We start from the raw sequence: 121,896 nt of genomic DNA on the forward strand, positions 1-121,896 counted from the left end.
TCCTATGGCCCACACCACTATGACCGCTCAGACAAGCCTTCCAAGTCATTCCTGTGAGTGTCGACAGCTTTTCAGACTGCGCAGAGTATATACTGAAACCACAAAAATCTGAAACTGTTTCACTGGACTAATGTCTCAGGCTCTCGGTTCTCTCTTTATTTTGATTTGTGTTTATACAGTCTCAAACCAGGCAAGATGATTTGCATCATTTAAAAGACACATGGTCAAATGCATTTTAGTGTAATTTTATTTTCAATTTCACTTTAAATTTCAGTTTAGCTTCTTCTGTGGTTTTGTTAATCATTGTTCAGCCTTTTTTTATGGTCTCATTTTATATATATTTTAGTTTTAGCATTATAGCAACAGTAATAATAATTAAGTTGTCGTCATTTACTCATCATTATGTCGTTCCAAACCAAAAAGAGATTTTCTTTCTTCTGTGCAGCACAAAAGGAAATATTAAGAATGATCTCTTTTGGTTCTCACGTGTCTCCAATATTAAATTAGCAAAACCTGATTGAACTTTTAAATGTTCTTTAAAAAGCAAGAGGACGAAACTGAATATTCGAGTTTAATATTTTTGTTGCTGTTCACATTTTTGGTTGTCAAGTTAAAAGTGTGATAACTATGCTATATTTTTATACTTTAAGCATTTGTTTATATATATTTCCTATATTTTACATAATTTTTTTTACACACAAGCTTTGGAACCAGTAGTTTTGGTAGTTAAAATAAGTTTTGTTTTTTACTGTTGAAACAAAGACTGCATATACTTTTAATATTCACTCTGATGTTGTTCCAGGTGCTTATTCTCATCTCATGTTCTCTATATTGCCACTAGTAGTTAAGTGCTTTTTCTGACCATTGTGAACCATTGCCCATATTCCATACACATCCCCATAAAGTGTGCTAATGACATCTACACATGCCATCCTTAAGCACCAGAGAAAGCACCCCTGACCGCCTTGGACATTCATTGATCACAGTGTGCGTGTGTGTTTGCGTGCGACCCTATACTTCTTAACGGAAGTGCGTGTGTGTGAGGAGGAGATTGACAGAAGTTTAGGGATAATGGGTAGGAGCTGCCACATCAGGCCCCTGAGGACACACAGGTTACTCTTCATTACTCTGGCAAACGCATTAGCAGCAGCAGTAAAGTGTGTAGCCTTTGTTGTTGAGGTTTCCTCTGTGCCACTCGTATATTCACAGGGGCTCTTTCTCAGGAACCAAACACCTTGCAAAATGTAAAGAGCTCCTCTGGCTCTAACACAGACCATACTGGCACTTGGAAGCCAAAGCCCAGACTGCCTTTCTGTTCAAGTCATATAATCATCCGAAGGGATCTGCTCTCATTCCGTCTTCCTCCAGCACTCCTGCTTCATGTAACTTGTGCATTCTGGACCACTTTTTTTCTGCAGTCAGTATGATTCGAAAACAATTTTGTTTTATTGTCAGAGTACTTGACAGAAAACTTAATTTATTATAGTGCCCCTATTATGCCACTTCCAATATTGTCTTTCATGCAGTGTGTAATGTAGCTGTATGTGAATGTAAACGATCTGCAAAGTTGTAAATCCGAAAGCGCATGATAAATAAAGGTATTGTCTCCCAAACTAAAGAATCGACTCTATACTGCTTAAACGAGTAACTCTAATCCCACTTCCGTGGCAGCTACACATCACGGGGAAAGACATTTGCATAATTGTTGTACGTTGGCCGGCCACGAGCAACATAACCCCGCCCGCAAACACGTCATTTTACTGACGACTGCTTCTCTAATCAGCACGGGATTCACAAGCCCTTGCTCTTGAAAGGTGGTTCAGTACCCAGTTTATTTGGACCAGCGGCTCCACTGAATCACAACCTGTAAGTATGATAAATAATAGATGCTTATATTTCCATCGAGCGTTCAAAATATAGAACTATGGCAATGGGCCTATCGTTTCCGACGCGCTGTACGCGATAGATCAATCACAACAGACTGGGCCATCAAAACCAACTTAACTCGTACTCTTAAAGAAACAGTTCACCCAAAAATAAAATTTACTCGCCCTTAAAAGTAAAACAAAATAGTAATTCACTAAAATTCAATACAATGACGGTAAACTTTAACATATTCGTATTAGTTTTATCTAGAGAAGTATTTGTCATATTTTAAATAATAAATGTACAATATTCAATTATTAAAAAAAATTCTAATGATTTTAGTAAATATTATGTAAGTGTAATTTAATTGCCAAAATTATGCATGTTATTTACTTAATTTAAATAGTGTGATGTTACATAGGTCTATATCGGCTTTATATTGGATCAGTCGGTTCTTTATGTGGTACTTGTTCAATCACTGCCATTATTGAGTTCGTGTGTACAGTCAGACTGACATTCTCTGGCTGATTATGAGCACACATGCGTTGGTTTTAGTCTGAATATAAAGAAATTTTTATTTTAAAGCATAGACTTCGAGCTGAACCCAAGCCCAGCTAACCAACAGCAGACTGTTATCTTCAGCCAAACAGGCCAGAAACCTTCAGAACATGATATCTGGCTGACCAGTGAAAATATTTGGATTATTTCAAATAAACATGCAAAGTGTTGACAAGTTTCATAAAAGATATGTTCTGACTAAAACGGAGAACCCGCTGGTCCACGCGAGTTGACTGGCTGCAATGATGAATATTTGCCTTAGTTCTAACAAGATGTAGGGCTTTATTGTGACTTGAAATGGCTGGTTATGGTTCACAGTCTAGTCAGCTGGAGGATGTCACGCTTCCTTCCATAGGCAGCTTGAGAAATATGGAAGTAATTGTAGTAGTACAGCTAGCTGAGCCGAGGTGGTTTTCGGATCATGAAAGATTTGAAAGTACAAGTTCAAGAGATCATCTCAACATCCTTTTCTTCACTTGCCTATTGGCTGCTTTTGCAGTCTTAAATCAATCTGACATCTTTCTGTAGTCAAAGTGAGCATGTTTGTTTTCTTGGATGGTTCTCTCAACTCTGGGAAAGCTGATGAACACTTCATGGTTGATGACAAAGCAACTTTTTTGCTGAAAGACAAGGTTGAGCAGAGGAGACTTGCAAGTGTGTGATCTGCTTCCCAATGGTTTGGACAGAGCGATTTGCACTGTCTAGCATGTCTGAGCCTGACTGCATAATGGGCTGGTGGTGTTGGTGTAAAGATGTTTGTGGCTGCCACCAGAGGGAGCGCCATGGAGCTTTATGGCTTTTGCCATTCAGACTGGGTTGAATTAGGCAATGCCTAAAGGAAGTTGATTGGCCAATGGATCTCCAATCACACTTACTATTGGCACCAACAAAACCTGTGAAACACATTTATATAAATGAATGAATTTTCAGGTTTTACTTGTATAACACAATGTACAACAGCAACACAAAAATGAGGGCACATGTTTATCGTGACATTTTGTCAAGGGCAGATTCCTTCCTGGCAATATGACGCCCTCCATATGGAAGCCATCAACTGTCTCATGTCTGATGATGTCATAGCAAGAGGCCAGGTCTGTAATGGGACACATACTGAGAGAGACACAAACAGAAACAAGGGCCATGGTTTTATTTAAAGGGTCAGGAAGTGATTGTACGTACACAAATGTGTTGCATGTTCACCCGTTATGTTTCTCTCTGCCAGGTGAGTTACGTTGAGGGCACTGCTTTGGTCATGGGTTTTGAGGATCCCATGGTACGTACGGACGACACCCCGGTCAAGCGCTGTCTACAGACCAAATGGTCCTACATCGAGCTCCTGTGGACCACAGAAAGGTCGCCCTCCCTCAATTAACCTTTATCTCTCACCTTTCACCCACCAACCTCTGGCTACACAGCCCGCTGACTTCAGGAACGCTCCTAGAACTCCTCACTCTCTCTGCACTACATTTAGAAGGCCAACTCAAGCCCTGAAGTTCAAACGAGAGACGATGCTCTTCGCCCAGCACTCACAAAAAGCCTTGTTTGCTTTTTACACATCTCAACTGGCTTGATTATTGGGCTAATTTTGTTTAAAGCCCAGTTGTTGAACAAAAAAGGGTGTTTTTTTTTCTTTCTAAATTGTTACTTTCTGTTACCATCTCTTGTGAATATCAAATGTATTTGTTTTGCAGGTGTTCATATTATTTTTGTTAAATTTCTACATGATTTTGTTTACTGGTCTGAAATGATAAATCTTTGAATTAGCACACCAACTATGATCTTATGAGTAATTTATGGAATTGTTAATATGTTGTGTTTTTTTTGTTTTGTTTTTTGTTTGATTGTTAGTAGTTGTAAATATTTAAGGGATCATTTGACCAAAGGCTCTCGTTGGACATAAAGTATTTGTCTTTGTCAGTGGTTAGCTGAGGAGCCGCTATATTCTGCAGCACTCGGCCCTGAGAGGAAGTCTGTTTAGACAGGTTTACAAAAGAATGCACTACAACCCCATGCTGGGCACCAAACGACAGTGGGAGAATAGGGCAATTTTAGTATTTAAACTTTGAAGTTGGAATGACAGGAGGGATTCTCTGCATGAGAGAGAAGAATAACACTGACAAACGCTCACCCTTTATTTATTCTGATCATAATGGTTCACTAAAATAAACACTTTTGTTCTTCACGTCTGGACTGTAGTGTGTTTGTCTTGTGTAAGATGAAATGGTCTTGACTGAAATATAATTGAAAGTTCTAGCATTTTTATTTTTTGAAATCACTGTAAAACTAACCTTGTCAATCAGAATGTCTTTCATGTTTTCTTATGCTGTCAGTAGGGGAAGCTGTAGCAGTTCCTGACACAGAGCGACAGCATTAGGAAGGAATTTTAGGCTACACCTACAGATGGGATGGCAATGATGTTATGGTACAACAAAAAATACCCATATTTAGTGTAGCTATTTTTATTATAATAAAATATTAATTTTATTTATTTATTTTGGATAAATATTATTTATATAATAACCCTTCTGTTCTTAAATTGTTATCCATACTTCAATAATCGTATTTACTTGACTAAGAATGTATATGAAAATAGGTGCGTGTGTGTAAAGTATAACATAAATACTATTACATGCAGTATTTCAAATTACACAGATTTCATTAAAAGATTAGTGGTATAGTAACATGGGCCACTCGTATTTTATTTTCTTTATATATTCATACATTTAATAATTTTATTAAAGTATGGGTAACTTCCCCCTCCACCACATTTTCCAACCCTCTTGCTCTTAAATGACTATATACAGTGCCCTCCAAAAGTATTGGAACAGTAAAGACAAAATTGCTCTGTTGGCTGTGGAGTCAAGACATTTACAAATATGATTAAAAGATGAATATGAGACAAAACTACAGAATGTCACATTTTATTATTGGGTGATTCAACACAGATGTTTTACCAGCTAAGAAGATCAGCTTTTAGAGTTTCATCCCCCTATCTGATGTGATCATAAGTATTGGAACAGTTGCCTCACAGGTCTTTCTAAGTGATCAGCTGTGTCCTGTTGCATTAATTCTTCAGATATTAAAAGCAGGGAATGTGTCGTATCAGTTATATCCATTACTTCTGCATTCTGATTCTTGCATTCGATGATGACACGCACAAACCAGGATGAAGACGAGGGAGCTGACTTTGAGAGAAAAGCAAGCAATTTGGATGCTAAAAGAAAAGAGGAAGTCAATTAGAGCTCTAGCAAAAATAAAGGGCATGGAGAAATCAAGAGTTTGGAAACCACTAGCAACCAACAACTACCTGATCGGCTGAGAAAACAACAGTAGTTGATGACAGACAAATCATAAAAACTGTGAAAATGAACCCTAAAAGACGTGTCTGTAAAATCACCAACAACTTCCAGAAAGCTGGGGTGATGCTCTGATAACTCCTGTCCTCAGGAGACTTTGACACAGAATTACAGATGCTACACAGCAAGATGCAAACCTCTGACCAGCACCAAAAATAGAAAGGCAAGATCAGAGTTTGCAAAAAAGCACAAAGGTGAGCCAGAAGAGTTTTGGAACTGTGTTTATGGACCGATGAGACAAAGATGAACCTTTAACTAAGTGATGGGAAAGCAAAAATGTGGAGAAAAAAAGGGAACTGCAATGATCCCAAGCATACAGCCTCATCTGTAAAGCATGGTGGAGGTGGTGTCATGGCACCACCTATGGCATGGCAACATACCCTCTCAACTTTACTGATGACTTAATGTATGATGACAGTAGCAGAATGAATTTGGAAGGGTACAAAACCATCTTGCCTACCAATATTCAAGAAAATGCCACCAGATTCATTGGGAAGTGTTTCATATTGCATCAGGACAATGACCCAAAACACCCTGCCAGTTCAGTCAAGGAATTTATAAGGGCAAAGAAATGGAAAGTCTTATATTGCCCAAGTCAATCTCAAGAACATGAATTTCACCAGCTGGAGAGGAGAGTAAAGGCAGAAACTATATATATAAAATTATATTAAATAATTAATTTCCATTTTATTGCATGAAATAAGTATTTTATCACCTACCAACCAGCAAGAATTCTGGCTCTCACAGACCTGTTAGTTTGTCTTTAAGAAGCCCTCCTATCATCCACTCATTACCTGTGTTAATTGCACCTGTTTGAACTCGTTACCTGTATAAAAGACACCTGTTCACACACTCAATCTATCAGACTCCAACCTCTCCACTATGGGCAAGACCAAAGAGCTGTCTAAGGACACTAGGGACAAAATTGTAGACCTGCACAATGCTGGGATGGGCTACAGGACAACAGGCAAACAGCTTTGTGAGAAGGCAACAACTGTTGGCGCAATTATTAGAAAATGGAAGAAATGACTGTCAATCTCCCTCGGACTGGGGCTCCATGCAAGATCTCGCCTCGTGGAGTATCAATGATCCTGAGAAAGGTGAGCAATCAGCCTAGAACTACATGGGAGGACCTGGTCAATGACCTGAAGAGAGCTGGGACCACAGTCTCAACATTTACCATTAGTAACACACTACACCGTCATGGATTAAAATCCTGCAGCACGCACAAGGTCCCCCAGCTCAAGCCAGCACATGTCCAGGTCCGTCTGAAGTTGGCCCAAAGACCATCTGGATGATCCAGATGAGGCATGGGAGAAGGTCATGTGGTCAGATGAGACCAAAATATAACTTTTATGTATAAACTCCACTCGCCGTGTTTGGAGGAAGAAAGATGAGTACAATCCCAAGAACACCATCCCAACCATGAAGCATGGGGGTGGAAACATCATGCTTTGGGGGTGCTTTTCTTCAAAGGGGACAGGACGACTGCACCGTATTGAGGAGAGGATGGATGGGGCCATGTATCGCGAGATTTTGGGCACCAACCTCCTTCCCTCAGTAAGAGCACTGAAGATGGGTTGTGGCTGGGTCTTCCAGCATGACAATGACCCCAAACACACAGCAAGGGCAACTAAGGAGTGGCTCCGTAAGAAGCATTTAAAGGTCCTGGAGTGGCCTATCCAGTCTCCAGACCTGAACCCAATAGAAAATCTATGGAGGGAGCTGAAACTCCGTGTTGTCCAGCGACAGCCCCAAAACCTCAAAGATCTTGAGAAGACCTGTATGGAGGAGTGGGCCAAAATCCCTGCTGCATTGTGTGCAAACCTGGTCAAGAACTACAGGAAACATCTGACCTCTGTAATTGTAAACAAAGGTTTCTGTACCAAATATTAAGTTCAGTTTTCTATTGTATCAAATACTTATTTCATGCAATAAAATGTAAATTAATTATTCAAAAATCAGGTGTACCTACGATGAAAATTACAGATCTCTCCATTCTTTGTATGTGGGAAAACTTGAAAAATCGGCAGTGTATCAAATACTTATTTGCCCCACTGTATGTTCAACTGTCCCAATACTTATGCTCACATCAATGAGTGGGATGAACTCTAAAAGTGCTGTTCTTCACTGTGTATATATATTATATATATATTTTTTTTATTACAGAACATACAATTTACACTTCTATTCTGGAATCACAAAAATAGTTATGGTTAATTTGAAAACTAGCACATTTGTCATATTACAACAGAAAATGCCGGAATAAATATCGTTTATATAAGGGTCCTTTGAATATTTTGTTGAACAGTGTGGGGCCCTCAAGTCAAAAAGGTTGAGAACCACTCTTTTATATGGTTCCTTAGTGATTTTTGCGTTTCTTGGCTACAACGGTTGTCAGATGTTTGGTTTACTTTAAGTCTTTTGAGCCACCCCATCCTAAGCTGTTGAAAGGGAGATATTAATACTCCAGGCCACTGGCAAATTGAAATGTTTTATTTTCAGGCTTTTGTTTTTTCTTTGACTTAGCAGTTTCATTTTGAGTCAAATGGTCATTATCAATATTTGTTTTGACTTGTTACTGAAGTCTGAATCAAAGTTGTGTTTAAGACCTTGCCATCCAATGAATTTGATGTCTCAGGATGTGATCGTTGTGGCTGTACGATCCTCACGGTCACAGATCAAGCTCTGGTTTCCTCTGTAAAGGTCAGACCAACAGATAATTAAAAACGTTCCCACTAAGGGTGCATGTGACATATGGAACACATCTTTCATGGGCCAAGTGACTTGCCCAAATTCCACATTATTACAGAAAGAAATAAAAGTGACATTTAGTGGAACCAAATTTTTCATTAAGCTTCTAGCGAAATGACTTGGCACCACATCAAACGAGCAATATTCAATGGCAGAGAAAATTAATTCAAAGCAAGATGCAGAATACAGGATACAGGACTTTTATATGCAGAGCATGCCTATTGAGGTCTTTTATGTCTGCGTAGAATTTAATAGAAACTTACTTTTAACAGTATTATTTGGGACTGGGTCAGCTGCGAGTTATCAGATGTTTGTTGGATCATTATCATAAACAATCTTAGCTAAAATGATGTAAATGTTGATGACGCTGTGGTCATCTCGCTCTAAACATTGCGAAGTGCACACTGTAAAAGATTCTGTTATGGCTCACCGTGATCATATATCACTCCAGCAATCCGGGACAAGTGTATACATTAAAATGACTTCTTATAAACAATCTGCTGTGTGACAGGTGCTTCTATTCTCAGATGATGTTCATATTAATGTCTGTCTGGTGTATGAAAACATGGAGGCTTTTATGTCACAGCCAGAGTTTATCAGTTCTTGGCAGAACAAAAGTTCAAGAAATCTTTAGAAATGAACAGAAAATGTGGAGGAGGGAGTATTTTGGGATGGTTTATTACAATCATCACTGAAATAAAAATAGAAAGTGACATCCGTAGAATAGAAACTATTTGGACCCTTAACCATTTTTTAAGTTCTCTTTGATCCTTTTTTTTTATTGAATCTCAGGCAATTATCCTCTTGCTGATGGTTATTCAGTTTGAATAATAAACTAAAGGTTAGCTGTGAAAATTATGTGAATGTTAGCAAAGAAGCCAGAGTAAAACAAATGCATAAATCCTGAAAACAGTATGTGAAATATGTGATTTAAGCTCAATTATCAGGAAGAGGAGGCTATATCAAACTACTCAGATGATTGTAGAAGATTGTCCCTCAAAACTCTCTAATATGATCCTCGGGGGTTATAAAGAGAAGAGAATAGTTGTTTTGAAAAGTAATGTAAAGTGCTCCATAAACACTGGCCTGTATGAGAGGATAGAACAAAAAAAGCTGTTACTCAAGAACCAAATGAAGCACATCTGGAGTTTGCCAATAATGCATAATAGTAAACCAGAAAGAAAGGAGTTTGTAGTCATATGAGCTTTTAATCATATGATAAAGCTTTTAATCAAATTTCAAAGCAAGATGTGTGGTGCAAAATGCACTAACTTTCAGGAAAAGGTTCATTTTCACAGCAAGAGTTATCCCACAGGCTGAATTAAAGAAATAGTCTGGTTTTAATCAAAGCTGAGTTCAATGGAATTTCATAATACTGATTACTGCAAGCCATTATTTTGACTTGTTCCCCATTTTATTCATAATATTAAGTATAAAAATTGCCAAAAACAGAGGTTATGGTGAGGCACATAAAATGGAAGTGAATGGGGAAATTTCTGAGGGTTGAAAAAAAGACATTTCAATGTTATAAGTTTTATAAAAATAATTTACTTTCTTCTATTAAAGCTTGTGTATTATTTGGCCAATTAAATTGTTCTTGTCATTTCTGCTAGTAAGTTGTCATAGTGACAAAATTGTAAAAAAAAAAATTAGTTGTCATATAACTTCAAAACATAAAAAAAATAAGTTTCAGTATTTGTAATAAAAAAATACCACAGAGAACAAAATTACAATGTAAGATTTGGAATCTGTCTATAGTTTCTGTGAGCCCACATTTAGTATTTGCAATTTCTGTCATTAAAATCCAGCTTATATTTAATGAATATCCATTCTGTATAAGCAAGTACAAAGTTAATGATGCTTTGACACTGCAACAGAATTTGCTTTGAATTTAACAGGACACTGGATGATGTGCCCATTTTTTGCAAATATTTTGCATGATTTAGCTTGTGAGACCTGTTTTAAAATCCCAGTGTGATAAAAGTCTGCCTGGCTCTTTGCCTCCCAGAGCCTTAGAGGGGAATTCAGAGAATGTTCTCCAGCTCTCATTCCTCCTGGAATGAAAGTACAATACATGGACCATGCCTAATCTATTAGTTTTTGTGTCTGTTAGATATGATTTCTTCTCATTGTTTACAAAAAGTCTTCAGAGGCAGCTGAGCCAAATCTGTCATTTCTGAGAAGAGAAGCGGGTATCCATTCACTACTGTGAATTTGTGTTTTATTAGACCAGACAGAGCGACGACAACAATCACTGGAGATCCAATACTGAACCAATTATCATCTATGGAATCGAATCATCATGCTTTTAGTGCTAGGTTGCAAAGACAACACTATATCTAAGATTGTCGCCAACGGTCTTCACCTGGACACAAAAATGGTCAGCAGAGCAACAATTCAGACCTGGCTGATGCATGTGCGCTTCTGTGACGGCTTTTATATATTTCACCTGCTTCTCTTTGAGAGTGGGCCAAAAACGTACTTTAGCAACAGCAGTAAGCTATGTAAGGAAATGTTTTGCTAGCTCTACTGTGGAGTACTTCATGGTGAACAGAGCAGCAGTGGAATTCGTTTTAACTTGATCTATACTTTTGAGGTGTTTTTATTTTCAGCAGATCATGCGTCTTTTATTCACCCTTACTTGTTTTACTTGAATCATCAGCATTTAATTGAACAAGTTAGATGTTTAGCAATGATGTTTGATTACTAAGTATGTTTTGTCTGCCACGACACATGCGTGTGCATTCCTCTGCTTGTAAACAAGGCGCAGTGCATGCGTGTTCTACGTCAGCAGCACCACACGCATGTGTTGTTTACGTGCGGGAGCCTACTCTCGATAATGGCGGCAGATGGTGCACGGGGAAGAAGCATTGTTGAATAAAGTCATTGTTTTTTGTTTTCTTTGTGCACAAAAAGTATTCTTGTAGCTTCATAAAATTACAGTTGAACTACTGATGTTACATGGACTATTTTAGGGGGAAGTCGTGGCCTAATGGTTAGAGAGTCGGACTTGTAATCCGAAGGTTGCGGGTTCGAGTCTCCGGCCGGCAGGAATTGTAGGTGGGGGGAGTGAATGTCCAGCGCTCTCTCCACCCTCAATACCACGACTGAGGTGCCCTTGAGCAAGGCACCAAACCCCCAACTGCTCCCCGGGCGCCACAGCATAAATGGCTGTCCACTGCTCCGGGTGTGTGTTCACGGTGTGTGTGTGTTCACTGCTGTGTGTGTGCACGTTGGATGGGTTAAATGCAGAGCACGAATTCCGAGTATGGGTCACCATACTTGGCTGAATGTCACTTCACTTATTATTTTCACTTATTTACCTATGTCCTTACTACGTTTCTGGGTCTGGGAACATATCAGTTGCATTGCTGTCTATGCAGGGTCAGAAAGCTCTCGGATTTCATCAAAAAATATATTAATTTGTGTTGCGAAGATGAATGAAGGTCTTACGGGTTTGGAACGACATGAGGGCAAGTAATTAACGACAGAATTTTCATTTTTGGGTGAACTATCCCTTTTTATGTATTAATGTGCTATTATTAATACTAGTTTGTGAAATGTATGTAAACTGTTTTTCGACATGCAGCCTCCGATGAGACTCAAGGGATTGATTCAAGGCCTGACTTTTGAAAGTCTCCAGTTCATGTATACATTATGTTTTTGTGTTAATGTTTTCAGAACATTACTAAAGTCCAGATAACTTGGAAGAACATTCTATAATGTGAGAGAACCTTGCCAGAATGTTCTGAAAACGTTCCTGTTAGATAGGCGGTCCCTATTCGCTATGGCTGTTTCAAATGGAGCACTTGATTCTCTTTTTATTTTTATTATTATTTATTCTTTATTTTATGTGCAAAACCTGGTGTGCATAACATAAGGTCCCCATTTCATTATATAATATCCACATGACATCCACATCTTAGCATTTTAAAACGAGCAGTTTTCTAAAAAATGATAGATTGTTTACAGTTGGAACTCGGAACCCAGACTGTTTGGTGATCACAGGATAGGCTGTGAAGGGAATGACTTCATTTAGACAAGATTAAAACTGACAGCCCAGATGGAGCGCGCACACAGCCTGCGTCTTGCGCTCAAATGTGAACACAGCGCCTAAATTTAGGTTTGCTCCAATGAAACAGGTCAAGCAGGAAGTGCGATTGTAGGTTCTCCTCAAAACATCCGCACCGTTTATTTTCCAAACGTTATACTTATCGCGCGCGCTTCATACCAAAGTTTAACTTTGGACGTCTGACGAGGATAATTACCGTTCATTATTTGCAGCCGGTGTTAAAATTGCGTAATTAAAAGCATCGGCTTTAAGGTCGACAGATTGAAACAACTTGATCTGAGCAATATGGCAGTCTTAATATTAATTAATGTAACTTTGATATAGGCCTATTATCTAATTATAAAATCAAAGTTTTTATTTATTCATTCATTTAGACTGAATATAACAATATTTCGATAAGCAATATCAAATCATATAAATGTATATATTTTATATAATTTGGTAATTTAATTTTGTTTAATATTTATTAAAATGTTATTTTTTCGATAATATTTCAAGTTAATAATAGCTATCACTACTAATAATACCGTAGTTGCAATGTAATAAAGGTCTTTTCATTTCTTAATTGTCTAATTTAGTGAGCATATTGTGTTTGTGTTTCCATAAAAGGAGTTGGCCGGATGCTGTGTGTGATGTGCGAGAGTCCTGTCTCGTGCGCAGCTCATTATAATGTTTAGTACGCAGAGAGCTCGCGCAGAGAAAGGCGCGCAGCTTGCAAAAAAGCTGCAGCAGACGCATGGAGCGCGCGCTCAATTTCTGACAGCTGAACACGGGCATACTTTACAGTCTGCACATCTTTAATCAGAACATTTGGATTACATTTGGAGACACCGGGCTGACGCCATGCACCCTTGTTTTTTCCGCGTGTGTTTTCGTGGGGTTTTGCTCATATTTTCAATTTTATGCGAAGCTGCTGCTTTCAACCTGGATTTGGAAAAGCCAACGGTTTACAATGGACCAGAGGAAAGTTATTTTGGATACTCGCTTGACTTTTACCACCCAACACAAGATAGAAACGTGTAAGTAAGATTAAAAAAATAACTTTTTTGGTGTTAATTTAGTTGTTTTTTATCAAATTGACAAGCTCCCAAAGGCATCATCCAGTAGGCTATATTTCGTAATAACCGCTTTCTTTAGAAACAAACTCAGTTTGGATATGCCTACAATTTTCGAGACTTTTGACGCAGCTTCTTATTCAAAAAGCTTTTCAGCACCACCAATATATGGACCAGTGAACTCAGACGCCTGAAGTTGATATGTAATTGGAAAGAGGGAATAGAGGCTAACTCACATTTAAATTACTTTGCTGGGGTTCATTTTGTCACTTAAAAATGTATTACTTTGATCCAGTAGGATGCAGTTGTGTAGATTTATGCCTTTCTCTCTCCAGCATGTCGGTGCTGGTTGGGGCTCCTAAAGCGAACACCTCTCAGCCAGGGATTGTGGAGGGAGGAGCGGTGTACTACTGCCCCTGGCCGGCATCAGACCCAGACTCCTGCCGCCAGATCCCCTTTGATAAAGCAAGTAGGTATCCTCATGATTTAGAACCTGTCAGCTAATACAGAACGTTCAGAAACAATTTGCCCCTTTCAGGTGTAACGATGTCTTCTTAAGTGCATTTTTATGCATTTCTTCAAATTACTGTATTGCATTTAAACTCTTACTTAAAATAATGCGCAAATTTAGAAACATATGCTATGTTGTTTCTTTATCTTATTTACTAACACAGATGTCACAACAACATCTTTAGAGTAGGTTTCACAAATTCCTGTTCCTCCAATAAAAAGATCAAAAACCACATTCAAGAAAGAGTTAATTTCACCGCATATGGTTTGGTTTAAAATTTCAGGAGCGGAGTAATTACCAGGGATAGGCGCGTAACTTTACCTCGGTGCGTAATCTGTCGTAATTTAGACGTCCATTACGCGCGTCTATTAGTTAGGTCAACCCAACATTTTATCTTTACATTTAAATATATTTATTCACAAGTTCTGCTGTCTTTGTCGCCTTATTCATTTAGTGAGGGAAAAGGTGTTGATGATGTCTGTTGTCTGACACGTTGCTTTTGAGTCACAAAACATCACATTTAAATCGATTTTGTCATCTGGAACGGAGATTGCACGAGTGTTTATAATATTACTGGACTATTTTGGGGAGCCGTGGCTTGCCGGTAAATGCAGTGGTCGGTTTTGGACTCAGAAACGCGGCGTGGACTGGAGACAGACTTGGATGCAGCGGAATTTGAGCGCTGATGTTTCTCGCGGTGTTATTCATAGCATTCTCTAGAAGGAGCTTTGATCGCAGTGTTTATGTGCTGTTCCTGTTTCTACCGTAGGCTCTTATCAGAAAAGGCTATTACATGACCTTCTAGAGAACCATGCCACCAGCGCGGACTGATTCTCAAACAACCGACTCGAATGAATCGGTTCTTTTTTAGTGAATCAAAAACAATTAAGGCGAACAGAGTCATCCATTCCCGAATTAATGACATTAAAATGTACTGATTTATTTTAGGATCTACATTTAATCAGTCTATAACATAAAAAAATGGATGTAATAATTGGTTTGCATGGCTTAGGAGCAACAATGTGATTTTATTATTAGATAATAGATTATATTAATATTAATATTAATAATAGTCATTGTTTATTTTTAATAATCATTTTTTTTTATTTTAACAATTATTTCATTATTGCTTTTTTTATTATTTGAGGAAGAAGTTGAACATTTTTGCATCATCATATTCAGACATTTGTAGGTGAACCAGTGAAAATCACCATTTGCAGATGAAGTACTGAAGTGTGCGTGAGGAATTGACATTGAAACGGATTGTCTTTTGGAGATGAAAGCAGTGGTGCTCTGGTTCAAGATGGTTGGTTTTAAAAGGAGCCTGATGGTGATGAGGTGAGAGAGGCAGAGAGAGATATGTTAGAGAGAGTTAAAAGAGCTGTGAACACAAGGGGAATAAGTAAAGAGACCAGACCCTGATGAGGGAGGACAGAAGTGCTGTCTGTTCTTTGTTAGTGTCTGAGAAAACGTGTCATGCATTTCCAGCATCTACTCAGCAAGAACGTCCATGCCGAACACACACATTTCCAGATTCATTAGTCACGTTGTTTTTAACACACTTGACCTTTGATCCCGTGTGCTCTTCCCACTGTGGCCCTCAGAGCTCTCCATGGGGGGCATGGCACGTGTGTGTGTGACTGACGTTTCTGATGACAGCGTGTGTGAGTGAGTGAGTGAGTGAGAGACTAATGCAGTCCTGACTGAGAAAAGTAAATTCATTAGATACACCAGATAGGGTCACGTACCAGTGGACCTTTTCACACAAGTTTTCACACAATCCTCTCACACACAGTTTCATAGTTACATGTCCAGATATTATAGAGACCTTACAGCAGATACATTCCACAGATTTGAGGTAAATATGTAATTATATATATATATTATATACTATCAGAAATAATTTATATATTCAGAGATGATTGAATGTGTAAGTCAAGACTGTCTGTTTAGCAGCACAGGTCACTTTCATTTACAAAAAGATCACAGTTGTTACTACTATAGGAGCTTTCATTCATAACAGGAGGAATCATTTACAACTAATTTATATCAATGCAAAAAATGACAAGCATGTGTTTTTGAACCCAAAAATGAAACAGATGTTTTAAAGCACCAAATGATGCCCTGCTGTGTTTTTATATTGTGAATCTGGCCTTGCATTTTAGCGCAGTCTGTGACACCAGAACATGTGTTCATTTAAGCAGAATGTCCTGAATTTTTGGCCTGTTTCATGTTTTTCTGTTTTTTACTGTCTCTTGTTTATAAATTGAAAATAGTACTGCACGAGTATGTTTGTGTCTGTTTAGTGTTATTAAGTGTTCATCCATTCTGTAGACATCACTCAAATTCCTTCAATGCAATGGTAATATCACTTACAGGCTTGCAAAACATAATATAAACACACTCAAATTGTAGCTAAACTTTCATTTAAGAAAAAAAAAGTTTTGGCATGAGGCCCTTTGGATACAAATTTTTAGTGCGTTCTTGTGCAAAACTCACCACTATGATCCTAAAGTGTTGACTTGTGGTTGTTAGGGTGTGATGGGAGGAGTCTCAGGTTCCTCTTTCATAGCAAGTCTACAGAATTTTATTGCCAGGTGAATATCATGAATCAAATGCTTTAGAATAGGAGTAGCAGCCTCTTTTCAACAGAAAAGTTTTTGTTTAAGGTATACATATTCATAGCACAGACAGCGAGAAACAGGCTATGTGCTTTGTCCCAAATGTTAATATTTAAGGAGTGGTCAAATTAGTGAAATGTTTTATTAAAATTCACTGTCAAAAAAGTCAGTTGTCCATTGTCAATAGTGTAGGAAATAGTGTAGCCATACAGCTTTCTTTTTGTTAACCCAGCAAATTTTATGTGACCAAATTGAAATGATACAATTTTAACTAGGAAAAGTCGCTGAATAAAAGTAAATGTGACTGTTAGTGTTTGAAATTGGTCACTTATCTTCACAGTATTAATGGTGATGCTTGCCTTAGTGGTGAGTCTTTTAAGAAAGTTATATAAAAAAAGAAAATGGCTGTGAAATCTTATTGTGCAAGCCAAAGTATAAGACTTACATATCAAGAAAAAGGCCCATAGTAAAGGCCTGAGAGATGGAGAGAAGAAAGCAGAGAAGGATTAGAGTTGATGTGTTTTTATGAGGTGTAGACTGTACCTTATGGAGCTCTAAACAGGTCCAGCTGTAGCGAGATCTTTCCTGGATCACACAGAACCCCTGTAGACACAGATCCGCAGAATCATGTAGCTGTGTGTACACACTCTGAGTAAAATGACCCCCTGTAGATGTGTCTTCACATAAACAAACACACTCAGACTCATTTGAAACCTAATTTGCTGTTTCATGGCTCATGTTGTTCAAAAATGAATATATTGGCACAAGTGTTCACAATGTGTTACATTTCTCAGCTGCCTGATGTTTTCTGTTTATTATGTAATGAAGTCCCACTCTGTTTTTCTGTAACTTTCATTCTTCCCCTCTCTTGTCCAGATAACCGAATGATTAAAGTGAACGGGACACGGGAGCCTCTAGAATTTAAATCCCATCAGTGGTTTGGAGCCACAGTCAGGACCCACAAAGGCAAAGTGGTGGTAAGTGATGCTCAGAAACATAATCCAGTTAAAGACCATTTGCAGTCATCCTCATGCTGGACACATGCTTCCGTGCATTCATGGATGCGGTTGGAAACTCTACTCTTTATCAGTAAGTAGCTGCCCATCAATGGGTTTAATGCTGTTTAATAGCATTAGTGTTTCATTCATGAATGCATGGGAGCCAGAATCAGAGTTTCATTCATGAATGCACGGGAGTGTTGTTTTGGAGAAATGTTTAGATAGGAAATGTGGCTCTGTCCCATTACTGAGGGGGTTTTGGAAAATGTTGATTTGAGGTTGACTATGCAAGGTGGAGAACTGCTGATGTTTGAAAGAAAAAGCCCAGAGTTATTACATGAGGGAAGGCATGGTTCCCAAATGTGACTGATGTTCTCCAAATAATCAAATACGGAAACATTTTGCTCTTTCAAATGGTTTTATTCAGAAAATTACAGAAGACTGGATGTTTTTTTCATCTCCAGCTCTGTCCTAAGTAGTCTCTTTATGATCTATGCCTGCTGTTATTTACAGTAACATGGTGTTTGGGTGGTTCTGTAGGCTTGTGCGCCCCTCTATCACTGGAGGACAGTGAAGGTCAGCAGTGAGATGGATCCAGTGGGAACTTGTTATGTGGCTGTGCAGAACTTCAGTGCCTATGCTGAGTATTCTCCATGTCGAACCAGTGAGTATTTCACACACACACACACACACACACACACTGGTTTTCCCATGTTTTATGGGGACATTCCGTAAGACGTAGTGGGGGTTTTTTATACTAGACACACTGTATTTTCTTTCCCCTTACCCTAACCCTACCCCTCACACAAAACTTTCTGCTATTTTAGATTTTTAGACTTCATTCTGTACGATTTATGAGCTGTTTTCTTCATTGAGACCAAAAGAATGTCAAAATTTACTGCTTTTACTACTGCAGGCTTGTGGGGATATTTGTTCCCATAACATAGAGAATGCCAGGTACACTCACACACACCAAGAAACAAAGAGTGGCACAGAACCAGTGAGCGTGCGGTTAACTTTACTTGCAAATTTAAAAGCATGTTTTTAAGCTTTACTAAAGTTAGCATATCTCAGGTTGTTTAGAATGAATGAATGAATTTCCTGTTCACATCTGCATTACATTCAGAAGTTTGGGGTCCGTAAGATTTATACAGTTCCATAAGTATTGGAACAGTAAAGACAAAATTGCTCTGTTGGCTGTGGAGTCAAGACATTTACAAATATGATTAAAAGATGAATATGAGACAAAACTACAGAATGTCACATTTTATTATTGGGTGATTCAATATCACATAGATGTTTGACCAGCTAAGAATTTCTGCACTTTTAGAGTTTCATCCCTCTATCTGATGTGAGCATAAGTATTGGAACAGTTGCCTCACAGCTCTTTCTAAGTGATCAGCTGTGTCCTGTTGTAGTAATTCTTCAGATATTAAAAGCAGGGAATGTGTTGTATCAGTTATATCCATTACTTCTGTATTCTGAATCTTGCATTCGATGATGACACACACAAACCAGGATGAAGATGAGGGAGCTGACTTTGAGAGAAAAGCAAGCAATTTGGATGCTAAAAGAAAAAAGGAAGTCAGTTAGAGCTCTAGCAAAAATAAAGGGCATGGAGAAATCAAGAGTTTGAAACCCACCAGCAACCTACCTGTACAACTACCTGATCGGTTGAGAAATCAACAGTAGTTGATGACAGACAAATCATAAAAACTGTGAAAATGAACCCTAAAAGACGTGTCTGTAAAATCACCAACAACTTCCAGAAAGCTGGGGTGATGCTCTGACAATCTACTGTCCTCAGGAGACTTTGACTCAGAATAACAGATGCTACACAGCAAGATGCAAACCTCTGACCAGCACCAAAAATAGAAAGGCAAGATTAGAGTTTGCAAAAAAGCACAAAGGTGAGCCAGAAGAGTTTTGGAACTGTGTTTATGGACCGATGAGACAAAGACGAACCTTTATCTAAGTGATGGGAAAGCAAAAATGTGGAGGAAAAAAAGGAACTGTAATGATCCCAAGCATACAGCCTCATCTGTAAAGCATGGTGGAGGTGGTGTCATGGCAAGGGCATGTATGGCTGCCTCTGGAACAGGCCCTCTCAACTTTACTGATGACTTAATGCATGATGACAGTAGCAGAATGAATTTGGAAGGGTACAAAACCATCTTGCCTACCAATATTCAAGAAAATGCCACCAGATTCATTGAGAAGTGCTTCATATTGCATCAGGACAATGACCCAAAACACCCTATAAGTTCAGTCAAGGAATTTATAAGGGCAAAGAAATGGAAAGTCTTAGATTGCTCAAGTCAATCTCCAGATTTAAATCCGATTGAACATGAATTTCACCAGCTGAAGAGGAGAGTAAAGGCAGAAACTCCCCCCAAAAAACAAAACAATTAGAATTGGTTGCATTAAAGGCTGGGGAAAGTATTTCAAAGGATGAGACCAAGAGTCTGGTGATGTCTATGGGTCACAGACTCACTGCTGTGATTGTGCGCAAGGGATCTGCAACTAAATAATAGCGTTTAATCTTTTATATCTGCCTTATGTTCAACTGTCCCAATACTTATGCTCACATCAATGAGTGGGATGAACTCTAAAAGTGCTGTTCTTTTTATTTGGTGAAACATGTATGTGTTGAAACGGCTAATAATAAAATGTGACATTCTGTAGTTTTGTCTCATATAAATGTTTTAATCATATTTGCAAATGTCTTAACTCCACAGCCAACAGAGCAATTTTGTTTTTACTGTTCCAATACTTATGGAGGGCATATATATATACATACATACATACATACATACATACATACTGTATTATTATATATATAAAAAAATGTTTAAATAAAATTCAGAATACTTTTATCAAAGAATCATTCAGTTGATCAAAAGTGATTGTAAAGTCTTTTATATTGGTACAAAAAAATCTGTTTTAAATAAATGTTGTTTTGAACTTTAGAATTAATCAAAGAATCCTGAAAAAAATGTTTTGATTTCCACAAAATTATTAAACAACACAACTATTTTCAACATGATGATTTCTGAAGGATCATATGACACTGAAGACTGGAGTAATGGCTGCTGACAATTCAGCTTTGTCATCAAAGGAATAAATTACATTTTAAATGCATTCAAACAGAAAACAGTTTTGATAAATTATGGGAGTAATATTTTGCAATTTTACTGTATTTACTTTATTTTTGGTCAAGTAAATGCAGCCTTGGTGAGCAAAAGAAGAATCTTTCAAAGACATAAAAAAAATCGTACTAATCCCAAACGGTAGCATAGCTGCATAACAGTTTTGTATAGAAAACTGTAATGGCCAGTTATATTTCAAAGTATTCTGAAAAATTGCTCAGAAAAATAGAGTTAAAATAGCGTGAACTCAGAACTATATGTTCACAGTAAGTTAGAAGTGTATCTAAGATGGTCTGTGTTCATTTAGTGTGTTTCACCTACAAGCCAAAATTCTTGCATACCGCCCTGAAATTAATCAAGTTCTGCCCAAAGGCTGACAGAACCTATAAGCCAGTGGAACATGAGAGGTTTTGGCACTGTTCGTTGCAAACAGCATAAATCTGTGTAATGAAGTATGCATGCTTTCGTTTCTCACCTGCATCATCCTCAGCTGCACACTGACACACTCACAGACTCTTCGTCAACGCACACTTCTCGAAGTTTTTTTAATGTTTTTTTTGTACATTTATTGTACATAAGCTTACCTGTAACTAGTCGACTTATTTTTTTTTTGGATGACTAGCCGACTAGCAAAAATGAGTAGTCGTGCCAGCTCTGCTTTTCACACAGAATCAAAGATGTGTCCACTGCTTCTCAGGCTACCCAGTTGTGCCCGTTGCCAAAGATCAAAGGGGAAACTCACATGTTTATTTTAATATAATTTCCTGCTTATTTCCTGTACTTTAAAGTCTCATTCACAGTAATGGTAGTTGATAAATGTACTCTAGTTTCTCTTAAATTTACACAGCACACACACACATGTGTGGAATGGATTAACAGTTAGTGTAGAGTGAAGTGGTATATTAATAAAGATAATTTTGCATAATGTGTTCAGAGGGGAAATCATTATATGAGACATGAGGCCATAATGACTGTGAATTACTTTCCTCATTCTTTGTCAAACAATTTCAAGTGCCAGCCATCTCTCTGGCAGGTCAGCTAGGAGTCCCTGCCAAGACTCAGGGCAGAGATGCTCGGTGTTGATAAATTCCATCTTGTTTTTCTCTGCTATGAACACTCTCATTCATGCATGTATACACACATTTGCAAAGACAGTAGTATTGAGAAAATGTGAGAAATGAAATACTAAGTGAAGTCTGGCAGAGGAGTGAAAGAGAAACAGGGATGGAATGAGAGCGAGTGTTTATTGTATTTTTAGGGAACAGGGGTTGGAATTTGGAAGTGATGTTCCACCTCATTAACGCTCCCCACCTACTGTATGATACATTATAGCAACACACACAGGACATAACTTACTGTACATCATACAGCATGTTCCTGGATCAACATCCTTGTTAGTCCTAGAACAACATTCCTATATTCCAATCAGATTTTAAGGTTAGATTTTGGCCTGGATGTGGCGTTTAAACATCATTCAATCAGTCATCTTCTATGATTTAGAGGTTGGTTATGGTTGGGTTTGGCATTAAGCATAAGATTATTGGTGCCACATTGTTTGACAAAGATCAGCAGACAGTTGGGAGGATTTTCACAGATTTGTGATGCCACGAAATGGCAGTGGCTTTGCTCATGAATATGAATTGTGTTATAGGCTACTTAATTACTGAATATATTAAAAATAATCATCTAATCAAACTAGCTGCCAAAAAGTATAATATTTTAAATAATAATTATATAATTATAAATATAATTACTGTTACAACTCAATAAATGAAGTATTCCATTCCAGGTATTATTAATATACTGTATATTGTTAATATACTGAATTATTATTTTACTATTATAATATTTTACTGTCTGATGTGTGATCATTCCAGTATATTCAGTAGTTAGGTCATTTTTTAAGAGGAATTTTTATGTTAAAAGAGGTCATAATTGTCATAATTTTTAAGTTCAAAGAGGAATTTAGATGGTCATTGTTACGTCCGTAAGGACGTTTATAGTATTGGTGTGTGTGTGTGGTGTATGTTTTCTTTTCCGTCCTGTCTGTTTCTCTTACTCTCGTTTTCTTAGGTTGTTGCTGGTTGGCTATATGGCTTGTCAGTCAAGACTAACGAGATGAATGGCCACGCCTTGGGAGGCGGGATCTGCATCAGCATGATGAGTGACACCTGGTGAAGAGGATATTTAAAGACCATGCTGCTGCCAGTGTAAAAAGAGCACTTTGTATTGAGAGAACTTTTGTAACGAGAACTTTTGTGAGAGAGACGTTTTGGTTGGAGAAACTGTTGGTGTGTTTTATTTTCGTTACGTTGTTCACATGTATGCTCATTGTGCTTTGTTTTGGCTGTGTCCAAAAACTCTCTTATTCATGATTGTTGCCGTCGACAAAGGAGAAGGGGATAGGTAAGATTGTCACGTGACATACATTGTACACACGTAGTTAACCTTGTCTGTATAAAAACACTAGTTAGGGATTTGTGCCACCCATTGTATTTATGTTTATTAGTTAGTGTAGTTTAGTTAAGACGTCCTAGACGTTGAAGATTGTTTTCTTTGATCTTTTCTTTTTAGCTTAGTGTTAGAAGTTAAATGCGTTAGATAACCTTTTTGATTATATTATTTTCTTTTGTTTGGCACAATCCATTTTTCCCCTTTTTCCTTTGTGGTTGGGTTTTTGTTATGGTATATTTATTAATAATAAATTTATTAAACATTCACTTTATTCAGTGGTCTCTCGTTTTTCTCATCTCACTCAGTGTTGTCTGTGGACGTGTGTCTGGGCTGGTTACATGTGTTCCCCTCTTAAAAAGCCCTAGACGGGCACGAGCCATAGGAGGGTCGTAACATAATGGGGGCTCGTCCGGGATAATAACTGAATTAACAGTAACCAGTACATGACACCGTCACTGATATCACTGCATGTGTTGAGAAGTTGTGCATGCGGTTGTTCCAGGTCGCTAGGATGTTCATATTAGAAAGGTTCCTTGATAGTCCTTCGCAAGAGGAATTGGATGGTTGTAGGAAGGATGATTTGTTGAGGATCGCAAGTCATTTTCAGATTTCAGTAAATAGGCAGTCACTTAAAAAAGAAATTAAGTCTGTGGTAGTTAATCGTTTGGTGGAGTTGAATGTGCTTGTGTTGCCGGAGAAGATAGTTGGGGACAGTGTGGAGGTGGATACGTTTGGTAGGAGTGAGAATGTGAGTGAGGAGGAGCTAACGCCTACGGCGGAGGTTGAGGCTGAAGCTAGGGCGGGCTTACCTCCGTTTGAACCATTCTCCCCTATGTCTGTTGGCTCAAAAAGCGAAACGAGACTTAAAGTCCGTTTGGCTCGTTTGCAGCTTGAATCGCAGGAGAAGATACAGGCTCGGCAGGCGGAAATGGATTTGCGATTACAAATTCGTAAATTCGAGATCGAGGCGGAGAAACAGGTAAAAATGCGACAGCTGGAGCTTGACGCAATGCGAATTGTGGGAGGCTCCGCTGCGTTGCCAGATCTCCCTCGTGCCAGTTCCGCTGCCACTGTGGATCGTGCTCCTTCTGTAGTGTCTACTCCTACTGTTGTCCCGACGTCTGTTTCGTCCGTAGCAACTGAGTCATTCGATGTTGGTAAAAATATTATATTAGTGCCACATTTTCGTGAAGCTGAAGTTGATTCCTACTTTAGTGCCTTTGAGCGTATTGCAATGTCTTTTCGTTGGCCAAGGGATTGCTGGTCTTTGTTGTTGCAGTGTCGCTTAATGGGTAAAGCATTAGAGGTGTTCTCTACTCTTTCCTTGGAGGATAGTTTGAATTATGACGCTGTAAAATTAGCCATTTTACGTGCTTACGAGTTGGTTCCAGAAGCATACCGACAAAAGTTTAGAGGCCATAAGAAGAATTCTTCACAAACATTTGTGGAATTTTCTCGAGAGAAATCTCTTCTCTTTGATAAATGGTGTAGTGCAACGAAGACGGATGATTTCAACTCTTTAAGAGAACTAGTTCTGCTTGAGGAGTTTAAGGCGTGTTTATCTGACAGAGTAGTTGTCTATTTAAACGAACAGAAGGTTGGTTCGTTAGCGCAGGCGGCTGTGTTAGCAGATGAATTCATGCTCACTCATAAGGGGGTATTTTTCGTGACTCGCACTGAGAAGAGTGTGACTAGTCCATCTCAAACTCAAGGTTTTCGAGAGAAAGCTGGAATGCCGAAATCGAAAGAGTTAGGGAATTGTTTTTACTGCCATAAACCAGGACATTTGATTGCTGACTGTCCGGTGCTTATGCGTAAACAGCAGTCTAAGACCCCGAAGAGTGTGGCATTAGTGAAGACTGTACTACCGTCTGAAGTATCATGTTGTACTGATGTTTGTGACACAAATTATAAACCTTTCGTTATGCCAGGATTCGTTTCCTTATCTGGAAAGGAAGAGGATCGGAGAGAAATCTGCATTCTCCGAGATACAGGGGCTATGCAGTCAATTATGCTGTCTGATGTGTTACCATTCTCTGACGAATCATATTGCGGCTCAAATGTGTTGATTCGTGGGATAGAAATGCAAGTAGTGTCTGTGCCTTTGCATAGTGTACATTTACGCTGTTCTCTGCTTTCAGGTGTTGTACGAGTTGGAATTCGAAACTCACTTCCTGTTAAAGGAATAACTCTCATTTTAGGAAATGATTTAGCTGGAGGCAAAGTGGTGCCAGTTCCAGAAGTGACTGATGTTCCACAGGTTTGTTTGGTAGGTGATGTTGTTAGGCTGCACCCTGAAGTGTTTTCTTCTTGTGCAGTGACTCGTGCTCAGTTAGTTAAAACAGTGGGTGAAGTTGACTTGGCTGACTCATTGTTGGGAAATGTGTTAGCGGAGCGTGAGAAAGTTTTGGAAACAAAGGAAGTTTCTGAAAACGTTCCTAAGGTGAAAAATTCAGAGAATGTGTTAGAAAACTTTATTTCGTTAAATCTGCCGGTTACTCGTTCTCAGATCGTGATAGCACAAAACGAGGATTCTTCTTTGAAGAAATGTTTATCTGCTGTGATAAGTGGTGAGGCCGCTAAGAAAAGAAATACTGCATATTTCAGAGACAATGATTTGCTTATGCGAAAGTGGTGTTCTAAAGTTGAGGAGGATCTAGATTGGAACGTGGTATATCAAGTGGTAGTTCCATTCAAATACCGTTCTCATGTTTTGTGTCTAGCGCATGAACATCCGCTCTCTGGACATTTAGGGGTAACTAAAACTTACCATCGTATTCTGCAGCATTTTTTTTGGCCTGGGTTGAAGCGTGATGTTGCAAAGTTTTGTCGTACATGTCATACGTGTCAAATTGCAGGAAAGCCGAATCAGGTCATCTCGCCCGCTCCATTGTCACCAATTCCGGTTATAGGAGAAGCTTTTGAGGAGGTACTGATTGACTGTGTCGGACCGTTACCGAAAACAAAGGCAGGTAATCAATATCTCTGTACTATTATGTGTAGAGCGACCAGATTTCCCGAAGCTATTCCGTTACGGAAGATTACGGCTCCTGTTGTTTTGAAGGCGTTGATCAAGTTCTTTTCTACCTTTGGACTTCCTAAAGTTGTCCAAACAGACCAAGGTACCAATTTTTTGTCACGGGTTTTTACCCAAACATTAAGGTCTTTGTCCATCGAACATCGAGTTTCTAGTGCCTATCACCCTGAGAGCCAAGGGGTAATTGAAAGGTTTCATCAGACTTTAAAAACCATGCTTCGAAAATTTTGTATGGACACAAATAAAGATTGGGATGAGGGAATTCCTTTAATATTGTTTGCAGTGCGCGAGAGTGTGCAGGAATCACTCGGTTTTAGTCCGGCCGAGATGGTTTTTGGACATACTCTTCGGGGACCGTTAAAGGTTTTGAAAGATCAGATGATGGAGAGTAAGACAGAGAAGCAAACAAGTGTCCTTGAGTATGTTAGTCGATTCCGAGAAAAATTGCATAGTGCATGCGATCTGGCGCATAAGTTTTTGACAAACGCGCAATCGGAGATGAAGGATCGATTTGATAGACATGCTGTTGCACGGTCTTTTCTGCCTGATGATAAAGTGGTGGTATTACTACCGATACCAGGGTCTGCTCTATCTGCAAAATTTTCGGGTCCGTATAATATTGTTAGGAAACTTAGTGATACGGACTATGTAATTGGCACTCCTGACAGACGGCGCAAGACGCGCGTTTGCCACATTAACATGATTAAAGCATATCATGAACGTGACGTATGTGAACCTGTGAAGCAGGACACTGACAATACAGTGGTATTAGTAACGTCACCAGTTTTGTCTGCTGTAGAAGGTGATACGAGTGCTGATGAGGATGGATTGATGGTGAGAAATACTCCGCACCAGTGTAGTAAGTTGGAAAACTCTGCTATACTGTCTAATTTGCCTTCTCACTTGTCTTCTCTAACTAAGGAGAAAAGAGGTGATGTGATGGAGCTTATCAGCTCATTTCCAGCTCTCTTTGCTGATGTTCCATCTCAGACTAGCGTACTAGAACATGACATCGAAGTTAAAGATGCTAAACCGATAAAGCAACATCCTTATCGTGTTAACGAAGTTAAGAGATCTGCAATGAAGAACGAAACAGACTATTTGTTACAAAATGATTTAGCTCGTCATAGTTATAGTCCGTGGAGTTCCCCATGTCTTTTGGTAAAGAAACCGGATGGTACTTTTCGTTTCTGTACGGATTACCGAAAGGTTAATGCTGTCACCGTACCTGATTGTTATCCATTACCGAGAATGGAGGATTGCGTTGATAGTGTTGGGTCCGCTAGATTCGTTAGTAAACTTGACCTACTGAAAGGGTATTGGCAAGTACCGCTAACACCACGTGCATCGGATATATCTGCCTTCGTTACACCAGATTCCTTCCTACAGTATCAGGTTATGGCATTCGGGTTACGAAACGCACCTGCGACGTTCCAGCGGTTGATACAAACTGTTCTCGCTGGCGTCCCGAATTGTAGAGCATATTTAGACGACTTAGTGATCTTTTCCAACGATTGGAATGAACATTTGTCTTTGTTACGCACAGTGTTTGAACGTTTAGAACGTGCGTCATTAACCATTAACCTCGCGAAATGCGTGTTTGGTCAGGCAACTGTGACCTATTTAGGAAAACATGTAGGAAATGGACAAGTAAAGCCGGTGGAAGAGAAAGTAGCGGCTATTACCGATTTTCCGGTGCCCATTACAAGGCGAGAGTTGAGGCGTTTCTTGGGTATGATTGGGTATTACCGAAGTTTTTGTAAGAATTTCGCTACCGTGGTAACCCCTCTTACGGATCTCCTCAGCCCTAAGAAAGCATTTGTGTGGTCAGAAGAATGTCAAGTAGCCTTTGAAAATGCGAAATCATTAATGTGTACTAGTCCCGTTTTGACCGCTCCTCAATTTGAGCGGGCGTTCAAGTTAGAGGTTGATGCGAGCGCAGTAGGCGCTGGTGCAGTTCTAATTCAGGAAACTCAGGATGGAGTGGACCATCCGGTATGTTTCTTTTCGCGTAAGTTCACCAAGTATCAAGCAAACTATTCTACCATCGAGAAGGAAACCTTAGCATTGTTACTGGCGTTACAATTTTTTGAAGTCTATCTGGGTTCTTCTAATTTGCCTATTGTTGTGTTTACGGATCACCAACCCCTCGTATTTTTGTCTCGTATGTACAATGCAAACCAACGACTAATGCGTTGGGCTTTATTCATACAGAACTTTCAGCTTGAGATTCACCATAAGAAAGGATCTGAGAATATCCTCGCAGATACTCTTTCTAGAGTTTGAATTCAAAAATGTGGGTATGAGGACGTTTTGATGTTATTGTTTTATTTAAACGTTGAGTTTAAAATCTTAAATGTGGGGGTGTTACGTCCGTAAGGACGTTTATAGTATTGGTGTGTGTGTGTGGTGTATGTTTTCTTTTCCGTCCTGTCTGTTTCTCTTACTCTCGTTTTCTTAGGTTGTTGCTGGTTGGCTATATGGCTTGTCAGTCAAGACTAACGAGATGAATGGCCACGCCTTGGGAGGCGGGATCTGCATCAGCATGATGAGTGACACCTGGTGAAGAGGATATTTAAAGACCATGCTGCTGCCAGTGTAAAAAGAGCACTTTGTATTGAGAGAACTTTTGTAACGAGAACTTTTGTGAGAGAGACGTTTTGGTTGGAGAAACTGTTGGTGTGTTTTATTTTCGTTACGTTGTTCACATGTATGCTCATTGTGCTTTGTTTTGGCTGTGTCCAAAAACTCTCTTATTCATGATTGTTGCCGTCGACAAAGGAGAAGGGGATAGGTAAGATTGTCACGTGACATACATTGTACACACGTAGTTAACCTTGTCTGTATAAAAACACTAGTTAGGGATTTGTGCCACCCATTGTATTTATGTTTATTAGTTAGTGTAGTTTAGTTAAGACGTCCTAGACGTTGAAGATTGTTTTCTTTGATCTTTTCTTTTTAGCTTAGTGTTAGAAGTTAAATGCGTTAGATAACCTTTTTGATTATATTATTTTCTTTTGTTTGGCACAATCCATTTTTCCCCTTTTTCCTTTGTGGTTGGGTTTTTGTTATGGTATATTTATTAATAATAAATTTATTAAACATTCACTTTATTCAGTGGTCTCTCGTTTTTCTCATCTCACTCAGTGTTGTCTGTGGACGTGTGTCTGGGCTGGTTACATGTGTTCCCCTCTTAAAAAGCCCTAGACGGGCACGAGCCATAGGAGGGTCGTAACAGTCATATTTACATTTAATCTCATTTAACAATACTGTGAAGTGTGAACTTGTGAACTTTACATTTCATTGCATCACATCCTCCATTCACATATATATTTTACAGATTTGTCTTCAAAGTGCTGAAACTTTATGTACTTAGTCATATCCTAATGACTTGCATTACTGAAGTTGCTCTGATCTTTGTAGATAACCCGGACCCCGAGGGCCAGGGATTCTGCCAGGCAGGCTTCAGCGTTGATTTCACTAAGGTAACAAATCTCCCTCCTCAACCCTGTCTGTGTATTTAATGTATATGATTACACACTTCTGTGCGACATATCCTGCTTTTTGTTCAAAATCTCACAGCAGTCATTTCCAGTTTTAAATGGAAATGCTTTTATAAATTACTTTGTTCCTTCATTCGGGCAGGATGAGGGCTTATTCCTCTTTATTTCTTTTATCTCTACTGTCTCTACTTGCTTATAAGTTTTTATCCATAATCCTGCTCAAAAGGCACAAGCAAACAAACAGAAATAACAGAGAAACATTTTTAAGGCCTGTGTCCTCATTTCTACCTTTTCTCCTATTTCCTCACTTGTTTTTTTCTCCATCTCACAGGAAGGGACTCTGGTTGTGGGAGGGCCAGGGAGTTTCTACTGGCAAGGTAACACATTTCTCCTCATTATTTTGTCTTTTCCATCATTCCATCCTTTTATAGAGTTTCTCTGAGTGAGATTGGCAGACACAAGTCTCTCATATCCCAGACTCACAGTCTCCCAGGACCCCAAGAATCTCAGTTCCGTCCAACAAACTGACCAGGCTGACCCTTCCTCCACCTTCAGAGCAGAATAACAGACACTCAGAACGATGACACGTCACCTCCCATGAGTCCTGTTACCAAAATAATCAGGGATTATCTCAGTGTGTTAGCGCTACCATTGCTGAGTCTGTTCAACCAATCAGTGAAGTGTTCTGCTGCAGTTCACTCATCACAGACAGGTCAGTGATAGCGGTAATATAGCGGTCGTGATAATAGAAGACAGAGAGAGGTCAATGAGCTGCTCTTTCTGGTCAGTGGCTTTAATTTTGGCTCACCGTTAGAGCTGTAATCATCGCTTTTAAACTCCAGTGAACGCAGGTTAATGAAAGCCTGCACTTCTTCACTTTTAGCCTGAATTATACGTTCTGCACAATTGGCGATGAACTGCATTTAAAGAGAATGCAGAAATCTGTACACCTGCATATGTTTAGCGGTGTTTATGTTGGGGATAAATAAATCGGCAAGTGTTGGGCCATTTAGAGACGGCCAGCATCAACTCATCTGGCTGATTAACAAAACTGGCAGGTCCACTTTGAGTTGAGTTGAAAATCTACTAAGCTTTGTCAGTGCATCTTTTTACAAGTAATTATACTGAATTTTGAAGCAATTTTGCATAAAATACTTATTTAATTTGCATAAAATATTAAATTTTTAATTAATGTATTTTACATTAATGCATTTTAAATAATAGAATTTAATTATAATTACTGTAATTTGAACGTTTCTAAATTGTAATTTTTGTATTATATTGCCTGTTAGCGACTAATGCTGGCTTGATATTGGTAATAAAAATAAGCTATTGAAAAACACAGATTTTATGCGGTGTATTGAGATTCCCACAGTAATGAAAACCTGGAAAAATCAGGGAATTAAAAAAGTCAAAATCTTAAGTTTCTAAGACTTCATTTCTTAATTTAATCTTTTAATTTCTTAAAAATTTATGTTCCGCTTTAATATATTTAAATAGCCATAAACTGCCTTTTGGAAGTGCAGTGTCTTTAACATTTTTAATATTAAAATATAATTTTATCAATGATTTTTATAATTAGTGTTTATCCCATAATCATGAATGGCTGAAGAAATGATAGAGAAGTATGCGTCAAATCCAAAAGGTGTAAGAAAGCTTCAAGAATACATCTAACTGTATTTCTTGTAATGTAATGCTCCTCTTAAAAATCTTTAAAAAATGCGTGGAATGGATGTTCGGCCCTGACCAAATGAGGCACAGCTAAATATTTTGTGCCCGGATGTATATGCAATTGTTCATGTGTCTGGATTTGGATCACAATGCTAGATGTTGATTGTTGTGTAATTGCAGTCGTATGTTATAAAGAAAACAGATTTGTGACCCTGGACCACAAAACCAGTCATAAGTATCAATTTTTCGAAATTGAGATTTCTACATCATCTGAAAGCTGAACAAATAAGCTTTCCATTGATGTATGGTTTGTTAGGACCAATATTTGGCCGAGATACAACTATTTGAAAATCTGGAATCTGAGGGTGCAAAAAAATCAAAATACTGAGAAAATCACCAAGGTTGTCTAAATGAACTTCTTAGCTATGCATATTACTGATCAAAAATGAAGTTTTGATATATTTACGGTAGGAAATTCACTGAATAACTTCATGGAACATGATCTTTACTTAATATCCTAATGATTTTTGGCATAAAAGAAAAATGGATGATTTTGACCCATACAATGTATTTTTGGCTATTGCTACAAATATACCCCAGCGACTTAAGACTGGTTTTGTGGTCCAGGTTCACATTTGTTCATTTTTGACCCCCCACAGCCTGAACTCAGAGTCACGGCCCTTAATAAATACTAATAATACTGGGTTCCACGTCACATCTCACGTGTGTTATTGGTTTTTGTTTGTAATGGAGAGACAGATGACTTGAGATGACACAAAAATGTAATGTCAGACACAGGGTCTCTCTATTTCTCTCATATACTTCATGCTGCTGACAAATACAGATGCATTAGAAGTTATGACCTGCCTCTCACTTTCTCTTCTCTTTTCCCACGCTCAGTCCATCTTAACCTTTGCCTTTCATAATTTTTTTGGGAGGGAAAGACAACAGATTTCTGTGAGGAGAAAAAGTACCACATGTTGTGTCGTGTGTGTCCAACAAAACAAATGCAAATTAATAGAGACGCGTGTACACACAGACACACAGCTAAACACACACATTAAGAGAGATTAATGGTTGGGGTTCAGGTCAGTCTGTAGCCTGGTAGTAAAAGAGAGTAATGTGTTTATTGAACGTGAACAACAAAAATGGAAGACATTCCTCTCACTCTTACATCTTAATCTGAGAACTTGCATCTGTGTTGTTCTCCTCGTTCTCCTCGATTGTTTAATGTAAATAGTTGCAGAATGACAAATCTGAAGGTTGTGGAAGTAATACAGGGAGGTTTTAACAGTTTTAAGAGAAGTTGTGTCCCCTTTGAATGTTTCTGCCTGTTGAGAATTAAGCTTCCATCCTTGGATCAAATCATCGATTAATGGACCATTCTGCAATAGCAGTGGTATTTCCACCGGAAAACATTTCAATTTTGAAACTGATCAATCCTACATTAAACCTATGCAACATATATTTTTTTCTTAAATTAATTCAAGGTCACAATAATTCAAGATATTAGAAATTAGAAATATATTACAAAACAGATTGTTGATCTTAATATAATTTTATAACTATTGTAGATTAATATAATTATTTAACTATAATTTTTTTAAATATAAACAATTACATAAAAGGGGGAAAAAAAGCCTATAAGGTTTTTTTTTCACCAAAAAGAAAACTTTATTGCTGTTTTTATTCCTGTTGTTTTAGTGCATATGATTTGTACAGGAATTTTTGTACTTTACAGTTTGTTTTGCCATCCAAAAATAACAACAGTAACAACGTAACATCTGCCACCACAATTGTACAATGTCTGATGCACATCAACACACACTGACACAAAATCAGTAGGCCTATTTGGAAACTAATGTGTATTTGTGTGTGTTTAGGTCAAGTGATCACTGCAGGTGTTGCAGAAATATTGAACGGCTATTCCCTAAAAACTATTCTGCGCAAAGTTCAGGGAGAGAAGCAGACTGTGGCTGCATCAGACACATATGATGACAGTTACCTAGGTAAGAGACGTGTTTGTGTGTGTTTGCCTTTGAAAGGTAAAGATGCTTTATGGGACACCAGCGATTTGCATTGGGGCCCTGTTTATGGGTCAGAGGACCAGCCCTCTGTCAATTTAATAAACACACACACATGAACACACATGAGCTTTTTTGGTGGATGTTGAGGTAACCTTGACCCTCTGTCCCATAGCTCAATTCGGTGCTAAGTTTGTGTCTACTGATAAGATTTCCATCTGGAACTCCAGACCTTTAAATACTCACTTGTAAATCCTATGAACATTTTCCATGTTTTGTAAGTAATCATCATCACAGCTGGACTGTCACGATAATTATGCAATCGATAATAAAATGATGAGATAAATCCAATCCATCCATCGTTTTTAAACTGACCCACTTTGGTTAGCAACATCAACTGTTCCTCTCACTGTAGTCGCTCTGGTTTTGATATGTTCTCTTTCTGTGTCTGGTAGGTTACTCTGTAGCGGTTGGAGAGTTCACAGGTGATTCGGAACAAGGTGAGAACTTTTAAACCTTTTATATACGCAAATGAGACAGATTAAAGGGATAGTTCACCCAAAAATTATAATTCTATCATCATTTACTCAATCATGTTGTTCTAAACCTGTATGATTTACTTTTTTCTGTGGAACACAAAAGACTCCATGTGTAGACAGAACATTCTTTAAAATATATTCTTTGCTAGTCACATGTTGTAATGTTCGGGTTGAGTACCAGACCTCTATCTCAGACACATAAACAAACCCCTGCATTTTTTGTAAAGTTTGTGTATTAATGTGAGTGCATGAGAGAGATCTCTGTCTCTGTTTGTGGTTGTCGTGTGGATTTGTTGCTTACTGAGCTTTGATCGGACCCTTCAGCCTCAGACCATAATTACAGAGCACTCCCAGGATTCTGTCCCTGACATGCCACCCAGTGACAAACAGCCCATCTGCAGTCATCCCTCTCTAACACACACACCATACTGACTCATAAGCAATCATTAGCCTACCTATCCATCAAACAGTATCATTCTGCAAAACCCTGCTACTTATTTACCAACCACCCACAATCCAGCTTGAACAGGCTAAAATCTGAAATAAAATAATCTTGTGTGAATTATTATGATACATAATAGAGTGCATCTAATTGAAAAGTACACATTTAAAATTTTCAGAAGTTCACTGTAAAATACTGTGACAGTGTTTCTAATATTGCGGGACGGTATATTTCATAAGGTGATATAATGTTAAAATACCTATTTTTCAAAGTCTGCTACTGATACAGATGCCACAATAGAAAAACACATAATGAATCAGAGTTAATTGCAAGTGGCCTATCCATGAAACGTGGTCATACTTGCTTTTAAATGGTACTTAGGCACAGGTTGATACAAACAAAGACAAAACACCATCGTGGTAAAGCATATGACACTAAAATAATGCAATAAACATTAACCAAATAATGCAATAATTATCAACTACATATCCTATTATCACCCAGCTCTAATCTGGTAAAAGTGACTATAAGGCATGGAGATATAAGATTTTATAAACATTAACATCATGATTTTCTGTAAAGCTGCTTTAAAATTGTGTGTATTGCGCTATAGAAGTAAATTTGACTTGAATAACAGAAATTGTAAAACAAAACACCCTAATGGACAAATATGAAGAAACAAAACTGAATATATATAACATAATCATGTGATTTGTCCACAGGGACTTTTGTCCATTTATTGTTTTTCACCGTAAATTGTATGCTGTAATTCAAATGTTTTATGTTCAAATTTTACTTCCAAACATAATTTTACTGTAAAATTACATATAATGTGATCTTAATATAGTCACAGTTGTTTCCTGTATATGTGACCCTAGACCACAAAATTTGTGATTAAGGGTAATTTTTTTTTTTTTTTTAATTTTATACATCATCTGAAAGCTGAATAAATAACCTTTCTCCATTCGTGTATGGTTTGTTATAGGACAATATTTGGCCAAGATCTAAATATTGATAAAATCACCTTTAAAGTTGTCCAAATGAAGTTCTTAGCCATGCATATTACTAAACAAAAATTAAGTTTTGATATATTTACAGTAGGAAACTTACAAAATATCTTCATGTAACATGATTTTTACTTAATATCCTAATGATTTTTGCCATTAAAAAAATCTATAATTTTGACCCATACAATGTATTGGCTATTGCTACAAATATACCTGTGCTACTTATGACTGGTTTTGAGGCTCACATATGGTAATGTATTAACAGGCTTTTATTAACAGGTCTTTTTCTGTTAAAATGACAAACAATATTATTGATCATGGCCGCAGCAATTCATCAGATGATGATTTTGAAGTTTGCAATAGTCTGCTGTGTCATCCACAAGTTACCACTCAAAACAGAAAATGGTGACAAAATTGTGTCAGCACCATTTTGGGGGTGGGTGTATGTGCTCTGTTACTTGATTCGCGCAGTTCTTTTAGCAAATCAGACGTTAAAACAATGCAGACAGCATGCACAAATAATCAACGCTATCAGCGGTTTCAGTTCATTTTTCCCAGAATTCCCTCTCTGTCTTTCTCAGACATGTGTTCTATCTGGTCTGGATTAGTGGTGAATCCACAGAGGAGAGACATGCTGATCTCTTTTTGTCAGAGTTTCATACATGGCCTTTGCTGTGGCACACTTTGCGGTCAAGGAAGGCGGGACATTTGAGGTGGCGGGGGGGAAGGGTCAATGACGAGCGGGGCTGTGATGGGTCCCTGGGAGTGTGGGAAATTTTGAGTTAGAAATGAGGCAGACATTTGGACAGTCCCTCTCCGATCTCAGTGGGTGGGACAGATCCAACAGACAGCCGCAAACCCTCCCACCACATCAATATCTCCAAGATCATCCATCAGGCCTCAGGCAGCCTCTGTCTCCTCCGCTGTGCATCTTTCTCCTCTCTGTCTCTTTCTTCTAAATATTTATAATAAATGAGTGACTGACATGGTGTTGACAGAGACGAGATTAACAACACTCACACGTCTCACCTCACTGTTTAGCCTGAGATACACTAGATAAGTGGTCGTGAGTGTGGAAACGTTCACTCATACACACTCTTCTCAAAACAAGAAAAGTGTATGTTTTATTATTGTTGAGTACTGAAGCACATCATTTGTTTCTTCAAACTCTGCAAGTCTAAAATATATAAACCTGCTGACGCATATGTAAATAGCCCAGGTATGTTTACTGTATGCTTTTCTTATGTCCCCTATGCAGAATTGGTAGCAGGGGTACCTCGAGGGGCGCACAACTTTGGTTATGTAAGTATACAGTCCTAAACAGACTTTGTTTCCTGTGTTTCTGTCATGGTAAGACATGGAATCAAAGGTCAGAGGGAAAGGTCAAGGGGGAAGGAAGAATGTGAGAAATGTTCAAGAGGTTAGTCTCTACCTCTGTACTAAAATTTAAACATTTGTTCATTTGTTTAAACTTAAAAAAAAAAAGCTGTATGTTTTGCAAAGACTGGTATTCCGGTAAAACCTCGCCACTTTTGTAAGTGCATGTGAGTTTCTCATCTGGATGTGATTTGAAGTCTTAAGAAGGAATTCCCAATTAGGGCTGTAGCATCTAGGACGTAGGGGTGTCCCCTTTGGCCCTCAATTAAACAGAATCATATTCAGCTGGATGGGCGGTTTGTGAAGCAGACAGTGAATTTGGGTCTTTTTTTACTGCATGTTATATTCTTGGGTATTAGCCATATGTGGCTTTGTTTGATTTAGGATCTCAGTCATACGTGCCCCATAAAACATCCACTAAGATCAATCTGGATGTAATTATTAGAGTGCTAAATGCCTAACATGAGGAAAATCACTCTGGTTTGGAGTGGAGGACAGACATGTGGTCAAATACACAAGTCCTGCAGTACATCAGAATCATGATGATCTGTCATGAATGGAAATAGTGTTTTATTAGCACTAATTCAATCTGACTGTTCTCTTATTATAGGTGGCTGTGATCAATGCGACAAACCTGACTTTTATTCAGAATTTCACTGGGGAGCAGGTGAGTGACCGCCCAACCTTTTATTTGTTTTGCTTTTTTATTTCTTGTTTTTAAAATTTTTGTTTGATGTTTTTGTTTGTTAACATGCCATTTGTTTACTATGAATTATTTGCAGGAGTTGTGGGTCAATTCTAAGTTGTGGAGAATACAGCAGCCACATTTTGACATACTTTACTATAATTGCATATTGCTCCTCCATTGTAAGCCAGAGAGCTAAAATGACTCTTTTAGATAGTGAAAGTGTGTAGTGTGACTGTACTGCATACCTGGTTATGTGCTCTTTGTCATTTGATGAATTTAATGCTGCCATAATCAATAGAAATTGCACAGAAACATCTCTTTTAAATGACTATTGTTGTTCTTTTGAGTTTTGCCTTCCACAGCTGATGGAAGCCAAAGCACAATGTTATTTAATATATTTATGGCTGGCTAAATTGGAGCAAAGGAAGTTTTTGAATGAGACATAGACCTTTTAATTGCATTCCCTCCACATCACATTTCTATTTCATATACAACTTTTTCTGGCAGATGGCCTCTTATTTTGGATACACCGTTGCAGTGACTGATCTAAATGGAGATGGGTAAGTCAACATGGAAATTAATGTCTAATGACATGCAAGGTCATAAAACAGTTGTTCTATGCAAGAGGTGGTGTTAAATGAGTAAGTCTGTCTACATTAAGGTCATTCTTATTAAATCTATGTTTATCCAATGTGAGGAGCACATTCTGTAGTACTTAGGTGTTCCTCACGGTCTGTCTGCACTGAAAGAAGGCTTTATATCTGTCCATATTATTTGTTTTGAGCTAATTTAATTTACCAGCTCACGCTGTATTTAGTTACAAGGTGTATTCAGAACTAAATAGAACTTGGACCATATAAATAGGACCATGAGGTTTTATATGGGCTTTGGCTTATTTAGACTCATGCATTAAGCTGTGGTTTACTTGACCTTTGTTTAAATGCTCACATCGTCCAAGAGGGAATTTGATATGTATAAAATTTGTTTCTAATTTGGTCTTATAAGGATACAAAACTTTGCTGACACATCAGTGCCAAAGCTCCTTCTCTTATGTCTGAAATGCTGACATATGTAAATGCCATTAACTGAAAGGCTTCCTTACCAATGGTACATAGTTGAATACACAGTAAAACAGCAGTATACACAAAGAGCGAGCAGTTAAATGATACACCAGCAATGACCAACGCACATTACAGAGTGAATTACAGCTCATTACACTTATAGCTGTTGAAATGGCTCATTTGCTGGAAACAGGGCCAATCAGTCTTTAGTGTTGAATTTTTTTGTTGTTTTTTGGCTATTAAATGCTGAAACGTATAAATCATAGTGATTTATTTTTAGATATTAAATAACATAACTTGGTTATATCTGTTATCTTAGATCTTACAAATGAAACGTTGTAGAAAAATTCACATTCCATTTTCTCATTGGAATTCCGCCACCATCTTTGTTGGTTTTAGTCCAGGTTATTCTCAGAATGCCCTGTTCCGAACTGTAGGAACATTTTGGTATTCCTCCATCGGTCCTCACACAGTCCAAAACACACTCCTAAATTCATATCTCCAAGCAAAATGTCTCTGTTTTATATTATCAGCATTTATAAGATTTATGCTTTATCCCCCGCCATGATACTGTCATGTGCTGGCTCGTCTTTGTCTTCTCTGATGGCTCATATTTTACAGTGGTTCAGTGGTGCACTTCCTTGTATATATTGCTGTCTTGTAACCTCAAGGGTGACGTCTTGTTTGATACTTTGACTTCAAACATGTACTATAAAGCTGCAGGTCTTTATTCAGTTGTTAACCATCCATTCAGTTTCCAAGTAAAGCATCTTCAAAACAAATACATGTACAATTTATGTTACTTATGGGCCTCCAAAAATTCAAAACCTAGACGTGTTTGTGTCAAATTTGTGAATTTATGTGCACGCACAGGCTAGATGACGTGCTAGTTGGAGCTCCACTCTACATGGACCGTGAGTTTGAGAGTAAACCTCGTGAGGTGGGCCGTGTGTACTTGTATTTGCAAGAGGACGTGCTTCTCTTCTCCCCTCCAATCACACTCACTGGAACGCACCTGTTCGGCCGGTATGGAAGTGCCATCGCCCCTCTCGGAGATATCAACCAGGATGGCTACCTTGGTAAGTGTTTGTGTTAATGTAGTTTCAGAGTTTTATCTGGCATGTTTCAGGAGTTTTTCCAAATGAGACAGAGGTTACATATACACCCATTTCCTACTTGTCTTTTTTGTGTAGGATATCCTGTCTGTCTATCACACGCTTAAAATGTACAGTTCTCGCTAGTCTGGAAGGGCAAAATTTGTGATTTGGTGCTCTTGTCTGCATTTTCCTGTGAAGAGTTGGGTGTGAGTTTTTGAATGGAGGTCACATGGTTTATAAAATTTATATGATTGAAAAATCTACAATAAATCAGATTTAAATAATTTAATTAATATAAATTTGGAAATTTATATGAAACACTGTCATAAATGTAACAATAAATAGAGTTTATAAATTTTAAATTATAAATGGAAATTCACCCCCAAAAATATATGAATTAAATTTGTGAAATTTTGGTAAGAGCATTGTTGACCTGCCTGGGCACACAGAAAATTACTTTTTGTTGAGCCCTGTCTCTCAGTTTCTGTCCTGATCATCTCTAATTATGTTGTCATGCAGCATTTCTCTATTTATTATGATTTTTCAGAGATCTTTCTGCATCTGAAAGAAACCAGGTGTTCATGGGTGGAGTTTAGACCAGTCTAATCAGCCATAGATCATCTCCATCACTACAGACAGATTGAGTTGAGTTGTAGACAGAGGTTTTCTGTTGTGCCGGTCAGTGTGTGTGTGTGTGCGTGCGGTCTATGTGCAGTCTATGAATCAGCTCCATATGTTACTGTAACACGATCTGATATTTCGGTGTAATTTTAAAATGACACTTGATGTGGATGAAAGTAAGATGAGGAGATGATGTCCATACATGAAATGCAAGCCACCTGATTCTCTTAATTTCCAAAAGCATGTTGTCATATAAGACTTTACAACTTGTATGAAATGCCAGTGTGCTTAGAGACTCAAGTATTGTATATAATGTGTCTGTGAGTTCTATGGTAACAAAACACACTTTGATTTCTGCAGGGGTTCATTTTTTGGATTACTTAGGTCTTGACTCATTTTTCTGGCAATGTAAAAGTATCACATTATGAGATGACGCTGCCTTGGAGTTTTGGAGAATAATGACTTAATCAATAACTGATATGGTCATAATGAATCTGATATCACATACTGTATCTTTGTTACACCAGCCATATGGCTGCACTGGTGTGATGAAGTGACAGTGTCTCTGTGTGCTTTTGTACTCCTGCTGTTTGAAATATTCTGTCTTATAGCTATTTGCTTGGCTTCTTTGCTCTGAGCTTTGTTTGTTCAGTTTTGTTGCTCTGTTTCCCCTTGGATGGATTTGCTTTTGAGAGAATCCAGTGAGAGGCATCGCTTATGTGTGTGGATAAACAGTCTGTAGTGTCATGGTGTTGGTTCTTGGTAGGCCCAGATAGAATCTGTACGTTTTTTTTTTTTCTCTGAATTTGGGAGAAAATCTGTTAAAATCAATAATTTATCAAAGTACATTTAACAAAGTACATAGAAGACCTTATAATTGTAATTCCATTAGGGCCAGAAATTGAGATTAGGCCCTTGAGCATGACTTTACAATACATGTGTGTTATTTTTGGACCCAGTGGTTTCTTATGTCTGTAAAATGTCTGTTTCTCTCCACTGTGGCATGTAGTATATGTATGCAGTCCATTAAGGCCAAGCCACACAATTAAGTATCTTGTAAAGTGTCATAATGAATTTGGTCTCATATATATTATGCTGTTCTTTTACGTCGACTGTCTGACTGTTAATGTTAGGGGTCTTTGGGCACTGTGCCAGCTACTGTGCCAACTGCTAGAAAACAGGAAAAGGAAATGATCAAGAATCACCAACAACACGCAACGGATATTTATAGAGAGGAACTCGCCCAAGAGAAACAGTAAAACAGAGCATTATTACATACGCTGACGCACATGTGCACACACACTTCCCACTCACTCACACACACACACTCGGTGGTCCAGTGGACGGAAATGAGCGCTTTCTTGTGGTGATGATTTTATTTTTCTAAGTCTAATTAAACTTTTCGTTCCTATCTACATCAGAATGGTTTTCTTAGCTCAGAAGATTTCCATGAGCACACATTCCTCTCAGATCTGTCATTAGTCATGGGCTCTCTCTCTTTCCCTATTCGGTATCCTTTTATCCCTTTGTTTTTGTCAGTTTTTTGGAGTTTGACAGTTATTTTCATTACAGAGTGAGGACATAGATCGGGAATACTCAAAGCTTGGCCTATGGGTGAAATTGAGCTCCCCGTGAGGTTATCAGCAGACATAATTGTCCTCAACAACATCCATGTCTACACTACAACCATGTGACACAAAAGGACAAGAACCCTTTATATTCAGAAAGGCTGTGTACACCGCAGTGTTCGAATTGAGGGGGGATAGGGGGGTTTCGGACCTCCCATAAACATGAAAGGTCCCCCCATAACACCCAAAAGATATGGGGGCGGTGGGGGGGGGCTGGCTATTCAATAAAACTATAATACTTGAAACATGAAACTAATGAAAATTAAATAAAAAGATTTGATTGCGGTATTACGCGTATGTACAGCGTTGCTCATCATAACCAATCACACACGATTCTGTTGAGCTTAGGAATGCAGTGGCCAATCAGAGGCGGTCAGATTAGTCATCGTTGAATTTTGTTCAGACTGAAACTTGCAAATTCCCTCATCATAAGCAACAAAAGTGCAGATGTACCTACGATAAAAGTAAGAGATTCATTTATCATACAGATTATAAGAAGAGTTATGGGTGCTTAAGCACTAGCAAGACTGACTGTGCGCATTTATAGTGTGTTCTTTCACTGCATGATTCATTAAAAAAAAAGCATTTAGAATGCTCCCAGAATTCAAGATATGGGGGCAGAAAATGTGTATATTTATATAATTTCATATAGTTAATCAATATCACACAAAGAGTGCCATTTTTCCCAAAAATCACATTGTATTATTGATTTTATACAACAGTTCAATAAACAAGAAGTTGATATTAATAGACTTACGTTTTAGGCACCATATTGGCAATTTTTGCTCCATTTCGCTGACCAAAATGGTTGCAAACAAATCCACAGCACTGTTTTGCGTCTCTGAGCAACATGACTGTTTTTCGTTCCTGAATGAATCACCCATTAAATGATTCAGTTCAATCGCAATGACTCACTTATTAACGGCGACTTGCTGCCACCTACTGGCGGTTTTCATTTCACATTTAAAGTACCTTTTCATTTTTCATTTTAGGATTAAAATGTCAAAATATTATTTATGCATTTGTAACGGCAGGTTAAATGCATGCATGTCCTGCATTAAACAGTGTGCAAATACATCTAAATGCCTCTTCAAATGCAGCTTCTGTGTTTCCTCTGCATTGCAAAGGTGAATTTTGTTGATAATGATTTTATTTGTTTGGTAACAGCCCCAAATATCTTATTATTCTATTGGAATTTATTGATTAAAAGAATTTGAGCAAAAGATAATACACACTTCTAGAAAAAAAGGCTTTATAAAGGTAAAAATGTCCATAAAGGGTAAAAATCACTTTAAAATGGTTGGAAAATAATAATTTCTGTCACTGCTGTGAACTGACCACTCAGAATATGAAGAATATCATAAACTTTAGGAGTCAGCTGTCCATGGCAGTCCTGCAGCGCAACACACTCAGCAAAATATTGCCTGATTATCGTTATCAATAAAATCCCAGAAAATATCGAGATAACATTTTTTGTCTATCGCACACCCCTAGACTAGATATTTAATTCTTCTTTGCCTAGTGATTGTTTGGTACACATAATTCACTGATCGTGGTAAAATAAGCTTTTATCTTAGAATTAGATTTTCTCGATAACGAGGACAAGACAAAAAAATATGAATCATTTTATAAGGTTACTTTTACTTTTATTTATTTATTTTTGAAGGCGGCGTGGGGGGGGGGGGGGGGGGTCTGGTTAGGGGTACCCCCCAAGAGCTTTGAAACAATACACCGCTCTAATTTTGCTCCATCACACAACTTGCTTGTAGTGTAGACAGTCTTGATCATTTGTCACAGTCACACTGATTTGATGCTGGGGTGCAGACTAGAGTAGATGGTGGGGTAGACATGTGTTTGTGTATATATATATAATACAAGACAATTAATTGAACACATGCCACAGTAGAGAGAAACAAACGTTTTACAGACATGAAAAACCACTGGGTCCAACTTGCATATTATAAAATTACGCCCATGGACCAAACACACTTCACTTTCGGCCCACATTCTAATGGACTTATAATAATAATAATGGCTAATAAGAATTAGATATAGTTAGTAAATTACATTAAATTCAATTTTATTTTAAAATACTCCCTTCACTAGGAGTTTGATTGACATGCAATCTCACCAATTCTAAACACTAAATAAACTCTAAAACGACAAACCTTCCGATGTTCATTCATGTTTATTTCATGCTATAACTAGTAGTAAGAAATGATCTGTACACATAATGCTTGAACTTAGGCACTACAGCGATGTCATGAAACATTAAAGAGCCACAAAATGGTATTTATTGTTTTAATTACTAAAAAATGACAAAATTTGAAAGCTGAGATTTTGTTTCACAGATTTGCTCTGCAATGTCAGTGTCCTCTTTATGCCTCAATATATTTTTCACTATTGGTGCATATACGCACTTTATTGTAATGGGAGGATCTGAAGTTAGCATACTGAACGCATTTATGAATTTTATGAATGAATTGATGTGTAAATAAGATGTCACGATTAAATTCACATGGTCTACATTGAGTGAAAAGGATCTTTTAAAGAGGTTCCAGCACTGTTTTGATAAATATGAGTCTGATATGCAGTAAGCCACACTTTTAAACCAAATGAAAATCATATATCATTACTATTACCAGATAATTCAGTGGCCCCTGGTCATTTTTTAACAGCAGCCCTAAAGCAAAGTAATGTGAATATCCCTGACATAGATCTTTATAGAGCTTATTTCCTCAACATCCCCTCAGTTGCTCTGTTCCTCTGCCTTTCTGCCCCTCAGTGGGCATCTCTGTCTGGGTCAGCATTTCTCTGTTTCTTTAGTTTTCCCCTCATGTGCATGTGCGGCTGCCCAAATGTAGGTTAATGACTTGAGCAGCGCTGCTGGCAGGAGGAACACTTGAACAGATAACCCTACCCTGGAGATTTATTGGCCATGCAGTAGTGGACTTGGACTTGTGCTTGTGCATGAGTCTGTTATTGTTCTGTAATAGTCCCTCAGTGCCGAAGAGAAAAGAGCAGTCGCTCCCTGCGGAGCTGTGTGTATATCATCGGTATTCTTTTCAGCAGAATCCTCTGTTCTTCCACATAAAAGCATCTCTCTGTTCCTCTCCAACATATCAAACACTGAAATAATCAATAATAAATTATAGAGCAGATCCAAACTTAATGTGAATCCTGGTGATCTGGTAGGTACTATATGGAAGCCTGTTTTATGTTAGAATAAAAACTAAATCCAACTTTGTGACTATGTGTTTATCAAAATCTCTTTTTATTTCTTCATGTCTTACAGTTGCAACTTCATGTTTTTATCTCACAAAGTGACTTTTTATCTTGCAGATGAGACTATCTCACATTGTGACTTTATTTGATAGAATTGAGACTTTGTCTTACTGTTTAGACTTTACATCTCACATTGTGGCTTAATCTCGCAATTGCCACTTTATATCTTTCAATTGCGAGTATCTCAAAATTGAGACTTTATATCTAACCATGAAGAATTTATATCTCACACTATAACTTTGTGTTACACAATCAGACTTTATGTATAAGAATTTTGAATTTATATCTCAATGGCGACTTTGTCTAACAATTTTTTTTATCTCACTGTTTAGACTTTGTATCGCATTACATCTTTATATCTCAAAATCAGAATTTTACAATTTAACAATTGCGACTTTAGATTTCACATTGAGACATTGTCTCACAACTGCAACTTCTCTCCTCACAGTTTGCGACTTTGTCTCATGTTGTGACATATCTCAAAATTGCAATTATATTTATCAGAATTGAGATTTTATCCACCTTTTTCTTCAACACGGAAGTAAGCCTATGGGTGAGACTTCCGCTATAGGTAAATAACGAGGAGAATAACAACTTGCAATAAACGGTTAAACTGTTTGCACTACAAACCAGTCTGTTCATAACTAAGATAATACATTAAAATAATATGATAAGACACACCAATTTTCAATATCAAGCAGCAAAAATAGCTAGACGCAAATGAGACCGGAAGCTAGACCAATAGAATTTGCAAATGTACACTCCCATTTTTACGGCAAGAAAAAGGTAGATATCTTACTATTTAGACATTATTCCCTTATAATTGTGACTTTAGAATACGGTTGAGACTTTAAATCTCACAACTGATACTTTGTATCTCACAATATGACGAATCGCAGTTAGTTGCAACTTTATTTTTCCTAATTGTGACTATTTATAATTTTAACTTTCTCTTGCAATTTTTGTTTTATAACTCTGATTAAGAAACAGGCTTCCATATGCAGGTTGTGAGTGGAAACAAATAGAATATACATCTTGTACATTGTACTGTTATCGATAAAATATTTTCTCCATCTTTTTCTTATTCAGATGTGGCAATAGGGGCTCCGTTCGCAGGAGAGGATCGTGGTGGCAGGGTCTTCATTTATAACGGGCAAAAATCTGGGCTGATGTTACAGGCATCTCAAGTGCTAAAAGGCAACTGGGCTTCATCCACCGTCCCAGCAGGCTTTGGATTCACCCTGCGTGGAGATTCTGACCTCGATAACAACCAGTACCCCGGTGAGTAAAGAAAAACTTTCAGTCTCTTCCTTTCTCTGTTTACGCAAGTTTCTGTTAAGACAATCATGCTTAGAAACTGATGTAAGCCAAAGAGATCAGATGTAGGAGGAATGAAAGACTGGACAAAGAAGAAAAAGACTGGACTGAGACATCCAGGTTGAGTCACATTGTTGGTCAGTCCATGGGTTTTTTACTATGTGCAAGTGTTTCCACTCATTCTTCTTAATTTCTTGTTTTTTTTTGTTTGTCTTTGTTTGTCTCCTTTTACGGAGGGATATTGTTTCTACATATTTTTCTCATTGCTATGTTTTAATCTTTTGCAGAGTATGATGAAATCCATGTGAAGTCAATCATTTTGAAACTATAAATATTTGCAGGTGACTGAACAAGCTATTTATAGCCTGTGTGTGTGTGTGTGTGTGTGTGTGTCTGTGTGTGTGTGTGTGTGTGTGTGTGTGTGTGTGTGTGTGTGTGTGTGTGTGTGTGTGACAGATTGTCAAGTGGCAGATGTTAACTAGGCTCCAGATGAAGTTCAACTCTGTTTCTTTCAGCCATTCTGGTTCTTTCTCTGGTTCTTTCACATGACATTTAATGATGAAAGATTAATAATTGCTTTATTGTGACTGAAATCAAACTTTTAAAGTGTTTGCAAACAAATATGTTATATTATGTGAGATATAATGGAACTGTTCACATACAAAAGCTGTTTATCTGGAATATGTCCTGAGCTGATGTGCATTCAGGCAAAAGAGCCTCTGATTTCCCTGTTGAGGTCTAGCAGTGTTGAAAAATGAATTCCCTGTGGCTCTATCATGAGGTTATTAGTTTGGGCATCCTAACATAGTGTTTGTGGATTAGTTTATATTGATTTGAACTGCCAGAGTGAATATCCAGAGCTTTCTGAAGAGCATGTTCTCACAATCCAACACAGCTGCACCATAATCTTGTTTTGACTAAGACAAATATGAATTAATTGTTTCATTGAAACTGCAAAAACATCCAGTGTGTTTCTAGAGCTAAACTCTGCTGTAACGCCTCAAGCCCGTTTCAGCAAAAACAGAGCAGTGTGTTCGTTCTTTCTGTCCTTTAATCTCCTCTTTCATTTTTTAATGGCATTGTACAAAATCATCAAAGCAGATGCTGTCACAAGCTTTCTTTAAAGAGGCGGGAAGTCAGATGGGTAGGCAGCTTATTTGCACATGTGTGTGTTGAGCCAGTGTGTGAGTGTTTGTTCTTTCATGGCGACAGGATTGTCATCTTAAATATGCTCTAATAAAAGCAGATCTTTTCCATACATGAAAACCTTCAATGGATGGCAAAACGATCATGCACAGGTGTACATACATGCACACAATGATGTTGAACAGACCCAAAAAGCAAAACGAAAGACAGAAAACAGGTTTTCCTGTCTCTTATTCTCAAAATGGATAAATTGCAGCTTTTTAGAGGCGTGATCTTAGTAATCTTTGATCAGTGTGAATCTTGTAATCGGCCTCTCAGTGTTTCATTGAAGTGTGTGCATGTAAATTTTTACATGGTTTATCACTTTCTTCAGTTCATTTAGATTAAAATCACTTTGTTTTATTCCGTGCTTTAGATAAAGCCATGTGCTAGTGCATAAACATAAATGGGATGTGTGTGGAACTTTTTATTTTATTATTTGAAGTCTGTCGATAAAGTTGGTCTCGCATCAGAAATAGTCATAATTTAGTTTTACATGACTATTTTATACTGTGTAGATTTTGACATGTAATTAGTTATGTTGATCGTTCTAACATATTCTGAAAAATGATTTTTCAGCTAAGCTTCTATAAATGGTCTTGGTTGAAAGGGGAAGTAGCTTTGTGCCCTGAAACAAGTTACAGAACTTTTGTAACTTGCTTGATCTCTATTGATCTCTACCAGGTAGCCACTATGACATCTCATTGGCCCAAAATCACACTCATTGGCCCAAAGAGATCACCAAACAAATGAAAATGGTCATTTACGCACCCTCATGTTATTCCATAGTGGTATGACTTTCTTTCTTCTGCGGAACATAGAAGAAGATGTTTTGAGGGGGGAAAAAAGCACAGTGTTTTTTGTCCATACAGTGCAAGTCAATGGTCACCAAAACGTTTTAGTTACTAACATTCTACAGAATATCTTAAAAGTCATTCAGGTGAGGGACAGAACAACATGGACAAAATTGTCATTTTTGTTTGAATTATCCCTTCGATATCTTCTGACTGGCTGTGGGTTTGTCTTATTGTGCAGCAATTTCATGTTCAGCATGTACAGTGTTTAGAAGGTTACTTTGGAAATGTAATAGGTTGCAAATGACAAGTTACTCTTATTTAAAATGTAATAAGTAGTGTAACTATTTCAATTACTGTATTAAAGTAATGTAGCTCCTGAAACATTGGTGTCTCATATTTTAGAGCAGTCAGTGTAATTTGGGAAAGAAATCAATCAAATCTGTATGCGTGTGAAAATATTCAGTTGTAACCCCCATTGCAATTGTTAACATTTTCATAAATAACTGTAATTTAATTATGCATTGTTCTCAATAACTGTAACAGATTACAGTTACATTTATTTAGTAATTGAATTACGTAAATCTGTTACATGGAACTAGTTACTCCCCAACACTGAGTATAACCAACTATTGCTTGTTGTTGGAAACTTGTTGAACACCATGTTTGAGTATGTCTACATAGATTATAAAAACTATTTTGTTTCCAAAAAGGCCTGTTATTCATTATATGTTATAAATCAGCACACATGGTTACCTTTCCTGTTTTTCCTGTATTTTCATTTTTGTGTGTGTGGTTTGGGGTTAATGTGAGGGTTAGCGTGAACTTTGTGGTTAAACACAGGGTTTAAGTCAAAGGTGAAGGGTCATTCATCATGACCTGCTTAAACAGCAGTGGAGATTTTGTACTTTGCATTTCCTGTCTGCCGCTTCAGGCATTGTTCTCAGACAGAACACAAAACAGACACACTCACTTTGCACATTTAGAAACAATTACTTTATTAATTTGAGAGAAAAACACAGTTTCAACACAGTTACAAATGGTAACAAAGAGATTCAGAATCTGTCATTCTGATAGTAAAAAAAAAAAAAAATGGTGGACAGATTTGTGATCAGAATTCCCCTTTATACTATATTTCTACATTATATTACTTCCAAAAACATATGTTGTTTGTGTGTGAAACTGATGTTACATTCAGGACCCATTAGAAATGTTTTAAGAACTTGGGTGGGCACCTTATATCCCTTTAGTGAGCCCTCCAAACTGTGCATTTACTCCCAATCCGATCAAGAATATTTCCATCCAGACATCCACAGGGAGGAGTTAGTTTCTGATTTTTTTGGAAGGGAAGAGATGGATGGATGTGTGATTGTATGTCAGGTGAAATGAGAGGGAAATTCAGAACTGGAGGTAAAAGAGGGGATTGCATTAGTTGGCTGTGGTCCGGCATTTCATTAGTTGGATGTGGTCCGGCATTTCATTGGCTAGAGGATGAAGATGACTTTAACAGACTCCATCCTCATTAAAGTTTAAGTGCTTGAGCTTCTTCCATCCCCTCCCTCCATCATTCCACCTCCTATTAACCTATTCGTGCAGTTAAAACCCTTGTGTTGTGGTGGCCAGAGGGTTCGACCTGAATATTTTGAGGTTGACTCTTGTAGCACACACACACGTTTACACCTCACTGCCGTTCTGAGGAAGTCACTCAAAGAGTGCGCAAATGGACTTTCCAGATGTGAGAATGTAATAGATTTAATTATTCTGTCATCATCTCCGCCTCACAGATACAAAGTGAGAGCTCAGGCCTTCAGGTTGTGCGTGTGTCTCTCACTCGGATTTAGTGTTTCTGTCCATTGTTTTCGAGGTGTGTTTTCTGTCACAATACCAAAAGCTGCTGACTCTGGTTTACAATGGGATCTTTGCCAAGGGTCTCTCGTTCCTGAAGGCAGGACCTGATGGAAAGCGAAGCCAGTGATCAACCTCAGTGAAACAAGAATCAAAGCCGCAGTCTCTGAGCACTCATTAGGCTGCTGGAGCTGTTCTGGAACATTCCTGCATATGAGTCTCTGACTGAAAGCATCCCTCCAGGACCGATTTGTACTCTTCCTTCCTATTAATGCTTAGTACAATTCATAAACTGAGGAGAGAAAGTGTTCTCTCGCTCAAGTTTGATGAAAGACCAAATGAAACTGACCTTGTGTGAAGGTTAAAGTTTAATGTTTAGTTTTTAGAAATTCTCTACTTATCACAAAAACTATTTCACCACCAAAGAAATCAAATATCTAACATTGTAATATTGTCTGAGCGGGTGTCAGAATCCCGTTTATGTTGGTTCAGTTATACATACTAGTTTAATGAGATGTCAGAGATGAATGAATGGTTATAGCTTTAGCAGAGGCCACAGAGGAAGCAACAGACCACAAACACACACACTGCCAGTATTTCCACAGTTTCATCTCAGGTACAGGAGGTGTGCTTTGTGCACACAGACCTGAATGTTCGATGATGTTGTACGTGACCATGTTTTGTTTGGCCTGATGTTACTTTTGTTATGCTAAATTACTTAAATATTTATATGTATGTGTCTGTATTATAATCAAACTTTGAGGAAGAGAGAGCCACATTTGTTATGCAGTTATACAGTTCATTAAAAAACATACATAGATTATCAATCAGTTTGATGAAATCCATGCCATTTTTTGGCATTAGTTGGTTTGTCTTAGCATTAGATTTACAATTAGTGATGCGGATCACATTGTTTTTATTAAACCTAATTGCGTAGTTTTTGTGAAGGCCCTAGTTTATTTAAACTACATTACAACACTTCCACTGCATCACATTAAAATCCCATATGGTTTGAAACTCAGGTTTATCATGTCCACCTTCATTAAGAGAAGAGGGAAACTATTCAGTGTGCCGTATTTACCTTCCCCTTCATCAGATGTGGCTCTGTGGACGTCTGAGTAGAATGATATTAAAGCTTCACACGTTCTCCGTGGCTCTCTAGGGTTTCTCTATGGCTCTGTTCAGGGACAGCAGGTGATGTAAGATGCAAGACTGGTAGAATGAGAAACGGGTCGACGAATCTTTGATGGAGTCTGCTGGAGGCCCAAATCACTTCCAGCTGCAGTGTGCTTTGAAGCTTTATGATCCAGCCTCTCTTTCTCTTTTTTCCTCTTTCTCTTGCAACACACATTTTTCTGTATCATATTGTGTCCGTCCTGCAGCTCTGAGTATATTCTCTGTATACTCTTTTTACAGATTTGCTGGTTGGTGCATTTGGAGTGAGTAAAGTTGTGGCCTACAGGTGAGAAATTGTACGCTTTACATACACCATATTAATACAACAATGTCAAAATGTTGAAAAAATTATATTTTAACATTTGTATTGTTTGTGACGTGTCATAAAAAGTTGCAACTCGATAGGAGTCATTTTTGATCAAATGATGCCAGGGTTATCTTGAATAGCAAGTGATAGCAGTGTTATCTTGAATTTAAATCAATATATATATAGATTTAGATTTAAAGCTGAGAAACTAAATAAAAAAATAAAAATATATTAGAATTTATGTATTCTTATATAAAATTGTATATGTATGTATGTATGTAGCAGGTGTATAAATATAATAGTGTGTTTGTGTTAGCATCACATATTTTTTCTGGCCTAAACTTTTCTACACACATGCTTTCCCCATTAGAGTAAACGGCACAGAAAACACCTGTGTTTGAGGTTTAGCTGGAAGGAAACCTGCCACATATGAAGTTATTTTTCTCTGTTCTATGATACGATTGTAACACATTTTCAAATTGCATAACAGAAAATATTGAAATGTCTGGCTTCATAATGCATTCATGAAGAATTCCTTGAGCTGTATTTGACAGGAGTACAGTCCGCAAACATTATCTACAGACTGGTGGCATGTCTAGTCTGAGTAGTCAAGACTTCGATTGGGTGTTTCAGATCAGGTTTCCCTTAGAAATGTTTCAAAACAGTCCCTTTTTCCTGCCTCAAAGCCACCAAAACACACAGACACATTAACATGTCCGAGCACACACTCTCACGCACTAGCAGTGTCTTGGTGTCAGTGTTAAAGCGATTAGCTGTAGTGGGCTCTGGTGTATTTATGTAAGCTAACATTTCCACTGTTAATCCAGTTTGAGTGCTAGTCTCAACAGGCTGAAAGTGAGATCGGAGCAGAACAGAGACTGACCTCATGTTAAGTTCTCATTTACTCAGCCTGTCTGATGTTCTATTAGAATAGGACTCTGAATGTTTAGTTTCTGTTAGTTAAATGTTCTGTAAGTTCTTTATGTAATACAGTGCGTTGAATGTTCATTCTGTATGACAGATATCACTGAAATAGGTGTCCTGAGAAATTACTTCAGTTAGCTTTATCTAATTGCAAATTCTTCTTGTCAGTCATTTTGATGTTCAGGTTTGAAAACAAAATTTATATTTACTTTATAAATGTGTGTTCTTGGTCTTATTGTGAACAATTCATTGACACAAGTTATTTAAGTTTTTATTATCATTATCTTCCTTTGAAACAACTTTGAGCATATTTTTAACCAACAACCAAAAATCTATACATTTTATTTAGTGAACTAATATTCACATTTAAAATGCCTATATTTCACGAACAAATAATATGGAGATTAATGAAACTGGCATAAAAGTCTCACCCCGCAGTGTTTACATTGAATTACATTGAATTTACATTCACACTTAACATAACCATACACATGTAAAATTTGTCCTTTGAAACTGCAAAGAACTGAACTTTATGAACTGAAATTTACATTGACATTAGGTCTTGTCTAGTGGTTGTTTTTTTGACAGCTGATGCCGATATCTTGGAAAGCAGGGTGGCCGATATAAAGCCGATATAATTTTATTTTAATTAATATTTAATAAATTTTAAATGGATTAAAAAATAAATGTGTTAAAATAAACATACTTATACTTTAAATACTAAAAGTATTTTTTTCACAAATAATTAAATATTTAATAAAAATATAATTAAAAATGAAGTAAACAGTTTAACCAACAGGGCACTTAGTCTTCTGAGAAGTTGTTTGCATTGGGAATCATATTTTTTCAACTAAAGCCAAGGTATCACTCATTTTACATACAGCACACACTGAAAATGATATGAATATGACACTGGGCAAATGCATAAAGCGCAGCATAATTTGAAATCACTAGTTTAAGTTTGTTGATCGCGCATCTCCAGTGAAGCCGAGCTCTCCTGCCCTCATTCAGTTTACACGGACCCTCCGTCACTCAGAGCACACACAATTATGCAGGATACAAATGCACACTTTATAAGATCTCACAGCTGGATCGGACTACGTTTGCAAGGTTTGTCAAATTAAATGTTCATTAGTCATTCAAAGATTTGTTTAAATGAAATACATGCGTATTTGCTGAATGCTGACGCCAAACAAGAAAGTATTATAATGTTTGCCTTTCTATTACTAATAATATAAAAGCAATAGTTATAACACTTTTTGTAGTGTTATAACTATTGCTTTCAGTTCTATCTGATTATTAGACAGACTTTTATCCGTATTAGACAGAACTGTTAATGACGACAGCAAGAGGGAGAATGTGAGCACTGTGTGCTCAGGCGCTACCGTTCTCAGCGCCGTCAAAATAAAAGTCCACCTCAAACGCATCGGCCATTTTATTTGAAAAATGCCAAATATCGGCTGATATTTACATTATATATATCGCCAAGATAAATATCACCAATATATCTTGGCGATATATATCGCTTGACCACTAGTCTTGTCATTTCTTTTGACATTATGCAGCCTAATTTAGTGGATTTCTAATGTTTATTTGCAGCTCTGAATTCAACTCATTACTGCAATTAAAATCATATGAATTATATCAGTAATTTATTATTTATATGTGACGCTGGACCACAAAACCAGTCTTAAGTCGCTGGGGTATATTTGTAGCAATAGCCAAAAATACATTGTATGTGTCAAAATTATCCATTTTTCTTTTATGGCAAAAATCATTAGGATATTAAGTAAAGATCATGTTCCATGAAGATATTTTGTAAATTTCCTATTGTAAATATATTAAAACTTGATTTTTGATTAGTAATATGCATTGCTAAGAACTTCATTTGGACAACTTTAAAGGCCATTTTTTTTTTTGCACCCTCAGATTCCAGATTTTCAAATAGTTGTATCTCAGCCAAATATTGTCCTATCATAACAAACCATACATCAATGGAAAGCTTATTTATTCAGCTTTCATATGATTTAGAAATCTCAATTTCGAAAAATTGACACTTTTTGGTTTTGTGGTCCAGGGTCACATATTTGTAATATTATCCCCGTTATATTGTCTCTTAACAATACTAGGGCAAGGCCAGTGGTCACGGTGGACGCTCAACTGATTTTGACACCCAGAATTCTCAACCCTGAGGACAAGTCCTGCCGCATGCCCAATTCTGATGACATGGCAACCTGGTAAGTGTCAACTACAATTATCCAGTGCTAATTACTGAAGTATACTCTTAGCTTCTGCCGCAAAGAGTGACTCTTATGAACTACAAAAAAAATAAAAAAATTTGAAAAGTTCATGTTTTGATTTATCTCTTCTAGATGAATTATTCAGCTGATGGGACAGATATGTTGATCTTTAGTTCTTGTTAAGGGTAAACCAAAGCAGTCTGGGCCAAAGAGCTATGGCTGACTGGGAGGTTTTAAAACCATGTGGTCCATAGTACCACATTACAGCAGTTTTTTTCCTTCTCTGTGGTAAAACTAAGTGTTTCTGGAAGTCTCAGTGCATTCTTCCAAACCACAAAAACATACACACAACCCTGCATTCTTACCCCTTATGTGGATGGACATTGTGTCCCACAAGCAGTTTTTGGGCCCCGTGACTGTAAACATACCAGATCTGTTTGGCTGTTTGGGGTGCATGTGCCTGTGTGTTAGGGTTGGCGTGGGGAAGAAAGAACTGGAGGTTTTGGAGAGACAAACGAAAGAACTAAAGTGTGGAATTCTGCAATAACAAAAGAGTAGCTTAGTAAAATAAATGTACAAACTGTGGTTGGAAATAGAGAGAGACAGAGAGAAACTTTGAATCACACAGATGAACACAGAGAAACAAAACAAGACTGAGAAAACAACATAAAGAGATCCAGAGGATGAAAAAAATGTCAAAGTTAAAGGATTACTTCACTTCCAGAATAAAAATGTCCTGATAATTTACTCACCCCCATGTCGTCCAAGATGTTCATGTCTGTGTTTCTTTAGTCTAAAAAAAATTAAGGTTTTTGAGGAAACCTTTTTTTTCTCCATGTATTGGACTTCAACAAGGACCAATGGGGTTGAAAGTCCAAATTGCAGTTTCAAAGGACTCTACACAATCCCAGCCGAGGAATAAGGATCTTATCTAGCAAAATGAGCTGTCATTTTCTAAAAAATGAATATTAATTTATATATTTTTAACCACAAATGCTCGTCTTGCACTGCCTCTGTGTTCATGACTTCACGCATTGCAAAGTCCCGTTGGAAAGGTCACGTGCGATGTAGGGGGAAGTACTGACCCAGTGTTTACAAAGTGAACGAGCAAAGACTACATCGAACGACCTTTACAAAAAAAGGTAAAACAACGATGTTGGACAATTTTGTAGTTGGAAGAGAAAATGAGATGGAGTACTACTTCTGCCTACGTCACACGCAGCCTTTCCAACGTGATTACGTAATGCGTGAAGTCGCGGACGCACATTGCAGAGCTAGTGCAAGACGAGCATTTGTTGTTAAAAAGTATATACTTTTTTTTGTTTTTGAAAATTACAATTGTTAGATAAGACCCTTATTCCTCTACTGGAATCATGTAGAGCCCTTTAAAACTTCAATTTGGACCTTCAACCCATTGGTCCTTGTTGAAGTCCACCATGGAGAAAAATCCTGGAATGTTTTCCTCAGAAACTTTAATTTCTTTTAGACTGAAGACAGACAAACATACACATCTTGGATGACATGGGGGTGAGAAAATGATCAGGAAATGTTTATTCTGGAAGTGAACTAATCCTTTAAGACTGTAAACTTTGCCTCTCTGGAGTTTAATTAAATTTTTATATTCTTCTGCATCCTTTCAACAGCAATTAAATTAAATTATTTTAAAGAAGAAAAATGCTAAACAGGCGTATATTAAATGTTAAAACACCATTTTAAACAGCCTACATATATGCAGAGTGTAAAAGTGTGTTAAATTACTCATGTCAAACCACACACACACAAGGGTGCCATTAATACTCTGAGGAGTAGGCAGTAATTACAAATGGCAGATGGGCGGCCAAGTCAGAAAAGTTGCAGTGGGGTCAGAGCAGGGGTCAGGGGGGTCAACCTCCGGACACGGGAGTGTTTGTATGTGCGTGATTGTGTGCTTACCCTGGTCATGGGGGAGGAGAGCTAGCAAGGAATCATTAAATTATGTATAGCGGGGCCACTTCCTCCCTTAAATATGCATACTCTCTCTCGTTTCTCTCTCACTGTACAGCGCACACATGTCTTCAGCTGTGCATTTTAAAATGGACCACTACCTGGAGGGGTCATGGCAGGGTTTGCGTGGTTAGAGCACAATGCTGGATTCCATCAGTCACGGCCTCATGGGTATTTCGTGTTGTTCATGAGGCACAGCATCCAGCTGTTTATTGCTAATTTAAACTCAGACACGCTCAATGCTGTGTAAGTGTGTGTAGGGGGGCTAATGGGGTGTTTCTGATTAGACATATTTGGGTTGTATGGAATGCTATGCATCGGATTGGCCCTTTGGGCCATTAAGACTGCAGTTGTGAGTCCCTGAGCACAGATATCATTACACGTTCAACATAACGGCAATACAGTTATTGAGCACCAGCTGGAGAGGTGTAAGCGTGTTTTTATGCGCTCTCACCTTACAGCATGTTTGTGGTGGAGTAGCATGTTTTAAATCCTCCGTCCTGGTTCTATTTGTGTTTCTTTGCAAATGAAGGGCTAGTTTTACACAAAAATCCTGTCGTAAATGAACTTCCATCTTTAGATTCCAGTAAATTAATTGTGCGGCCCATAGCCGGGACATTCTGTGCTGTGTCGGTATTCTGTTTGTGTGGGTGTTTGCATATTAGACTTCATATAAATGGGCTTTTAAAATGGTAATAGAATATTTAATGACAATAAAGTATTTGAACGAGATCTTTGAGAAAATGAGAGAATGGTTTTGAGAAAATGGTTGTCCCTTTTTCACTGGCATCAACAGGAAGTTGCTCTTGGGCCGATCTAATTGCTGGCCTCTATTACTAGACTATTAAAGAGAGGTAGGGATAGAGAGATGAAGCAAGGAAAGGACAGATGGAAGAGAAAAAAGAGGCAAATTCGATGAAGTAATTAAATATTGAGGAGCACAGGCTCCCTCAGTGTCCCACGTCTCCATTCAGCTCCATCTATAAACACTCCACCCATATTAACAATCCTCTTCCTCTGTTTTTTTAACATCACTTAAATGTTGTTATTGCTTTTTGGCAAAGTTATGCTGTACTAAATGTCTCTTTCTCTCTTTATTTCTTTCTCTCAGTCTGTCAGTAAATGTGTGCGCAAAGATCTCTGGGATTGGTATTCCTGATTATGTAGGTAAGTGCATTCATTTTTCTGTTAATTAAATGCATTTTGTTTCAATAAATGGATATAGTCTTCTCAACAAATGTCTTGAAGAATTATATTTGGCCACTCGTACATGTAACTTCATCAACACAACGGAAATCTGTGTTTAACCTGGTTCTGGAAGGAATATTCCCATTTATTTTAAGCTTTTCAAAAAGTGTTTAAAGCCTTAAACCAAACCAAACAACTTCAAATATTTGATTTAAAGCAAAGAAATATTTCAAAATAACTGTTGCAAGGTACTTGTACCTAAATGAACTACAAATCCCATAAAGCATTGCAAATGACATACACAAATCAGCCTTGACCATAAAACATAAAACTATTAACTATTAACGAAATGTATACTTTTATTAAAATTAAATTGATTCATTAAATTGATTAAAAGTGACAAAGATGTTTATGATGCTACACAATTTTATATTTCAAATAAAAGTTTTTGAACATTCTATTCATCAAAAAGTCTTGAAAAAATTTATCATTTCCACAAAACTATTAAGAAGCAGAACTGTTCGATAACAAGAAATGTTTATGAGCAACAAATCAACATATTAGAATGATTTTTGAATGATGTCAGTATTGAAGAAAGACTGGAGTAATTGCTGCTGAAAATTTAGCTTTGCCATCACAAGAATAAATTACATTTTAAAACATATTAAAATAGAAAACAGTTATGTTAAATTGTAATATTCTTTCACAAATAATTCACATAAGTTGTTTCAGAGTGTAAGGACACTGACTCCAGTATGTCTTTCTTATTACTTAAAGGGAGTGGACTTTTGCAGTTGTCTTTTGTTTCTATGGTAACAGCAATATTTCTGATTGGTCATAACTGTACTTGGCAAATAAACATGGTTTTTGTGGCTTCTTCATTTCAGAGCTCATAGTATATTATGAATATTGTTTGTAAGTCAATTTCTCTATGGAAAAATGAATGAGACCGCTAGAACTCTAATTTTGCACTCTGGCTAATAATGAAAGCAAATGATTTCACCATCCAGTACACATTGTCTCATGGTGCTTGCTGACAGAAATATTTTACAGTTTTCACTTATATGTGTTGTGCTCACTTGTTGAACATCTGTATGTAAGTGGCTTCAGTAATGGCCAAAATGGAGAAGGTGCCAAACTCAGTTAAACCAACAGGCAATAAAAGCCTCTTTCCCAGCACTTCTGAACGCAGGCCTGTTAAAAATCAGTGCATATGGTTTTGGAGATGACAAAGAACAGGTGTGGCTGTGTGCCTGTGAGAGTGTGTGTGAGGTGCACGTTTGTTAGAAGCACTATTTGATAGTTGTTCAGAAGCCCTGGCCATTAACCATAGGAACGTACAGTTTTTATGGTCCAAAACCTGTTTGGTCCGAGCAGAAATTGCAGGAATTAGAGTCTGTAAAGGTGGAGCTAATAATAGCATGCCTGTCTTTCTCTCTCTCTCTCTCTCTCAGCTCTGAGAATGGACCTGCAGCTGGATTGGCTGAAGCAGCGTGGAGCAGTTAAGAGGATCTTGTTCATGGACTCTCACCAGCACCAGAGAACCCAGCAGTTGGTTCTGGGTCAAGGGGACCGCCAACATTGCCACAACTACTCTGTTTACCTGCGGGTGAGCCTTATATACCACATGCAGCACAGAACATTGCTGAACTGGCCTCGTTCCTCATGATAAATTCTTGTTTTATCTTCACTACAACTGAACCATGGGAAAGTTAATTGTGAGACAAACCAAGCTCCTAGTGCAACACGACTCATCTGGACGGAATAAGCAATGTGAGAACGTCTCAAAAATGAGACCAAAAATTCTGCTGGGCTGAGGTGACAGGAATTTAACACAGACTTAAGTGTTTCTGGGTGTTTATATGATAACACAGGCCATGGGAAATACTTTTATTTGCCAACTCAATTTGACTGATAAAATCTCAGCCAATATGACCTGTCACTATGATATATTGCAGATGTAAAGCACAAACATACAACAACATAAGAACAGAAATTAGAAACAGGAAATTATTAAATAAGAATAATAAAATTAATTATTATTTTAGATATAATGATATATAATTATTATTATTAAATACAAAGTTATCATTTTTTAAATATTTTTATATTTTCACAAATATCCAGCAACATAAATTATTATTATTATTATAGTGTGTGTGTGTGTGTGTATATATTGTGCTAGACATTTGATATATTGACTAAATATTATTAAATTGTAAAGAAATTCCAGGATCAGTTCCCTCTTCACGTAGGCCTAGTATTTTCATCGGGTCAGTCGTAGAAAAATCGGATTGGTTGATAACTTTTGACGTTTAATCCATGTGTGAAAATAATTAATATCTAGCGCAAGAGCACGGAGAGATGTGCGAGTGCACAGGACGAAGTTTGAGTGCGCACTTGAGCGAGAGGAGAGACACGTTTTAAGTGCGCGCACTCTCTCTGCGAGAGAGTTTTGTGTGAGAGCAAAGGAAATTTGCGTGCGAGTGAGGAGATTTGCGCTCGCGCATTATATTAATCTACTTTCGCGCTCCAAAAATGCGCTTTCGACATTTGGCAGTAAAATAACGCCATAGATTACTGCCAGATCTGTTGAATCAAGAAATCACTTAAATAGAACCTGTCTCACAAAGTGAAGCATGCTTAAAGAGCAACACATCATGCCACGATCTAAAGAAATTCAAGAACAGATGAGAAACAAAATAGTTGACGTATCAGTCTGGGAAGGGTAATAAAATAATTTCTAAGGCTTTGGGACTCCAGCAAACCACGGTCAGAGCCATTATCCACAAATGGAGAAAACTTGGAACAGTGGTGAACACTTCCCAGGAGTAGCCGGCCTACAAAGAGTGCTATGGCGACTCATCCAGGAGGTCATAAAAGAACCCAGAACAACATCTAAAGAACTGCAGGCCTCACTTGCCTCAATTAACGTCAGTGTTCATGATTCAACAATAAGAAAGAGACTGGGCAAAAATGGCATCCATGGGAGAGTTCCAATCTGACCAAAAAGAACACAAAGGCTCGTCTCACATTTGCCAAAAAATATCTTGATTATCCCCAAGACTTTTGGGCAAATATTCTGTGGACTGATGCGATATAAGTTGAAGTTTTTTGAAGGTGTGTGTCCCGTTACATCTGGCTTAAAACCAACACAGCATTTCATAAAAAGATCATCATACCTACAGTCAAACATGGTGGTGGTAGTGTGATGGTCTAGGGCTGCTTTGCAGCTTCAGGACCTGGACGACTTGCCATAATTGATGGAACCATGAATTCTGCACTCTATCAGAAAATACTGAAGGAGAATGTCTGGCCATCAGTTGTGACCTCAAGCTGAAGCGCACTTGGGTTATGCAGCAGGACAATGATCCCAAAGACACCAGCAAGTCCACCTCTGAATGGCTCAAGAAAAACTAAATTAAGGTTATGGAGTAGTCAAGTCAAAGTCCGGACTTAATTCCGATTGAGATGCTGTGGCATGACCTTAAACAGTCCATTCATGCTTGAAAACCCTCCAATGTGGCTGAATTAAAACAATTCTGCAAAGAAGAGTGGGCCAAAATTCCTCCACAGCGATGTGAAAGACTCATTGCCAGTTATCGTAAACGCTTGCAGTTGTTGCTGCAAAGTGTGGCACAACCAGTTTTTAGATTTAAATATTACAATTACTTTTTCACGTAGGGCCAGGCAGGTTTGGACAGCTTTTTTCCCTTAATAAATGAAATCATTATTTCAAAACTGCATTTTGTATTTACTCAGGTTAAAATTAGTTTGATCTGAATCAAAAATAAAAAAAACAAGGGGGCAAAAACTTGTGTGTGTATGCGTGTGTGTGTGTATGTATATGTATGTATATATATATATATATATATATATATATATATATATATATATATATATATATATATATATATATATATATATATATATATATATATATATATATATATATATATATATATATATATATATATATATATATATATATTTCATTAAGTTAATGATTTTTAAAAAAATATAGGGATGAATAGCAGTTGTTGTTTTTTTTTAGAAAATATTTGTGGGCATAACTATTTTAATTTGTGCAAATAATGTTTTTTTATGGAGCGGCATCACACTATAACAGCCTGGCAGCTTTTGTGTTCATAAGCTTTTCCTTCACAAATCCTTGTGCATTTTTGTTGAGAAACATAAACATATACTTTCTCATTTTCTCAAATCCTTGTAACTTATTAAATAATTGTATCTATTGCCCTTGGCTCTCTGAAGCAAGCATGCTCATACAGCAGTCATGTAAAGGAAACAGATTGATGTCAAAGGATGAAGATGATCAAAAGAGTAGAAAAAGTGAAATTAGGATGAGAGGAAGAATAATTCAGTTCTGTTTGCAATCCACTTTTTTGTCTCATCCTTCTCTGTCTGCGTGTAGGATGAGGGAGAGTTCAGAGATAAACTGAGTCCTATCAGTGTGACACTGAACTACAGTCTGGACCAGAACTCTCCTCCACCTGGCCTACAGCTGCGGCCAATTTTGGACCACTACAGCAAGACCTTCCACCATGAGCAGGTTTGCATGCAAAATGAATGTTTCGCATTGTTTGTGAAATGCTGCATGTGTGCATTCTACAATAATTCAATTAGGACAACATGACATGCAAGATTTAAAATAAGTTTCTTTTTTTATGAAAAACAAGACAACATCTTGTTGTCTGATTTAAACAGAGATTAGTAGAAAGAAAGTAAAACATAAGTTCAATTCAGTGAACAAACAAATCAAAAAATGGAAATAGAAGTTTTTTTCCCCTCTCCCTTAGGCAAACATCCTGTTGGACTGTGGAGAAGACAACATGTGCATCCCAGATCTCAAACTGTCTGCTAAAATGTGAGTTAGTGGGTCTGATGCAGTACGTCATTACAGTACATGTGTGTGCCATTGAGCAATTGTTTGTGTATTTGTTTTATGTGCAGTGTTCTATTATGTATCAGTTGTTTATGTTTTATAGCAAGTCATTCTTTGATTTTGGCCTCATATAAGAAGAATTTTAAATACAGGTTTGATTATTTATTTTTATAGGGACCGAACTGAACTTATAATTGGGGATGACAACTTGCTTATGTTGACCATTAATGCAGCCAATGAGGGCGAGGGGGCGTACGAGGCGGAGCTTCATGTGACCCTCCCACCAGAGGCAGACTATATTGGTGTGGAGCGCAGACGTGAGGTAAACAACATTACCCACTATCCATTTTTACTGTACATATACTGTATGTGTACATGCTTACACTGGTAAAATGGTGGTGTTGTGAGACGTTTGTTCCAGGGAGGCATGTTAATGGTGGGTTTATAGTAGCACTGCGGGATTTGTGGCCTAACAGTGGAAACAGCTTGATTTTGGCCTTGTAGCTCAAAGTGTGAGACTATTGGCTCTGCCTGGCCTGTTGTTAACCCTGGCTTTCATTGACCCAATAGTGGAAAAGCGGTTAATGTGTGTGTGTTTATGTAGGTCTGGGTGGGCGATTAGATGTAGAAGTTAATTAATACTGCATTTAGTAAAAGTCCTTTATATGATGTCTTTTATTTATAGTTGCTCTGATTTTAGAAGGTTTATTTTAGTCTCAGACTCTCATTGCTGTTTAGATTATGACTTACCCACTGTATTCTCTTCTTCCAGAAAACAGCTCATGCATGAGTTTATTTTGCTTATTATAGTGTATAAATAATTTACATTTAATATGAATATTAGATGCAAAATAGGTTATCTATATATCTATCTGTCTGTCTGTATATTTATTATTCTCTATGTAGTTCTATCTATCATTCTATAGTGTTCAAGACTAAGATTATGTTTTATCGCATTGCACCTGGTCATGACTATAGAATAACGTGAGCTCCGGTCTTGTGAAATATCAGATTTACTAAATAGCTTTAAATCCATCATGGTAAAATGCTAAATCTGTAATCCATTCTGACTCAGAGTTAAAAACACAAACATGAGCGCTGCAGTGTCTTTGATGTTGTAATGAGGCAGGAATGCAGTGAATGTTGATCTAATTATGGGTATGGTTTCTTATTAACCGTAGTCTAAAACATGCCTCATGTCTAGGTGTTCTCAGTTATACATTGCTGAGATCTAACAGACTGTTTTTCTCATTTCATACAATCCTGCATTCACTTATCTTCATTCATATCTTTGGCTGTCATTCAGTCATTCCATCATCCCGTTCATGCATCACTGCGTCTTCCCGCATGAGACACTGGCGCTCTGTGGCACTGACCGCAAAAGATCTGATCGCTCTATGTCTGTCAGTTATGAGTTTAACAGATGCAGTGTATAGCTGGTAATTGCAGCACGTGTTTCAGAGTGGCTCTTAATGCAATTTGCACAAGTACATTAGCTGCTCTTCAGGGAACAGACTGGTTACGGTTTGACTCTGTTTTGGTGAGAGGAAGTGCTTGCCAGAAGAGGGAGATGGAAGAAAAGAGAGACTGATGTAAGGGGTTGACGAGATGACAGGGGGAGGGCCTCAGTGATGTATGATGTGAATTACTATCAGGGAATTCATCATGTATTGTCTCTCTCTTGTTTCCTTTCCTCCATCCCTCTCTTGACCCTTATTGGCTGGGTTTATTATTGCCCAGTTTTATTTTATTCAGTTTATTCAACAAACAAAGCAGCTATCATACATTACATAATGAAGAGCTGAAATCTTTTTTTCTCTCTGTCTCAGGATCTTCAGCGGCTGAACTGTGAGCACAGGACAGAGAATGACACCAGAGTTGTGGTTTGTGACCTCGGAAACCCAATGGTGGCTGACACAAACGTAAGATCCATCAACTCTGTTGATATACTGTAATGTCTACATGAATGAATGAGTGAAACATATAGTACTCTGTAGTAGTACAATGACGTGAATGCTTGGCCAATGCTTTGCTAGTGTGTGGTACATACTTACGTTATAGACATATGGTGTATAATGTAATTTCTTGCATTACTGTGACGGTAACAAACCTCTGGACTCAAGAGAGCGATAGGGTTTCCTTCAAATGTCTGTGCCATTAATCCAGATATGTTATCATTCAGGTAGCAAATTATAAACCTGTCAACAGTCTAACTACCTGTCTAAACTTAACTAACTCGCTCAGCAATCTTCATTTCAAACAGTTACCCTTATACAGCCACCATGACAGAAATTGACGTAAAAAATAAAGATTTTTTGAGAATTCGATACAAACTTGAGTTGCATTATAAATCGGATTTTGATGCATTTGTCAACACATAAAATTGGGCTTGTGTTCATATGTTTGTGCAGAGTTTGTATTCTTGAATACTTGCATATTTTTTGGGCCTTAGCTTTCAGTGAGAGCTTGAATCCTTCAGCGCATTAACATAAATGAGCAGGACAGAAGACGGAGGATTTTAGTGGGGTGAGAAAAGGGTATCAGTTTGCCTCTTAATAGCCAGATATTTAGCAGCACTGTCAGTTTCCTGAGACATCAGGTCCTGTATGAGACACCTGCCGATGCATCACACTCACACACACACATCTCCTGATCCTGTTCAACCAAAACAGGGTGCTAAAACTGAAGGAGATTCAGTTGAATCAGTTTTTTTTATTTCAGTAATGCAACCAGTGATGAGTGCATAAACGTTCAAAAATTTGGGGTCAGAAAGTTTTTTTTTTTTTAAAGAAATTAATGCAATTAATAATTTTATTCAGAAATGAAATATATAAAAAGTAACTGTAAAGACATTTATAATGTTACAAAAGATTATATTCAACAAAGAAAGCTGAAAAAATATCATTTTCACTGTAAATGTTTATTGAAAACCAAATCAGAATTAGATTAGAATTAGATTTCAGAAATATCATGTGACACTGAAGACTGGAGTAACGGCTGCTGAAAATTTAGATTTCCAATCACAATAATAACATAAAAATCACATAATAAATAAATTACATTTTAAAATATATTACAATAGAAAACAGTCATTTTTTAATTTTTTAATTTTTGATAATTATATTATCAATCATGTAATAATTTTTCACAGTATTGCTGTTTTTAATAAATAAATTAAACTGATAAAGTATATTTTTATTTACAAAATTAGACTTGTTTCCAGAGTTTATCTTTTACGTTTACATTTAATAATTCAGGATTAACTGTTTAGTTTTATTAATATCTAAACCAATTTTTGTAAATTATTTAGTTTTAGCATTTTTTGGACCACATTTTAAACATAAACCTCTATATTTTGTTAAATTTGTGCTCAAAACAAGAAATTGTTACTTGTATTTTGTTATTTGTACACTATATACGGTAATTGAAAAAAATTACAAAACGTAGTTTTTGCTGTGGATCACTTAATCCATCCAGAAGACAGAAACCATGTTTCTGTTAATGTCCTCACTAACCCAGATGTTTTTTTAAAACTGCTTGCCCACTGGCCCGTGGACCCTCGAGAATGTAGCTGTTATACAGATGTGTTCATTCATGTGCCATTAAGGACAAATATACATCTCCCTGATGATATGAGCGTGTGTGTTGACTAAAGAGAAAAGTTTTTTTCTTGCACAGTTAATAGCTTGTGCGTTGTGCAATTTTTTTCTCCTTCTCTCTCTTTCTTTCCTACCTCTTTCTTCCCCGTTTGTCTGTCAGGTTGATGTTGAACATTGTTAATGAGAGTCTGGAAAACAAAACAGCGGGTAGAGAGAAAAAGTGGAATGATGGAGTGAGTGTGTGAAAGGAGGGTGTAAACACATTGGGACAAAGTTTGAGGTTCAGTCTAAACACACTCTCCATCTATTTACTAGTCACCATGACAACCCGTCTCCAGCAATCCCAAATATCTCAGCCTAGGGTGCAGTTATAACAGTTACAAAACACTCTCTTGACCTGTTACACATACTCAACACACACTCCCAACACAACATCCTGCATCTCATACACACAAACAAACACATCCATAAATCCGTATTCCTGAGTCCAGAATATTTATGATTATTTTGAATTACAAATTCATGTACGGTGTTATGTTGTTGTTTGCTTTCTCTACTAGTAGTTATTTGTGAACCGCTTAATAACATTTATAAAAGCACTCTCTGTCTGTCTCTCTCCCTCTCTCTTTCTCTCTCCATCGGTTTCCCATTTCCTAAAAGCCCTCAGGGTGAACTGCTCATTAGGCTCCAGTCCGCTTCATTCCTGCTTCATCCATATTGAGCATTTCTCTTTCATTAAAAGTAGGGAAGATTATATTGTATCATTATCCTAAATATTGTATCATTAATTTTTTTTATTGTGTATATTATATATGATTTATATATATATAGATATGACTTATGTTTCTGAACATTCATTTTTTTTCTGTGTATCTGACACACATACCTGCATCTTTATTAGCCAGTTTACTCCTCTCGTCTTCTGTTTGTTTGGATTGCAGTGCTTGTTAAAGCAATTGAAACGTAATTCGTCTGTAATTTGATGCATAGCTGGTAAATGCTTTGGCTCGAGCAGTGCCAGCTCGCTGAGAGCGGAGGAGGGCAGAGAGGTTTATTACTGCGTTTACTACAGCAGGTCAAAAGATTATGTTGCTCATAAAATATAAATCAGAACATCACAACTAAATATTACCTGTGGATGGGCATGCAATATGAATCTGTGGTTTTAAAACACTATTAGTCTGTGTGTGTAGACAGTTGGCTGGATACTCAGCGGTCTATGTTTTATGTCGAGTTGGCCTGTCATAGAGGTGGATTGTGGGTTTGGAATAGAGCTTGTAGATTCATTCTGAGTGTCAGCATGTAAAATGCGTAGAGAGCCAAAAAGAAAAATTTGTCATTTTTTGTTGTTACAGTACTTTCTTCTGTCAAAGCCATTCATATGAATACTGTACCTTGTATTTTGCAGTTTTATTTTAGTATTATTATTTATTTTATTAAATATTTTTAGTAATATAATATTATAGTATTAATAATATTTATTTTTTTATATTTCTGACTCTAATTTTAATGTTAGTTTTAGTCATTTTATTTGCTTTTGACACTTTAGTTTTTGTTTTTCTGTATAGCTGCAATTTATTTTGTTTCAGTTTAGTAAACATTTAGGCAACATTTCTCATTTTAATTTATTTTTTGAAAGATTTCAATAATATTTATTTTATTTCAACTTTAATTTACAGAAAACAGTTTTCAATTTTATTTGAATATAGTTTTAGTTAATCATAATAAGACATGACTTGCCACATGGCACCCTGTTTATGTTTTTATGTTTATCATATGTTCTTTAATACACATGAGGAGCAGGATTTTGGACCAATGAGTTTTCTCTGTGGGCGGGGCTGTGCAGCACAGTGGTGCTGAAATTGGAACTAAGTGACAGATAAACCCATTCTTATTTGTTGCTGTTAAGGATACTTGCCATTTTAGCATGGTTAGTATTAGCATTGACTAGTTGTTCTGAATAATGGCAGATGGGGGTAGTTTGGAACCTGTTTGGAAACAATCATTAAAGAAATGAAAGTTCTGTTATAATTTACTCACCCTCATGTCATTCCAAAATCCAAACCTATGTGACTTTCTTTATTCTATGGAACACTAAAGAAGAGAAAGCTAGTTGTTTGGCTCTGTGACCTGTTAACATGTTCCAGATTTGGAGACAGGCTTCGTCATGGAGCCTCCAGGGTTAAACCCACATGGGCCAAATTATCATGGCACCAGCAGAGGAGGGTGACAAGGCCGCAGATCCCCCACCTCACATACAACAAGCAAAACGAGAAACACGTCATGAACTCACACTCACAAAACACTCACACACCGTCATCACTGGTGACACAAAATAATGGTACCACACATGGAATCAGCATGTAGCCTGTGATCAAACACAATATGTTTTTTTTATTTTCTTATTTTCAGTTTTTTTCTTCTTTTTCAAAACTTTCCAAACTATCCTCTCATAGCCTATAAAATGGAAGTTATAACCATGTGGTGCAGCTCATTCATCACAAATAGGGTATCATAAGGCCAGTGTGCACAAAACATGTTAGAGACAGCACCTCAAACAGTATGAGCGCCACAAACGGTTCCTGCATGAGGAACAGTAGAGTTTTGTACTAACCTGTTCTCTGAAGTAGAAGCTTCCAGCTGGATTGAAGGAAAGAAGGAAATTACGAAAAAATAAAGAAATTAATTCTTTTCTCAAAGAATCCTAAAAAAATGTCAAAAATATTAAGCAGAACAATTTTTTCAACATTGATAAGAATACGAAATGTTTCTTGAGCACCCAATCAGCATAATAGAATGATTTCTGAAGGATCAGGTGATTTTGGGTGAACTGTCCCTCTAAGTAAAGACAGGAAGTCATCAGAAGTGCTGTCCATAAGGCATTGGCTCTTTTGGCTCCTAATTTTAATAAACCAAAGAAACCATCTCCGTCTAACTGTGAATCTTATTTTCTAATTGAAAATGCATTAAATTTACTGGTAGTTTTAAAATGTAAATGTCTTTTGTGAGCCATAATTCATACAAATCGGACATGACTCGCCCCATCTATTGCTCTCACTGTGGTATTTAATGAAGAAAGGAGTTTCATGGTCTGTAAAATGAAACGCACTGAATGAGTTTATTGTTTCACCGACTCCTACCCATTTCAGCTAATGTCACATTTGGGTAATGTAGAATCACAGAATTTTGTCTCTATCCACAACACCTCGAAAAGAAGGATTTCCCAGCGTCTTCAAGCGATATATTATTTCTTGAGAGAGTGGGCTGATATTTTAGGGGTGATACACTTCTGATGACACTAAATAATAGACTGACAGGCTCGTTTTTTTTTTGGCTTACATTATTCTTTGTTTTTAATCAAACACGATCCAGCCATTTTCAAGCTTTCTGCATGCACTCTGTCCATCTTTACTTAGTCAATCTGTAATCCATCTGAAGAAATACCATTGCACATATGTATTCAAACACAGTGCTTTTGATGTGTATGTTTGTGCTGTTTCGAATGGAAACTGCATCTAACATTTCATTCCTATGTTGTGAAATGCATTTAATCAAACACATTTGAGGAACTTGTGCATTTTTCCCATGTTATACACTAGGAACTGTTCTGAGTTTCATTAAAACTTTCGATTAAGAGTTATTGTCTCATTAGTGTAATTAGATGATTACTGTTGCAACAGAAACATATGAACCAGCCCTTGTTAACTCAGATTGAGATGAAGTCTCATTTCTCAACACTTGCATGAAGTTGCAGAGACGTGATTTTCATTTGATGTACCAACTCTCTGGGTTTTAAAAAAGGACGCGAGACCACAAAAAGAGGCTCCGTGGCCAGTTCCTCTTTAAAGTTTAACAGCACTTGTTACTCTCACCCGTCTGTTATGAGGGGCTTTGTAGTAAGGAAGGTTTCCGCCTGGGGAAACTCATTTATGGGGCTCCAGAGTTAGCACATAGCCTTTAGCTAAAGGACTGGCCTTCATTATCCATCCCAGCAGCCATTATCAGACTTCTTCTAATGAACTACACCATGTGGACACAGTTACAGCCAACGAGAAAGAGAGATGATTAGTGAAATTTTACTATTTGTTTGCGAATGAAGATTCCAGTGTTTAGACTTGGTTCAGCAGAGCAGAAAGACAACAAAAGATATAAATCAGAGAAAATGGCTTTATATAGACCGTTTTTAAGAGCTGGCATACTTTTGACCGTATGTAATTGCAAATTGCAATTATATAAATATATTGGTAATATGTTAACAATAGGGGTAACACTTCACCAGTTCTCACTAGTTGCTTATTAGCATGCATATTATTAACATATTGGCTGTTTATTAGTACTTATAAAGCACATATTCTGCATGGCCATATTCTACATGCCTAATCCTACCCAATATCTAACTTAGCAACTACTGCACTAACTATTAATAAGCAGCAAATTAGGAGTTTATTGAGGCAAAAGTTGTAGTTAATAGTTTGTTAATAGCGAGAATTGGACCTTGTAATAAAGTGTGACCACAATAGCTAATATGATAGTTAATGCAAAAGAATAATAAGCTATACTTTTATATCATAAAATGGTTTTTGAGTGCAAAAAAGGCTTGGTGTAAATTTCTGATAGTCGCAAAAATTAACATTAGCACTCTAGAATACTTCTGATTGGTCAAGCATGATATTCAGTGGTCAGCAGAGATGGGTCATTCACTAACAACATTCATTTTGTGTGTCGTGTGACAAATAAACAAAAGGTAAACTATTCATTTATTCTGATCATTTATCTTTGGCTCCATTATATTTCCTAATACAAATATGAAAATATATAATTTTTAAACTAATAAATGAAATGAGTTTGAAAACAGTGCATTTTGCTCCATATGATTCAAAGATTCTCATCACATGATTCTCATCACTTTTGGCAACGCTGTGTATCACGCATTATCATTTCATACAAATGAAACCATTTTGCATCTGAATTATGTACTGTAGTGATTGACTTTAGTATAAACATGCTTGTTTCTTGTTGCTTGGGCAACTGCTTTGTCCGTTGCAGTTGCAGAAGCTTTAAGAAAATATGCAGGTAAACTTCAGATAAAAATAATTTTGACTCAGTAGTCAACATTTGAAGTGGATCAAGTTCATCAAAGTTTGGTTTTAAGACAACTTTGATGAAAGGTTTTGATCCACTTCAAATGTTCACTACTATATTTCATGTCCGCGTTTTTATTGATCTAATGAGTAACCAAGTAATACTAGTTTATTTGTGATGCAATATAGGAAAACCCACAACATGGTGAAATTTGATAACATATAAAAGCTGGATTCAAGCCATTATTTCATCCATAGCTTGAACGTAACAAAAGTTATGGTTATCTGAAGTTGGCTAATCTCTAGGATTTTCAGGAACAGAATTTTGAGGAAAAACTGGTTTAAAGAGAGACAATGAAAATAGAAACACAACAGTCAAGTATAACAAGTAAAAGTCATACAAAAGATACAAAATGACCCAAGGTACAAAATGACCCCAAGGTACACACAACACTTGCAATCATTTGAGCATTAAGTGTATATCTGTTCATAAAACATCACAGATTACAGCATGCAGACTATCTCTAATTCTTCTCCTGTTCTACGACTCTGGATTTATAATACATAACCAGACACAGTTCAGAACTAGTTTTGTGTTGTAAACTTGTAGTTTTATTTCACGCTTTGAACTAAATGAATGTAATTGAGATTGAAGCGAACGAGATCATTTACGTGAGTAGCTACTTCAGACTCCGTTGTTCCCTTGCGCTCCGCCATCTCACGATATTTAAAAAAAGAATAAGAAAAAAACAACAACTTTGCATGCTGTAGTTCACACAGGACTGGCGGAAAATGTGTGTTGATACACCTTTATTATATACGTTACATGGTTTATTTTGAAAGGTCAACTGTCCTTGTAGTGTTAAAGGAAAGCACCTTCGCAGCGCATGTTATCAAACTAACGTTAGAAAAAGACCGCTTTTCTGCTTGCCACAATAAATCACTATTTTTGATTTTTGCCAAGACATTTGCAGAGATGATAGACAAGATGTTATAGAATAATAATTTAATAACCAAATTTTGACAAAAAAAATTGAATTTCCTGAAAACGTCCCAGTGTGACATCCGATGGGTTTTCCTAGATCGCATCACATTTGTTGGCGGTATAAAAGTGAGACTGTCCAGACAGACCCCACACTCCTCCCCCCAGCATGTAAGACGGGACAGTGTTAATTGTGCTGGGTTTTTCCTGTTTGAGACACTGGGGGTAGAGCTCTATTCTGTTTTACTGAGCACTTACAGATGTCCCTTAAGCTTTTGATGTCTTCGTGTTTTTCCCTTTCTTCTCTCTCTCTCTCTCTCTCTCTCTCTGGGTCTAGTTGTCGGTTGGTTTACGGTTTTCTGTACAGCGGCTGGAAGATACCCCTCCTACCATTGGCTTTGAGCTTCAGATACACAGGTACAGTAAATATTACCCTTCATTTCACCCGTATGCCAATTACAGATCTACAAGTAGCTTCTTTGGTCTTCAAGTAAGCATAATTTATTCTCACAACGATTATCTTTGACTCATACACACACAATCATTCACATTTCTGGCCAAATCATTGTCAACACCGAAGTTCTTACATTCCCACTGGTCATAAAGTTATAAGGTGACTAGGTGTGTATTTCTGAGAAGCTGAACACATTGCTGTCTAACATTTGTGGTACCTTAACTTGTAATTTAATTTAAAGACCACTCGCACTACTCAGTTTTATGTGTGTGTGTGTGAACATAAGTGGTGTGTGTCTCTTTGATGTATGTTTTAGGGGGTCATTTTGTAAGCAAGGGCCCCAAATGTTGGTCGTTATAGAGTCAGGGCTTCAGAACAGGAAGCTGAGTGTTGATAAGATGTCCTTGGATGGGTCACAGAAAATAGATAGCATACCTGAAGAGACTCTGTTTGTCTTCGTGTGGGTGTATGTAGAGAAAAATATTGAGGAGGAAAGTAGGTTCTCTGATTTTTTTGGTCATCTGTTTTGCCATTATTAGAGATGGGTCTTAATGGTCTAATCATCAAATGCTAATTGTTTAATGAGTTTGTCTATTTTATATATGAGCAAAAGTGTTGTGAAGGTTACTTTGGAAATGTAATAAGTTACAGATTACAAGTTACCCTATTTAAAATGTAATAAATAGTGTTAATTATTTCAATTACTTGATTAATGCAACTACATTTGATTACTTTTCTAATTTCTAATGAATGTTTTCAACTGTTAATCATTTTGATGCATTTAAACCAGGCAGGGTTAACCTTACAGTGGGATTTGACACTGATTACGGTCAGGCTTCTCAAAATTAAGATTATAGAAATATCACCACAAAATCTGACTTTAGCACCTCTTTTGACTTTGAGATCATTCTGAGGTTAAATACAGATTTAAAATCATAACAAGATATAGTTTAATAGCCATGATACAGTTTTTGAAGTCAAATCTATGCATAGCTATGACAGAAAATACTGGCATCTAACAATGCTTTAGAAAAAAAAAAACAATTCATCTTAAAAAATAAAGCATATACATAAAACCAAATAGGAAATATAATAGTTATTAAATAAGCATGTCCAAAACTCCTGAAACATTGGTGTCTCATATTTTAGAGCAGTCAATGCAATTTGGGAAAGAAATCAATCAAATCTGTATGTGTGTGAAAATATTCAGATGTAACCTCTTTTGTAATTATTAACATTTTCATAAGTCTGTGGTTGCACTTTATTTTAAGGAGTCCTTGTTACAGTGTAATTATACATTTAAGTACAAAGTAGGGGTGGGCGATATGGGAAAAATATCATATCACGATTTTTTTTTAGAAATATCACGATTCACGATTTTATCACTATTCTTTGTCATGTTAGTTTTACTATTTTGGTTTTACAAGTTGTCTGAGCATTACAGCCAAACTAGAAAGACAAAGATGCATGGCAGATATTTAGGCCAAAGAGGGCGAAGATAAAAAATCTTTGTCATTATTTTATCTTTCTTATTAAAAAATAAGAACAAAAGATACACATTACGTACATATACACATAATATACAAATAAAACAAACAGTGCTTTATTTCCAGGTACAATAGGTGTATTTAGCAGAGCATTCAATGAAATTGAATGAACAAATATAAAAATAAAACACTAGATAGACTGATTCCTAAAGCAACTGTATTAAAGTTTTTCAGTCAAGAATAGTGAGTGATTTTTCTCTTTGCGCTTTGTTGTTTTGTTAACGTTAAATGAATAGTTCCCCCAAAAATAAATATTCTGTCATCTGTCTGTCAATTCTGTCATAATGTTTTATTTTTATACCATCATTTACTCAAAAGTTGTTTTAAACCTGAATGAGTTTCTTTCTTCTGCTGAACATAAATGCTATTTTGAAGAAGGTGGAAAACCAAACAGTTGCTGGTCCTCAGTGACTTCCATAGGATTTTTCTTTCCTAATATCAAAGTCAATGTAGACCAGCAACTGTTTGGTTACCCTCATTCTACAAAATATCTTATTTTGGGTTCAGAACAAGAAATTAATAGAGGTTTGGGACAACATGTGAGTGAGTAAATAATGACAGAAATTTAATTTTAGGGTGAACTATCCCTTTAATGACAGTCGACAGCACGTTTAGTGTCCTGTCCCTTTAAGAGCTGCATGCATCTAATATACAGGCACGCATCCGTTTCTCTCTTAACTATTTACTTTCATTTTAGAGATAACCAACTCAGTCTGTATGTAAACCTTGTGTGTTTTGACAGTATTAGCGCAAAAGATAAGTTGAGTAATCAGGCGCTGTTAGACAGGCTTTTTAGTGCGCGTGCTTCAGGTGTATATGTGCTCAGAAAAAGCGCACGTCAGACCAGCGCGCGAATGAAACATTTAACCAGCGAGGCTTGTGTGCAAATAATGTACTTTTGCGATCGCGAATAAGTGCAGTGTCCTGACAGAGTAACTCTACTGCTGTATGTCGTGTTGTACAGTATATAGAGACAGAGGAGCCAGAACTGTATTTGATAATGTGTGCTGTAGCACGATACTACGATATTTCTTCAAAAGCAGATCGTGGAGACATTTTTATCGTCCACAATCAAAAATCGTCATATCGCACACCCCTAGTACAAAGTAATATTAATTATCTACATGTACTTAGGGTTAGGATTAGGGTTTGTCTTAGGGCTACTTGCATGTAATTATGCATAATTTATTGTTATTATAATAGTAGTACATGTAACGTGTAACAAGGACACCTTAAAATAAAGTGTTACCGTAGCTGTAATTTAATTGCACAATTTTTCTCAGTAACTGTAACAGATTATAGTTACATTTGTTTTGTAATTAAATAACGTAATTCCGTTACATGTTACTCCCCAGCACTAATGAGCAATATCACACAAGTAGCCGTAGGATATCACTCTATATCAGCATGGCTGTGATTCAGCTATAGGCACGAGGCAGGATATATTTTATAATATAAATTTTGAAATATAAATGATAAAAATCTTTCTTAAGAACATGTAATGTGACTTGCCGATTTTGAAGTTTTGCATATCATTGCATTGTGTATTTAGCAGAACTCCCCTCTTGGTTTGCATGTCCTTGGCCATGTTCTGTTAAGCTCAGGGGTGAAGTGTATTTGTTATAATAACACTCCTCACTGTGATGTTACTCACACATATACACAGGGAGGTTTAATGTGCACGTGTTAGTTTTGGGGCGTTGAGATGTCTGCCAGGCTGCTCTCAGAGGAGGGATATTTCCCTAAGGGTTTAATCATTGAACCCTAAAGTCTCTCCATAACTCAGAGCAAGGTTAGGTCAAACAGGAGGGCGAGTCTGAGGGTGTGTATGTGTGTTTTCCTGTACATATGAGCGTGCACATTTAATGTGTTTGCACTTAAGCGTGTGTGCAGTATGAATACATTTGTGGTGTGTGTCTTATCTGTTTCGGTATGTGTGTCTCTGGAGGGTAGAACAATTTTCTGGTGACTAATGTTAGCCACATGTTCCTCTGCCCACTCTGATTTTTCACCTTGAGACAGAATAAGAGTGAAAGACAGAGAAGGAGGAGAGAAAAATATGATACAGAGGGATGAAAGCCAGGTGTCATGCAGCAAGAAAGATTGTTTTGTCTTTCAAGTCTTTTCAAGCTGTGGCTCTGATGGTTGGTAGTAATGGCTTTTTATTTTTTACTTTTAAAGGTATTTATGTAATTATTATTTGAAGAAGTCTCTTACACTCACCAAGGCTGTGTTTATAAATAAATAAAACTGTAGAACTGCTGTATTATTGTTAAATATAATTACTATTTAAATATAATAACTATTTTCTATTTTAATAAATTTTGAAATGTCATTTATTCATGTGATGGCAAAGCTAAATTCACATCAATATTCCAGTCTTTCTTCAGCATCACATTATCCTAGTATACATATATATTCGTTCTAATTTAAAAAAAAAAAAGTATATATATATATATATATATATATATATCTTTTATCTTTTTTAATATTTTTAACATTATAAATGTATATACTATATATATATATATGATATAGTCAGTTTTATCAATTTAGTGTGTCCTTGCTGAGTAAAAGTTTCTGACCCCATACTTTTAATATATAATTTAAACTATAGAATTTATATATTGTTCTTTTTCTACTTTATAAATAATTTATATTGCTTGGAATTTTATATTCTCAGGATGGAAATGTAGGTGCTGGAATCAAGGTATCACATTTCCTGACTCAAGATTTAGTATTTAATAAGACTTTTAGACCTGAATGAACGAAACAAAATCGTACAAGACTTCAAAGATTCTGTGGTCTCATTGTTCCTTTCAGTCACACAGTGAGTTTTATGGCGTATAGTAAATATATCGTTTTTTTGTGAGCCCCAGTTATTCCACAAGATCAAAGTTACAATTGTAAGACCTTTAAGTTTTTTTCTGTGTATACCTCCTCTCCTTCCATTTCCTAGATTTCCGAGGATTATATATTTTTACTTTTACAATTTACTTATGTTTTTAACCGCTGCACAGTTATTAAAGTGACATTTAATAAGGTGTGCGTCAATGGCAGATATATTAGGACAGAATCTGAAATTACATGACCAAAAAGAGATCTATGAGTATTTCAAATACAGTACAGTGTTTAATTATGTTATAGTTATATTACTTTTTCCATGTCACATGTTGGAAAATTGGTAAACATACTTCCAATTTTTAGACTTTAGAAAGGCCTTTCTTTTTGTGCATTCTCACAAATGAAAGTATGGCAACACACATAAAATCCAGTTGTGTTCGTCCTCAATCCCCGGGTGGACATTCACTTGTATAATATTTGCATTCATTGTGGTGACATACTGTATCAAACGAGGGTTGTCTGATGCACTGATGTTACTGTGTGATGATACTCTGGTTTTCACATCACAATGACTGACCAGACGGAGAACTCTAGGACAGCGACACACTCTGATGAAAACAGCATTGTTCCCTGTTCATCCTCTCATCTTCACATTCAGACACGTTCACAGAACACAGATGCTCCCAGCCTCAGGCTCACACATGGAACTGTTCAATAGTCTGAGGCACTGTGGCCTACTACAGAGCCTTACTGTCTCATAGTAAACACTATATTTTAAATCAGAATGTTACTTTGATAATGTAGCATTAAAATAATGTTTATAGTAGTAAAGATTTTTATTGCAAATTAACAATATATTGTTTGTTTCTCTGAACAGCTCTAATAAGGACAACTCGAGAAGTGTTCCAGTGAAATTGACTCTGAGCATTGCAGCGAGAGCACAGGTGGAGATCAGAGGGTGGGTATCTCTCTTCATCTGTCTCTCTCGGTCTCACTGAGTGGAATATGAGCAGTATCAGTCCAATTTCAATAAAAGAGCACAGACTGCCACTGTTTGCCTATTCAGAGGGATCTGGAGAGGTTATTCACTGGACTCTTAAAAGTACTGATTACCAAACACTCTGTTCATGTAAAATATTGTATTGGCTGATGGTCAAAGTGCATGATAAAAAAGGAATTGATAGAAAATAAAATTAACTTGTGTTTTTAGATAATGTTGAGGTTTTAGATAATGTAATGTAACTTTCACTCAGCCAAATGTTTTTTTTTTTCTCATTCAATATACTCTTTCACTTGGAAACCTGTCACATTATTAAATTAAAATTTGAATGGTGTTTATTGGCAAATATGTAAGACACTAATGTTTGTATCTTACAGTACCTGCTTATAAAGAAAATTGTCTTCTTTTTTTCCTTAGTGTGTCTCACCCAGCTCAGGTTGTTTTGCCTTTCCCTCGATGGGAACCCAAAGAGAAACCTGTGAGAGAGGATGATGTCGGCCCTCAGGTTCAACACATATATGAGGTGAGGAATAATCAGACACCAAACAAAATATTTTTGGTAAACATAGAGTGCTTAAAACACAGGAATAGAAGAAGAAATAGGGTATAAAAGTACTGGAACTAACATGCTCTGTTAAATGGCCAGAAAACAAAACAGCAAATATTCAAAACTGTGGTGTAATAAAAGGGATCCACTAGCATATACACACACACACAAAGTACATAAACATACAAGTCATGCCAAAACTTATCAACATAACTTGTGTGAGTCAATTGATTTATTTTTATCTGAAAGACAGTATAATTTTATGACTCAATATTATTTTTAACAACAACCCAATTATCTCTCTAACACTAATCTGCTATAAGAAATCTGGTACGCTTACCACAATAAACTTTCCCAATGGGGTGTAGTGCATTCAGCTAGCAAAAACCAACTTCTGGAAAGCTATTTATTTTTTTGTTTGTTTTTGTGGAGACTCTTGACCTCTTTTTGCTGCGAGAGGGCCTCACTAAACGCCATCTGTCCTGCAGCTATTAATTTTTTAATTGGCTGTAATGTTGGCCAGACGCTGCACAGATGGTTTATGTTAGAAGCAGCTTCAGCTCGTGTTCGATCCAACCACTAATGCTAATGCTAATGCTAGTGTTTGATGAAAAGTTTCAGTTTTTGTACATTCTTCCATTGTAAATAAAAATCTGATGATTCATATTAATTGATTTGACATCAGCAACACTTCTTATGAAAATTTACAGTTTTATTTTAGCAAATAAGTTTTTTTATTTAATACACAGCATGGTATGAAAATTAATAGCCATTTTTCATTTATTGGCTATAATAGGAAAGCATTTATCAGCCTGTTGGTATTGGCCATAATTTGCATACAAGTGCATCACTATAAGTGTTTATAAGGGAACAACTTAAATATTTTTAATAGATTTAAATTAATCTCTTTTTGTATTTTTCCCTCTTAACAGTTACATAATAAGGGTCCGAGTTCAATAAGCAGGACTGTGTTGGAGGTGGGTTGGCCTAGTCAGTACCGTGAGGAACACCTCCTTTATGCCCTTCAGGTCATCACTAACGGTCCTGTTCACTGCAGTGTCAACGGCTCCCTAAACCCACTGAAGTTAGAGGTAGCACATGCACACAAACTCTTTTCTCTCTATTCTCTGTTTTTTTCTCTTTGAGACTGTCCATCTTAAAGAGATCCAATGCAAGAAGAAAGTGTCCGCATTCACACTTTTTTGAACAATGCTTCAGTGAAGTTGAGCCCCTGACCAGATCTTTCCTCATGCACAGAGCGAGTCTTTTGAATTAGTGTTTCTTTCTCCATCTGCGTCACATCTTTCTCTCTTGTCTGTGTTCCTTGCTGTCATAAATCTCAAGTTTCTGTGCTTTTACTAATGAGCCTCAAATAAATGTAAAACTATGACTGCTGAGTCCTGCTTGTTTTTGATCAGAGAGTGTTGGACTAATTCTGACCTCTCTTGACTGGACTTTATTATCGCTGTTCGGATTTCATGTGCAGTCATTATGAAGCGTCACAACGTATCCATGAAGTCTCTGTGCCTTGTAACTGATCTGCGTTCACGCTGAGTTCAGAATTTTAACCACCTGAACTGATATTAGAGCTCTTTGCCTGTGAACTTTAGAGGAGAGCATTTTGGCCCAGAGTTTTGGCCGAGAACTTTGTGTCTGCCTGTCTGGCCACATTCACACAGTGACAAACACTAGAATAAAAATAGAAAAACTGATAAGAATGTCACAAGGAAGTGAACTATTAAAACTATTAAAGTATTGATCATTGATGTAAATGAAATATAGAAAATTAGAAAACAAAATTAGAAATGCTGCCTTAGAAACTAACTGAAATTAGAAAGTTTAAGTACTAAAATTACTACTACTATAACTATTTTTAACTAATGCACATAGCGCATTGCATACATTTTTTAATTCCTCTCCTATCTCTGTTCTTTTCCTGCTCATTTAGACCTCCACTCTTCAGGACACTCCAGAATTACTGGGCTTCCTGAAGAACAGCAGCGGTCCAACTCGCCACAGACGATCTGTTTCTACAGCCCAGAGTTACAACAGCAAGATACTGGTACACACACCACACACCAGTACCACAAACACTCACACAAACCACCTGAAGCGCGTGACTACACACCCTGTGGGAACAGCCTCATATATGTGACAGATGGGCTTGTTGAACTTGACATGTTTTTGGGACCCATGTTGACCTCAAAGGCTGAATTCACCTGTAAATCTCATAAGTCATTCATATTATGCTTATTGTCTTGCTTTCTCAAAGTGTCTCTTTAGGGGGTTTGTGTGTGTGTGGATGGACCAGCTGGTTTTGATAATCATAGTCCATCACACCTCAGTCATTGAGATAGCACTATGCACATACACAAACAGTTGACATAGATACTTCATACATACACACCATCAATCATCTCTTTAAATGTGGCCACAACACATCACTCAAAATCAAGTGTGAGGATTTCAATACACACAGCACATCTAGAGGTTCAACAAGGTGAAAATGCTTAGATTTGACACTTTTCTAATTCAGCACTTTGCTATTATTACAAACAGTACTATCAGCAAAAGAACTGAAGTGACAGGTTGAAATGAAAAATTCATTATATTTCTTAGCTCTAAGTTTTTCCAAAACTTTCTAGGTTTTATTTAGATGTTCAATGCCAGATTTTTAATTTTTAATGAAGAGAGATACGAGACAAAATCAGATGACAGGCTTGTTCTTCACTTTTCCTCTCATTGTGTGTGTTTGTGATAGAACTGCTCAAATATTAACTGCCTGATGGTGGAGTGTGTTGTGGATCGCTTGGATCGAGGGCAAAGCGCAGTGATTAAGTTCAGATCTCGACTCTGGGCTCACACCTTCTTACAGGTAATTTTTATCACACCAATACTTGCATTTCTTGTTAATTGACCAAGGACATTTTGTTGGTTAGCCTTGTTAAAGGGATAGTTCGCTCAAAAATAATCATTTACTCATCATGAAGTCATTCAAAAAACTGCATAACTTTTGTTTTTATGTATAAATGTGACCTTGGACCACAAAACCAGTCTTAAGTCGCTGGGGTATATCTGTAGTAATAGCCAAAAATACATTGCATGGGTCAAAATTATCATGCCAAAAATCATTAGGACATTAAGTAAAGATCATGTTCCATGAAGATATTTTGTACATTTTCTACTGTAAATATATCAAAACTTAATTTTTGATTAGTAATATGTATTGCTTACAACTTCATTTGGACAACTTTAAAGGCGATTTTCTCAATATTTAGATTTTTTGCACCCTCAGATTCCAGATTTTCAAACACTTGTATCTCAGCCAAATATTGTCCTATGCTAACAAACCATACATCAATGGGAAGCTTATTTATTCTGCTATATGATGTATAAATCTCAATTTCGAAAAATTCACCCTTATGACTGGTTTTGTGGTCCAGGGTCACTAATAATATACCATAATATAGTTCTTCAAAATATCTTTTGTGTTCCACTGAAGAAAAAGATGCATAGAGGTTTTTCATTGTTTAAAAATAAAGTCAAACAATGAGTCATTGGGTCCAAAATAGCAAAGAAAAAAGAAGAGAAAAAGAAAACGGAACGCCAAAACATTCTTCAAAATATGTTATTTTCCATTCCAAAGAAAGAAAATCATACAGTTCGGAATGACATGAGTGTGAGTAAATGACAGAATTTTCATTTTTGGGTGAACTGTTCATCTGGGAAACCTGGGAAAAGCAGCATCCAAAGCACATCTGCTGGATACAGTGTGTGTAATTACAGAGAAGGATGCCGCATGGAATCTACTGTAATGTATAAACATTCACAAACTGTCACAGTGTTTTTAGATGTTATCTTCACGGTATCCCTGTAAAGTCCAGCTGGTGATTTTCACTTCTTAAATCACTGTATGATCAAAGGCCTTTATTAAGCTACGTTTACACTGACTGTGATTTGCAGCAACAAACTGACCAGCAGTAATTCATTTTCAATGAGGGTTGGCTGTTTGAGGTGACATGAGCAACCGTGGCCGATGCAATAAAGTTGAGCAGCGTTCAGCTTTATGCAAATGCACAACCACATAATTTGGAAACTTCCAATGGGAGTGCAGACCGTGAAGTGTAGGAACTCCTAAATGTCTTTAAAAAATAAATGGGGTTCAGTGTTCCTTTGGTCCCCACTGACTTTCATTGATGGGCAAAAAACGTTCTTCAAAGTAATTTTTTTTCATCCCAAAGAAAGTCATACAGGTTTGGAAAAACGTGGGTTAGTAAATGGTGACTTGAAATGAATATGTTAATTTTTTTGTCAAAACATGGTGTTTATGGCCACCTTTCCTTCTTTCTGAACACAACAAAGTGTTGTGTCACCCTCAGATGTTAGGTTAGTGTCACAGGAGATGACATCACCAGTCTAGTTAGACATCTTAAACAACAGTCAAGTGACGTCATAAACCCTGACATCGTCAGAACAAAATGCCTTTTATCTCATGTCCAGAGGAATGTCGAACAGAAACCAGACACATGTATGAGAGCACGTACACTAGTGTGTCTGCAGGACAGTAGTGATATATGCGTGTGTGTGTGTGAGAGTGATCCTAGTGTGCAGGAAGTACTTTAAGTTTTTGTTTTGCTGCTCTTTTGACCACTGCTTCTCGCTAAGCCTCATCCATACTGAAGCCATTACAACTCAGCGCCCTTTCAGACACCCGCCATGTGTGTTCTGTTAATGTTAATCTGACATTTTCCTCTTCTGCAAGGGGCCGGACTCTATCCCGCTCGCTCCGATATGTTTCCATGTGTGTTGTATTTATGCTAATCCATTGTTTTCCTCTGGCAGAGACGGAATGACCACTACACGCTAAACTCCACAGTGTCCTTTCAAGTGATGGCCATGCCTTATCGGATCAAAGCTGATTCACTCCCACACCAGAGCAAATCAGTGAGTAATCTAGTGTGTTTGTGTGGGTGCAGATTGAGGAAAGTGACAAACAACAAAGGAAAAGGAAAAGAGAACATGTGGAATAGAACAAGAGAAAGAAATATTCTCAATTAAGTGTTAAGAGACTAAAAGCTGAAAAGTTCAGTCTGTTTATCTTCAATAAGGTAGGTAAAGGGAGATTATGGATTAGTTTGAAGCATGGAAGTTTCTAACATTCCTATTTTTTGCCGTCTGGCAGTTTTTCCTAATTAGAAGAGAGTGGAGATTGTAGAAAATCATCAGGAGCAAAATCAGGAAATGTTATGAATCAGATTTGAACTCTCAGTTTCCACAAAAGCACCAAGATTCAATGTTTTGGAATGTACACTGCAGTTAAAAAGTTAGAATCAGTTTTTTTTTATTCAGAAAAACAATAAAAATACAATTTTTATTTAGCAAGTACACATTAAATTGATTAAAAGTGACAGTAAAGACATTTATATTGTTACAAAAGATTACTATTTTAAATAAATTAATATGAATAAACAAAAATATATTAGAATGATTTCTGAAGGATAAAGACTAGAGTAATGACTACTGAAGTTTCCGATTTACCATCACAGGAATACATTTTTAAATTAGACACATTGCCATAGTACTTCTGTTGTATTTTGGACATGCACTGTTATTCTTAGAAATACATTGGAGTACCATTTAAATACAATGATATGATTACTGTATGCTGTTACCACCCCAGTAATTTTTTGTAAGGCTCTTTGTGCATTAACAGCATTAGGGCTTCTAAGATGAGTGCTATAAGCAAGACATAATACCCACACTTTCCTCTGTGTGTGTGTGTGTGTGTGTGTGTGTGTGTGTGTGTGTGTGTGTGTACTAAAACTGACAGAAAAGAAAGGAAATGAAATAATAATAATAAAGCTTTCTGAAGGAGCTTCTGTTCCATTTAGTTGTTAAATGAGACAAAGAGATGAGAGGCGATAAGGGAAAGTAAGCTATCAAACTGATTTATGCATGCTAATATCATAGCTACATCAGTGCTTGTAAAAAATTAATGGCCTCTGTGTTTGTGTGCGCTTGTGTTTTTAAGATTGGCACATTTGTGGTGTGGGCCATTCCTGACGTTTCTTTTGCAATTCCCCTGTGGGTAATAATTCTGGCTATACTGCTGGGACTGCTGGTGCTGGCTATGCTTAGCCTAGCAATGTGGAAGGTAGGTTGACTTACACACACACACACATACACACACACACAGTCTCACACTGACCTCCATCGGCTCTAAACGTGATGCTGTTTTGAAAACAGTAATCATCAGTCACAAAACTGATAATAATGCATTTTAAAAGTTCATGTAAATGCTCTTAATATGGCTTTTCTGTTGATTCTGGTTGACAGAGGAAATATGCTCTCAGAGTGTTTCATGTATATGTTGGCAATACTCTTCAAGAACAGCAAAATGCATCTGTCTGTGCTTCAGTGAAATAACAAAACAAAGGAACTTCAGGGGGTAGAGAAAGAGATGGCTGTTAGAGATAGCGTGAGAGTAGGAGATGTTGGAGGAAGTAGAAAAGGGGGTCGGAGGAAGTGAAGTGAAAAGAGGTATGGGGAACATTGAAGAACTTGATGAAAATTGGCAAATCAGATTAACAGATAAAGGAGAGAGAGAAAGATAGGGAGTGCTGTTGCAGTTGGGCATTAATGAGCCATTTGTGATGTTATCAGTGTTTTGTCTGCAGGGCTGTTCTCAGGCTCTTGATTGGGTCCCTATGGAGGAGACATGCCCTAATTGGCTAACGTGTACAAACACACATATGCACTAAACACACTGAAGAGTGACGGGTGTGCGTGGGTGCACAAGAGGAAAATATCAATCAGATGCTGTGAGGGGGATTTTAGAGCAGCTGTGGCTCTAGATTTTAGTTTAACACAGGCCATTATATTTTTTATTGACAGTGTCACATAAAATGGATTAGAAAAGTGAGGAAAACATTTATGTGTCCTACTTTTTTTTACAGTCTATGGTACTACTGAGTGAGAATACAATGTAATGGCCCCCTCTTGTGGTGAAATGGGTTGTTGACAGTGTTAATGAACTTTTTTTCATCAAATTAGATTTTGTGTTGAGTTATGGTTAATGATAGTATTATGATATAATATATATACATATATTATGAAATCATAAAAACTGCTTGTGCATTCACTTTTGTCAGCTGCTCATATAGAAACCAAGGGAAGATCTTACTATGATTACTGCCCTGCTGCTTATCACAAAATATTTCAATTTTAAAGGAAATTATATCTGTGTAATCAGCATATCCATAAATAGATCTGATTGCAGTCCTCTGAGTGAATCTCAGGTCTTAATTGGGCCATTGTTTTCAGCCTCTGAGAGCACATCTGTGCAAGTGTTTTAGAAGACAAAACATTGGAAGAAATGAATAATGTCTGTTATCCCAGGGATCATATTCTCATCATCTGTTTTTTGTTTTTTCCCACCTGCTCTCCTTCTTCAGTGCGGCTTCTTCGATCGAGCGCGGCCACCCAAAGATGACGACGTGTCGGACCGCGAGCAGCTGACCGCAGAAAAATCCACAGACGCATGAGAGCAGAACAGATGACAAGTATGAATACAGAGGTCATGGGATGATGAATCACCATGAAGAGAGTGGAGGAGCTGTGGCTGAAGGTTTTGGTATCTTTGTAGAAGTCTACAGATCCAGGCCTGTAAATAAACTACAGCTCTCACACTGGACTTGCGATCTGTGAGCTGGGCCACAGTACCACTCAAAAACGTTTCTAAAGCTTTATTTAAAATGATGGAAGAGCAAGAACTCTGGACTTTGCACTCTGATAGAGCTGCAATATCCACAGGATCCAAAGAGCCACGTGCCAGAACAAGACTACAAGCTGACCAATACAATCCCAAAGATTAAGATCTCACTGTCTGATCAACTACATCAACTTATATTGAAGCAAAGTGATGATTTCTAACACTATATTGTTTAACATTATCACCAGAACTTCCTATCATCTCAATCACCAGCTCAGCACAAGATTTGGATCATTCCACACTACGCTTCACATTGGCCACATACACACTGCAGCTAAATATGGATTCACTTTTCTTTTAAGACATTTCTGATATATCCTTAGTTTCATATTTATATATCAAACACCAAACAGGTTAAATTGTTCCATATTTCATGTTTGCAGTAGAGAGATTACTATTTTATTATGATGATTATTACTGTGCTGTTTAGGCGATTCACACCCACACTCCCAAAACTTTGCAGCGTGTATATGGCCATTTTCAACAGAATAGAAAAAAGCTGTGTGCAGATAGTTGATGTCACCTACAGTGTGTACTGTACTTTATGTATTGTCATAAAATTATTGATAATGATGGTGTAGTGGTAAATTCTGCGATCTGACTAGAATCTTACAAAGCTGGTCTGTTGCATCATCAGCCCACAATGTAGTTTCACAGCATTGTCTCATTTCACATGTCTTGTTAATTATCGTACTGATTACATATTGAAGCTTGTAAAAGAATTGCTCACTAAATACACAGATGGGGGTGGGGGGTTATGAACAGATATAAATTATATGTGCAATAATGGGACATTTTTGAGTTGATAATTTGTGTGTACACTGGCTCCAAAATGTATAAAACCTGAGGTTCAGGTTGTTTTGTATATAAAGTTAAAATACTTTTTTGTCAGGCTGATGTGCTGACATGAATATTTCTTTTCCAAACTAAAGGGAACAACAATATTTTGTCTTTCAGTGCTCTAAATGCATTGAGTGATAATGTTAGATGACGTGGGCACATTTATTTCATCTGTTGGGAATTTGTTTTTAGACTGCTGCTCTAACATGTTGTATTCAGAGCACGTTAATGATGGCTTTTTTCTGGTTTCATATGGATTTTTACCTCAATCAGTATCCACAAATACATGGCTTTCAATACATATGGACTGAGAATACAAGAACTGGTTTCAATTAATGTTAATCATAACAAAAACACATCTTGTCATATTTTCTCCTCTGGAAGGATATGATCAATGTTTGTTCATGGTTGATGTATTATGATGTGCACCCCTGTCTATTTTTAGTTTAAACACATCTGAAATTAAATTGTAATTTGAAACTATTCTTTATGTATTTCTGTATATTTGAATTGTTGCATTGTTCTACCTTTGAACAAAGTGAGGCAGAAATTTCAGATGCATTTGGAAGAAAGGTGGAAATACAGTATATAACAACTGGATAAAGAGCAAATTGACTGTTCTCAGTTTTATTTATATATATATATATATACACACACACACACACATACTCAGTTTTTGTTTTTATATTCATTGCACAAGCAATGGTTTGCACGAGCCACAAATGTGCTAGGGCTATGTGGCATAGCACAAATAGGAAATAGGCCTATTTCCAATTTTGCGATGCACCCCCGCTAAGCCATACCCCTATCCCCCAAAAAATTGCATTGCAATATTGGAAATAGGCCTATTTCTGTTTTAAACTGTGAAGGTGAGCCAGTGCAACATGGTGTTTTGTTTCTTGAATTAATCTGTTTTTGAACAAGTCGTGTGAGCCGGATTCAACAGATGGACTCGTTTCGTGTTTAATTGAATCAGCCATTTTGGATAAGCTGGATGGCTGGTTTTAGCTGGTCATCAGGCTGGTTTTAGAGGGGTTTTGGCCACTTCTTTAGCTGACCAGGCTGGGTGACCAGCTACTTCCAGCTTTAACCAGTTAAGACCAGCCAACCAGCATAGGCTTTTAGCTGTTTTATTCTCCATGACAGGCCTAAACCAACTAAGGTGCCAGCACAAAAACATATTCAGCAAAATATTGTTTAATTACCAATATTGACCAAAATTCCTCCATTTCAGGCCCCAGAAAGAAAAAAGCTTTAAAAAATTATAGTTCATATAATAAGGCAAATTTTTGTAGCCTAATAAGTCTAAACCTTTTTGTAATCATTGTGTAAACGTAGCTGAACCCATAGATATATATATGGCTGAACCCCCAAAGAGACCACACCATCCCCCCTGATTTATTATATATATATATATATATATATATATATATATAACGTTTGGGGATCATTCACTTATTTAATTAAGCACAGTTTTTTTTTCATACTTTGTGAAGACAATCAGCACTGACTGACATGACCAGTGAAATCTTTAGGCCACGTAACGTTACATTGACTCCATTAATTGGATCGATGTATGAGCTCAAAAAAAAAAAACAAGATTACATGGCAGCCTTGTAAGACTTTACTCTGTGAAATAGCTTTACCAACAAAACCAGAATACGATGGCTCTGGTGATTTAGTTAAAACAGCAGAACACAACTCTTTGGTCGCTGTAACATAAAAAATATCGAATACCAAACGCGAGACTACAGAAGGTTATGCCAATCATCGCAGTTTCGCGAGCTGTTCCGTACACGCATGAAACGATTAACGAAATATATATTTCGAAAGTCTCTTTTTATTTATACAACTGTATTTCTTTATTTCGCTTTTGATAAAAATGAATTAGTGTTTGTCTTAGAGCTAAAGTCAAATGACTGACATCAACTCTCAAAGCGAATATCATTAAAATTTAAATGAAAGTAGTCCATCTGAAATTAGTCACACTTGAGAAGAAAGCGAAAGTTAGTTACAAATTGCAGGTGAATTTGTAACGAATCAGCTGTATTTGCTGGCGCAAGCGCTTTGATCTAGTAGCCAGTGTGTGATTGATTGAACAGGAAGAAATGGCGTCCAAACGTCCCTTTTCTGAAGAGGATTTTGCGTGTCCTGTTTGCTGTGACATTTTCAGTGATCCCGTGTTGCTTCAGTGTGGCCACAGTGTGTGCAGAGGCTGTATCCAGCAGTACTGGACGACCAAAGGTTCAAGAGAATGTCCGCTGTGCCGAAAAAGATCCAACAAGAACCCTCCGGTAAACTTAGCTCTGAAAAACTTGAGTCTCGCTTTCCTGAATTACCGGGGCCCTTCAGAGGAGCTGTGTGAGGTTCACCGGGAGCGACTGAGTCTGTTCTGTCTGCATGATGAAGAGCTCATGTGTGTGGTTTGCAGAGAGTCGCACCAACACAGAAATCACGCGTGTCGTCCTCTTAGTGAGATCGCTGTGGAACGGAAGGTAACTTGTTTACTGACCTTAATCAGTTTTGGCATATTTAATATTCTAGCTCACTCATGTTTTCTTCATTTTAGAGAGTTTTTAGCAGTGAGCTTGATCTCTTGACTAGAAAAATGAAGATTATACAACGTGACAAATTTGAATGCAATCACCAGGCTGAGCACATATGTGTGAGGAGGATGAGTTTGATTTATTATTCCTGAGAATGAGCTTATATAACACCTGTATTACATTATATAATTATATTTTTGATGTGTGTCTGGTGTTTAGCACCAGGTCTGGCATACAGAGAATGTCATCAAGAAGGACTTTAAACATCTTCACCAGCTTCTGTATGATGAAGAAAAAGCCATGATTGCGGCACTGAACGAGGAAAAGACCCAGAAAACACAGCTCCTGAAAGACAAAATTGAGAAGATGACTGAAGAAATATTATCCCTATCAAGAACTATCAGAGAACTGAGATCTAAATTTGATAGTGGGGATGTCCAGTTTCTTCAGGTTAGCCTTCTACTCTCTTTGTCTTTTCTTTCTTTAATTCTATGTAACTTTAAAAGGTACAGCAAGACACCAACCTGTGATAAATAGTAAAAGCATGAAAAGATTCGACATATTCCAATTATATAATTGGTTGTTTTTTCTACAAAAAAACTACATGATTTAGTCTATGCTGTTCAGTCTTTATTAATCTTTTAATATTTCCTACATTTTCAATAGAGCTTCAAGGACATATTGGAGAGGTGAGCAAGTTTATTCCCTTTCCTCTTTTTTCCCTCAGTATTGACGTTAAGCAACAGTGCTGACCTCTGAATGTACTTCCAGAGCCCAGAACATGAACCAAGAACCAGAAACCGTTCAAGGAGGGCTTATTGATACTGCACAATACCTGGGCAATTTGAAGGTCACAGTGTGGTCGAAAATAAGACAGTCTATCAGTTACAGTGAGTTGATTTATGAACTTTTCATGCACAATATAAAGCTTTTCTTTAGTGACGCTGATAAGCAGTTAATAAACAAAAGGAAAAGTCTTAAAAATCTAGTTTAAAAACATCAAGTCCCTAGAAATCTACTCTTAGTATTCATGTTGGTTCATTATTTTGGAAAATGTTTATATAATTAAGGAAGTGTTTGATTTAATGGTTTGTCATGTGGCGTAATAAAAAAGAATGACCTTTTTTCTTTACACATTGAATATGCGTGGATCTTAATCATTTTCACAAATCAGTATTTTTTTTTTTAAATAGAATAATAAGCAGTAATGCAATTTTATTAAAATGCTTGTTTCTAAGCATAGAATGCAACGTCTTAGTAATATTCTCTGTTTTCAGCTCCTGTGGTGCTCGACCCAAACACCGCTAACCCTCAGCTTATACTGTCTGAAGATCTGACATGTGTGAGGGATCGAGATGAGCAAGAGGAGGAAGACATAGATGGTGCGCAGCTTCCTGATAACCCGGAGAGGTTTGATAGGTGTCCCTGTGTTCTTGGCTCTGTGGGCTATTCTTCAGGGACACACATGTGGGATGTGGATGTGGGAGACAGCACTTTCTGGATGCTGGGAGTCACTACAGAGTCTGTCAAGAGAAAAGGAACCAAAAGCTTGCCCAGCGAGGTCTGGTGCATCGGCTATGACAGTGACACGCTCAGTTTGAAGGCTCCTCAGGAGTCATGCATCCCTTTCCTTGGGTGTGAGAAACCAAAGCGAGTGAGAGTGAAACTCAATTTAGATGAAGGACGGCTTTCATTCTCAGATCCTCTCAGCAAAACACTCTATCACACATTCACAACCAGTTACACGGAGAAGGTCTTTCCATTCTTCTGCAGTCTGTGCAGCGTCTCTCCTCTGAGGATTCTGCCTGTGGTCAAGCTCTAATTAAAAGAGGTATAAAGTCTGTTAAAAAGTTTTTGTAGGTTTGGCATGATGTCCTTCTGAAAATTGGTAAGGTAATAGAAAAACAGTGCAAATCGACTGGTGATTTGAACTTTGATTCAGTGTTCTTGAAGTTTTTTGCAGGTTATTATTTTTTTAAGTAAATTCAAGAAAGACATATTCAGTTTTCAAAAGTTAATTTGGTTTACATTGGAAAAATTTGCACATTTTATACAAATAAAGTGTCATTACTATAAAGTTCACCATGATAAATCTTTATCATTTTTGGATGCACCTTGTCTCTCTTGGTTGCTTGTTAGTGAGATGAGAGAAATGGTTATAATACTAGAATAGTTATAAAAGAAGTGGCAATAATATCCAATGAAAACAGAAACAGAGACATGCACTTGATGTCGTATTAATAGGAACAATTATTAACAGCAATGATTTGAAAAGATACTAGTCATAAGTCAACAGCTGATACCTGCACCACAAATCCCCATTAAATTCAAAAGCAAAAAGATGTAACCATGAAATAGTTACTTGAAAATATTGGGATACTGATTGGTGAAGTATGAATTAAAAGTCCATCCATGCATTCTCCAAAACACGTCCTCTGTAGGGTCATGGGGATGCTGGAGCCTATCCCAGTACCTCAGGCTGCAGGCTATATAAAATTACAAAATTATATCTACAATTGTAATGTTTACTCTATATTTATATTTTCTAAATATAATAATGTATATATATCTAATGTATTTTACATATTGTTGCATTTACCAAATATATTCAGAATAATATAAAAATGAATTAATTTTAAGATTATTTTATTAATTTAAAAAAATATATAAGTATATTTAAATATTTAGTTATTGCAGTTTTTGAAATTTCTTCTGAAAACATGAGCTATTTAAAAAATGTATTGTGGTTAATTAATATATCCTCACCCATTTTCCGTGAATGGAAAATTTGTAAAACAAGCTTTGTCATAATTACAGCAGAAATAACAGGATATGCCTTCTATTGAGGGGCCTTGGGATATTGTGTTGGACAATGGGAGGCCATTGTTGTGAGGTAATTGATCGTACTGGACAGGAGATGGCGGTCTAATCCTTCTTTCTGTAGGACAGACCAGTGCCATCTGTTACTGGCACTGAAATGGTTAAACTGGTGGCGTAGACTCGCTTTCTGTCGTCGTTTCGACTCGAGTTGGGGGGGGAAACAGCGGCAACACGGAGATGCCGAGCGGAGGGGTTTTCTAGTCGCCCATCGGTGGTCAATGACATGAGAAGATTTGCTAAACACCAAGTTATGGCAGGGAACCTCAGCTGTTACGAGTCTCTAGATACTCCCGCCGCCGTATAGAAAAGACGCATTGTTGAGCAAAATCCTTGTAACCGTGAGCAGCAATAATGCGGGGCGCGGACAGCAGCAGCAGGTCTGCCGTGATTGTGCTCTGCCTGCTGGGATGCGATTTATGGACGGCGACCGCTAAAGCGCTGCAGGAGAACAGCGATGCCAAAGGTACGAGACACGCCGTATACACCCTCGAATACATCGCTCCTGTGTAGGTTTATAAAGATCTTGATAGAGATTTGGATGCTTTGCTTTGACTTTTTGGATGGCATTCCCTGTGCTAACTGTTAGCAACCTTAGCATATAATAATGCAAAGTGTGTAACGGCCATAACTCGAAGACATGTCTTATCAATTAAATAGTTTTTAATGTAATATTGACGTAATAACAACGCAGACTTTGTTAAATGTTCGATTGATCTGGTGTTTTGTAACTCAAGCCATATGTTTGAAATCGGATCACATTTTTGTGATGCATTTCGTTGCAACAAGCATCACTGCAGCTTCCACATCAACCGAGAGACGCGCGTGACATTTTTGTCTGTTTCTCAATGTTTTTAAGGCTCGTTTTTTAACAACTTTGATAGAACATTCCCATATTTATCTGATACAACTTACAGTAGTTGAGAAATCTACAGCGTTTTTATAAACTAAAAATGAATGTTGAATATAAAGAAGTGTTGTTGACACTTTTGTCATTTTTGCGTTTTGTGCATGAATTAAATAAAAAAATATATTTTTATTCTAATATATGTGCATGTATTAAAGCACTACTCTCCTCTGGTCAGTCATTTATTCTTTATATATATATGTATGTATATTGTTTATATAATGTATATCAAATTGAACAGGAGAACTTGCTACTTTAGATGATAACATTTCTGTTATTTAGCACCCAATTAACATTTGTTATTAGATATACTTTCTTACCTCAAAACTGTTTTCTTTTTTTTCTCTAAGTCCTTTATATTTTTATAGAGAGGCTTAGAAACTGAGAAGCTTAAACACATAGTGATTTCACCCATCATCTGTTCATTTCTAAGATCTTTCTGAAATCTTAATGGATCTTGTTTATTTATGCCTGGCCCGTGATGGTTTTATTATGAAATTATTTCAGGCTTCTGACTATTTCTGACTGTTTTAGTCTAAATGGTCTCGTTAATGTATAATGTAATGCAATATAAAGTGTCTGTGCATTAAGATATCAATGTGCCGGCGAGGAAGGAAATTGAAAAGTCGTTTTCACATCACTAATTCACATTTGACATTTACGCAATCCCGATATCGCGTTGAATACTTTTAGGTGAAGCACGGGTGTCAGGTTGTAAAAACCTGCTTAAATGAAATGGTTGGCAAAGCTCACCTCTTGACAGCAGGTTGATTTAGCAGCTCATAGACTGCCAGTTTGGTGAAATCCTCCCTGTCTGTGCTTATAATGTGAGGAATCCCCTTAAACCCCCTCCTCTCTCCTGATGGAGTGTCCTCCTCCCCCTCCGTCTCCTGCTGATGAGCAGCGGCAGCACAGATGGGTCTGCTGCTCTCTCTTCTTTAGGACAGTAGACTGGCACATTGTATGCTTTGAGTATGCAAAATAGGGCTTTCCTGCCTTTTGTCCGGGCTGTGCCACTTCCTCATCTCTGGGATCTGAAAAGGGAATGCTGTGCGTGAGGCCTTCTATAGTCAGGACTGGAGTGAGTTTTGCCATGCAACTTTAAATCTTATAAGCTGTCTTCACTTCACTTGGAATGTAGTTTATGCAAAGCTTTGGATTTAGTTACTATACTTATATTAGTTATTAGTTATATTAGTTATACCTTTGTCAGATGATTGTTGTTAATATTAATAATAATGCTGCATAATATTGTAAATCTCAGATGATTTGAAGAGTGATCTGTGCCTGGTTTTTCTAATAAAACCAAATTTAATGTAATCTTTATTTGCTTTTCATATGCAAGTCTTTGCTTTCATAGGCTAGTCTTTATTTATTTTTTGCTGCCATTTAACAAGTTCTTATTTTGAAAGAAAGGGGAATGATCTATATTTATAAACAAGTTTAGAGTCATTTGGGGTTTTTGAACTTTATATATTATTTTACTTCATATTTAAATTTTTACTAGTGCTGTCAATCCATAAAAAAATTTAATCGCGTTAACCACAGTCCTGGACTGTGATTAATCACAATTAATTGCAAATTTAAAATACTAGGATTTACCTGTAAATGTGTTGAAATAAAGAAATGCATGACAAACTAGTTTAAGGAAACAGAACCTTTCATATCTCCGCCAGATATGAGACATAATCCTTATTATTCTTTTGTTTTAATTCAGCCATTATCAGCCTTTATACTGGCAATAAAACCTTTACCAAGCCACATCGCTTCAATCCCAGGACACATTTACCCAACTATTATCAAAAGTATATATAAATAAATACAACAAAACATTTTCTTGCGACCTTACATGAAGTAGTATGACTAAATGCATTATGAAGAACAATTGGATCTGTTCTGCAGGTGCATTAGAGCTAACATTAGCATCATGTTACATAAGACAATTTATGAGATTAATAGTACACTTTTACTCAGAATTCACTAAACCACCATCGAGTGTTTGTAATAACTTACTTTTGCGATCACATGGGGGGCTGCGGTACATTATAAAAGTAGCCCAAAAAAACGCAACCCACAGCTCTGTAAGTTTTCCCGCGCGACTGTATTTTCAAAATAGCCTAATTGTGCGGGAAAACCACGACCCTGGCAACACTCGTTCGCTGTACCCTTATCAAATATGAGTATACATCTCTCTCTCTCTCTCTCTCTCTCACTCGGACACACTCGCTCTCTCTCTCCGCGTTCGCTTCACTTTTGTCGAGCCCGGCGCCTCATAATCACACAATCCCTGCGTCCCAATGTGTATACTATCCACCCTATCTGCCCTAAATAGTAGCCTACTGAAAATTACTAATATCACACAGAATTTAGAATGGATAGTGTGCACATTGCTGGGCACATTGGGACGCAGGCAATGATAGATTACCTTCCACACTGCGATGACGGGAAGAAGTTGGGGTCAAACTTATCAAGCGATTAATTAGTGTTAAAAAAATATTAACGCGTTCAAATTTTTAGATTAATCAAATGCGTTAACGTTGACAGCCCTAATTTTTACTGACAGACATCAGTGTGACCCTGGACCACAAAACCAGTCCTAAGTCGCTGGGGTATATTTGTAGCCAAAAATACATTGTATGGGTCAAAAAAATTTAGTTTCCTTTTATGCCAAAAATCATTAGGACATTAAGTAAAGATCATGTTCACTGAAGATATTTTGTAAATTTCCTATTGTAAATATATCAAAACTTCTTTTGATTAGTAATATGCATTGCTAAGAACTTTAAAGGCGATTTTCTCAGTATTTTGATTTTTGCCCGTACATCAATGTAAAGCTTATTTGTTCAGCTTTCAGATGAAAAATTGACCCTTATGACTGGTTTTGTGATCCAGGGTCACATATACTGTAGTAGGGCAATATACAGTACATATTCACACTACTGTTCAAAAGTTTGAAGTTAGTAAGAGTTGTTTTTATATATAAATGCTTCTATTCAGCAGATATGTAATAAATTGATCAAAAGTAACAGTAAAGACATTTATAATGTTACAAACAATTTCAGTATCAAATATAGGCCTATGCTGTAAGTTCTTTTGAACTTACTATTAAACAAAGTTTCCTGGAGAAAATAAAAATCACAGTTTGTACAAAAATATTAAGTCACACAACTGTTTTCAACATTGATAATGATAAGAAATGTTTCTTGAACACCAAAAAGCATATTAGAATGATTTCTGAAGGATCATGTGACACTGAAGACTGGAGTAATGATGCTGAAAATTCAGCTTTGCCATCACAGAAATAAATTACACTTTAAAATATGTAAAAAAAAAAAAAAAAAAATTGTTTTTAAATTGTAATAATATTTCACAATATTACAGTTTTTTTTTTTACTGTATTTTTGATCAAATATATGCAGCCTTGGTGAGCATAGGAGATCGAAAATCTTACAGACCCCATGATTTGATATGTAATTTATACAAGCATCTATATGTTACCACCCAAAGCTAGTCAGTATGCCTTGTGCTTCTTAATGATGATTTTTGCTGAGGTTATGCATAACATTGTTTAACACGATGCAATGCGTCTAGCGAAGGAAAGAGTCCAGGATAAGAGCTTTAATTGAAAACAAACTGCATAGCTGGAAATGAGTTTGCTTTGCAGTGATGTTTGAAGTGTTCACTCAGATAATAATATACTCGCTGCTTATACAAATAAACAAGTACATACTGCAAACAACATTTTTTGTTATTGTAATGACCTCCATATTGCCCATATGCCTCATGTTGCTTATGCCAACAGTCAGATGTTTACTGTATGCAGTTGCTTGCTGTCGCACACGCACCCAAAAACAGGCTAAATGGACTCCTTAATAGTTTCCTGCTATAATGCACAGGGGCATAGAACAATGGGTCTTAGGAAACCAGCTATGTTTTAGAGCTTGAGAGACTCATAAATGCAGATAAAGAGAATAAGTCTGGTGTTTCCCACTCGTTAATTATCAGTTTTCTGTGGTATAGTCTCTGGATTTTGGATATTGCTTGTTACAGTGCAGAAATGGAAGGATGTGTCTGTTTGTTTGTTTGCCATCTAGCATTTTAAGCACACGGGAGACCCCTGTTGTGCTTAATTTTTTATGTGGTCATGTTTTCACCGATCACTCAGACATCTCTGATTACCAAAACCAGACGGTCTCCCATGGGCAAGCCGGTCAGGCAACTCATTCTCTTCACTCACAAGCATTATCTTACAAATATAGATAGTGGACTCTTATATCACTCTAAATGTGCCTTGTTAATCTGTATCTTAAAGAGGCTTGGAGAGTTTTACATGTCAAATCTGTCATAAATACAAAGACTAAAAGTATTGAAATAGCAGCTTGATTTAGGTATGGTTGTGTTAATAGCACCAGGCCTGTTTTCTGAACCATCGTGTGTCTTTATTTTAGAAAGTTGTGATGTGGTACTGATGTATAGGGTTATGCTTGATTGGTAACACCTTAGTAAATCATTAAACAGCCCTCAAAGCAAACTTTTTTTGTCCACTGTTGATGCAAGTTTGGGTTTATAACAGTTTTAATAGCATTGTTTTAGCTGTGAAGGTGTTTTAAGGAAAGGTAGAAGAAGAAAAAATCCTCTGAAGGAAATACTTTTAGATCTGATTAGAATTTTATGGGCTGAATCGTCTGTTTTTGTGCCTGTGAAACATAATCCTCCAGACAACAGCAGTCTTTTAACTTTAAGCAGAGCCTGGACGTACTGAATGAGCGTGGAACTCTCTCTCATTCACACACACACACACACACACACACACACACACACACACACATGGCCTGTGTGTCTCCTTTTATAGAGGGAGAGAGAGAGAGACAGCCAGTCTGCTGCACATCTGGAGAAGTCATTTTCCACAAAACGGAAAGACAAGCTTGTTTTATGTTTTTATGTAAAACTAAAAATTGAATGTATTGGATAGTTTTGCTTTTAGACTTGTGAAATAATCATTAAGAAGCATTCAAGAAGAGTTACATTACATATTTAAATAGCGTTCTTTGCCAATATAGAACAAGTTGTTCTTTAGTGGGATGATTTCCCAATGGAGAAGCCATGTTCATAAGCTCTAGATAATCAAGCTGTCTTTGTTGTGACAGAGGAAATTGCTAGTTACTCTTGTTAACGTAAAAAGGTTGAAAATGAGTTTTATTGCTTAGATGAATGACTTTGTCATACAAGTACTGAGCCCACAGTTTTGATTACTTATTAATGCTAAAAAAATTCTGATGGTCTTCTAGAACTAAAATGTTTTGAAAATAAAACTCTCTGAGGATTGTGGTTAGGGTTTGGTTATTTGACATTCTTTCAAATGTTATGTTTCTTTTGCAATATTATTGTCAGAATTACTGTTGTTGACTGTTTCTAGCACTATAATTTTGAAAAGGCAGTAGGTACCTGTTAACCTGGCCAAATGAGAGTTTGGTTGAATTTGGTGTAAAAGACGCGTAAAAAGACAGTATAAGTCATTATAATCCGTAATTATGTCCCCATTGGATGCAACAAATGATCCAAATTTATTGTTTTTGTATGGTCCGCCAAGACACGGCATCACAATACGGTAAGGGGCATAACATTTCCGTCTCACGCTTGAGGTATTCAACCAATCACAATGCACTGGATAGCTGGCCAATCAGAGCACGGCTCGCTTTTCAGAACGATGAGCTTTGTAAAAATTTACGCATTTCAGAAAGGCAGAGCATAGAGCAGCAACAATAATGTACAGTATGTGGAAAATGTGTTTTTTGAACCTTAAACTGCATAAATGCATTGCATTACACCAAATACACAAAATAATGTTCATTTTAGCATCGTCATATGACTCCTTTAAGGTTTAGAATACAGCGTATTAACTGATTCATTACTGCTCACATGACTCTGCTCTTGGGGTTAATGATGCCAAGTGTCTATGGCATATAGACATGGGTTTGGTATTAAATGTCTTTGTGATGTCTAGTCATGGTTTATGGCTCTACACTAATATTTTTAAGTTGAGTAAATTAAAGTCATAGTTGATTTGTTTTTATTTAGATTGTAATATGAAAATATATTAAGCTAGACTTCCTTATTTAGACTATTAGAGTAGGAGTTATGCCTACATTCCCTCTCTTTGCCTCTGCCTCTTTCTGTCCTCCACTGCAATGCAGCATCCTGAATGGTGTGTATGCACACACACTCTTGCATAAACGCATCCATACTTATCATGGCCAGAAAAGCCATATCATCCCTTATTATTCACGACTGTAGTTACATGCATGCATATCCTGTAGACTTTTGTTCTATGTTATGTTGGCCATGTTCTGTTCCTTCAGGAGATCCTTGACACAGAAATAAAACTGTAATAAAGCCTATTGGATTAGACCTATAAGCTTATGCTTTAAGTCTGCAGACAATGGGGAATTGTACCACTGGGTTCATATCATATGACTTTTTCCAGGGGATTCTTTTTCAGGGAGAGAAAAAACAAGTAGAATCTGAATGTCAAAATGCAATTTGGAATTATTGCATAAAGTTTGCTTGAAGTGTTTAAAGAATCATAAATTTCATTTGAATTCATGCAGTAGCTTGAGGAGCAAACCAAAGATTAAGTTGTTATTTATTGACTACTGACAGGGATAGTTAAAAAAAAAAAGAACAATGAAAATTGTCATTAATTATTCACCCTCATGTCATTCCAACCCGCAAAACCTTTGTTCATCTTCAGAACATAAATTGAGATATTTTTGATGAAATCTGAGAGCTTTCTGACCCTGTATAGACAGCAATGCAGCTGACACGTTCAAGGCCCTGAAAGATAGTAAGGACTAGGGCTGCACGATTAATCGGAAAAAAATCACGATCTCGATTCATACATAAATGCGATCTCATTTCTAAATGACGGCGATTCACTTCCGTGTATTTCCCTGCATTCAGATCATGCTGCATTCACGCATTATTGGTCACACTCACACAGTAACAAAACACTATTAATTCACCAATCAATCATAAATCTCGATCACTTTTCTCCTCTCCCTCATTGGCCACGGGACGTGTAACAAGGCGGCAGACCTAAACAGAGTCAGAATGATCACCGTATGACATCAAAGTACCACGAGAGCGATAAGAAAGCAGTCGGAACCTATGCATTGAAATCGCTCTTGCGGTACTTTGATGTCATACGGTGATCATTCAGCGCAGCGCTGCCTCAACGGGGCGTCAGCATCAACGCTTGACGGAGAGCATGTCTGAAGCTTGGTGCTGACCATGTTGCTGACTCGCCGTCATAGTGATAACAGCCAATCACATACTTTTCTGGTGCTGCATGAATGGGATTTGCTAGCGTCTGCGCTAGGGTATTTGCATAAGACGATCTGATTGGCTGACGCCTGCGTTGGCGCTTGAAAAGTTGAAAAGTTTTCAACTTCTGCCGCGTGCCACGCCAGTGAAGCGACGCGAGGGACCCACAATTCAGTTCGGCAACGCTTGACGTCACTCCATTCAAAGTAAACGAGAGGCGTTGATGCCGACGCCCCGTGTGAATATAAATATTTTTTATTTATTATTGTTAATGTTCTCTTATGTTAAACAACTTTAAAGCTTTAAAATTATTCACTTTAAGGGGTCTAAAATAAAGAAGAGACAATTTTTTGTTACTCCAGCACTTTATTAAACTGAATGTCCTGTTTTTTGTTTTTTTTTTGTATTTGAGTGCAATACATTTTGGTTGAAAAAATGAGAATCGTGTAAGAGAATCGTGATCTCAATTCCCATGGAGAAAAATCGTGATTCACATTTTAGCAAGAATCGTGCAGCCCTAAGGACATCGTCAAACTAGTCCATGTGACATCAGTGGTTGAACCACAATGTTATGAAGCTACGAGACTTTTTGTAGAAAAAAAGAAGAAAAAAAAAATAGTGACTTTATTTAACAATATCTTGCCCTGAGCAATTTCAGGCTAAAAGTTGACCGGACAGCACTCCCATGTATAGTTGCATGAACATTTACTGTACATCTCATTTATGATGCAATTTTCAGATTGTGACCTGCCAACCAGCTGCTGTCAGTATGAACGATGCATAAGAGCCGACTGCACATGCAGTGAAGTCATAGATTCAGAGAGGGAGTCAGCAGTTCACAGCATGTGTGTATCATTTGGAGCCGAGGAGGGAGAGGGGAATTCCCAGAGAGAGCAGATAGAAAGAAGCTGAGCTTCGGACAGTCCTGCAATGAAACAATGAATAACCCTTTGGAAAACACTGACAAATAAGATTGATCCTGGTAGGTTAAAAGTTAACTGGAGGTTTCCTGAGACTAAAATCCTTTTCACATGCACACAAGCTGTCTTTGTTTTACTCACTGGAATTATCTTATGCAGAATTCTCATGCGGCATCTGAATCACACTTACTAAATCAAACTTCATGATTATGGGACCCTCTCGCAATTTATTCATATAATTGTGCTTTGGTTTGCTTGTTTAATTTAAAACAGCTGGTCTTTTATTCGATCATTGATCTGATCCTTCAGTCCTGAAATTCCCTTTTTGAGGCATTGCATTCTGTTGAAAAGAAAAAAAACAAATCAATGTCTCAAAAAGGGAATTTCAGGATAATATATATTATTATTATTATTAATATATTTGTATAATTTATATTATATGTTTTTACCTTGTTGAAATATATAGCAAAGTTATAATATATTATCAGTGGCTGTTACTAAATATTTAGAACTTATATTTATAATTGGAAGAGAGTGTAAAATTATATATAATGCATGGGCCTAATTTGTAGTATAATTAGCTTTATATAAAAACAATACAAGTCTACAATATGTCCTCATTAAGATAAAAATGTGTGTACATGCATGTGTGTACTTGTTTGAGAAAGAATGTTACAAAAGTGAAAATTTCAGGAACAGGAGAAGATATGGGTATAAGAGTGTCTGTTATGGAGCTTACTCTGGGTGAAAAGATGGAGAGAGTGTGCAGGATGAGTGAAGACGTCGGACGGCTTCATTGTCTCTGTGTGGCTCAGCAATTCCCAGTAGAGCTTGAGGCAAAGGAAAATTCTTACTATTCATCGCGGTGCTATTTTTCCAAGTCAAATATTTACCTAGTATTGGTTGACTGCGTTCACTTCAGATTGCCGGATAACATTTCAAAAGCTGCTTACAGTAAACACAGCAAAGAGTGCTGCGATGACACCGCCTGCACCTGTGCTTTGAAAAAAAAAGACCACAGGTGGCTGCTTATTGTACATGCTGTTTATTTATTATTTTTATTGTTTATTGAAATAAGTGTACCAAGTATTTTCCTCCATACAAGTTAAGTTTCAACGCTAAAGGAATCAATAGTACTGTTCACAAACATGGTGATAAACGCTCACGGAATTAAAACACTGCCATATTGAGATCACATGACCAGCTGAATTCTACACATTTATCATGTTAGAAAATGTATCAGACACTTTTGTTTGCCGTATGAATGAATTATGCTTGACAGAACCACCGTAGTGACCATAAAAACACGTGAAACAAAGACAAATGCACATTTAAGTACTTGTTGGCAAAACCCAAAGCAGCTGCTTTCTGTCCAGTCAGTCACTGACTGAACATGCTGTGCTTTGTGTTTGAAGGCTTCTCCTAAGGAAATTGGTTTCAGAAAGGCTTACAAGGCACTATAACACCATGTCTAATTATCTCACATAAATTCACCTGAGCTCTAAAGATAACCAAGTGAAATTGTCATTATTCTGCTTATTGCTTAGTTGAAATTCAATCAATTTAAAACAATGCACATTTGTGAACAAATTAACTGCTTTTCAGATTGTTTTTATTCTTTGCACCAACTTGGATCAGTGTTTTATTTATATATATATATATATATATATATATATATATATATATGTATGTAAGCACTTTGTCTGTGGTGACTTTTTAATTGGTGCAAGGATCTTGTGCTATGCATGCATTTTGCAAAGTGTTCTGTATGACTAAGGACCTGGTTGGTCCGTGGTTGTATGTCCTTCCAAATCTGTCAGTGCTGCAGGGATCGTTCTGTAACCTCCTCACCCCTCTGTGAATCTCTCTCCACTGAGAGATCAATATCCTCCCTCTCTCTGTGAGTAAACCGCTGCGGCTGCACTTTCGTTGGGCTGAAATGGCAAAAATGGCTGCCTGTGAACGTGAAATAAGCATGTTCAATAAAAATGATACACACCTGACCGACTTTTCTCTTATGTTCACTAAGGCAACATAAATTTGATCAAAAATACAGTAAAAACTGCAAAAACTTTTCAGAAGCCTTTACTCTAGTCTTCAGTGTCACATGATCCTCCAGAAATCATTCTGATATAGATGATAATTGATGATAATATCAATGTTGAGAGAATGTTTTTAATTGTGATACATTTTTAGTACAAATGTAGCCTATATGAGTACCACAATCCATTAAACGTTTTGATGTTTTAATTACAGTAATTTACATCAAATATTTTTATTAATGACCGCTAAGCTATGTATTTGACTGGTGTTCCTGACAACCTACACTTATATGCTTCTAGTTTAATCATCAGCTATATCACTCCATGTTCTTTTGTCTTACATATGACAGTTACTCGAATCAGTATTTCACATCTCTTTGTTTAATTGATTGGTCAGTAGCCATGTAATAAGCAGGATAACATGCAATCAGCTGGTCGTTATCGCAAAATACACTCCTTCAGGTTGATTCAAGACGTGATTTCCTTGTCAGACATTGTTATAATGAGCGTCTGACTATATCTGGTTCTTTATTTAGCATGTATTAATCCGAGCTCTGTTGGTTGTCAGGGTTTGCATACGGTTTGTGCTCTTTAGGTGGGGTCAGTGCCTGGCTGTACACACAGCTGTCAGCCTTTCACTGATGAATCACTGGGAAGGGAAGGGAAGTGACGTGATGTTAGCAGCACTTAAACTTGTGCATGTGCGTGTCAGTGTTTTGGACTGTTTTCCTTTGGCTTTCTGGCGGATTTCAAAAGCACACGTGTAGGTAGGTAAGGCTGTGTTTTTACACTAACTCTAGCAAGTGTAAGATTGTGTGGATTGTATTAAAATGCATTAATAAATGGCTCCTAAAGGTCTTTATAAATCTTTTGACACTGAAATGAGTACATTTATGTAAATATGTATTATATAAGTGTCATCACTTGGCAATTCAAGTGTGGTAATGTTTGCAATTTGTTTTTGGTCTGTCTGAGGTGTGTGTTTTTATTTTGTTGTTGTTTTTGCTGTAGTTTTTCCTTTTTTGGGGGGTGGAAAAGTGATTTATTGCAGGAAATGAACATTTATATGTTTGTTAAACTGAATAAATCCCTTTGTCAAGTTTTCTTTTTGTTTTCCCTAGTCAGACTTTGAATTTCAAGCACATCTTTTACAATGTAAAAGTAAACAAACATGTTTTTGTGCAAAATAGGTAGCGTAATAGAATTTCACTATAGCAGCATTCACTTTCATTTGTCTGTCTACCCAAGAACTTTTTCTTCTCTTTGATTGGTTCATGTGGAGCAGGTCAGAGGAATGTATCACTACATGAAAAGGAAGTGTGTTTCTGCAGTGGCTTCCTAAAGCAGCCCAAGGTTCCTAGAGGAAGGAAAAGCAGCCCATTGTTTTCAGCAGTTGTTTCCATTGGCCGATGCAAAGGATGTGGATGGGGGTTATCTCTGTGTTTTGATTGGTTCTTTTCCTTAAGTGCTCTTTGAGGATTTTTATGTAAACACCAAGGCAACCTGAAGAACATTTTTCAACGTCAACATTAGGGTGCACTTTATATAATTAAAGAGGGTCACACGTAATAAAATTACTCATTTTTATTGGCTGTTCTTGATGGTCGTTTCTGCCTGACTCATATGTGCACTAATGGCTTCTTGTATTGCATAAAGCGTAACCTCAATAAATTGTTAGCCTAAACTAAAGGTTTTTAATTCATTTAAATTATTCATTGCTTCACAGTTTCTTCTGTCTTTAGTAGGGCTGGGTATCGAGTTCGATACTTTTTAGGCACCGACCGAATTGCTCATTACTCCAGTGTCCCATGATCCTTCAGAAATCATTCTAATATGCTGATTTATTATCAGCGTTGAAACTGTTGTGCTGCTTCATATTTATTTGGAAACTGTTTCTTTTTTCTTTGATTCTTTAATTAATAAAAAGTTTAAAAGAACAGCATTTATTCAAAATAGAAATATTTTCTAACAATAGAAGTCTTTACTATCAATTTTATCCATTTAACACATCCTTGCTGAATAACGTTTAACTTTCTTTAAACTTTTTAAAAGTATCTTTAAAAAGAAAGAAAAACAATTCTGACCCCAAACTTTTGAATAGTTTATATTGTAACACAAAATCTCTATTTTGACTAAACACTGTTCTTTTTAACTTTTTTTTATTTATTTTTTAAATATCACAGGTCCCAAAAAAATACAGTATAAAAAAAATAAAAAAGCAGTACAACTGTTTCCAACATTGATAAAAAATCAGCATATTAAAATGATTTCTAAAGGATCATGTGACACTGAAAATACTGCTTTGCTTCACATTGAAAATGTTTTTGATTGACATTTATGGTCTTTATTTTATTTGGGCTAGTTAAATAAATTTTCGGGCTACCAAAATCTGAAGAGTACCAGGGATTTTGAAATTTTGCGAGCCCTGGTCAGTGAACCAATAAGCCTGCAGTACTAGGTGTGTTGGACTAGAGCGCAGATTGATCAGTGTTTGACATCCGCGAGAGCGATTCGAAAGCGTACGGAGCAGTCTGCTCTCTATATCGCGCCGACGCTCGCGGTGATTTCAGCGTCTGCCGTCTCACTAAATGAGGACATAAACACATCAACAACATCTCCAGAACTGCTCTGAGAGTCACTTCATGAGCATTTTACCATTTGATTTGAGTAAAACTAGCGTCATATCATCTACACACAGAACTATAAAGGTATTTACGGCAACCCATCAAAATAAAAGTTCTGTTTAACGTGGAAGACACTGCGGCAGAAATATATTACTATTGTTCAGCACACAGTACATACTGCTACTATTAAAATTAAAACTTTTTTCTTTTTTTTTCTTTAGTAATGATCACACAACATTTCTTCCATGTTTTAATTTTAATAGTAAACACAATTTGTTTGCCAAAATAAATAAATAAACTTTGATATTCGATAATTTAAAGATAAATTAAATACATTTTTTATGCCTTCATTTGAAAACCAGATATAGAACTCAGAATTTCGGAGGAAAAATAAAACATTTCATAAGGCTATTTTTAGAATAAATTAAAGTTGTTTTTATGCATTCAAATAATTAGACATAGTACACCATAATTTAATAACAATAAAACATATGTGACCTCTTCCCTTTCCCTTTCCTTAAAAGATTCCAATGTTAGATGGCAAAATAACCTTATAAAACTCATACACTAGACCAGGGGTGTCAAGCCCTGCAGAGTTTTGTTCCAATCCTGCTCCAACACACAAACCATGTAGTTCTAACCAAGCCTGAAGGACTTGATTAGCTGGATCAGGTGTGTTTCCTCCAGGAACTGAGTTTGACACCCCTGCACTAGACAGTTGAGTACATGGTATAAGTGCATAGTATATAGAATGTGACTCTGTCATACTGACATTGTTTTTTTCTACAGAAGTGGCTCTGAAGGTTCACCTGAGTGACGCTAGCACTCATCAGCCTCTCACTGGTGTCACCGTGGAGATCTTCACTAAACACACTCCTGTTGCCTCGGAAATCTCTGGTGCCGATGGCAATGCCTACATCAGGTTCCCTTATCGCCTTGGTGACCTTCTTGTAGTGACAGCAACCAAGCGTGGCTACGTACCCAACTCCATTCCATGGCGGCCAAACAGGCTTCCCGGTAATGACCTCATATTGGATAATTAATTCTACATGCTCTATTGCTCTGTTTTACATTGCGATTACCTTTCCTGTCATCTAACACTCAAAGTGACATGTCTCAATCTCAAAATAGTATGCATTTTTCATGCTGTACTTTAAATGTTGCAATGCCTGAATTCAGCCTAGTAGCCTTATTGCCTAGTAGCATTTAAAACAATATTATTATTTATTTTATTTTTTTTTATAGTAAAAACATGGATGTTTGTCTTACTTTTGTACTGTTCAACTAAACAGAGCCAGAGAGTAAATATTGAAAAATCTTAATTTTTTTTTCACCGTGTCTTAAAGTCTTGTTTCTTTGCTTTGATGACTGTGTTAATGGGATGGATTATTCTACTGTAACTCCTGGTGACTGACACATCCTTTGGGTCAATTTATAGAGGATATAGGACAGGAAATGAAAACTAGAGTGGAGCAGGAATGCAGAAAGCTGTTAGAAAGAAAGAGAATGTTCCATTACAGCCAATGAGATTAACCTACTAACTAGTTGCAGACACAAGAGAATGTGCCTAAATACCTAAACACAGCACAATCACGCAGATGTTTCAGGGCACTGAGATTGTTTAGTAACACTGTGGAGTGAACAGAAGAACATACTCCTTCTCCCTGTACGAATTACATTTACATTTATGCATTTAGCCGACGCTTTTATCCAAAGCGACTTACATTGCATTTTTATCAGCTCTTGCTTTCCCTGGGAATCCAACCCATGATCTTGGCGTTGCTAGCGCCATGCTCTACTATTAATCTACAGGAAAGATTAATAGCAATAATAAGTGAAGCATCTTCAGAGGAGACATATTAGGATGTTATGGACATGATTCTGAGCATGCAGCCCTGGTTGTGACTCATCTTCCTAATTATCAGTTTGTCTGTGTGTTTTCAAGTCTTCTCATCTCTCAGTCTGGATCTGCTTCCTGAGAGGGCTGCTACTCTGATGGTGTATGATGACGTAGTGCAGATTGTCTCTGGATATCAAGGTAAGAGTTACGTGTGTGTGTGTGTTTCAACAGGTTATTATGCTGCCTTTTGTTCTGTAAGTCTTGACATTGTGAACCTGACTCAGTTACATTCATTTATTTATTGTTATGGGTTGTTGTACACTTGTTGCTCCCTCATAGATGCAAAATAAATGGTTACAAAAATATGGGTTTAATATTTAATAGTTTGTGTTTAATAGTTTTATATTTATTTATTTGTTTTCTTTTTTTATTTTAGATTAGAAGATTAGAAGAACATGGGTTAAAATTATTCATAACTTTATGTGCTGAACTCTGTAATGAACCTTTAATGGTGATGCACTTTTGTTGTTCACACATGACAACACGCATACACACTGCTTCACTAGGGAATGAAAGAGTGTTAATGAACTACCTTTAATAGAGGAGAAATGTGAAGGTGAGGGTGTGTCTGAAGTCAACGGCCCCAAAAATCCCTAGTTGTGTGTGTGTGTGTGTGTGTGTGTGTGTGTATCTGTGTGTTAGCATCATTCATATATTGTCACTTTATTGTGCTATGTAAATGCTAAACAATAATCAGTGTTTTGTCTTGAAGAGAAAAAACAAACTTTGTTAGATAATAAAAAGTTTAAACTAAACTAAGTGGGATTTATGTATAATACAAGAAAATAATATTAATGGGGTTTAAAAAAAACTACCTTTAAAAAAAAAACAAAAAAAAAAGGTATCATTAAGACTTTTTGTAATACTTTTTTCAGCACTGATTCATTATATTAATTCAAAATGACTAGAAAGAATTGACAAAATAAATAGAAAGATTTCTGAACGATCATGTGACATTGAATACTGGAGTAATACCTGGAGTAATTTCTAGAACACCAAAGAGAAGGACACTGCAGGATCCTAAACCAGTGATAACATTTCTGTTAAGGGACCATATTTCCCCCTTTAAATTTATTTGCAGTGACATATATACACACATTCTCTAACCTTATTAAATGTATGCATCATCTTCCACACTTGATTGGTAAAATAGAGTAAAACACTAAATAGTTTTTTAATGGTAGTATATATTCTCTGCAAGGTCTGAGCTGATTCCTGAGCTGGACAATACTGATTTGCTTCTTAAATAAATCTATATTGTTTTAAGGATATTTGGACATTTTTACTGGAAAAGAAGACAAATAGTGGCAAAGATCAAGAATTTTTCCATTGAATTGTTTGGGTAACTGTGTCATGTGGCAAGTGTAATGAAAATCATTCTGTACTGTTGTCCACGTGGCTAATGCGACTTCATGCTAATTAAAGCGTTCTGTGTGAGTGTGACACCAAACTGAAATGAGAGGCTGTACACACACACAAACACATGAATGAGAAGAATTCACTTCAAACCAATCTTTCACATTCCTCCTTTTTTGTCTCCCTGTTACCCACATGTGCTCTTTTATTCCTAGCTTACAGTTTTCTTTTGCTCTTCCTCCTAGCAACCTCTTTCATTTGGTAACCTGTCCCTCGGTGTGTGTGTGATATGTCGAGGGAGAAGCATGTTTATGGGTCTCAGGGGAACACTAACACTGCACTCTCATTCAGAGCCTCGCCCCAGTCCTGTCCCCTAAAAACACTCAATCACCACACACTTGTAACAAAAGCAGAGGACACTGACAGACATGCAGAGCCTCGGACGCATGGCTGAAACACTCACACACGTGCCACAGATCTGCTATTGCGATCCTCCTCTTGGGGACGTTTATCTCACACTTTCACCTATCGCTCAGAGGTCCCGTCACCAAAGCATTTTCAAACAAAACACCTCTCATATTTCATCAGGTGTGTGTGATGTGCATAAAAAGCTCTTCTGAAGAGAAGGGTGTAGCTAAAAAAAACAAAAAAAGTCTTAAGTCAATTAAGTCTTAAGTCTTATTTTTCGATTGAATTGAATTTTTCTTTTAAAGAAATAACTACTTTCTTCAGAAAGGATGCATTATATTGTGACAGTAAAAACATGTATTACGTTACATTTCTTAAAACATGGATCATGATTTCTATTTCTAAATTTTTTTTTTTTTTTTTTCTAACTTTTATATCTTTCTATTCATCAAAGATTTCTGGAAAAAATGTGTCACCATTTCCACAAAAATATTAAGCAACACAACTGTTTTAAACCTGGATAATGCGGAGAAATGTTTCTTAAGCACCTGTGATTCAGCTTTTCCATCACGGCAATAAATTACATTTTTCAATATTAAAAAAAGATATCAGCTATTTTAAACCATTAACTGTTTTACGACTCACAAACTATTGAAGAGTAGTATATTGTGCACTCCTAGTACTGAGGGTCTTGCTTTGGGAGTTATGTTAGTTTAGCGGGGTACTAAAGACCATATGGGCTATAGCTTATAGTTCTAAGATATTCACACCAAGAACGATAACTATAAAGATAACAATATTTGTGTCCACACCGGCGGACCATATCGTCTGTTTATTCTCAGCTCACACTCGTCTGCTGCTTTAAATCCTCAAGCTCATTACAGCAGGATGGATTCTGATTGGGTGTCAGTGTTTGTATCGTTCATCAGCTGGAAAAAAATTGTTCTGAAAGTGATTCCAACGATATGGTTTCTCTGTGCCTTTATCGTTATAGCTGTGGTGTGGACCCTGCTATTCTTTAATATTGAGAACGATTTTTAGAATGATATCTTTATAGTGATCGTGCTTGGTGTGACCGGGCCTTTAGTCTCATGCCTAGTAAGATCTGCCACAATGGAAACATAATGACTTCATGAATCCCAAGAGACACACGCTGCAATACCAGCACTCCATCAGCTACTGATCCATTCCATTCAGAAGGAGAGAGAGATGAAAGAATTAAGCTGCATGTATTATGTCATGGATGTCAGATCATTACCCTAATGTATGCTCATATCTGCATTCTTATTTTGTTGTGTATGTGTGTGCGTTTACATCTGTAGGTTCAAAGCTGCAGCCATTGGTGCAGTTCCAGAGAAGAGCATTGAATCTTCCTTCGAATGCAACCTACACCAACCTGACCGCCTTCCTCACAGTGAGCAGTTCAAGTCAAGACACGCAGTACTTCCCTTACCTGCAGGGGCTTCATCCCAACTACACAGGTAACGCATCAGAGAGCTAGGAAGACTAGGGTTGCCATGACATCCGATTTTAGAGGTCTATACCAGTGAAAATCAACATATGATATAATAAGCTATTGATTGAATATTGACAAAAAATTATATATTCAATTTGCATTAAATATTTAATTAGCATTAAAACATGTAAATGGGGAGTGCTGCTTTTATTTTAATCTTGAAAAGTTATTTTTACTCTGAATTGATCAGTACTGCTTTCAGAATAACAGCTTTTTAAAAGAATGTTCTTCAGCTCTGAATAATTAATTGTTAAACCATTACAGAACAAGTTTTGTCATCCATAATGATGATTTATGCTGCAAACGTGAGTTCACTCTAAAATTAATGAACATTTTTTTTTGCTGTGGTCGTGATTATAATGGATGGCTTTTTATGTCTGTCTGATACTATTTTAGATGACTTATTATCAATATTTCATATAGGTCATCAAGTAATATCGAGTGTGGATCCAACAAAGTATTAAAATTGTTTCCTGTACAGAAGTGGAAAGAATATCCTTAAAGTCAAACACTGAAATGTATTAGCATTACAATGAAATGAATGGATCAAATGATTAACTTCTTTCAGCAAAGATGCATTCAATTGATCAAAATTAACTGTAAAGATAATGTTACAAAAGATTTCCATTTTTCTTTTAAAATCTCAACAAAAAAAATTTAAAATCCTGAAAAAAATGTTGCACTTTCTACAAAAATGTTAAGCAGCACAACTGTTTTCAACAGTGAAGATAATATAAAAATTGTCCTAAGCAGCAAAGCATAGTAGAATGATTTCTGAAGGATGATATGACAATGAAGACTGGAGAAATGATGCTGAAAATTCAGCTTTGCCATCACAGGAATAAATTACATTTTAAAATACATTAAAACTATTATTTACCATTGTAATAGTATTTGACAGTGTTACTGTTTTTACTGTATTTTTATTCAAATAACTGCAATGTTGGTGAGCATGAGAGACTTGTTTCAAAAACAATAAAAAATCGTATCACCTTACAGGTAGTGTCTATACTATATTCTTTATTGCTGTCTTTTTTCCTCACCCTGTTTATATCTTTTATGCATACTCTTTCCCTGTTAGGCGTTGATCGAAAGTTCGAGTTGACTCCTATAGCTGCTATCAGTGTTCATCTTTTGGGAAGCGATGGGGCGGAGCTTCATGTCAGTGAGCCAATCAGTGTGAGCGTTCCTCTTCCTGCAAACAGTGGCTTGAAAGAGAATGATCACATCCCTGCCTGGAGGTTTGACCCTAAACTGGGTGAGTTTATAACAGACATTCATCTTATTGTAGATATTAAAGCATTCCTGTTTCCAGCCTCGTAAACGTGAACGTAAATCACATGAACTGTTTCTAACAAATCACAAATGAAGGGTTATGCAATGAATTGTTACACCAGAGGTGCTGAAAGTGTTTCCTGGCCGAGGCGAGTTTACTCTGTGTTTGAATGTGAGGTTGTGATCTCTTCAAAGCCTTTAGATTTCCTGTCTTCCTGGTTTCTGAGGCGAATAAGTCCAAAAGTGTTCAAACCTGAGTTGGGTGGGAATATTATCGGATGGTTTTTGAATCTTTCTGAAGGAATTTCGATGGACCCATTTCCCAACTCTCTCACACACAAACATCTTTTTTTTTTCATGACCAAATTCTTTAAACAAAAAATAAGTGCAGTTTTCTCTGCTTTTAAAGTAGGGTCACCACAAAAGTGACTAAGTAAAGAGACAGCTTGTAAAGTTGCTGCTTTTTGCTGTAATTTTTTTTATGAGATTAAAAGATTCAGATTTCAAGAATCCGATTTCCATTGAAAAGGGAAATTGTTCAGTAGGCAAATACTCCTAATCAAATATTCAAATAATAGACAAACACAATAAATCTGTTCCAAATCAAATGCAAGTCACAAGGGGTTTCACTCAGATTTTTTAACAGATATCATAAATGTATTGCTTTCTTAATCATCCAGGTTGCTTTATTAGTTGTGGATAACCAGCAATACTGTATTTCCCTTATACTTGATAATCTGGAGTCGTTTTTTGGCTTTCTGTTGTTTTGAAGGCTGATTTGGTGTATCTGCTGGCGGCTTGTTTTTGGCTTAAGTGTGAAGTAACAATGGAACAGTCATCTCTTGATGCTTTAATTGTCTGGAGCGCTTTGTCTCTGTGAGCATATACAGAATGTGTCCCACCACAGACAAAGATCTTTACCTCGTAAATCTGAACTCTGAATGGCCCGTAATTTCCCAGTGGTACGATAATCATTGCTGTAATTGCAGCCCAGAGCCAATCTTGTCATTTCTTCACTTCAGACTAAATTGACACAGTATTCTCAAAAACAGTGCATTAAAACTTTTTTTTTCTACACTTTCTTTGTCTTGCAAAAACTTTTTGGGTCAAATGAGGTGATCTTAAACAATACTAGTCTTTTGAAACATCCTTTGTTAATTTAAAATATGTAGTTGTGTACATCCCTAAACATTTCCACATTTAGTGTGCATTTCAGTGGGCATTTGGTGCATATTCGAGTTTAGACGTAAAAATATCATGAAACCAGACATTTAACCCGTATATACATGTCTGTGGCTTTAAAGCTGAGGTTTAAAGCCACATTCAGTGTCCTCTGGCGGGTAACGCTGACTGTTTGACCGCTGGTGTGATTTATGATGCGTTCAACAAATCTGGAGGCTTTGCCGCAGAAGCAGAAGAGACTCAGTTCAGCTCGCTCCAGTGTTTTGTGCGAGAGGCAGGAAGACAAGCATAGGTGGATCAGAATATATTCATTACCGGATCTTCAATGAGTTCTTCCACTCTGTAAACTCTGATATGTTGTGTTTTGAATGTCTGGTCAGCCAACCTATAAGCTGATAACTATTTTCATATTGTTGCTAATAGCCAATAAATGGCTGATATTAAAATTAAGATTATTTATAGTATTTTGTCTGAAAAAAAAAGACTAAAATGTATTCATGTTTAATGCTAAAAGTGAATTTAGGCATCACAACATTATTGAAACTGAAAATGACACTTAACAGTGTTATTAAATTATTAGTGATTAAACAAGCAGATGATGGAGAAGGTTCTCTAAATGTAAAAATAGAGGAAATGAGCATGAATATATATCTGAATCTAAATCAGATCGTGCAGAAGGAGAGGAGAGAGACAGAATGTAGGATAAAGTACTAAGGGAAACCCTTTTCAGAATTCATAACTTCTCTGGGCTGCTCTGTTATCACTGTTGTCTCCTAGCAGCCGCTCATAAACAGCAGAGAACGAGGTGGAAAACAGCGGCTGGCGCTAACTCAATTTCCTCTCTTAGAGCACAGAGATGTAAGCTGCTTTGTTGTCTGCAGTGCACTGTAATGCGTGGATAAAGACTAGACTGAAAAGCCCCTGGCATCATGCAGCATTTAAATTACACTGTTCCTCCCTTTTTCTTTTTTTTTTTTTAATAAGAGCACTGCAATGAAAAATTGTCAGACTCTGCAGCATGGTAAACAAAATCACCTGGTTTGATATTTGAGTCTCTGAACCTAATGTAATTGCTTGTGTGTGTAAAATAAGTGTAACTGCGTGTGCTGCTGAAAATTCAACTTTGTCATCACAGAAATAAATTACATTTTAAAAATAAGTGTAAAATAAGTGTAACTATGTGTGCTGCTGAAAATTCAGCTTTGTCATCACAGAAATAAATTACATTTTAAAAATATATTAAAATGGAAAAGTTATTTGAAATTGTAATAATATTTTACAATATTTCTGTTTGACTGAATATTTGATCAAATAGATGCAGCATTTTTGAATATAAGAGACACCATTAAAACAATCATCTTACTGACTGATAGTGTATGCAAATATAATGCTATATAGTGGTTTTTTACTCTGGATGTTTTGCGGTTAACTGAATGCAATGGATACTGGATCAAAGGCAGTTCATTAGTGTAAATACATTGTGAAATGTCAACTGGCAAAAACACCTTACGTAATGTTTAGCACAAAGCAGTTCAAACAAACCTTTCTTTGCTTGGCAGATTGACATATTATAGAGTTATGCATGTGACTGTATTGTAAGAGTGTGGGAAATATCCAGCGATATTCCTGTGCAAACAGCCTCTCTCTTCTATATGTGTATATCAGCATTTCACTCTGTACAGTGCAGTGTGTGATTGCTTGTCTGGCACATATCAGATCAATAGAAGCTGGGGTGCGCATGGAGAAAAAGCAGAAATATTATAACCTTACAACAACAAATGCTGAATTCCCTCTCATTATGATTGCCTACACTGTACAGACATTTTATTGTTCTTTCTTACCTATGTTACTTTTTTCTTTTCTCAATATTTTCTTCATTATTTAGTCCTCCATAATCATTCCATCAACATACACTGCCAAGTAGCAACAAATGACCCCATCCTCAAATGTGTACCAGTTATATATCAGCTTGGTAAATTTAACGTCGCTCATGACCACAGATGTCCTAAAGATTGATAGTTATATTCCCTTTGTGATTAATTAAATTATTGTATTTTGTTGTACTTTAGTTGTGATACTGCTGACTATCCATAATGTACATTTACAGGTTGAGTAACAAATAAATGGTTTATTATAAAGTATTTTATTTTTTGTTTATATAAAATAAATTATTTTAAAACTAAGTATTAATGTATTTAAAATCTATTTTTAATAGAAACAAAATATTTTAAATAATGTATTTATGTGTTTTGTGCGTCTCTGCAGGGGCCTGGTTGAAGAGCAGTCTGGGATACGTCCAGAGAGAAGGGAAACAGTTAACTCTCACATACATTGCCCCTCAGCTTGGCTATTGGGTCGCAGCCATGTCTCCTATAAACACAGGTAACACTCATCCATTTCTGGGCATTTTTCTATTTCTCTGTTTTGTTTAGATGACTCTGCATTCTTTGACCCTTTTATTTGGCCATTAATGGAAAGAGGAGCCCGACGGGCAGACATACAAGTGCTTTGTGGCAGACGGAGTTATTGACTTCTGTAGTTGTTTGCACATTCACTGTGCTATTCATATCCACCAGCTGAGAGAATAATGTCATTATGTGGGGGGGTTTTAGTTCGACATGAAAATGATGTTTATATGATATCTCTCTTGTTGAAAAGTGTTATCGATGGATGCTGTAAAGTGGAGGTCAGGAGGACTGTGAAAATGTGAATAGTGTGAAGTGAACAGGGTGGATGGATTCCTCTATGCTAAACACCAAGTATGTATTTTTTGCTGCAGGTCCAGTGGTGGCGAAGGATATTAGCACTTATCACACAGTCTTCCTGCTGGCCATATTAGGAGGCATGGCCCTTATACTGCTCTTCCTGCTCTGCCTGCTGCTCTACTATTGCAGGTGTGTCTTTTTTTGTCAGAGGAAGTACAAAGTCTCTTAAAAGCAGTGTGCATTTACTGCTAAAATATAACATATAGTAACATACAGATATGACACAGTTAATTATCTCCTAGTGCTTATGAGAGCATGTTTCTGTGCTTTCAGGAGGAAGTGTGCCCGCTTGCGACCTGCCCACAGGAAGTTCACTCTATCCTCTGCTTTAGATGCCTCTAAACGAGACCAGGCTACTTCCATGTCCCACCTGAACCTCATCAGTGAGACTCACCTAGACCACAATGGGGCAGAGCCAGACATGCACACACCTATGCTTAAACCCACCCCCTACGACTCCTCCACCAATGAGGTTGCAGCTTCACACAGCGAGCTCCATAGCCGAGGATCCAACCACTACAAACACTCAGTAGAGATATTTCCCCTCAAATCAGCTTGTTCAAACAATCCTTCCCAGGGTTATGATTCCCCAGCAGGACGTGGAGAGTACCGACGGAGCTATACGTCCATTCCGACTTCATCCGTCCACCCCCTCCACATGTCCATCTCGTCCTCCTCCCCCCATCCGTTGCATCACACCACCTCTGCAGGACGACTGTCCTCAGAGAGTAAATCAAGCTTGCGTGATAACCGTCTCTCTCCTGTTTCAGTCGCATCCACAAGTCCTGTCGGATCCCCAGAGCGGGAACAAGGAATCGAGCGGCGGCCAGCCGACTACATGCTGTCTCGCTCCGTAGACCATCTGGAGCGTCCCGCTCCACTTCCCCGACCTGGAGCCCTGCTCTGCTGCACCTCCGAATTGCAAGTCAACCATGGGGAAGAAACCTACCGCAAGGCTCGTCCCACCCTCGTCATCCCTGCCCACTACATGCGACTTCCAGGGACGCACCCTCTGTCGGGCCAAGCGCTGCTCTTGCAGTCAGATGTACAGAGTGAATTGGAAAGCATTCAGGCGGAACTCAGTGCGTGCCATCAGCCCCAAGGCCAAGTCCCGCACCCGTGGGGCAAAGGAGAGCAGGAAGGAGGGACGCAAGGAACTGGACACGACCGAGGCGGAGGAGTTGAGGAGTGGATGTTGCAGACGGCTGCTCTTCCCGCTGATCTCTCCATCCCCAACTCGCTCAGCCAAGCTGGCCTGGATGTGGTGCAGATGAACGGAGAAGATCAGCTTCTGGCCGAAAAGACTTTGATGGCGCTCCGGGGAGGAAAGCCGCTCCCTCACCCCAGAGCTTGGTTCGTGTCACTGGACGGCCGCTCCAATGCACACATCCGCCATTCCTACATTGACCTGCAGAGGGCAGGATGCAACAGCAGTTGTGTTGGAAGCAATGATGCCAGTCTGGACTCTGGGGTTGACATGAACGACGTCACACCAGGGCGGCGCGTTCGTGATAAAGTCAGGGTTAAAACTGATGCTAGGGCTCTGCCTGTGATTCCTGTGCTCGAATACACACCACTAGTGTTTGAAGAGGACTCGAATGCTAATGCGGAGAGCAAAGGTAGCCCAACACCAGTCTGCAGCCCTGAAGAACACTCTCAAGGGGTTTTTTTGCAGGAAAAAGAGAGGGAAGAGGAAGGGACTTTGTCTCCCCCGTCGCCTCCACCTGAGCTTCCTTCTCTACCTCCTCTCCCTGAGCCTGTGGTTGAAATGGCAGAGGAAATAGGGACAGATAACGATGTTTTCAGGACTGAGGAGACTCAAATGCACATGGGCACCAGCCGGCCAGACAACCTAGTCGTCCCTGATGATGGCGGTGAAGACGAGAACAAGAAGAGTCCGTGGCAGAAACGAGAGGAGCGACCACTGCTGGCCTTTAACCTAAAATGACACAACACGAAGGATAGTTTACCAAAAAAATGAAAATTGTCATCATTTACTCATCCTCATGTCATCCCATACCTGTATGACTTTATTCTGTAAGACACAAATGAAATGTCTTTTTGTCCATACAGTCAATGGGGTTCAAATCTTGTTTTGGACCCCGCTGACTTTCATTGTATGGACAAAAACAGTTGGAGACGCCTTCAAAATATTATGCTATCTCTTGCAGAACATAAAAGATGTCATATAGGTTTGAAATGCCATGAGGGTGAGTAAATGCTGACAGAAGTCATTTTTGGTGAAGTGCTTCCCCTGTGGTCCCTAGCTGGACTGTTGAATGGAGTTGCCTTATGAGCGCAGGTCTGTGCGTGGCTGTTTGCCTGTGGCAATGAAAGCCAAGAAAGCCATAGCACAAATGAAAATTGGAGCAGCTCTGCCTCAGAACTGAATGAGGATGAACAAACTGAAGTTTTCAAGCAAAAAAAAAAGACACCATTAAATACCAACAATCTAATGCACAACTGCTATGGCTTTCCAGACATACACTTTGAGCAAAAAAATATCACAAGCCATTGTATTGAAGGTGTAATGTTGTTTAAGCTTTATGAGATGCTGCTGTTTTTGAGCAATATGACATCTAGTGGCAACATGTGTACACTGCAACTACAACTACACCACTAAGTGTTTCCCCACACTTATTTTTGAACATTTTATGAGATGACCTGTGGAATGTCTTCCGCATCTTAATGGGTAAAAAAAAAAAAACAGACAAAACCAGTATAATGGATTCTACAGTTTAAGTCACACCCTTTTTTAATTTTATTGTTATCATGCATTTATGAATAGAATACAGCTGAAGCTTTGTGAAACCAAATAAGTTTACGTAATGCACCATTTGTTCTTGTTAATCAGTCATGTTGGCTGTGTTGAGCACAGATTTTCAAATGTGCATTTCTTTTGACCTTAGGATTACAGTAGGGCTTTTGCCAACATTGCTTCAGAGCAACAGACCCACCTGTTGAAGAAAAAAACACTATGCATTGCTTTAAACTGAAGGATCATGTAGCTTTAGATGTCTCTTTTTGTAATTTTAACCACTGTATTTTAATTTGTTGTTTTGTTATGATTTTTTGCGGTTTGTACTTGCCTTAGTGTGCGAGTGATGTGAACGGCACATCCAGACGAGGGCTGGATTCAACCGCACTCACTCACATAAACACAAACAGCCACCAGCTTTTCTCTCCCAAACTGTTGTTTTTTGTCTTAAGTGCCTTTCTAGTGATCATTTATATTCATCATTAGATTTACTTTTCCTCTCCACCATTATTAGTTTGTCATATGATGATATTAATGTTTTTCACAATACATTGACTCCATGTGGAATACCCCCCCCCCCCCCCCCCCCATCCCCCCGATCTCATTGTATGTATGAGTTTTAATGTTGTCTGGATATGCAGTGGAGTCCGAAAGTCTGAAACCACACTAAACATCTGGGATTTAGAATCTATTTCAAGAATTTGACAGAATTGAAACAATAGTTGATGTAAAATAAATATTTAGGATTTGATTTAGGTGACTGATATAATATGCAACTTAAGTTCTGCTGTCATTAAATCAAAAAGGGGACATGCCAAAAATGTATCCACTGAAAGTTTACTCAAATTATTATACTGAAAAGATAGCATTACATTTTTTGTTTTGTTTGTTTTAAAAATATTTTTTTGTTCAATCATTCTTATTAGTAATCTCCTGAAAACCCCTGTATGTTCATTGCATTTTAGGATTCTGGTCTATTCTTTTGCCTTGTATGTACATATTCATTCACCCAGTTGTTTATGCTTGTGTGAGTGTGTGTTGCTTGGTGTATCTGTATGTCTGCTCTCTGCTGTAGACATACTATGCAGTGCGTGTATGCACTGATGTAGGACTGAAAGCGACGTATTATTATTTGAAAGCTGTTGAAAGTCTGGCTTGTTGCCAGGGTAACCACTTTGTAATAAACCTTGTGTCACTCAGCTCTTCGACGATCTACTTTGAATGTCTGGATTGGTTGCTTGTATTATAATTCAGGCCTATTATCCCAATAAAGCCAAAAACCCTGATCACCACTCGTTGAACATTATTTTTCTGATGGAATACAATCAAATCATAAACACAAGAATCATCAGGTCCACTTTATGCTGAATCAGATGTGACTGAATGGTATAAAAACTTATAGTAACATTTTATATTATTTAACATTTAAATGAAATGTATAAAGCACTGATGAATTAAAGAGTGAATTGACTTCTTTCAGGTAAGAATGTCTATAACCAGGCTCAACATATACTAGATATTCAATATAATCTCCACTTTTAGGGCCATGAATATGTCTGACTGAAACAAACATAGTCTGTTCTCACTTTTACCGTC

The 121,896-nt window shown here is 37.1% G+C and overlaps 4 protein-coding genes across 5 annotated transcripts in view; all 4 read left to right on the forward strand.

Annotated features, from left to right (window-relative positions):
• LOC306887288 (ubiquitin carboxyl-terminal hydrolase MINDY-3) overlaps positions 1-4,611 on the forward strand; it is a 43,178-nt gene extending 38,567 nt beyond the window's left edge. Inside the window, exon 15 of the mRNA XM_079444914.1 lies at positions 3,647-4,611. Coding sequence (XP_079301040.1) covers positions 3,647-3,796 — 150 coding nt within the window. The 3' untranslated portion in view covers positions 3,797-4,611. The remainder of the gene's footprint in view (positions 1-3,646) is intronic.
• Positions 4,612-13,281: 8,670 nt separating this feature from the next.
• LOC306887289 (integrin alpha-8-like) lies at positions 13,282-88,509 on the forward strand. Its single transcript, XM_079444915.1, has 30 exons — positions 13,282-13,625; positions 13,997-14,130; positions 17,670-17,770; positions 18,332-18,455; positions 29,855-29,916; positions 30,266-30,311; positions 33,489-33,614; positions 34,085-34,129; positions 36,876-36,919; positions 37,605-37,661; positions 38,190-38,242; positions 39,617-39,822; positions 46,464-46,655; positions 51,932-51,977; positions 55,052-55,159; positions 58,257-58,312; positions 59,788-59,942; positions 62,766-62,903; positions 63,151-63,218; positions 63,411-63,558; positions 65,066-65,158; positions 73,236-73,315; positions 78,621-78,701; positions 79,161-79,266; positions 80,223-80,381; positions 81,239-81,352; positions 82,052-82,165; positions 84,133-84,234; positions 85,322-85,444; positions 86,745-88,509. Exons 1-30 carry the CDS (start codon positions 13,450-13,452, stop codon positions 86,832-86,834), a joined length of 3,147 nt encoding a protein of 1,048 aa, XP_079301041.1. The 5' UTR covers positions 13,282-13,449; the 3' UTR covers positions 86,835-88,509.
• A 1,466-nt stretch (positions 88,510-89,975) lies between these two features.
• On the forward strand, positions 89,976-92,534 carry LOC306886953 (zinc-binding protein A33-like). Of its 2 annotated transcripts, XM_079444349.1 has the most exons (6): positions 89,979-90,396; positions 90,471-90,566; positions 90,667-90,897; positions 91,114-91,136; positions 91,219-91,337; positions 91,725-92,534. In XM_079444349.1, exons 1-6 carry the CDS (start codon positions 90,010-90,012, stop codon positions 92,267-92,269), a joined length of 1,401 nt encoding a protein of 466 aa, XP_079300475.1. In that variant the 5' UTR covers positions 89,979-90,009; the 3' UTR covers positions 92,270-92,534. The 2 variants fall into 2 exon arrangements, with proteins under 2 accessions (XP_079300476.1, XP_079300475.1); XM_079444350.1 differs by lacking the exon at positions 90,471-90,566 and having other exon boundaries at positions 89,976-90,396.
• Positions 92,535-93,309: 775 nt separating this feature from the next.
• On the forward strand, positions 93,310-121,591 carry LOC306887129 (protein FAM171A1-like). The gene is made up of 8 exons (XM_079444668.1): positions 93,310-93,790; positions 107,930-108,157; positions 109,086-109,178; positions 112,127-112,285; positions 113,402-113,578; positions 117,043-117,159; positions 117,557-117,671; positions 117,816-121,591. The coding sequence occupies exons 1-8, from the start codon at positions 93,679-93,681 to the stop codon at positions 119,488-119,490; spliced, it is 2,676 nt and encodes an 891-aa protein (XP_079300794.1). The 5' UTR covers positions 93,310-93,678; the 3' UTR covers positions 119,491-121,591.
• Positions 121,592-121,896: the final 305 nt, after the last annotated feature.

This window comes from Barbus barbus (assembly GCF_936440315.1).
Source record: "Barbus barbus genome assembly, chromosome: 21".
Lineage (NCBI taxonomy): Eukaryota > Metazoa > Chordata > Actinopteri > Cypriniformes > Cyprinidae > Barbus > Barbus barbus.

What these genes read in the sequence shown, in the direction of transcription:
- LOC306887289 (XM_079444915.1), top strand. Translation starts at nt 13,450, where the DNA reads ATGCACCCTTGTTTTTTCCGCGTGTGTTTTCGTGGGGTTTTGCTCATA. An exon ending in AGAATTTCACTGGGGAGCAG is followed by an intron (nt 37,662 to 38,189) that starts GTGAGTGACCGC and finishes TTTTTCTGGCAG; the next exon opens with ATGGCCTCTTATTTTGGATA. An exon ending in ACTACTCTGTTTACCTGCGG is followed by an intron (nt 59,943 to 62,765) that starts GTGAGCCTTATA and finishes GTCTGCGTGTAG; the next exon opens with GATGAGGGAGAGTTCAGAGA.
- LOC306886953 (XM_079444349.1), top strand. Translation starts at nt 90,010, where the DNA reads ATGGCGTCCAAACGTCCCTTTTCTGAAGAGGATTTTGCGTGTCCTGTT. An exon ending in AGATCGCTGTGGAACGGAAG is followed by an intron (nt 90,397 to 90,470) that starts GTAACTTGTTTA and finishes TCTTCATTTTAG; the next exon opens with AGAGTTTTTAGCAGTGAGCT. An exon ending in ACCAGGCTGAGCACATATGT is followed by an intron (nt 90,567 to 90,666) that starts GTGAGGAGGATG and finishes TCTGGTGTTTAG; the next exon opens with CACCAGGTCTGGCATACAGA.
- LOC306887129 (XM_079444668.1), top strand. Translation starts at nt 93,679, where the DNA reads ATGCGGGGCGCGGACAGCAGCAGCAGGTCTGCCGTGATTGTGCTCTGC. An exon ending in GCGGCCAAACAGGCTTCCCG is followed by an intron (nt 108,158 to 109,085) that starts GTAATGACCTCA and finishes TGTGTTTTCAAG; the next exon opens with TCTTCTCATCTCTCAGTCTG. An exon ending in GATTGTCTCTGGATATCAAG is followed by an intron (nt 109,179 to 112,126) that starts GTAAGAGTTACG and finishes TTACATCTGTAG; the next exon opens with GTTCAAAGCTGCAGCCATTG.